Below are 144,179 nucleotides of genomic sequence, written 5' to 3'. Positions count from 1 at the left end.
ATTATGTTATTCATTGCTAAAGGGAGATCTGGGTGGCTCATCACAGCATCCACCACAAGGGGACTAGAGCAGGAGTCAGCAAACCTTTGGTGAAAGGCCACATAGTCTCTGTCACAACTACTCTTCTCTGCTGTTGTTGCATGAAAGCAGCCAGAAGCAATAGGTAAACAAATGAGTGTGACTATGTCCCAATAAAATTTTATTTACAAAAACAGGCTCACGGGACATAGATGATGGAAGTAATTAAGACCCAGCTCTATCAATGACTTAGATCGCTCCTGTCCAATTTCATTGGCCAGAGCTCAGTACCTGGCCCCAATGTAACTGCATAAAGTTAGGAGATGGAGTCTTTCTATGAGTCCCAAAAGAAAATAACTGGAATTTGTGAGCATCTAGCCAGACTCTGCCACAGTGTGACTCTTGAAAATCATTTCTTAAACATGAAACAGCCCTGAAATACAGCATACATTTCCTCATCTCTATTGCTAAATAAAGTATCTTACACTTTAAACTCAAAGGAGACTTGGGAGATTTTCAAGAGTACTTCTCACTGTGTGTGGCTGTTGCTCCTTGCACTGACTTTGGAACCTAATCCCCATGTGAACTCTGACTCCACATCGTGTGAAAGGGTGAAGAACAAGAGTGATAAATTAAGAGTTTGGGATATACACACTACTATATATAAAATAGATAAATAACAAGGACCTACTGTATAGCACAGAGAACTATACTCAATATTTTATAATAACCTATAAGGGAAAAGAATCTGAAAAAAAAAGAGAAAAAATATATGTATAACTGAGTCACTTTGCTGTACACCTGAAACTAACACAACACTGTAAATCAATGAGACTTCAATTTAAAAAAACAAAACAAAACAAGAGTGAGGAGTCAGACAGACCTGGGTCTAGAGCTCAGTTCTGCCATTTACCAGCGCTAGTAACTGGTCACATTTCCTTCCTGATCCTCAGTTTCTTCTTTTCTAAAATGAGATGCTAATAGTGCCTACTTCATGTGGGTCTCGCAAGGCTGAAAATGCTGCTATATACCTAAAGCACCTAGCAGTTGGCACATAGAAAGCACTCAATAAATGCCAAAGATTATCAATTCTTTATTAAGAGAAGGAGCCTATAATAGAGGTGATCAAAGCCTGCTGGGGTGGCCCAATGCATTCCTCCATCTCCTGGACCTTGATTACATCTTCTATGAGATGATCAGAGAGTTCCCCTCGGCCTGTGGGGTCGGGATGAGTAAGAGTTTCCGTGACGCTTGTAATTAAAAATAAATAGAAAATGATAGTAATACTTACCTGACAGCGTTGCTGGGAAGATAAAGTTTATGTCAATAAAAATGTGCTGAGAGCAGAAATATGCCAGGCAGCACAGCAGATTCCAGGGGAACAAATACGAAGAAGATATTGTATTGGTTATCGATTGCCCCAGAGCTTAATGATTTAAAACAACGATAATTTTATGGCTCCCGGTTCTGTGGGTTGGCCAGGTGGCTCTTCTGCTGGTTTCAGTGGGGCTCACTCACGCAGCTGCAGTCGCCTGGTGGCTTGGCTGTGGAGTGCTCAGCTGGGACAGCTGGGAAGGCTGTCTTCCACGAGAACAAGCACAAGAATGTACCAATCCTATGTCTGCATCGTGATTGCCAGCATCCCATTGGCCACAGCAAGTCACATGGTGAAGTCCAGCATCAGTGTGGAAGGGGACCACACAAGGGCGTGGCATGGATACCGGAAGGAGAAATTCCTTCAGGGCCATTATTATAACAACTTACCCCAAATATCTTTTATGCCCTTAAGAAAGCTGTCATCTTGCCCGCACCAGATGTATCACTTTCCACAGCCCACCTTCCCTGGTATCTCCCAAGGAAACATTGAGAAGAGAATCACCCAGTGAGCTTGCATAAAATTGCATAAGTCTGACTTTCCACCCAGACCATTAGGCATTATTATATCCATCTCACATCATTAGATCACTCCTATTCAGATCCCGCTGGTCAGAACCCAGTCACATGACCCCAATATAACTGCAAAGGAGGCTGGGAAATGTAGTCTTCCAACAAGTTCTAAAACTGAGAAATGGCTCGACCCTCACAGAGGCTCTTACACTTATGTTACTTCTGCCTCCACAGGGCCCCTCACACTCTGGGAAGCTCACAGTGAGATCCTCCTTTGCCCTTTGGCTTGACTTGGCTGACAGTGGAGCAATGGAGGGGAGATGGTATAATCTGTGGGGCTTGGACTGCTGGCCTGAAGTAGGATAGGATGGCTCAGGAACATCCAGACATTAGCCCATGGTCTCAAAGTCCTGGGCATAAGCCGCTTAAATGGACGCTGGGTGGTCCGTGCAGCCCTGTAGAGTGTGCCTCTACTTACCTTCCAGGACGACAATGTAGGTTGGGCAATGGTCTGCTTTTCTAGCAAGGCAGCATTTGGTGAGTTGTTCCTCGTCAACACCAGGAGTCAACTAGGACTCCTCCCAGCACACGAAGGACAAAGCCTCACCCCTCCCTCTCAGGCCTTGGGGTGAGCCCCAGGTCTCCAGGAAGTGTCCCACATGGGGCTTCTTCTCCCCCTGTCCCCTACTTCTCTTGTCTCTCCTTGATCCTTCAATCCTCTCTTTAAGCCCTTCCCTAGATGGTATCTCCGCTCTGATTTTTTTCTAGACACGCCAACCCTCCTTAAAGGTTGGGTGGTGGGGACATCTCAGAAAGAAGGTTGAATTGAAGGAGCTGAAGGAAAGCAGGACCATGGGGAGACCACCAGGCTAATAAGACTCAGGGGACAGATAGAAAAGATACTTAATTGGTAGAACCAGTAGAACTTGATGATGTGGGGCTAAAATGTGGGCCTCATTGGGCTTCCCTGGTGGCGCAGTGGTTGAGAGTCCGCCTGCCGATGCAGGGGACACGGGTTCGTGCCCCGGTCCGGGAAGATCCCACATGCCGCGGAGTGGCTGGGCCCGTGAGCCATGGCCGCTGAGCCTGCGCGTCCGGAGCCTGTGCTCCGCAGCGGGAGAGGCCACAGCGGTGAGAGGCCCGCGTGCCGCAAAAAAAAAAAAAAAAAAAAAAAAATGTGGGCCTCCTGTTCAAAGTGCAGAAATGCCCTTAAAGGTGTTAAAATATTAAATTTTTTCTTTCTTCCACAGTCTCTCTTGTAACTTTTCATGGTCCTTTTTCTTTGCTATTTAATGTCATTCTAAGTAAAGAAAAATTAAAATTTTACAATTATTAGCACAAATTTTTTACCATTCATCTTTATCTTGTGCAATGTCTGTTTTAAATGCAAATATAAGAGCACTTAACTCATACACAGAATCATCAAAAGTGCACAATTCTTGTTTCAGAGCCCTTGCATGCCTATGTATTTTGTTTTTGCCAGAAGAGCAGAAAATCTGCACAAAGCTAACCCAATTGTTTTCATTTCTTAGTAATACATGCACATCCAGCAAGAATGATGAGGAAGGAAGGAAGAAAGGAAAGGAAAAGGAATTACAGGTTGCCCTATGTTTCCCTTTCCTTCCCTATCTTCATTTTCAGCCTAAGCAAGGGTATGATAGGGTTCCTTGGTTGTTTGTTTCTTAGAACACCACTGTCTTCTTTCTGTGTTCCAAGAACATTCTGTCTAAAATGGAAAGCATGGCCTCTTGGAGTGGTCAGTGCCTCTATTTAGCCGTCCATAGACATAACACACTTGCCTTATACACTGGTTCCCCCTTATCCGTGGTTTCTCTTTCCACAGTTTCAGTGACCTGTGGTCAACCGAGGTCTGAAAATATTATATGGAAAATTCCAGAAATATATAACTCATAAGTTTTAAATTGCACGCCATTCTAAGCTGTGTGATGAAATCTCACACTATCCTGCTCCATCCCATCTGGGATATGAATCATCCCTCCGTCCAGCGTATCCCGCCCGTTAGTTGGTTGGTCACTCAGTAACCATCTAGGTTATCAGATCAACTGTCAAGGTAACGCAGTGCCCTTATTTTGCTTACTAATGGTCCCCAAAGGACAAGAGTTGTGATGCTGGCAGTTCAGATCTGCCAAAGAGAAGCCATAAAAGTGCTTCCTTAAAGTTCTCGACTTAATAAGGAAAGAAAAAATCATAAGCCTAGGTTGCTAAGATCTACTGTAAGAACGAATCTTCTATCTGTGAAATTGTGAAGAAGGAAAAAGACATTTATGCCAGTTTCGCTGTTGCACCTCAAACTGCCAAAGTTAGGACCACAGTGCATAAGTGCTTAGCTGAGATGGAAAAGGCGTTACATTTGTACAAGATATTTTGAGAGACCACATTCACATACCTTTTATTATGGTGTATTGTTATAATTGTTCTAATTTGTTAGTAGTTATTGTTGTTAATCTCTTCCTGTGCCTACTTATAAATTGAACTTTATCATAGGTAGGTATGTATAAGGAAAAGCAGTATTTATGGGGTTTGGTACTATCTGCGGTTTCCGGCATCCTTTGGGGGTCTTGGAACATGTCCCCCACAGATAAGGGGTACTACTCTATTTATCTGGAGTCTCACTGAACCCCTCCACGTCATGAGTCCACTGAAATTTGTGCTCAGGACATCACAAATACTACATGTGAATGGGGCAGCGAGGGCCGGCAGACACGTGTATTAGGCACGTTTCTTCGGCTCACACACACGCTCCATTGTCCAATCAAATTTCACACACAAAACTCAAGTTCAAATGTTTAAACATTTCAAGATGGCAATTAAATCAAGCCCAGGGCCCGTCCTCTGAGTGCAGGGTCCCTCACATGCCCATGCAGCTGAAATAGCTGTTTGGAATTTTCACAGTCATCTCCAGCTAAACACATCCCAAACTGATGTCTTCAACTACCCACCACCACCAACATCAAATATTCTCCGCGTCTCCTCCTCTGCCTCTTGGCAAATTGTTCTTGCTGACATCACACTCCTGTGGACACCTCTCTTCCTCACCACCAGCCCCTCACCTCCACCACCTCCAAGCCACTGCCAAACCCTGAGGATTTTCAGCTCCAAAATATCTCCCCAATCTGTCCCCTTTTACTTATCTCCACGACTTGGTGTGTAAGCCACCATCAACTCTTGTCTGCACCATTGTAATAGCCTCTTACTTGGTCTTCCGGCTTCCAGTTTCACCCCTTATGCTCCGTTCTCCACAGAGTTTTTGGATCAACCTAAAATGTAAAGACTCCGTTCAACCCCTGCTACTGAAATCCTTTCATGAACAGGGTCCTTCTGACCCTTCAGATCTGAGCTCGAATGTTACTTCCTCACAGAGGCCTTCCTGGGGCCCCCAGTACAAAGTGGGCCCACCCCATACCCAGCCCATTCTTCTCTCTCTGAGAGCCAGTTCTTTTCCTTTGCCACACGTATCACAACTTGAAACTATATATTTGGGGGTGTTTCTTGAGCTGGAGTATACATTCAAAGACAAAGACTCTGTTTCATTCACCACACTATTTACCCAGCAACTAGCACAGTGCTTGGTCCTTGGTGGGCACTTGATTTTTTTTTAAGAAATGAATAAAGGGATTTATGAGGTGAAGAAGAAGGAGGGGTCTAGGTTAACACCAGGGTCTCTGGCTGACATGACAGGGGCCAGTGGTGGCACACAGAGGGAGGGGCAGTTCTGCGGGGAAAATAATGAATTTGGAAAGAGAACGAGGTGATGCACGTGGGCTTGCTTTGTGAGCTACAGACCTTATAAACGTGCAATAGTAACAGAAGCCAAGTCGAGCTAATGTGAGCTGAGGTCACAAATCCTCAAGACCAGCACACTTGAAGAGCGAATGAAATAATTATGCTTGGATCACAGGCATAAACCAGTACTGGTCAGCCAACAGGACATTTGGTCACCCTAGGAATAGATTATATAGACATAAAGACAAATATAGACACATATAGGCTGTGTCACAAGGCCCAAGAGCAAGAGTGCAGGGGCACCTCAGATCATTCTAGAACTGATAATTAGAAAGTGCTTGGGAAAAAGGCAGTTTCCTCTCTCTCTCTCTCTCTCTCTCTCATTCTCTCTCTCTCTCCATCATTTCCAGTTCCAACTTCCCAGGGAAAACCTCTAACTGGCCCAGCTTGGGTGGTGCCAGCCCTCCAGTTCACTCTACTGGGACCAGGAAACAGGAGACTGCTTCACAGACGTGGTTTCCAGGTAGGACATGAAGCTGGGCAGACTCTCAAAAGTGATTAACCACAAAATATAAATAACATTATGGTATTCCAGCTCAGCTGGCAAGGTGTGATGTCACATCAAATAAGTGGTAGAGTCAGATATTGTGCAAAAGCTCCTAGCAGGGAAAGATAGTCAGGGAAGGCTTCCTGGAAGAGGTGATCCTTGAGAGATTGGGAGAGTTTGGATGGAGGCAGAGGAACCAGAGAAATTTCAGGAGACGGGAACGGCATGCACAAAGACCAGGAAGCAGGATAAATGATCATTCGTAAATTGGTCATTCTCATTTGTCTTTTGCTATTCCCCTATTTAGCCTCATGGTTTGTTATTGTGAAGTCATATGTTTTTTTTTTGGTAATAATTTGTTTGAGGACTTGCAACCTTGCTCCCCGTCATCCTCTTGCTCCTCGTAGGTGGGCAGCAGTGAGCAGCTGGCCATAACTGGCATCGTCTACAGGGTCCAGGCTGTAGGATTGACGAATAAGTGAAGCCATTTTATGAGAAGCCATTTTTTTACCAAAATTTCTGTAACAGAGCTTTCCTAATCATGCATTAGTGGGTCAACCAGTGTTTTTTGTTTGTTTGTTTTTTTTTGCTGTACGCGGGCCTCTCACTGTTGTGGCCTCTCCCGTTGCGGAGCACAGGCTCCGGACGCGCAGGCTCAGCGGCCATGGTTCACGGGCCCAGCCGCTCCGTGCCATGTGGGATCTTCCCGGACCAGGGCACGAACCCGTGTCCGCATTGGCAGGCGGACTCTCAACCACTGCGCCACCAGGGAAGCCCTTGTTTTTTTTTTTTTTTAGTGATTTAATACAGCAGAATAGTATATATTAGAATTTATTGCAGGAAGGAAGGGTAAATATCGCTTCACGAAACTGTTTCAGTCACATTTACATGGATGCGTGGGTCATGGTCAAAAATATTTCAGAACATTGAGTCACACTCTCCTTTTATTAACTTCTACTCCTGAGGAATGGCTTTATGGGAGAGAGTATGGAGGTCAATGATGTTTACTGGGTGCTCTCCTAAGATTTCAAATGAGATGGAAGGGAATCCTCCAGCTTTGGGGTTTTGTGCTTTAAAGAGGTGCAGACATGTATGTCATGCTCAATTATAAAGTGCTTCTCTTCCCTTCCTCTCCTTCTCCACTCCCATCCTCCTTCTATCCATGAATAGGTCCATGGACATGGAGCTGACAAAAGAGGAAGGGCACAGGCTGATACGTAACAGTGACGCGTGGCACGGACAAGAATTTGCAGCTCATCAGCCTTAGTGTGGGTCCCTCTGAAGGGCAGCTCATGGAAATGCCTTACTAGTGACTGGTCATGACCCTGGGACTGTCTCGCTAAGATACAAAACGACCAGACTTCCCTCCCATCCACGAACAGATAACCCAAGTCTTCAGACGGCCATGCCAGGCATTCAGGTTCACCAGGTTGCTCAGAGTGGACCAGCCCCTGAGGAGCATGCTAAGCAAATTCCCAGGGGTCCAGCTACAAGGTCAAGATGTTAAGAGCCCACAGATTCTGCCCTACTCTTCCCCACCCACGGAAAAGTGCAGCCTTTGGGTCACTGCACAGGCCACTGAACAAATGCCCATTTGGCCCGTGAGCCAAGACTTGCTTATTGCACTGTGGGAGGTCAGTTTCCTTTTTCCCTAAGAATCCAACATTGAGTTTCCCAGTCGCTCTTCTCGTTATACATTCCAGCTGTTTCCGGCAGCCGCCTGCTGGGTGAGAGCAGTGGGCTGGGAAACCTGCCTCCAAGACCAGCCTCCAGCACTCTCTAGCCATAGCTCGGCTACAAATCCTCTGTCCTCCTGGAGCTCTGTTTCTTCATCTGCAAAATGGGAGAAGCCTTCCTGGGCTGCCCTGCAGGGCTGTGGATGGGATCAGATGGCACGATTGCCACTTCCCCTTCTGGAAGCCTAAGGTAGTGGGCATACAATAAGCCACTGTCCCTGATTGCAGTCTGGTGGGAGTCAGAGGGGCAGGGAGAAGGGAGAGGCCGGGGTTGATGCTCAGACGAAATGCTGACCCAGGGACACCTTCATTGTACTTGGCCCTTGGACCACCCACAACTTTCCCAGCAATCTTGCCTCACCTTAAAACCACCCAGCAAGAAAAGGGGGAAACTACTTCCCTCAGTAAAGCCCTCGGGTCCTCCTTCTGAAACCAGAGCTTCGGGGAGAGCAGCGAGTGAGTGGAGACCCAGTGTTTAGTCTGTGGCAGTTCATGTGCATAGGACCCCTCAGGAGGGTCTAGCTGAGCTACCAAGGCCACTCGGAGGAGTCTGTCTGGGATGGAGGCTCATTCGAAGGGCAGCTGAGCCCAGGACAACTGAGGCTGAGGTGAGATGCTGGTCCAGAGTGAGTGAGGACGGAAAGGTTTAACAGGCTGTCCTCAGTGTGCAAGCTGGGGTCAGGATGGGATGGGCTGCGGTCAACCGGATGGGCTTCCAGGTGGAGGCTTCTGGAGTAATGTGAGGCGTTTTGGCAATCTGAGAGCTTTTTCCGCAGTAGATCCCTGAAAGGGAATGTAAACAGCATGTGGTCTCCTCGGGGGGCCCCGTGCGTGACTAAAGCTGGGAAGGGAAGAGCCCGGACCCACCTCCCACTTCCGTCAGGCTCCCCACCTTGAACCCTGGGACAAGCCAGCAACGGTACCCCCGCGTCTCAGCCCCTCCAGAGGTGGAAAGTATAACAGGAGAAACATCTGCCTCTCTTCATGGGAGTAAAATGGCCTCCGTGTGTGCGTCTCTGCTTCCCCCTCAGGCCTCCCCTCTCCCATCTCTCTTTCTTCCCGACTTTTATAAACATCATATGCGATGCCTGGGCTCACAAGCCAAATCCCTGAGATACCTGGGTGGTTCTGACATGTGTGGTTCATTTTCTCCCATGAAGGCCTGGCTGCCAGGTCAAGACATGTCCCTGAAGAGAAGCAGGGAAGGAACAGGAAGCGGGGATGAGTCGGAGGTGTGAGGAATCCAGGGAATGAAGGACAAGCTAGACTCACCCCCTGGAGGTGTCACCACCTTCTCAGCCCATGCACTTAGTGACAGCTGGGGACACTTTGATTTGTCCCTTCCTGACATTGAAACCTCCTTAGTCCCAGGCCATGCCTTCCACCTGCACCTTATCTTGTCCAAAGCTTAATGCCAGGACTCAGCAAGTCATAAATACTGATAAAATAAAGAATATCTAGTGGATGTTAAATTGTTCAATACATCAGGCTAACTGGACATCTCCCGCTCTAACTGAAGGGAACAGGGACAGCAAAAGCAGCTGTGCCCTGCTGCCTGCCAGCCACCCAAGCCTGCGTTTTGACCAATATTCAGATCAAATGTGAGTACCCGTAATATTTTTTTCCAGCATTATTGCAAAGTCCCCCCTCTCGGGTTTTCCCTTTTATCTCCCAGCCTCTCTTTTCCTAGACGCATCAGCCCATGTGCTTCGTAAGAGACCAGAGATACTCATGCTGATGAATTGCTCTGGATATGGGGAAACAAGTTCAGGAATACAATAGTCCTTGTGTCATAGAAAGAGAGAAGATGCTCCACCCCCTTTCTCCATAACACTTCATTTTATCACTGCCTGACATGATAGTGTATGTGTCATATATATCTTCTGGGTCCTCCACTCCAAGATAAGCTCCATAAGGACAGAGACCTTGACTTTTAGGGTCAACTGCTCGCTACTGTGTCCCTAGTGCCTGGGACAGTGCCTGGAACATTGTAGGCATTCCGTGAATATTTATTCAATGAACAGATGGTTGAGTGAATCTCTCTGATCAGATTGGATTATGAATGTCTAACCACACAAACACAGTGGGCACAGACATGCAAGTACAACCACACACAGGACTGGGAGGGTTTGTGCATGAATATGATAATGATAATATTAATGGCTAAAAGTCATGCCTTTCTATGCCAGGGACTGCGCTAAGCATGTACAAGCCCTGTCTCAGTGAATATTCACACTGTTTTGTCCTACTTTAAAGATGACAGACCTTTCAAAGAGATTAAGTGACTTGGCAAAATCAAGACTTAGTTAAGAGCAGAACCAAGGCTGAAGGCAGACCCATCTGCCTATAAAGTCCATGCATTTTAACCATGATGCTTCCTCAAAGTCATCATTTCATTCATGCATTCATGGTGTCCAGTGAAATATTATTATATTATTGTTTGATTTCTCACGGATGCCTAACCTCCATCACTAAGTTAGAACTTCCTAGAGTTAGGGACTATGTCTTATTTCCTTATTACATTCCAAGCAGAACCCAGTACTATGAGCTGCACAGAGCAGATACACAACACAGATCTATCCAATTAATTAATTAATATAACCATAGAGGACATCCCAAAAGAGAACTCAACTATAGATTACTTTCAAAGAAAGAAAGAAATGATAAGACAGAGGTGTCAAAATGGCCCTTCCCGGCTGGAAACCTCTCCTGGTTAGGGTCAAGTTTTATTTCTGTTTGTATTTTCAATGGTTCACAAAGTTCTTGGCATCACGCTTGTTGCCTGAATTAAGAAAAACTGGTTCATAACCTGGGGTCTCACAGAGTGGTAGAATTGAAGAGTCTTGGGGATATTTTATCTAGACTTCTGAAGGTTTTGATGGTTAAGCACCTCCTGTGATGTCTAGCATACAGAAAATACTCAAACAATTCATTGACTAAATCAGTAGTGGCCTCATAGTAACTGGCCCAGTATCTGATATAGAGTAAATATTCAACAGCTGGTTACTAAATTATATGATCAAATGATTTTTGCTGATTGAATAAAAAATAGTTTCCATTTATTGAGCCAGGCACTAACTATTTTGCATGAATCATCTCATCTAACCCTCACATTACTCTACGGAGTAGGTATTATTATAACTTGTATTTTACAGGTAAAGAAACCGAGGCTCAAAAAAGGTTAAGTAATTTGTCTAAGGTCCCACAGGTATAAGGGGTGGAAATAGGAATTGAATTGTTTGATTCCAAAGGTTTAGCCATGATGCTTGGCCCTGCCCTGTCAGCTCCTTCTGGCAGAGGCACTGTGACCTGACAACATGATGGTCCTGGAAAGACCTAAGTCCATGAGCCCGCTTCCTGGAAAGAACTTCAGGTACATGGCACAACCTTAAGGGGGCGCCATCTTCTGACTTCCCCAGTGGCCCACAGCCAGAATCCCCTCTGTTCTCCCTCCCTTGCAGTAACAACTTCAAGGCTTGGGTAGGAACATAAAAGAGTTGAGGGCTCTTGGTCCACACGGGGTGTCCAGTATCCAAGTTCTTTGCTTCCACTGTGTGATTTAGGTGTCTCAAAACCATGTGACGTAGATACTGATTTTATTCCCATTTTATGGAGGAAGAAACTGACGCTTAAGGAGGTTGAGTTTACTTATCCAAGTTCACGCAGCTGGGAAGTGGCAGAGCTGGGTTATGAACTCAGGTCGTCTGGCTTCCCAAGCTCTTAACCACCACGCCTGCTTTATTTACATTTGACAGTGTCTAGGAACTACCAGTCAAGACATTACTATTTTTTTAAATTTTACTGAAGTATAGTTGATTACAATATTGTATTAATTTCTGCTGTACAGCAAAGTGACTCAGTTATACATATATATATTCTTTTTCATGTTCTTTGCCATGATGGTTTATCACAGGATATTGACTACAGTTCCCTGTGCTATACAGTAGGACCTTGTTGTTTACCCATCCTATATATACTAGTTTGCATCTGCTAACCCCAAACTCCCAATCCTGCCCTCTCCCACACCCCCTCCTCCTTGGCAACCACAAATCTATTCTCTATGTCAAGACATTACTATTGATATAATAATTATAATCATGGCATAATTATAATCAGACAGCAAGTGCTTACTGTGGGCCAAGCATTGTTCTAAGAGTGTATTCCTTATTTGCTCCTTCTGCCAATGCTACAGAATTAGGGCTATTAGCCACATTTACTAACAAGAAAACTGAAGCTAAGGCAAAGAAGTAAGTGATAGAGCTGGGATTTGAATGAGGCCTGGCTAATTCCAACCGTTGGACACTTCCAACCCCTCCTGGTATCCATGTCCTTAACCATTGAGCTTTCTGGTCTTCCTATTTTGACTTCACTTTTGCCTTTGAGGTTGTACTACATACCTCATCAACTCTATGTCTTGTGCTGTATATTTCTTGGGAGCCTTCAGGGAGATTACAGGAAGTACAAAGACTTGTTGATGACTCTACCTTCTACTGTACCAGTCAGGGCAGCCCTGGTTTTCTGCCCTTTTCTACAAAATCATCAGGGTAACACTCTCATAGGACAGTAAAATAGATGGACATTGGAAAGATGCTCCTGATCTGCTAGAATACATTTGGTTAGAAAAAATGTGTGATGGGGGAGGGGGGACATAATCTCATTCATGAGCAGAAGGGCCTCCTCAAGGAGAATCTGTTTGAAATCGTCCCTTTAACCAACTGCTAAGCAACAGAAAGAGAAGTAAACCTATGTGCAGAGGAAGAAATGTAGATGCTAAGTGGAATGCCATTAGCAGGTAGGTTTAGACCCCTTCAAATTACATTGCAAAACCTATAAAAACCCGTTGGAAAATGAATAATTCAAAGAGATGGCTCTAGGTGTTTTCCAGAAATAAGTGTATAACATTGTTATCATTAGAATCAACATTGTCAGAGCAAGTCTTACACATTAATTAAGCTGGCAAATGCTTCTGAGTATAATTTAGGCAATCAGGGAGTGATCGGCATAACTCCTAACATCCGTATGAATTCATGGTGTTCAAAGCTTTTTCACATATGTTGTATTGCTTTGTCCTTACCATAAACCACTGAGATCTACAGGATTTCCATTTAGAATTAAGGAGACTAAGGTTCAGACTTTAGGTTTCCTGAATTCAAATCCATTGTTTTTTCCATTACTCTTAAATATAATAATAATTAATAATAATGGAAATTAAGGGAATATCCAGGCAAAGCAGATATGTTCCCCTTTCACAATTCTGCCTGGGCCTTGCGTGACATGTTGGCTTCTTGTATTTTATAAGAGATGATGAACAATGAGTTAAAAATGGATGCGATTCCTCCCTTCTGGATGATTACATTCAGGTAAGGTAATGGTGCTGCCCATCTAAAGAGTAAGCACTTGTGCATTCATCAAATGCAAGGACACAGGGCTTTGCTGGCATATGACGAGGTTTTGTGCAAATTCCAGAAAGGTGCCTCAACCTCTGAACTGACATGACCCCAGGCGAAGACACAGCTGCTGACCAGCACAGTACTGGCTGGATTTAGCTCCCATTTGTCCTCCAGGCCAGACACCTTTGTCCAGTACACATATTGCACAACCAAAGGCAAAGACTCACACTCCAGAGGAGGTGAAGACGTACATAAATGGACCATTGCAGCGATGTAATTAATATCATAAAAGATTTAAGAAAGGTACTTCAAGATGATTAACTAGGAGTTCTGCTGAAACTTTTATTTTTAATACTATAGTTGACGTTTGAGAGAGCCCAACTGTTCTTTTTCCCTGACCCTAAATCAATTGAGAGATAAAATTTAAAAATAAGCTGATATTAGAGAATGTGACTTTAAGACTATGGGCAGGTAGACTTTTTCATACTAAACCTCAGAATCAGATGAATTTACCCATCTGATCAGTTATATACCACATTGGGTTTTCACTACCTACAGCCTAACTGGACCCACCATGGGGCCTGGCCATGTCAAACTCAATTTTCGGAGAAGCCAAGCAGAATGTATGCTTCCTACAAAGTGGATTACATACGAGAAAGAAGGAAGAAAAGATTGAGATACCCATTCCCAGTTCCTTATCCCCAATTCAAAAGACCAGGAATTATAGAAGAGCTTCTCCCACATGGAGAGAAACATCAGAAATGGGGAAGGATTCCCACTCTACCCTTCTCTCCATTGAACAAATATGAAGATGTTATCCCTTTCTGTTCCCAGCAATAGACCATGCGCAGAGACCATATCTGTTCTACTCTCCTTTTTTTCTCCAGTACCCATCACAATACTTGGCATGTAGTAGGTACTCAATAAACATATTTCAAAAAAATAATGATTAAATATTGACTGAAAAGCTCAGAAAAGGGCTCCAGAAAGGAAATGACATTTGAATTAAGCCTTAAAGAATCAGTAGCAATTCACAGGCATATTCTACCAAACATTTAGAGAAGAGCTAACACTTATACTTCCCAAACTCTTCCAAAGTATAGCAGAGAGAGGAACACTCCCAAGCTCATTCTACAAGGCCACCACCACCCTGATACCAAAACCAGACAAAGATGTCACAAAAAAAGAAAACTACAGGCCAATATCACCAATGAATATAGATGCAAAAATCCTCAACAAAATACTAGCAAACAGAATCCAACAGCACATTAAAAGGATCATACATCATGATCAAGTGGGGTTTATCCCAGGGATTCAAGGATTCTTCAATATATGCAAATCAATCAATGTGATACACGATGTTAACAAATTGAAGGAGAAAAACCATATGATCATTTCAATAGATGCAGAGAAACTTTCGACAAAATTCAACACCCATTTATGATCAAAACCCTCCAGAAAGTAGGCATAGAGGGAACTTACCTCAACATAATAAAGGCCATATATGACAAACCCACAGCCAACATTGTCCTCAATGGTGAAAAACTGAAAGCATTTCCACTAAGATCAGGAACAAGACAAGGTTGCCCACTCTTACCACTATTATTCAACATAGTTTTGGAAGTTTTAGCCACAGCAATCAGAGAAGAAAAAGAAATAAAAGGAATCCAAATTGGAAAAGAAAAAGTAAAGCTATCACTGTTTGCAGATGACATGATACTATACATAGAGAATCCTAAAGATGCTACCAGAAAACTAGTCGAGCTAATCAATGAATTTGGTAAAGTAGCAGGATACAAAATTAATGCACAGAAATCTCTGGCATTCCTATACACTAATGATGAAAAATCTGAAAGTGAAATCAAGAAAACACTCCCATTTACCATTGCAACAAAAAGAATAAAATACCTAGGAATAAACCTACCTAAGGAGACAAAAGACTTGTATGCAGAAAATTATAAGACAGTGATGAAAGAAATTAAAGATGATACAAATAGATGGAGAGATATACCATGTTCTTGGATTAGAAGAATTAACATTGTGAAAATGAATATACTACCCAAAGCAATCTACAGATTCAATGCAATCCCTATCAAACTACCACTGGCATTTTTCACAGAACTAGAGCAAAAAACTTCACAATTTGTATGGAAACACAAAAGACCCCGAATAGCCAAAGCAATCTTGAGAAAGAAAAACGGAGCTGGAAGAATCAGGCTCCTGGACTTCAGACTATATTACAAAGCTACAGTAATCAAGACAGTATTGTACTGGCACAAAAACAGAAATATAGATCAATGGAACAGGATAGAAAGCCCAGAGATAAACCCATGCACATATGGTCACCTTATCTTTGATAAAGGAGGCAAGAATATACAATGGAGAAAAGACAGCCTCTTCAATAAGTGGTGCTGGGAAAACTGGACAACTACATGTAAAAGAATGAAATTAGAACACTCCCTAACACCATACACAAAAATAAACTCAAAATGGATTAAAGACCTAAATGTAAGGCCAGACACTATCAAACTGTTAGAGGAAAACATAGGCAGAACACTCTATGATATAAAGCACAGCAAGATCCTTTTTGACTCACCTCCTAGAGAAATGGAAATAAAAACAAACATAAACAAATGGGACCTAATGAAACTTAAAAGCTTTTGCACAGCAAAGGAAACCATAAACAAGACGAAAAGACAACCCTCAGAATGGGAGAAAATATTTGCAAATGAAGCAACAGACAAAGGATTAATCTCCAAAATTTACAAGTAGCTCATGCAGCTCAATATCAAAAAAACAACCCAATCCAAAAATGGGCAGAAGACCTAAACAGACATTTCTCCAAAGAAGACATACAGATGGCCAAGAAGCACATGAAAGGATGCCCAACATCACTAATCATTAGAGAAGTGCAAATCAAAACTACAATGCAGGGCTTCCCTGGTGGCTCAGTGATTGAGAGTCCGCCTGCAGATGCAGGGGACGCAGGTTCGTGCCCCGGTCTGGGAAGATCCCACATGCCGCGGAGCGGCTGGGCCCAGGAGCCATGGCCGCTGGGCCTGCGTGTCCGGAGCCTGTGCTCCGCAACAGGAGAGGCCACAACAGTGAGAGGCCCGCGTACAGCAAAAAAAACCCCAAAAAAACAAAAAACACTTACAATGCAATATCATCTCACACTAGTCAGAATGGCCATCATCAAAAAACCTACAAACAATAAATGCTGGAGAGGGTGGTAATGTTCGTGGGAATGTAAATTGATACAGGCGCTATGGAGAACAGTATGGAGGTTCCTTAAAAAACTAAAAATAGAACTGCCATACGACCCAGCAATCCCACTACTGGGCATATACCCTGAGAAAACCATAATTCAAAAAGAGTCATGTACCACAATGTTCATTGCAGCTCTATTTACAATAGCCAGGACATGGAAGCAACCTAAGTGTCCACTGACAGATGAATGGATAAAGAAGATGTGGCACATATATACAATGGAATATCACTCAGCCATAAAAAGAAATGAAATTGAGTTATTGTGGTGAGGTGGATGGACCTAGAGCCTTTCATACAGAATGAAGCAAGTCACAAAGAGAAAAACAAATACCATATGCTAACACATATATATGGAATCTAAGAAAAAAAAAAGGTCATGAAGAACCTAGGGGTAAGACGGGAATAAAGGCGCAGACCTACTAGAGAATGGACTTGAGGACATGGGGTGGGGGAAGGGTAAGCTGGGACAAAGTGAGAGAGTTGTAGTGTATATATGGACATATATACACTACCAAATGTAAAATAGATAGCTAGTGGGAAGCAGTCGCATAGCACAGGGAGATCAGCTCGGTGCTTTGTGACCAGCTAGAAGGGTGGGATAGGGAGGATGGGAGGGAGGGAGACGCAAGAGGGAAGAGATATGGGGTATATGTATATGTATAACTGATTCACTTTGTTATAAAGCAGAAACTAACACACCATTGTAAAGCAATTATACGCCAATAAAAACGTTAAAATAAATAAATAAATAAATAAGAATCAGTAGCCAAGACAAAGCAAGGTTGGAAGGGAATTGCAGGGAATTCAATAGGGGCAGCAGGATCTGTGAAAAGGGAAAGATGGGAGGTGACACAGGAGAAGCCAGATGGTAAAATGTCTCGTGTGCCAATCAAAGCAGTACTGGAATACAAAGAAAAGTAAACACGGATGAGCTGTGGATTAGTGGAGTAATGTCTGTGTTAACGTGACAGAAGCTGAGACCTTCTAGATATGCCTTCTCCAAACCTCCAATCTAAATGCCTATAGAGATGCACCAAACGACAAAATCATCCTCAAGGGAGTGAACAGAAGATAAACAAAGGTTGTCAATTATATAAGTTGTGGGAGAAGTTCCACCATCCACTTCATGGGAGGAGATGCTGCTACAAAGTACATTCTAGAGCTTTGTCTCACGTGCTCTACCTTGAACCAGAATAGCAGAACCCCCCAAAAGGCAGAAACCAACACTCTAACCCACTCACACTGCCTCTCCCTATGGGCCCAGAATCCAAAGAGAGAGGTGCCCCTGCCCCAGGTACCCAGAAACTGTCTTCGGAGCCAGCCAGATCCCTGATCCTCTTCTTGCCTACATCAGCGCCTTCATTTATAGATCCTTCTAGAAAGCACTACTCCCAGCATAGAACATGCTACCATCTCGGGATACTTGGGTGCATTGCAAATGAAAGGAAACAGAACTGAGGCAAGAGGCAAGGGCAAGGTGGTGGGGGGACTTCTCATGGCCTTCAGTCCTTGAAAGTAGCTACAAAGTGCCTATAACTCAGAGAACCCATTGGTGGGAACAGGAGATGACTGGTCTCCCTCAGGCCTACCCACACTTGAAGAAGGGCAAACCTGTATAACATGCAGTTAATAGGCCAAATAAGATAAGAACTAAGTGACCATTGGATATGGTCTCAGTTAGGCATTAGGGATCCTAACCACAGTTGTATTAGTGGAACGATGGGGCAGATTGGAGTGGACTTAAGAGAGAATGGGAGGAGGGGATGTGCAGACAGAGTACAGACAACTCTTTGAAGCAACTTGGCTACAGAGGGAAGCAAAGAATAGAAAGGCTTTGGGAAAGTACGGTCACAGAAAGCTCATTTGTTTTTAAGATGGAAGGGATAACAGCACGTGTGTATGTTTGCGGCTTTTGTACAAGAAAAGGTAAAGATTGATCATGTAGGGGAGAGAGGGGAGAATTGTTGGAGATATCCTTGAGTGGTTGGTTTTAGATTGAAATCACATTTACAGTAAGAAGAGGGTAGGCAAAGAGGGTGGGCATGGGTACTGGTACAGCATGGATGGGAGACAGAATTGTCACAAAATAAAAGATTGGGAACATGGGCACTAGCTAAATAGATTAAGGTACATAGGAATAACCATTGCACATATTTTAACTCAAAGCCCTAAACTATAATGAAAAATAAGATGTACATGGTTTAAAGTACATAATAAAATAAATATAATGAAATAAGAAAAGTAAAATAGTAATAAACTTCTTATAGTAAAATAATAAGAAGAAGCAGCAGCAGCTGGATCTATAACTCCAGTTTAAAGATTTAAAAGACTAGGAAGGGCTTCCCTGGTGGCGCAGTGGTTAAGAATCCGCCTGCCAATGAAGGGGACACAGGTTCGAGCCCTGGTCCGGGAAGATCCCACATGCCGTGGAGCAACTAAGCCCGCACACCACAACTACTGAGCCTGCACTCTAGAGCCCGCGAGTCACAACTACTGAGCCCACGTGCCACAACTACTGAAGCCCGCGTGCCTAGAGCCCGTGCTCTGCAACAAGAGAAGCCACTGCAATGAGAAGCCCGCACACCGCAATGAAGAGTAGCCCCCCCTTGCTGCAACTAGAGAAAGTGTGCGCGCAGCAACAAAGACCCAAAAGTAAATAAATAAATTTTTTTTAAATTAAAAAACAAATAAAAGACTAGGAAATGAGTGGTGCGGGAGGCAGAAAATGGAAAAGTAAATCCCTCAGGTATTCAAGGATTAAGTCATTGTTTGGCCCTCAAATCTGATAATTAGGGAAATATAGATTTCAAGACATTTCATAATCTCAAAACCCACAAAAATCAGTAATAGAATATAAAAACAGAATGCTTAGCTTCCAAATCACTACCGAAGATAAGTAGCAAACAAAACCATCTATATCACCTGGAAAAGATGAGATGAGAGGAAATAGGAGTATGTAAAAATCAGAAAGGATAAATAAAATTACACATGTAGCACCAAAGCATCGGTAAGATCAATAAACTAAATGTGTTAATTAACCCTATTAAATGGCAAAGACTTTTAAGGGGCATAAAAGAGAAAAAAGAAAAATATTGAATTATGTGCTGCTTATAAGAGTTTCACCTAGATGAAAATGGCCTAAAATGATTAAAAACAAAAAGATGGATGAATACATTGTTGACCAACTGACATGCAATGTCTGGGCTAGAGCTGGTGGGAGAATCCATTCATGAATTCTCAGTTTGACACCATGGCAACTAACTCCAGAGAAAATCATCACCAGAGCCAGTAAAGTCAAACTACCACAGTCATTACTAATCTTTTCATCTCCCTCCTGGCTCCTTTCTTTGATTTCTACTGCCTGTGTGCCTCTTACTTGCCCCCAGGATCCAGACCTACCCGGGCATGCTGTCCAGCGTTTAAGGTTACCATCGAAGCTCATTGACTTAGAACTGGGCACAAGATCTTCCTTGAACAAGGCCATCCTCCTGTTCTACCAGTGTTCTTTTGGCCACGAAAGATCAATGAAATGTGTGGAAGTTGTCCAACCTCGACTTTTTTCTACAAATCAACCTTTTAAATACATGGTCCAGTGCAGAACCCCTGTGTCCTCAGATATAGAGGCAGACATGAACAAAGAGAAAGCAGGGGTGCCAATAACCAGAGGATAAGAAAGCAAAGCAAAAGTGCACTGTATATGGGACAAAGAGGGTCATTTTTGACTGATACAAGGTAAACGCCACTGCAGTGAAATCACTAATTTTTATGGACCCGGTGACAGAGCATCAGTGTTCATAAAGTGAAAACTGCCATTGCGTTATCTCAGAGCCGCTCATTTCTATTTGTATTCTGCCAGCCTCCCAGTTGGTCTCCCTACCTTCTCTCCTGCAACTCTCTAAACTCTCTCCCTACTGAAGACAGAACGAGATTTTTATATGCAGTCTGTGAGTGTCAGGGCTGTGATAGCAGGGATTACACCTTATGCTGTTCCCTTCTGAACACTCAGCACCCAGTGCCTAAATGTTTTAGAGTAAATGAGAGAGATAGAGAGTGATGCGGGATGAGGAGGTGGAAGAGGAAGGAAGGAAGGAAGGAAGGGAGGGAAGAAGGAAGGGAGGAAGGAAGGAAGGAAGGAAGGGGGGCAGGAAGGAAGGAAGGGGGAAGGAAGGAAGGAAAGAAGGAAGGGGGAAGGAAGGAAGGAAGGAAGGGGGAAGGAAGGAAGGAAAGAAGGAAGGGGGAAGGAAGGAAGGAAGGAAGGGGGCAAGGAAGGAAGGAAGGAAGGGGAGAAGGAAGGAAGGAAGGAAGGGGGGAAGGAAGGAAGGAAGGGGGGAAGGATGGGGGAAGGAAGGAAGGAAGGGAGGGAAGAAGGAAGGGAGGAAGGAAGGAAGGAAGGAAGGGGGGCAGGAAGGAAGGAAGGGGGAAGGAAGGAAGGAAAGAAGGAAGGGGGAAGGAAGGAAGGAAGGAAGGGGGGAAGGAGGGAAGGAAGGAAGGAAGGAAGGGGGCAAGGAAGGAAGGAAGGAAGGGGAGAAGGAAGGAAGGAAGGAAGGGGGGAAGGAAGGAAGGAAGGGGGGAAGGATGGGGGAAGGAAGGAAGGAAGGAAGGAAGGGGGAAGGAAGGAAGGAAGGAAGGGGAGAAGGAAGGGGGAAGGAAGGAAGGAAGGGGGGAAGGAGGGAAGGAAGGAAGGAAGGGGGGAAGGAGGGAAGGAAGGAAGGGGGGAAGGAGGGAAGGAAGGAAGGAAGGAAGGGGGCAAGGAAGGAAGGAAGGAAGGAAGGGGGGAAGGATGGGGGAAGGAAGGAAGGGGGGAAGGAAGGAAGGAAGGGGGAAGGATGGGGGAAGGAAGGAAGGAAGGGGGAAGGAAGGAAGGAAGGGGGAAGGAAGGAAGGAAGGAGGGGGGAAGGAAGGAAGGGGGAAGGGAGGGGGGAAGGAGAAGGAGGGAGGGAGGGAGAAAGAGGGAGGGAGGGAAGGACCACTTGGAAGAGCCAAGGACAGAGAACTAGTAAATGTCTTCAACAGGAGGAAAGAAATGGAGTAAGACCTCACTGGAGAGAAGGCGAGAGTCAGTAGCTGAGTGTTTTCTGAGTCTTCTGTTGGGGGAGCAGGGAGTCTGCTCCCAGAAAGCTTCCAAGAGGAACAGGACAGACCCTCAAAGGGATGGAGCAAAGCCAGGAAGGTCTGTCAAGTGAACCAAGTATCTGAAACCAGGACATCCTAAAAATCCAGGAATTCTGGTCACTAACCAGATAACCCACATGGGACAGACTGAAACCGTACCTAGAATGAGACCCCAGAAATTCAAAGGGCTCCACTAGAGAAGCAAACTAGCTAAACAGCCTATTTTACTTTCATTTCTCCTTTCAGGGGACATGAATCATTTGTGAGATTTGCAAATTTGAAGAGAAGCATCCATTGGGTAAATAAGGACAGGTCCTGTCACCTGGTGGCCACCATCATTGCAGGCCAGGATCGTCATCTTGGGGCATCCACGGAGGGCGGGCTGCAGGGACATTTGTGCTCCTTCTTAAGGACAGGAAGAAGCTCACATTCCTCCTCTCTGCTCCAGTCACCCTCCCTTCATCCCCTTCTCCCCCATCCCTACCCCTCCCTACACACACACACACACACACACACACACACACACACACACACACACCACCCAGCCCCACTCCTTCCCTACAAACAGCTGTGTTCTCATGATTGGAATGATATGAGGTCTATTGATTTGGGGTTAAGAAGAAAATGTTTATAATTCACAAAGTCAGTGAATGGTTTCCTAGCAACTTTTTATATAACTATTATGAAATAATATTCTTTCGCTTTCTCTGTTTCTGTCTCTGTCTCTGTCTCTCTCTCTCCCTCCTTCCCTCCCTTTCTCTCTCATATCCTCTCCTTGACCACCAAGGATTCTTTTTCTGCATTAAATAACAGAACACATTGAGGGTTTTATAAAAAACTGCAAATCTCTCCCTAGAAAAACACATGTAAATAGATACATGTTCACTCACACTTCTGTACATACAGCACGAGGAGCTCATAGCACCCTTGAAACCTACCCATGGAACTCACTTAATAACCCTTTCCTACACAGGTAACATCCCATAAGTTTGATCCCTGTCTCATCCAGGCAAGAAAAAAAATGGCCATGGGGTGGTTATCCCTGCAAAAATGTGATGAACTCAGCTTACTTCAAACTATCTCCTCCACCCATCTCCAGCATTATACATTCTAATCCCAAAGCATCAGTTCTCCTGCCCGGCAGTATCTCATCTGCCTGCTTCTCCCTGCCTCCCCACAGCTAGCTAGCCAGCAGCTAGGAAATGTGAACACACTTAATGTCCGCCTGAGGAAATGCCATTAACACAAAGCACCTGCAAAGCTTTCCAAAGCCCAAGACGCGTGGCATCAGTCTCCTCTGTGGGCTTCATTCTGCACCAGCCACCACTGGGCATTGGCGAGAGCCATAGCCAGGTGCAGATGCTGGGATGCTGTCCTCTCCCTCACCTCCAAACACAGCCCAAGGTCGACTTCACTGCTTCACGAGACCCAGGAGCCTCATAAACGTCAGCTGGTCTGGGGATAGCCTGAGGTTCCCGATCAGGCTTCAGTATCATCAAGTTGGAGCATGTCCTTCATCCAGTCCTTTATAAAATGAGAAAGAAATGGAGTAAAGGAAGATATTAACAATTATCTCTTAGTATTTACTATGTGCCAGGCACTGGGTTAGATGCTTGCCCTACATACCCTTCTTTAGTTGTCATAAAAACCTTCTAAGGTGTCACTTCCAGGAGTCAATATGGTGTGGGAATTAAACAGGCAGCCTCTAGAGACAAAGTAACCTGGTTGGAAGCCCATCACTGCTACCTACAAGCTGTGACTTCGGCCAAGTTGTTCAACCTCTCTGTGCCTGAGTTTCTTCCTCTGTAAGAGGACTCTCCTTTTACGTTCTTTACATTATTATTCTAATAATGTTTTAAAACATCTCTGTTAGAGGGGTGTCATGAGGATTAAGTGAGCCATTGCATATAAGACATTTGGAACAACCTCTGGCAATAGGTAAGCACCCAATAAATGTAAGCCAGTACCAATCTACCCATTTTGCAGATTAGAACACAAAGCCTGAGAGAGGGGAAGTGACTCTCTCTAGGTCGCATTTCTAAACTGCATCTCTAGCAAGTGAGTCTAAGGCCTGGAGTCATAAACACTCTGTGATGCCTCCAATCTTTCTCAAATGCCAAACCCTTTGAAATGCTCACCTTTTCAAAGTCAATCTTTATGACATCACATCATTCCTGTGATATTCCTGTCCAAAATGCAAACCTGCATCTAACTATAAGGAAACGTCAGATAAATCCAAGTTGTGGACCATTCTAAAAAATAACTGGCTCATACTCTTGACAAATGTCAAGGTCATGAAAGACAAAGCCTGAGGACTATTCCGTGTTACAGGAAACTAAAGAGACTTAACAATTACATTCAACACATGAGCCTGGAATGGATCCAGAGCCAGAACATTTTTTTTTCTTTTGCTATAAAGGATATTAATTCATCAATTGGCAAAACTGAATAAGGTCTGTGGATTACAAATAGCATTATATCAATGTAAATTGCCTGATTTTGATCACTCTAAGAGACTGTCCTTGTTTTGGGGGGAAATACACACTGAAGGATCTAGAGGTAAAGGGACATTGTGTCTGCAACTTCCTCGCAAGAAGGTCAGAAAAAGAAATGATAATATGTATAGAGAGAGGGAATGATCAAATGAATGTGATAAAATGTAAACTTTTGGGAAATCTAAGTAAAGCGTATTGGGAGATCCTTGTACTATCCTTGCAACTTTTCTATAGATCTGGAATCACTTTGAAATAAAATGTTTCGGAAAAAGAAAGACAAAGAACCAATCTTTTCACTGTCCATGCCTGCCCTGAGCATACTAGCTGTGAAGCATATTTTCTTACGGTCTCACCTATAGACACAGCTTCATTCCAGAGAAGGCTTCCTTGTTGCTGTTAAGACAATAGATTTGCTTTTCTAAGAGGGAAAATACTCCTAAACCATCCAGTGGGCCCTTTACATTAAAAGAGAGACTTTTAAAATTAGAAGGCATTGTTCTCTCTAGTCCAGGAGGATATAGCAATTCCTCACCCCTTTCCCCACGCCTAAGAAATGTTCATGGCTACAGTCATCATCTGACACCCACTCACAAAACCCTCTTTTGTCTGCCAGATTTTCACAGGCTTCTAAAGAATGTGGTGAATTTGCTGTTGCTGAATGTGGTTCATTTGTGTAAAATTCCTCAGCCCCTTTTTTCCATCCTCACTTTCATCATCCCTGCCCTTTTCTCCAATAGGTCACTTAAAAACAGAACCAGAGAGTGAAGGGTGGAAAGGCAAAGGCGACGGGAGAGACTGCAGTTCATTCAGTCAGCAAGCATTTGTTTAGTGAGCACCTACTATGTGCTGCCAGCCGGGCCAGGGACCCAGCAGGGAAGGAAGCAAGCCTGACCTGCCCTCATGGAGCTTGCACTGGGAAAGTGAAGTGGGAGCGGCTAACCAAAGCTTGGAGAATGTTCCAGAAAGGGAGGTACAGGGTGCCGGCAGGGCATGTAGGAAGGGAGTCAACTTACTCTGCTGAGGTCCAGGGAAATCTTATGCCTGAGGGATGATCACATGTCACTTAGTTCAGAGAGAGTTGAGTGGGGAGTGGGAAGGAAAAAGAATGCCTTTCACTCATAAAAATAAACACCCATACTTTCTTAAAGCAAAACAAACAGCCCACAGTTAGTAGAAGGAAGGAAATAATACAGATCAGAGCAGAAATAAATGAAATGAAAAAAAAAAAAACAGAAAAGATCAATGAAAGTAAGAGATGGTTCTTTGAAAGACAAGATTGATAAACTTTCAGCCAGACTCGCCGAGAAAGAAAGAGAGAGGGTCCAAGTAAATAAAATCAGAAATAAAAAAGAAGTTACGAAATGACACCACAGAAATACAAAGGATAATAAGAGATTACTAGGAACAATTGTATGCCAATAAATGGACAACCTAGAAGAAAGGGATAAATTCCTAGAAACGAATATCAAAACCTCAAGTTCTAACCCAAGCTGAAGTTTCTCCCTCCACACCCTGGCCCTTCCCAACCACTCAGTTCAAGCCACATCCCAGCTAGGAAGCCTCCAGTGAGCGGTGGGGACAGAAGGGTCTTTTCTAGCCCTGCTCCAGCTCCTCTCTTACTGGCTAATGCTGTTTCTTGCCCCTCCAGGGCAGAGGGAGAGCAGGTGTGAAAGGAAAACCCGATTTGGTTGGTGCTGGAAATGTGGCCATCTGTGCAGCAGATGAGGATGCTTTGGTGGTTATTGGAGACTCTCTCCTTTGTACTTCCCGCTGTCCCCTTCTCTGGCAAAGGTGATCTACCCCAGCTAATAACCACCACCTTCTCCCATACACCCCACACAGCCCTCACCTTACCTCAAAGTTCCACGCAGAAGGGTGAATCTGCCATGACGATCTGCCATGGGTTTCCCATCCCTTCCCTGGCACTGTAGCCCTCGCCCTTTGCTGTCCTGTCAAGTGTCACTCAAGCTAGTGTCTCGCATATAAACTTCTCCAGGCCAGGGTCTGGCAACAGTCCCTGGATTTCTCCAAACATCCAGGCATCCCAAAGTTCTCCCAAGAACTCTCTGACTACACTCAACTCCATCCCATTGGAGGCCTGGAGGCCATGAGTTTGCACAGCCCAGCCAGTTGGGGGGGGGGGGGCGATGGGGACATATTTGTTTCTTCCTGGTGGCCTTCTCTGCTCTCTGTGAAGGGGAACTCCCAGTCTCTGACAACTTTCTGCACAGAAATCCTCCCTCCCCTTCATTCCGTGACCTGTCTCACCTTCTCTTAAACATTGGCTGAAGCAAGTGCTGGCTACAGATCACAGAGCTCGTTTGGGACTGCCCTGTACGTGGACGGTCTAGCACAGTGGATCTCAACTAGGGGCGATTTGGTGCCCCATCTCCTCCACTTCAGGGACATTTGACAATGTCTGGGAACACTTTAGGTTGTCACACCTGGAGGGGTGTTACTGGCCTCTAGGGGGTGAGAGGCAAGGATGCTGCTAAACATCGTATGATGAGGGGGACAGCCCTTCATAACAAAGAATTATCTGGTCCAAAACGTCAACAGTGCCAAGACGGAGAAACCTGGTCTAGTACCTCCCTTTCTATAATGTTGCGGGGGAGTGGAGAGGCGCCTCTAGTTTTCAGGTTTGGGACCTTGGTCAAGAGTAGGAAAAAGCCCCATTAGACATCTATCCCTTATTATTTGTATTAAGAGCTCCTGAGGGAGAGTAGCTCTAGACTGGATTAATCTAGCATCTCAACTGTGCTTCAAGAGCCTTTGGCGGGGTGGAGGTGGGCTGGGGGGTTCACGGTGTCATGCTCACTGTGCTGGCCCATCCGCTTAGCCTGGCTCCCCTCATGTTCCCAAGATGGCTGCTCTACCTCCAGGTATCGTCTGCTGACTCCAAGGTCTAAGGGCAGAAAAGGGAGTGATTCCTCCTTACCTATTTAATCCACAAGGATAGCCATTCCCAAAGCCCCTGCCGACACGCCCTCCTAACTCCCTGCCAGCACTGCATCATCTAGCCACACCCAAACCTGCAGTGGCAAGTCGAAGTAGGGCTCCTCGACTGGCTTTCACCAATCAGGATACGAGGATGGGTAAGGGCCAGCCTCTCCAGAACAACACAGTCACCCATTACCTAAGACTGAATTGTTGTCCTGCCAGCAAGTACAAAGGCAGAAGGAGAGCTGTTGGGTAGGAACCCAACGGTGCCTGCTACGTCCTGATCCGACGTACCTGGCCTTCCCCTCTCACAGCTTAGACAACTTGTTCACACAGCGGCTCTAGGGCAGTGCTTCTCCAACTTCAACACACATCATTGCGGCCTCGGGACAGAAGCTTCTGGACTTGGGACCCTTGCAGATTTTGCCTTATGTACCACTTCATCTGGCTGCTCATTTGTATCCTCATCCTTTAAACGGTAACCATTAAGTATAGCAATTTCCTGAGTTCCATGAGGTCATTCTAGCGAGTTATCAGACCTGGGGCGTAGGGATTGTGGGAACCCCTGAATCTGTAGCCAAGTCGGATAGGATGTGGGTAGCCTGGATTCACATTCCCACGATCACATAGGAGGAAACTGTAGAGTCCAAATTTACACTTAGATTTGTACAACGCTGGGGGTACTGCTAACATTGTGTTCATGGGGATGACCCTCCTGCCGCTGTGCATCGTTGTGCAACGAACAAGGGCACTTCCCCAGTGCTGGCCAGACTCTCCCGACCGTCAGCGTCACCTGGGGCATTTATACAATAGGCGTTCCCAGCCTCACGCCCCGAAGATGCTGATTCAGTAAGTTTGGGGTGGGGCCTGGGAACTTTTATTTTCAACAGGCTCCCCCGGTGATTCTGACAATCAGGCGGTTTGGCAAACACTGTGCTGTGCTGTGTTTACCAGCCTCCTCACTCAGATGTGTCCATCTGCCCCAGAGCCCAGCCCTTCTGTTGCCTAGTTTGGGTTGAGGACCTGACACATTCCTGGGCAGAGTCTCTAAGAGCAGGATATAGTCTTTTCCAATCTCCACACTGTTGCTCAGTCTTACGCTGGGAAGAAGTTTAATGAATCGGGCAATGTGAATCCCACTCCGCAAAGCCATCGACGGCCCCCCTCCTGCTTCCTGCTCTTCCTCCTAAATTCCCCACCTTGGCAACTGACCCACCATTCACCCAAACGGAGGAGGCGGGAATGTTAGGCACATCCTTGCCCCACTTTCTCCTTCACACCTCATTTCCTGATCACCACTTCCTAGCGATTTCTACCTCCTACGTAATACACATCAGTCTCTCCTTTTCTTCTCTTCTTTCTTACTGCCTGTATGATACCCAGCTCCTCTTTTCACCCAGACCGGCTTGCTAACAAGGCTTTCCGCTTTCATCCTTTGCCACCACCCCACAGGAGGCAGATTGTATAGTCCAAAGATGGTTACAGAATCTCCCATCTCATGTATTTTTCTAGAATCTTGCCACTATCCATCCATTAAAGGTAGGGTTTAATATCCCTTCTCTTGAATACGGGTGTGTTTTGTGACTAATTCAATCAATAGAGTAGGCAGAAGTGATGCTACATGACTTTGGCTAATTCCTAAAAGGCGATTCAGATAACACTTTGCCTACTATGACACTCACTCTCGATACCCTTGGTCTCCATTTATGCCTCCACACCAGCAGTCAACTGCCCTGAGACCACCATGCTGGGAGGAAGTCCAAATTAGCCCACGCAGAGAGGCCACATGAAATGGTCCTGAAACTACACAGAGAAAGAGAGGTGCCTGACCAGCCCCCAGCTGCTCCAGTCCTACACCATTACAACTCCAGCCACCTCTGACTGCCACTGCATGAGAGACCCCCAAACCAGAATTGACCAGCTGTGCCCCTCCCAAAATTCCTAACCCAAAGACATCATGAGAGATAATAATAAAATAATTGTTTTAAGCCAGGAAGTTTGGGGAATGACTTTTTTATGCAGCAGCAGCTAACCAGAGCCCCATTCGATGGGCACACAGTGGCCAGAACCGTATGAAACAGAGCTACTCAAAGTGTGGTCCCTGGCCCGGGGCTGGAAAGTGAACTGCATGTTACCAGTTAGTATAGAAATTGAGTAAGTGTTTAGAAGCTTTCACAGGGTGATTTTATGTTTGTTGAATCTAATAATAAAAAAAAAAAATTGGACTTACGTTTTGTCTGGATTTGGTCAGACCTGGGTTCAAACAGCAGAAGGGAAACCACTTTTGATTGGTTGATCAGACACAGCCCCTTTTGGAAACTGCAGGGCATTGAAAAGATGGAGTGAGACCTTGGGTGAGGAAGGGGAGGCGAAAGTGGACCAGGCAGAGACATGAGTATGAGGGGAGACCCTATCTAATGCAAGAAAAAGAGTGACATGTTCGGTGGACTGAAAGAAAGTGACGTGTCTTTAGACCAATGCTCACCTTGCGAATCCCTTCTGCTGCAAGTAACAGAAAACCCTACTACAGTGGCTTCAGGAAATAGTGGTTTTTCTGACTGCATCAGAATCTTGTGGAGACACCCCCATATCCTCTTGCCAGTGGACACTTCTGTGCACACTAGCCAGTCTTCCAAAGGTCAGAACGTACAACTCTTCGAGAGCTTTCTCCAAAGTCGCCGTTCACTCTGCCCTTGGGGAGGGATGAGAAGTGCTGTTCTATATGGGCTCCCACGACCCCAAGCAGGATTAAACTCCGGGCGCCCAGAGGGGTCATTCCTAATAACTCACTCTTTATTGCCTTTCTTCTCTTCGTTGTCTCCTGCCCCATCTCCCTCGTCCACATTTCCTGGGATCACTTACTAAATAAACTACTTGCATTCTGCAAAGCTACAGCAGCCTGAGCAAGACAGAGGATGGTAGGTGGCAATGCTGGAAAGTAGACAGGGACCAGAGAGGTAGAAAGGTGCGGACTTGCCTAAAGACAGACAGAAGTAGTGACACAGCCGGAATTAGAAGATGCTCCTGGGATGGCGGGTCTGTGCATTTCATGAGGCTGCGCTGTGCTCACTAAGAAGTCAGGAGCAAAATCGCCAACCTCAAGTTGCCTCCAAAATGACCCCGGTGATTCTTCCTACAAAGGACCTCACCCGAATTCTGGCTTCTCATGGTTTCCTCTAGCCAAGCAGCACCCACCTCAGAGCATGTCTGATACTGAGGCTCTGAGACCAAAAAGAAACCAAAAGAGGCTCGGAGAGACTGGGAGTGCCGCTACAAGTATATCCACATCAGTCAGCTTAAAGTGGAAGAAACGGAGCACTTGAAGTCACAGACTCTGCTGTGCGTATGCCTCCTTCATCTGCTTGCTGTGTGACTAAGGGCAATTTTCTTAACGTCTCTGTGCCTCCCCTGTAAATAGACATAAGCTCATAATGCTACCTTGCTGAATCATTTCAAAACAAAACATAAAACATGGAAAAGTGACTTTAAGTCGTGCCTGATATACAGTAGGTGCTTGGTAATGGCCAGTCTCCTCTCTTCCCACACACTCTCTTTCACAACAGAACGAAAAATCAAGCAAAGATGTACTGACCAAATAATCAACTGCATTTGTCTGGCATTTCTCAGCCCGCTTGCTTTGCACGATTGTTTCTATGAGGCTAATACCTCATTACAATAACTCTACACTCTAATACCAGTGGGCCCATACACAGAGGCCCAACTTTTAAAAAAAAACCCATTATAATCATGGCTAGTGGGCTCCCCGGTGGTTTGACCAAGAGCCAGGCCATAGTCAAATAATCAAACTGCAGATGCTGGGATAGCAAATCGGCTTAAATGTAAACAGTGGCAGAGACTCAAACTACAGAGGGGAGAAGCGAAGAGGAGGCTTGCACAATGTTGGAATTTCCCTTCCATGTCCTCCCAAGTTAATTGGCCCATAAAATAACCAGGCTTGTTAATGAATAATAAGCTCATTCCTGAGAGGCACCTGGGTCAGGCGGTCACTCGGGGCCCGCTGGCTGTTGACTCTGCTCTTTGAGCTGAAAGGAACCCCAAGGGTGACGTGAAAGCAGAGGCACTGTGATCTCCATCCTACTGACTGCTCACGGCTACTCGGCTAGTTGGAAACAGGATCACAAGTTGCAGAACCAATCAGCAGAGGGAAGAAGAGGCAGATCAGTTTGGGGAGCCTGAAGCTTATACTTCGGGGTGGGGGGACCTTTTTGAGAAAAATCACACAAAACTATGCCTATAAAATATGCCTGGCCATCCAGTACCGCCTTGAAGGAAAGAGTGGTCACCCCAATACGACCTAGCCCAAGGAGTGTGAGGGGAGAGGGAGAGAGGAGGAAAGAGACAGCAGACTGAGCCCACTGCAGCTGAAACCGCTTACAGAAACACACGGCCAGGTGAACACAAAGCCAGGGCCACCCCAGGCAAGTGAGGGACCCCAAAGCTTCAATAGCTTCATTGATGGAGATGGAGAACTACGACCTTGAACTCCCGCGTTTTCCACATTTTGCTTCCTGATGTCATTCCATCAAACCAAGAACCTGATGCTACCTACCTTCAGAGCTGGGCTGCCAATAAGGGCGTGGTTTAACTAGTCATGGTGGGCAGGGCAGAGGATACCCAAGTGTGAACGAGGGCACCTGAGATCGTTTCCAAAACCAAACCACCAAGGGTTTTTTGATTCCCCAGGCTGTAGTTCTCTCTTCTATCCATAAGAAACTATTTCAAAACTAAATACTTCAGGAAATAGGCAGACACCAAAGCCCAATTCTTCCAAGGAGCCTGGACATTCAGAGAATTGTGGTTTAGACCCTCACCGGGGTAGGCTTTCAGTGGCTGAGAGCATCATGGTTAAAGGTGTAGGCTTTTAAACTAGGCAGCTTTGGACCCGAGTTCTGGCTCTGCCGCTTGCTAGTTCTGTGACCTGAGATAACTTACGTAACTGCCTTCAACCTCGATTGCCTCTTATGTAAAACTGAGGTGAAGATAATATCTGTTTCGTAGAGGAGGAAGGGTTAATTAAGATAATTCACATAAAGCCCTTAGCTCAATTCCTGACACATAATCATAGGAGACAGATTCAGTGGGATTAAGAATAAATTTACTGCCCCTTCCTCTAGGCTGAAAGTTTGTTTCCCCCCAAAGGCGGGAAGCCCCAGCCCCCAGGGGAGATAGGGCTTTAATGGAGGTAATCAAAGTTAAATAAGGTCATAATGTGGGTATCTGATCCAATGGGATTATGTCCTTGTAAGAAAAGACATCCACCAGACAGCTCTCCACCATGTAAAGACACAGGGAGAAGGCAGTTTTGTTTAAGCCATTAAGAGGGCTCTCACTAGACACCAATCCTACTGGACTTTGATCTGGGACTTCCAGCCTCCAGAACTATGAGGAAATAAATGTCTTTTGTTTAAGTCACTCCATGCACTATCTGGGCACTGCCAATCCCCCCACCCCCTCTTCCAGTTAGAGGGGTGGTCCAGGAATCCAGGATGGCCAATCAGAACACTTTATCTCTCCAGCCACAGTGAATGGACAAGAAGTGGACACATGACCTGAGCCAAGCCAATCAGTCTTCACTGAGACTTTTCTGCTAAAGCAACCTGGGAAGATAACTTCCTGTTTATGTTGGTTCTTGGGAGGATGTGTAGTTATGGCTTCCAGCGGTCGTCTTCCTCCATCACAGGGAGTTAACCTGTCTATAGGAGGAGAAAATAAAGCCAATACAGAGAGGGAAAAAGAGCAAAGAGATGAAGAAAAAGAGGGCACTCTGAAGATGAGTGTGGCCTGGATCCAGCTACGCCTGAAACCTACATTGGACTTCCCAGTTATGTGAGCCAACAACTTTTATACCTTTTCCTGAAGCTAATTTGACTTGGGTGGTTGTGGGGTTTTTTTGGTCACTTTTGTCAAAAAGAATCCTAAGACACTTCCCATGATATGCACTCTGACTGAACATTTTTGGCCTCATTTGGTCAGATGGGTCACCACTGGGCAGCATTCTGCCACAGTACGTCATACTGAAAAGTGGCCATTCTCCCTTGCCACCAAGTGGCATGGATGGCATCACGCCTACAGACCTCTGCAAAGCACGTGGCTGGCCCACACCACAGCATTTAAAGCAGGAAAAACCAAGTCAGGCTGCTCTGCTTAAATCTATTCCAGGAAGCTTTAAACCTACAAGTGCAGTTATCTGAGAGAAAGTTAGAGGAGTCTGCCAGCCGAACAGGTTCAGCCAGAGGGAGTGGTCAGAGTTTTCCTGCCTCTCCCCAACAGGTGGCTTCCAAAGCTGGGACCGCATGTCCAGCATCTGCTCTGGAGAGAGATGCAGTTTGTCAGTCTTGGCTCCTATGTGCTGATGGGGTCGGCGTAGGAGGAGCCGGCACTTCTATCCACAGGATACAGAGAAGTGAAGCCAGCTTGATTTGAAGAGTGTCCAAGCCATCTGATGTGGGATCAGAGGGCACCGGCTCCTGGGGAAAGCACATTCCCACGTGTTTTTCGACAGCCCAGTGCAAATGGAACAGAGCCACTGCTGGGCCGCCACATCACTGCCCCAGCCTTGTGGGTGACAGCCCACCTGGGAAACAAGAAAGCAGAGCTTGAGAGCATTTCCTTCCCTCTCAACCTGTAAGAGGCTTTCACAGATGTCAGCTCATTTGAGTCTCCCTTCGAGCTTAAGGACAGGAGGAGGGGACAGGGCAGGGGTGAGCCTCTCCCATGTTTTACCTGGGGACACTGAGGTTAGAAGGGATTAAGTTGCTTCGTCAAAGCCACACTGCCAGTCCCATGCTTCAGTTTCCCTGCCTCAGCCTTTTCCAACTGTGCCTTATCCAGGCCCACTGACCCATCCTCCCACAAAACCCACGAAGGCTTAAGCGATCCCTGCATTGTCCTGCCTGACCTGCTTGGAATGAATCAGAAATTTCCTCAGTACACAGACAAGCACCCCGACACATGCACACATTCTTACGCATCTACATACACACATGGGCTTACACTCATTCACATGTTCACAGGCATGTACATATGCTCATACATTCATGCGCCCAGGCTTATCGCAAACACATACACAAATACCAAGGCAGGACACACAACAAAAAGACACACACATTCACTTATGGTGTGAATGTACCCTGGCGCCCCTTGAGGCAACTTCACAACACTGACCCCTAGAACTGATGCCTGCTTTCCTCTGTTGAGCTGAGTCTTCCAGCCTGCGACCCCCTCCGCTACACCCCCTGATTCTAGTGATTTTATCCAGGACCAAGATCTGAGTTTTCTTTACTTACAGCCTCTCACTGATGCTCCAGGGCTATAGATCCGTCACGACAGCTGGAAAAAAATGTGTCACTAACGTATGTGGAAATGCAACAGAGAGGAGGTATGATCCAGTGGCAAAACCAGTGACTGTGCACTCGTGCCGAAACTAAACAAGGAGAGAATGCAAATAAAAAACCGTACTCCATATTCACTAAAACAGATGATAACTTCCAAATAAATATTAACAGATCAGATTTAGCACTGTAATAAAAGAAATACAAGAATCGTGAAGAGAGACATGTATCATTGTAATTCATTACATTAACTCACTCAAAAATACTTATTGTATTGTTTGGACATTTAACTCTTTGCCAATGTAGTACTGGCTCAAGTACAGAGCAACAGAACAAAATAGATGGATGAATATGATTAAGCCTACAAATATAGTACTGGAACAGGAGATTCCAGAGACAGATCCATATCTAGACACTTACCATACTTTTGAGATAAAGGTGACAATTTAAGAAAGAAAAAGACCATCCAATACATGATATTGACACAATTTCTTATTTACAAGGGAAAAAATAAAATTAGATCCTACTCAATGCCATTCAAAATAATATATCCCAGATGCTTTAGACTTCAACATAAAAACCAAAACTACAGAGTATCCCCCATAACAAATGAATTCAGATATAGCACGACCAGTGATTGGCAACTAATTCTCATCTTCAGCACTGGAACACCAACCCCACCTCCTAAGTGACAACGTTTTGGGCCCCGCTTCCAGGAACATAATGGGGTTTTAGTATACCAGGAGAGAACTTGCAAGAATATTTTTACAACCTTGAGATGGTGAGAAGGCCTTTGTAAATAAGACACAAAACTCAGAAGCTGTAAAGGAAAGATTGACAGACACAACTACATCAAAATTTAAAGTCCTGTTGCATTAACACCAAGTGAAATTCAAAGGTGAAGCACTAAAAACAAACCAAACGTTCTCAATAGAGTAATCACTAGTAAATTTGATTACATAATTTACCCTACAGCCATTTGATGGAATCTTAATAGTGGTTACCAAAACTAATGCAAAGTTATATACATATATATACAGGTGTAGAAAATTTTCCAAGACATAGAGCTAAGTGTCAAAAATGAGCCACAGAACTGGATAGAGGGATAGATAACAGATGATAGATCTCACTCACATTTAAAGATCATGGTCTGGAGGGGTGGGATAGGGAGGGTTGGAGGGAGGGAGATGCAAGAGGGAAGAGATATGGGAACATACGTATACGTATAACTGATTCACTTTGTTATAAAGCAGAAACTAACACACTATTGTAAAGCAATTATACTCCAATAAAGATGTAATAAAAATAAAAATAAAGAGCATGGTGAAAATTATTAGGGAAGTTCATAGAAAATGGGCAACACTCATCCATAATGAATTATGAACAGTTGTTATCTCTGAGGAGGAGAGTAGGGTCAACAGATAAGGGACACATTTTACTTTTCACTCTTCAGCTTCTGGTTATTGAGTTTTTACAAAAAGAAAGCATTCGTGAATTTCATGTACTATGTAAGAGACAAAGAAAATCATAACATGTGGAATCAGTCAGGCTGCCATCCTGGCTCCGACGTCTATCAGCTTTGTGAGCTCTGGCAGTTGGCTCAGTCAAAATGGGGCAATAACACCTTCCTCCTAATAATGTTCTGATCACCAGATAAGTTATAACTACTGTTTATTGAGCACCTACTGCATGCCAGGCTCATTAAATGCGCTATTGCCTTTTAAATACATTATCATGCTGAACTATAGTGGCAGCCTCGTAGCTACTGTGTTTTGCATGTAAGGAAACTGAGGCCCAGAGAGGTGAAGTCATTTGCCCAAGGTCACAGAGCTGGTAAGGAGCAGGCAGAGCTGGGAGAAAACCTAGATCTTTTGGACGCTAAGATCAATGCTGATTCCTCCCATATTTGCCACTAGAGGTCCTTTCGTCTTCTCTTTCAGATGGGTGGTGCTTACACTGGGCTTAAGCAACACTCTAGAATAAATCTTAGACTAGCTCCCGGACAGCCCCCAGCCTAGACCCTGCAGAAGGGGGACCAGGAATTACTGACTCATAGCCGCAGCCGATTGCTCACAGACAGTGTCTGGAGGCGCCTATCTCCCACTTCCTCTGAAACAGATAACAATGGCTATTTTAGTCTGAATTGCCCCTGGCATAGACACACAAAGAGTAATAAATCTGGACTGAAAAAAAAATCCTTGTAAAATTGCAGTCAGGGACTTGCATTTTAAACTCCCTTACCCTGCTACAGCCAGTTGGGACACCCACTCTGGGGACCGCCTGCCAAAGAAAGGAGAGAAAGAAGACCAGGAGACAGATACCACAAACAGGGGCAGGCTAATTAGAACCTTTAGTGGCAGAAGCTGAACAGATGTAATTAGCCAGGAATGGCTAGTTGGCTATTTGAATTGTTTACAGCAAGGTACAGATTTCCCTCTGTGAACCCGAAATTTTCAACATACCTACAAATATTAACCTACCCCTTTTAAGGACGTATTACATGCCAGGAACTGTCCTAGGAGTTTTCACAAATTAACTCATTTAATCCCCACAACAAGTTAATTATTATCTCAAATTTCCAGGTGAGGAAACTGAGGCACAGAGGAATTAGGTAAGTTGTCCAAGGTCCCAAAGCTTGTAAGTGACAGGCCCGGGCAGTCAGCCTTCAGGATCCATGCCCTTCACTGCCACGCCACACTGTCTCTCAAACACTTGGTGGGCGGCAGGGTTGGGTGGAGTAGGGAGCGTTGCTTTGCATTGAAATCAAAGTAGGAGCTGGAAGTCAGGTCGGGGTTAATGTAGTTCAGAGAGGTTAGTCTCAAGGCAAAAATGGCTTGGAGGATGTCAAGAATATCCAGAAATCTGGAGGAGAGTGCTGGACTGCCCGGGGAATGGAACGAGTTTTCAAACCAATCTTATCTGGATCTCAAGGGTTCCAGAAACCCAGCTGTTGTCTGAGTTGTGTTTCTGAAGGACTTGACCATTTTCTCTCCCCCAGATCTCTTTGGGGGTCAAGGATTCCTATCGTGTGCTGGGCCTGGCGTCCTCGGGTCCTTGGCAGCTGGGCCCCTCCCTTCTAGTTCCCCTTTCGGTCCCCAGTTCTAGTACACCCTTGTCCTCGCTTGATTGTGTTGGGATTTGAAGGGATCCATCTCCCCTCTGCCCCATTGCCCCCAGGGCAAAATACCTCAAGAACTATAAACACAGAAGTCAAATGGAGGATAAACTGCCAACTTGGTGTTGTCTGGCTGGAGAACACGGCTGATACCCCCTGGCTGATGCGGTTCCTATGACTTCCCCCAGTGTCCAGCCCAGTGCCATCCAATCAAACTTTCTATGATGATGAATATGTCCTGTACCTGCGCTGTCCAATAGGTAGCCACAAGCCACCTGTGGCTCTTGAGCAGTTGAAGTGTGGCTAGTACAATGGAGCAAGTGAATTTTAAATTTGTGTTTAATTTTCATTTTAATAGCTACATAGGGCTAGTGGCTACTGCTGTGAACAACACAGCTCTAGACCTTGGAGCGCAACTCATGAAGAAGAGCCAGACACCACGGCAGCAAGAAGGGGAGCTGCTGTTTAATACCAATTGAGTCTGTATTAGTATCTACTGCTGCTGTAACAAATTACCAAAACCTAGTGGCTTAAAGCAACACACATTTTTTATCTTATAGTCCTGAATGTCAGAAACCCAACATGTATTAATTTCACTGGGTTAAAACGCTGTGGTCACAGGGCTGTGCTCCTTTCTGGAGGCTCTAGGGGAGAATCTTTCCTGCATTCCTTGACTCACGGCCCCTTCTTCCATCTTCAAAGCCCCCAGTATAGCATCTTCAAGTCTCTCTCTTTCCTTATCACATCACCTTCTGTCTTATAAGGATGCTGTGATTATATTGGACCCACCCAGGTAATCCAGGATAAGCTTCTCATCTCAGGATCCCCAACTTAATCACATCTGCAAAGCTCCTTTCACCATGTAAGGTAACGTATTCAAAGGTTCTGGGGATTAGAATGTGGACATCTTTGGGAGTAGGAAGCCATTATTCTGGCCACTAACACAGCCCTATCCTGGGACAGCAAGAGATGCGCTTCCAGAACTGCCTCTAAAAACTGTCTGGAGCCCTGACCCAGAGGTGTTTACTCCACTGGGGGCTGGAGCTGGAGGCGAATGCAGGGCTAGCAGCTTGCCCAACTCTAGGGAGTGCCATTTGCCCTCATTATGCAAAGGACCACGTGGAGTTTTGCAATGCACAGCATGAGCAGCTGCATGTGGGGACCCTGGGAGAAAACTTGCTCTATAGACAGACCATCATGAAGGAAGAAAAAGGGGAAGAGGTAAGCATGCATATTCACTTCCTTCTCCTGGTTTGGCCAGTCAGATTAGATCCTCTTCATCCCTTGGGGGAAGATTCAGTGAGCAAAGGTAGGAAATGCATTACTTCCAAATACTTTCACCTCCTGGAAAGTGGGGCAAAAGTTCCTCGTGGAAATGTGAGAGCAGAGGAAAATGTTTCTCCTAAAGGGCTTCCTGGCTCAAAGCGTCCAGACTCTACTTAGCCAAAGATTCCTCTCCACGTCACAACACACGCCCGCCACCTTCCCACCCCAAACGCTCCTCGGACTGATGCAGCCAGAAGACGGATAAACCCAAAAGTCCCTCATGACCAAAATCACCCTTTACAGCCGGCCCACAAAAATGTCCTGTGGGGTTGGCCTTTCCCCACTGCGGAGGACCGAGTGGAATCAGCATTCCTTAACACTCTCTCGGCCTCAGTCCAGTTAACCATACCCCACCTCACTTAAAGAAGAGGATTTGTCATTTTAGCCACAGTTTTCCCCTCTACCCAGTACCGGTAACAAACAGAATTTCTCTGGCTCCAGACCCACACAGTCAGGGGAGATCCAACCACCACCAGATTCCCCCCAGCGACTTGTGGGAGCCCTCGGCAGGGCTCAGATGTGCTCACCAATGTCGCCTCCCAGCCACCAGGTAGCAACGGCCACTCTCTTTCTCCTACTCCCACGATGGCATCTCCTGGCCCTCCTGGTGTCTGGGGGATCACGTCCTCTCTCTCCTCTGACTGCATTATAGGCTGGGGCAGCTCACAGCTCAAGTCACTCTTTGTTCCAGCCCCTCTCTCAAAGGCTACAGTGCTGAGTTGCCTTGAGTCACTGGGGTCTGACAAGAGCTACCGACATGGTCCTCTTAACATCTCCCCCTACTTTGTTACCATGGCCTCTTTCTGGGGCTCTGCCTTAGACAGTGATGAGTGTTAGGAAGATGATGAAACAGGGAGATAATATACCTGTGACTTGAGGGCAAGGGAAGGGCAGGTTGAGGGGTGTGGGCATGATGTCTTCTCTGAGGAACAAGATTTGAGCTAAGACCTGAGGATGGGAAGAACAGCCATGCAAAGGACTTGGAGAAAGAGTGCTCCAGGCAGAAGGAAAAGGTTGTGCAAAGACCCTGAGGCCGGGACAGGCTGGCTTTTGTCTGAGAAACAGAAAGAAGACCAGTATGTCTGGAGCTGAGTGAGAACAAGACAGCCAGAGACAAGGTTGGAAAACAGAAGAGTAGAAAGTGGTCAGACCATGTAGGGCTTTGTCAACCATGGCGAGACATTCGAATGATTCCTAGGTTTGGGGACCTTAGAAACTGAAGAGATGGGGTGCCACTTACTGAGGTGGAGAAGTGGAGGGGAAAGGAGTAGGCTTGGAAGGATTGTGAGATGGAGTCAAATGTTCTGTCCAGGGCTTCCCTGGTGGCGCAGTGGTTGAGAGTCCGCCTGCTGATGCAGGGGACACGGGTTCGTGCCCCGGTCCGGGAAGATCCCACATGCTGCGGAGCAGCTGGGCCCGTGAGCCATGGCTGCTGAGCCTGCGCGTCCGGAGCCTGTGCTCCGCAATGGGAGAGGCCACAACAGTGAGAGGCCCACGTACCGCAAAACAAACAAACAAAAAAAGTTCTGTCCAATGGAGACAGCAGGGACTGACCGTCAGAACACTGGACACTTGGGATCATTTGCCCAGCAAGAAAGGTGGTTTGAGCAAGGTCGCGCACTCTCTGCCGTGATGTCCGTCTAGAAGTGGTCAGATAGCATTCTGGCTGCAAAAATAGAATGAAACCCACAGATGCACGGATAACTGAAAGGTTCACTCACTTCACTAGCACTAGCCCCTCACTCAGTCAGCTAACTACATCCAAAATCTTAAAGCAGCCACAACTTAAGTTGTATGGTCTTGTGCTTCCGCTAAAAATCTTCTAATGGTCTCCCATGCACTTAAGAAAAAAAATTCATGCTACTTATCCAGATGTTAAGGCAGCTCTAGCAGCTGTATCAAGCACCTCAGTGACAAAACCCAACAGAAGTTTAATTCTTACACTTGTGCTATGGACTGAATGCTTGTGTCCCACCTCCCCCAGACCCACCCAAATTCATACGTTGAAGCCCTAATCATCAGTGTGATGGTATTTGGAGCTGGGGCCTTTGGGGAGTAATTAGTTTTAGGTGAGATAATGAGGGTACAGCCCCCATGATGGAATTAGTGTCCTGCTAAGAAGAGGAAGAGACTAGAGCTTTCTTTCTCTCTCTCTCTTTCTCAGCCATCAGAGGATACAGCAAGAAGGCAGCCATCTGCAAGAGAGCTGGCACCCGATCTTGGACTCCTCAGCCTGCAGAACTGTGAGACATAAATGCCTGTTGTTAAAGCCACCCAGTGTGTGCCAATCTGTTATGGCAGCCCAGGCTAAGACAGTGTCTAAAGTCCAAACAGGTGTTCCTGGTCAATGGGCAGCTGACATCCAAGTAATGATTCAGGATTCGGGCTCCTTCCATCTTATGATTCCACCATCTTAAACATGTGGTTAGTAAACCACATTGTGGTTGAAGAAAGAGCATCAAGCACTGGGGAAATGGAGGTGCCATTGGCTAGAACTCAGTCACGTGACCACACCTAACTGCAAGGAAAGCTGGGAAATGTAGTCTAGCTGTGTGTCCAGGAGGGTGAGGAGGACATCTAATGGACCTGCCCTCCATGCTTACAATGTCCCTCACAATCTGGCCCTTCTCTACATCTCCAACCTTATCTGCCAAGATTATCCCCTCACCCAATATGCCTCAGCCTCCTTTCTGTTTCTTGAATACCAACACCCAAATCTCCCAAGTTTTTCTTGCTATGGAACCTTTGTACAAGTTGTTCATCTGCCTAGAAGCTGTTCATCTTCTCCTGATCTCTCATTGGCTGAATTCTTCTCGTCAGTTTCATCTTTATTTAAAGGACACTTTTGCCCTAGAAATTCCATGGCATACGACTTTCTGATATATTAGCCAATTTCCTAAGTCCTTAACATATTTCATAACTTTTTTGCACAGCAGGCTACAATTGCAAAACATCAGTACTTCCAACCAGACAAATAAAAAGAAATTATATGGACAAATGTCCTTATGGTGGTGATTGGGAAATGGTATGGATTGAATTGTGTCTTCCCCAAAAACTTATGTCAAAGGCCTAACTCCCAGGACCTCAGAAGGTGATGTTATTTGGAGACAGAGTCTTTACAGAGGTAAGCAAGTTAAAAGGAGGCCATTAGGGTGAGCCCTAATCCAATATGACTGGTATTCTTAAAGAAGGGGGAAATTTGGACACAAAGACAGATCCGTAAGAGGGAAGATGACGTGAAGAGACACAGGGAAATGTTGGCCATCTACAAGCCAAGGAGAGAGGCCTGGGACAGAGCCTTCCCCAACAGCCGTCAGAAGGAAACAACCCTACTGACACCTTGATTTTGAAATTATGGCCTCCATAGTATCTTGTTATGGCAGCCCTAGCAAGCTATTATGGGAATATCTTAGTTAATTTTCAAATTTTGGACTGAAACTAATCATGAGTTTTTCTTTATTTTTTTAAATTTGGCACATGATTTGAAATCTGTCTACCATCTTGGGTAGTACAATAAAAACTTCACAGCCATAGCTATAGAAAAATGATTAATAAAGCAAGATATTCCCATCTATTGCCAAATGAAGTTTGGAGTCAAATTGCCAAGGTTTAAATACTGGCTCCATCACTTGCTGCTGTGCCACCTTATTTAACCTCTCTATGACTCAGTTTCCTCATCTCTAAGTCGAGGATGATCATATTAATACCTACCTCATGGTGTTATTATGAGGATTAAGTAAGCTAGAACATACGAAGACATTAAAATAAAACCTGCCCATAGGAGGTCCTCTATAAATATTAGCTATTACAATTAGTAGTGCAATTTGATTTCATGTTTGTAAAAATCACTTACATATATATATGTAATATGTATAGGTAAAACTTACAGGTGTATATATATGTATAGGTATTTATTTATTCATTTATCTATAAATATTTTTAAATCTTTGATAAATAGCAGTGATTAGGTCTGGATGATAGGATTACAGGTGATTTCTGTTTTCTTCTTTTTCTTTGTATTTATTAACTGTTCTACACGAGGCATGTGTTACTTACATAACATATTTTTAGGGATTTTTTTATTATTTTAGAAATGTCTTTTGAGACTCCAAAAATTATATTGCAACACGGTGATATATACAAGTTGATCACCAGCCAATGAACAAAAGAACATTTTCATCTCTGCCACCTGGGCTTGGATTGTTGGTTTCAGGGAGAGAGAGACCTGCAAGTTTGCTGTTGGCAGGGTTGAACACTTCTTCCTGTTCTTGGACTGGTTAGCATGGGGAGGAGAGGTGTAAGGAAAAAAGAAGGGTCCCTAGACCACAGCCCAGGAACAGAGGGGAAAGCTAACCCTTGCAGATGGTGATCTGACTTTTGATGATTGCTCCCTCCATATATGATGTGTGTCTACACTAGGGATGTCTCAATGACTTACTAACTTATGTTCATTATATTTATGAATTCAAGAAACATTTACTAAGTACCTACTACACACCAGGTCTTGTGTTGACGATAAAACGATGGTTCAGATGTAGTCCCTGCCTTCAAAGAGCTCGTGTTGCTCTTGACATTTTGTTCTTTGATAGTTACACAACCAGCTGAGGAGACGAAATCAGACATCTGAAAACAGAAAACATTCCAGTCCCACAAAATGCAAGCATTCCGTCTGACACAGGTACACCCCTGCCAGGTTAATAATAGCTAATAAAACACATGTATAAAGCTCTTTGCAAATTTGATAAAAGGCATTGTAAAAGAGCCTGGCCAATGTGGAGAGGTACATAGATGATCAATAGCAAGCGGTAATAATGGGATAGCTTTCTATAAACTCTCTCTAGACTCTCAGGCCTCAAGCCAAGAAAAACCTGCTGCTTCACGTCATTGTTTCCCAAAAGCCGAGCTGCCTCCTTCTGAAAGCTCTTCCTGTGGATTGCTTTCTTTTTGACCTGCACTGCCTGTTATCCTCAAGATGCCTGCAAGACACAGGGAGAGGCTCTGCAGCTGAGGAAGTTCAGAAAAGAAAAAAATTTCTGAAGCCTGGGAAGGAGGAGATGAACAAGTCCTCATCACCTCCAATGTCACTGCCAGCATGACCATCATCATTCTCGTCTCCAGGAGATTTTACTGAGCACCAGCTACGTGCCCAACATGAGTGAGGCTACAGCATGAGCAACACAGAGGAGGTTTCTGCCCTCATGGAGTTTCCATCCTCATGGAAGAACGACAATAAAACAATTCCAGAGAATGTCAGATAATGATAAATGTTATGAAAGAGATAAGACAGGGTCACGTGGTAGAGAGAAGCTTGGATCCTCAAGGGGGAGAGAGCTTAGATAAGAAGATGAGAGGAAGCATCCTTGGAGGTGAGAGCCTAGAGATAAGAAGGAGCCATAAGGCTGAAAATTCATGCGGACAATTCTCCATGCAGAGGGAACAGCACATGAAGAGGCTTGGAACTTGCTTGGCATGTTGGAGGAGCCAGAGAAAGACCGGTGTTTGCACACTGTGTAATAAACCACAGGGAGGGGAGAGGAGACGGGATGGGAGAGATCTGAGGGGCCAGAGCACGTGGGGCCTGCAGACCATGTCGAGGAGATTGGATTTTGTTCATAGTTTTACTGAACACCTATTATGTTCCAGGCATTTTACAGACACTCGCTCTTTAAATCTCAGGGTAACCACACAAGGTCCGTGTCATGACCGCCATGTTATAGATGAAGATGATACAATGCAGAGAGGTTACAGGATGTGTTCTATATCCCACAGTAAAGGGCAGAGCTGGGATTTAAATCCACATTTGTCGGACTGCAAAGCCCGTGCAGCTAACCACTGAACCACGCTGGGTAGAAGGATAGGATTTTAGTGGTTACAGTGCCTCTGTGTTTTCCCCTCTCCTCCCTCCTCAATCCCCCCACCAACTCTTTCCCTCAAACATCTGTGGTATGTGAACAATTTGAGGGCTAGGGCAAGGCAGCTTCCCTAGAACCTTCCATGAATCTCAGAGCCCAGGACTCTGCATCAGCAAGCAATTCTGACCCTTGAAGGGGAAACTTCCTCTCCCTCCCCTGGAGTAACACTCTCAGCTTCTCCAGCCCCTCTCCCACCTCTCCCCAGGGAAGAAGGGGGCACTTAACCTGATAGGTGAGGTTGAAAGGAAGCCCTTTCCCCTCCCCTCCCCTCCTCTCACTTCTCCTTCCTCTTCCCTTCTTCTCAGGACCATGTTGCCCACTTGGAGCATTCATTCTGCTCTCCCACCTCCCAGCAGCTCTGATCTCACTGGGTAATCTGGTGGAAATCTGTCTATTCCAGGGTTAGTATTAGGACGCCCATGAGTCTGCCATCTGATCCAGAGCTAACTCATCTCCTGCTGCTTTTTGAGGGACAAATGGGGGGAACACTTTGTAGGGGGACCATTAATGCTCAAGGTTGTGATGCCATTATTAGGCACTCACTGCACACCACCATCATCAATGGGCCTCTCTGCTCAGGTCCCCTGGGCTGTGGTTGTCACATCAGTAACAGTTGAGTTAATAATCTGAGCTCCGGGCTTCCCTGGTGGCACAGTGGTTGAGAGTCCGCCTGCTGATGCAGGGGACCCGGGTTCGTGCCCCGGTCCTGGAAGATCCCACATGCCGCGGGGCGGCTGGGCCCGTGGGCCATGGCTGCTGAGTCTGCGCGTCCGGAGCCTGTGCTCTGCAACGGGAGAGGCCACAACAGTGAGAGGCCCGCGTACCGCCAAAAACAAACAAACAAAAATAATCTGAGCTCTGCTTACCTCCCTGCATTATTGTGAGGACAAGCTGAAACAAGATAGTGAAGGCAAGGTGGTCCCTAAAACCACAAAGCCCTATTAATAAGGGTGGAGGGAGGAGAGCATGATTAATACATATGTACAGACCTCCTGAGAGTAAAAGTAGGATCTCAGAACCAGGAGTAGCCGGAGAGGGCAAGAAGCATGCGGTGCAGCATGCCTTCAGAAGTAAGTAGCAGGCAGGGCGGGGTCTTTGGAGTTAGGGGGACCTGAGTAAGAAGCTCGGTGGCTCTATTTACTGGCTGTGACTTGGGCAAGGGACTTAACCTCTTGGTCTAAGTTAGCCTCAGTTTCCTCATCTGTGAAATGGATGCATCATCTCTTCTTCTGCAGGCTCAGCATCCATGGCCCCTTCTGGATATAGGCTCCTGAGTTTCATTGCAAGACCACCCGCCTCCAGTCTCAGCCCATGTTGTGAAGCTGACCTCACCCTCAGGTCCAAGTTTGGCATCTGACAGAGACCTGAATGATTTGAGCATGAAATTCCCATAGCCACAGCGAGCTGTTCAGAAACCAACATGTGAACATGTGAACCTATTCTCATTCTGAGAACTTTATCGGGAAGAGAGAATCTCTTCAGATTGTGAAGTGGGTAGATTATAATAAAACTGGAACTTCTAGAAGACGTGTTGTCACAGTAGGCAGCCTGGTTGAGAAGCAGATCCAAGAGATGCAGAAAATAAGAGCAGGACTCGATGACATTTTCTGAATCCCTGGATCTAGCCATGCATGAAGCCAAGACTTTTCCAATGCCAATAAATAAATTATCTTTATTTTGATGAAACCAGTGTAAGATGTCACCTGTTGCCAAAAGTCCCAACTAATAGAGCATTTAATTGAATAATACATATATTCCAAGGGCTTAAAGCCATGCCTGGCACACGGTAGCTACTCAATATCTGAAGACCGTTATTCTCAAGCTTACATGACTCCACCTTGATGATGAGGTCTGAACTGAAGGTCTTAGGGAGGCCTGTGTTTTGGGAAGCAAAGGAGACACTAGCCTCCTCTGGCTCCCTGCCTCCCTCCAGGAGCCTGTGAAGTATCTCTGATAGGAGCCTCTGGCTGCCTGCCTGTCTGCCACACTAAAGTTCACATCATCCCCAGGACACTGAAGGAAAAGTCTCACCCCTTGTCCTGCCACAAAACAGATGCAGTGACTGCCTCCCCCATTATATCTAAGCCAGGGTTTCTTAACCTTGGCACAAGTGACATTTTGGACCAGATGATTCTTTTTTTGTTTGTTTTTACATCTTTATTGGAGTATAATTGCTTTACAATGGTGTGTTAGTTTCTGCTTTATTACAAAGTGAATCAGTTATACATATACATATGTTCCCATATTTCTTCCCTCTTGCGTCTCCCTCCCTCCCACCCTCCCTATCCCACCCCTCCAGGCAGTCACAAAGCACCGAGCTGATCTCCCTGTGCTACGCGGCTGCTTCCCACTAGCTATCTACCTTACGTTTGGTAGTGTATATATGTCCATGCCTCTCTCTCGCTTTGTCACAGCTCACCCTTCCCCCTCCCCATATCCTCAAGTCCATTCTCTAGTAGGTCTGTGTCTTTATTCCTGTCTTACCCTTAGGTTCTTCATGACATTTTTTTTCTTAAATTCCATATATATGTGTTAGCATACGGTATTTGTCTTTCTCTTTCTGACTTACTTCACTCTGTATGACAGACTCTAGGTCTATCCACCTCATTACAAATAGCTCAATTTCATTTCTTTTTATGGCTGAGTAATATTCCATTGTGTATATGTGCCACATCTTCTTTATCCATTCATCCAATGCAGCTCAATAACAAATAAACAAACAACCCAATCCAAAAATGGGCAGAAGACCAGATGATTCTTTATGGTAGAGGCATTTCTGTGCATTGTCGATATGCAACAACATCCCTGGCCTCCATTGTGACAACCAAAAATGTCTCCAGACATTGACAAATATCCCCTGGAGGAGAAAAACAGTCATCCCAGTTGAAAATCACTGATCTAGACCAAAGCCATGAATGTTAAATCCATCAAGTAAACTTGGTGGTGAAATGTACAGCCCAGAGACCCCAATATTTTCAAGGGCACAGCAGTGTGAGGTTTGGAGAATTTAATAGGCAGCTTGGAAATGCAACTTACATGATAGTGGTGAGGGCAGCAACATAGGTAAAAATTAAAACAAAGCTTCTAAAGGCATCATCTTCTTCTTCATCATCGCCATCATCACCATCATCTCCTTCATCACCATCATAACAAGTTGGCATGTATTATGTGCTACCAGGCACCTTTCACTTCTTATCTCTTTAAATCCACATAATAGCCCCATCATATTCATAAGAGGAATGACTATTAGAGGTGAATCACAGACGAGTAAACAGAGGTTTAGAGATACATATGACCTTGTATACTCAAGGTCATACAGCCATCAAGGAGCAAATGGCAGGTCTGGGATTCAAACACAGAGTCTGACTTCACAGAGCGAAGTTTTAACCAAGATACTATACTTGGATTTTGTCTGAGATCCTGTCAACTGAATCTGCTGAATTTATCTAATAATAACCCTAGGTGCATCAAAGGAATTCCTGAGATGTAAGCCTAGATAGATAGATAAATAGAAAGATAGATAGGTAGGTAGATAGATAGATGATAGATAGATAGATGATAGAGATAGATAGATAGATAGATAGATAGATAGATAGATAGATGATAGATGACAGAAAGATAAAAGCAGAAATATGGAACCAGAAAAGTTCTTAGATATTATTGAGGTCTGTCAGTCCCGTCCTGGAGACAAAGTATACCAGCACTACTTACTAGATACCGATTAGAAGCCCTGATTGACTATCAGGGCTATCATAAGAATTCCTAAAATGTGATTTTATTATATTATAGTTAGAAATATTTATACATCTGAATCATAAATAGCAGAAAAAGAAAATTGGTTATTATTTAACAAACAGTCTGTTCAGAAGACAATATCTTTTAAAACACAGAGAGAAAAGGAATTGGAAAAAAGTCCCCAGGCATTGACAAGTGTGAGACCCTACTCCAGCCCATCTTGTTGCTTCTAATGAAGGTGGGAAATTATGGGAGCCAAGTTGGACAAAACTGTCAAAGAAAAACTCAATTTTTCTAAATTCACAGTCCTAAGGACATTGCCAGAGGAAGATGTGCCGGTACAAATGTATTTCTTTTTTCTAACTATAAGTGGATTGAACTTTCCAAAGAGCTTCTTACTATGGCCGGTGAGTTGGCCAACATTTCTAGATATGGAAACATTCCCAGAGAACCTCATTAAATGTTCATGTGACCAGCAGAGGAATCTAGAGAAGACAAAAGAACAAAACCACCAGCCTCCTTCATCCTGCTCTGACTTGGGCAAGAGTAGGAAGAAAGGCTGGCTTGGCCAGTTCACACAGATCAGCCATGTGACACGTGCTCATTTGCAGATGGAAACAGAAATCCTGACTGTGGCCATTTGCGTATTTACTGATCTCCCCTCCCAAGACTATAACCTCCTCTTTGTATCTCTAGTGCCCATCATCTTTCTTGCATGTAGTAAGCACTCCAAAAATGCTTGTTGAATTAATTCATTTTTTTTTATAGAATAAGGCATTAGCAAACAATGATTAATATGGACTTAAAAGACCAGGTCTCAAATCCTGGCTCTTACTGGCAAAGTTTGTGACCCTCCCATCCCTGATCTAGGTCTCATTGCCTTATCTGTAAAATGAGTAAATTAAAAAAGTAAAAACTCCATGCCATGTTGGTGGAAAGGTAAACATTTCAGAAACATTTCCAAAAGCAATCTGTCAGCCCTGAGTGAAATTAAATGTGTCCAAGTCCTCCTGGGTATGTATATCCCAGAGAAATTCTGGTTCACAGTAATGCTTTATGGTAATGGTTGGCGCCAGGGGAAATTACAAGTTAAACATAATGAATGTGGTCTATGGAACACAATGCTACAAAGAGAATCGAAAAAGTATACATCCCTAGAGCAGCGTGGATAGACTTCAGAGGGGCAGTATTAACATGAAAAATAAGCAAGCAGCCAGAAACACAGAAAACACCTACACCCTCACTCATAACAAGAAAAAAAAAAAGCCAATTAAATCTATAGTAAGATACCATTTCTCACCTATTAGATTGCTACAAACATACAGGTATGATTTCACTCTATTGGCAGTACTGTGGATTAACTGGCATCCCATGCATTTCATCATGTAAAGGATGCAATCGCTATGGAGGGGATTTGAAAATATCTCATAAAGGGATAGAGCATTTGTCCTTTGACAAATAAGTCCATTGCTAAGAATCTACACTGGAAACGCACCTCCCTAAATACAATATATACCCAGGGTTATTCATTGTGGCATTGTCTGTAACAATAAAAAATGGAAGCAACCTAAATTTCCAACAATAGAAAACTGGTTGAAGAACTATTGTACATGGTCACAATGGGTTTCTATGCAACTTGAAAAAGAACAAAGAATTGAGACTTCCCTGGCTGTCCAGTGGTTAAGACTCTGTGCTTCCACTGCCAGGGGAGGTGGCGGGGCGGTGGGGGGTGGGGGGGGTGGCGGGCGGGGGGTGGGTCGTGAGATGCAGCCAAAAAAAAAGAAGAGCTCTATATACTGATTTGGAGTAACTCCAGGGTATATTATTAAGTGAAAAAAACAAGGTATAGAACACCTTGTATAGAACATGTTTATACATGTACTATATTTCACGAAATGAGAAAGAGAAATAAGAATATATATACGTGTACATGTATATGTGTTTGCTTTTGCCAAAAAAAAAAAAAAATTTGCCAGAAACATAAACCAGAAACCAGTAATAATAGTTACTCTTACGAGTATGAGGACCAGAAATAGGATGGAAGGGTACAGATGGAAAGGAGACATCTCTGAGTTCAACTTATAATTTGGTTTTATCTTTTGAACTATGTGTCTTACATATTCAAAAAATAAACTGAACCGAAAAGAGGGGGAAAAAAGACATACTCCAAAATTGAAAACAAACTTTTGAGCACAATATCCTAACTATTCCTCCTTAGTGGGATCTATTCTAAGAACCAACACAATAAAAAAATTTTGCAGAGAAATCTTAAACTTCACTCGGCAGCTTTATTATTAATAACAATATTTGTGTGTTTTTTTTTAAAAAAAAAACATGTATTGTGTGAGAAAATAAGGAAAGAATAAGATTTATAGCATAATACTATTTGTGAAAATTAAAAACACATACACCAGCAGTATCTCTCAAGGACACACCCATAGGTAAGAATATATCACATTAGAATGAGTACCTATTGAAGGGAGAGAGAATGGACATGGGTCTTAGGACAAAGGAAGGAAAAAATAAAACAAAAGAGAGGTTTTGCCGGGACTAATTATGATAATGTGCTATGAGCTGAGAGGTGTGACTTCCAAAATTCTCAGACCACGAGGGAAATGTAGTACAGATACTACCTAAATAAAGCGAATGGGTTGACTTTAGTAGTTGCTGAGGTTTCTCCTAGCTCTGATCTAAATTTCAGACAAAGAGAAATTGACAAGACCATGAGCTACATGTTGCCATCCTTTTATTTCCAGAAGCCAGAACAATGTCTAGCTTGTAATAGATGCTCATTAAATGTTTACTGAATAGATGCATATCAGTTATGAATTGCATTTGACTGTTACTAACACAGATGGAACTTCATAAGAAAGAAGTTTACTTCCCTCATACCTAAAAGTTGTCTCGAGGTAAAGAGTCGAGGGCAAATATGGTGAACCCATAGTCACTGGGTACACGGGCATCTGTCTTTCTGCTCCACTGACCTCACTCTATGGCTTAGGCCTCAAGGTCACATCATGGTCCAATATGAATGCCACAGTGCCTGTCATTTCATCTGCATGACAGGCCAAATGAAGGGGGAAATGTGAAAGATCAAAGGGAAGGGAAAACAGTTCGTCCCCTCCCTTTTAAGGAAACTTTCCAGAAGCACCAAACAACGCTTTTGATTACATTTCATTTGATATAACTTAGTCACTTGGTCACACCTAGATATAAGGGCTCAGTAAGGGAAGCCAGGAAACGTCATCTTTTATTCTAGATGGTGTGCCCAGCTGGAAATTACTGTTTGTTACTGAGGAGAGAAAGTTAACAGGAGCTTGGCTAGGCAGCTAGCAGTGTCTGCCATAGGAAAAGGAAAATAGGGTTTTTGAGCACAAACTACCTGCCAGGTATTTTAACAGACTTTGCATGTCTATTACATGGCCATAGCGCATGAGATATGCTCATATTAAACATTTATTTCTGGTGTATCTGAAATTCAAATTTAATTGTGCATGCTATATTTTTGTTAGTGAAATCTGGGAATCCTACCCCCTCAGGTGGTAAAGGCTAGCGATTAGCTGGGAGACTATATGGTTTAGCAGCAAAGCAAGCCGACTCCGGTGTCTGAGTACGAGGGTTCAATCCCCACGGGTGATGGGACCTTGAATAATAGTGTTTCTAGTCTCTTCTTATGCTTTGGTTTCTTTGATTGTAAAATGAGGATAATCATAGGCTCTCTTAGGGTATAGTTGTTAGGATTGGATGAGCTATGTGAACAAGGTACCTGGGACAGGGTGTGTCTAAATAGATATGGGAAGCGGGTTTTGGATAAAGAACCCGGTCCATTATCTTATCCCTCTTGGCTGTCACCCCAACAGGCTATGGTCCAGAGAGCCTCTGTTACCATTGACCCTCTATATTTCACAGTCATTACTATTGCGAATTATAATGATTAATCGTAACAGCAGTAATTTTAATCATGCACCCGCTGTGCTTTACAAGGTATGAAAACAATCTCCCTCATATTAGCTCGTGCGCTCAGCCTCCATTTTCTCATCTGTAAACGAGCAGCTGATGTAACTAGAAACTGAGATCACGTGTGTTGAGTGCTTGGCACATGGTAGGTATTCAACAGTCCTTGTGCTTTGTTACCGTGCCCTACTGCGTAGCCCGAGGTGTGCACCAAATATCGTGTTTATATATTGAATCTTTATTTCATATATATTTGGATATTGAATGTATATTAATATCTGCATTGAATATATAGGTTTATATTGAATATTTATCATAAATAAATGTCTAAATGAACCAATCCTTGTCAGTGCCACTAGTCATCCTCGAAGATAACTTTTACAGGGGGAATCACCCGAGGCACCTTTGAACTGGGGGTCCCTCTCTCGGGTGTCTGAGCTTAGCTGTTTCCGTTTAGCCTGGCCCTCACGCCAGTACAGTAACTCAGACCTTTTTTTAATCACTGTCCTGCACCTGGTCGTGCTCCCAAAACCCCGAGTCAGAAAATAGGCTCCAAATGAGAGGAGGTTTTTGTTGCTGTTCTTTCTGGTGTTGGCCTGGCTCAGAGCTAAGAGAACGTGGGGCAGGAGAAGAGAGGATATGGTAAGGATGCTAGGTGGTGCCTGGGGTGCTGAGCGCACCAGGTGGGGCCCGTGACCCACGGAATGCTGTGACTGCTGGCTCTTCCTGGGTGAGTGGGATTCTCAGGACTCCGTCCCATTTCCTGGCGATGCCAGGTGGAGAAAGACAACGAAGGGGACGGGAGAGCTGGTATCTGGTGTGGGTGGGCAAGACAGACAGAAGTCTGAGGCTTCCCCATGGAGTTCTCACCAGAAGGGCCTCAGACATCCCTTGTCTATATTTGAGGTTGAGAGAGGGCAGGCCGTGTCACACAATCAACAACAACCAAAGAGGACTGACTCAGAACAGATGTTAGAAGGCATATTGCACCAAATAGGGAACATAAAGTTCTGCCACACCCAGGCCTCACAAGCCAATGGGTCAGAACTGTATCTGGCCAGATACAGTTCTGCCCACATTCAATCTATCTACCCAGAGTCCTCCGGACCAAGGACCAAATGGTACGTACCTGCCTCATCTTTCCTCGGAAGGGATCAGAACCTTGACTTTCACCCAGCTGAAGTCACAACAGGGAGAACCCAAGTGATGGGCTCAAGACTTTGGTGGCCTGGCTTCAAGTTTTAGCTCTGCCCAGTGCAAGCTCAGGACTCAAGAAAGCAGGTTCACCTCCCCAGGGCCTCAGTTCCCTCACCTATTAAATAGGGATCATAGTAACCCTCTGCTGGGTTGTCATGTGGATGAAATGAGTCGATGTAGGATAATTTGTCACTAATTGTGAGTCATTTTGTGGCTTCCCAGCATCGGAAACTTCTAGGCCTATGACCCAGGCCAGAACAATCAGACACACCTGCCCAGGATCTCAAAACTCAAAATAAGGATCCTCGGAAGCAGGGAAGGGGGAGAATTCATTTTAGCAGCTCTGACCAGGGCCATTGCCTTTTCTAGGGCAGCAGTGCCCAGTGGCCGGAGGTCAGACCTGGCTGTGGTGGCAAAGCCAGTATGAGGGCAGTGTCCAGCCGTGGCCGCTACAGTCTTCTCAGCAAACAGGCTCTGTGGCCCAATTTTGGCTGAATTCTGGCCACCTTGCTTCCTTTATATCCCCAAGCTTTCCGTTTTCCAAGACTTGTTTCCCAGACTTCCTGGTGATTCTGGGAGCTGCCCCATATTCTTTCATAAATTCCTTTTCTGCTCAGATCAGCTGGAGTTTCTTTCCGTTGCTTGCAACTCAGAGCCCTGTCCCCGGCACAGCAGTGGGAAGGACTTGCCGCAGTGCCTGGTCGGCAGCAGGCGTTCAGCACATGCGCCTCTCCCTCGGGATTAGTCTTCTGGTCCTGTTAGTTTGCCAGGGTTGCCAGAACAAAGGACACCAAATTTAGGAGCTTAAAGCAACACCCAGTTGTTCCCTCAGGGGCTCAGGAGACTGCAATCAAGGTGTTGACGGAGCTGCATTCCTTTCTGGAAGCTCTGGGGAAGAACCCACTTGCAAGCTCATTGAGAGGTTGACAGTTCAATTCCTTGCTTCCGTAGGACTGAGGTACGGGTTTCCCTGACCTGTGGTCTCCTCTATCTACAAGCCAGCAACGGGTATTGAATTCTTTTCGTACTCCCGATCTCTTTGACTTTCCCTTCTGCTTTCTCCTGCTGTGAAGGGTTCGTGTGACTATTTTGGGCCCACCTGGGCCCATCTTCCTACCTTAATGTCAACCGATTCTAACCAAAATCACATCTATGAAGTCCCTCTGCCATTAGGGCTGGAATCTTACGGGGGCTGTAATTCTGCCCATCACCCCCTCGCCCCCCAACCCACTCTGCCATGCCTCAAATTTCTCCCCTTGCTAATGAAACAGCAGTAAAACATTGACCAGGTTAAACGGGGTTTGCATCCTTAAATGGGTTGATTGATTAGTCAAACCTCGAGTTATTCTACAGAGACAGCACTGCACATGTACAAGACGGGAGGCCGGGTCTCCAGGATGACCCGGGAATCTTCAGTCCACAGAGCTCAAAGAATAGAAATGCTGCCACCAGAGCCCTTCACTAAGCGAGAAGTGCTTCAATAAGGAAATTCTGGCCTCCAGCAGCCCGAATAGCTAATACGGACGGATTGGAGACTAGCCAATCAGCCTCCGAGTTTGGAGACTAGCCAATCAGCCTCCAAGTTTGAAATTCCCCTGACCGTTTAAATTTCGCCCTGGACGCTGGATCGGGGAGATAGGTTTGCGAGCTTCGCCTTCTGTCTCCTTACCAGTGGACCTTGCAATACAGCTCTTTCTTTTCTCAAAAGCCAGCGCCATGATATTGGCTTCTTTGCGCATCAGGCAGCGAGCCCCTCCTCAGTAACACTAAGACTGTTGATCTCTCCCAGAAAATGTTTTCAAGCAAGGTCTGATCTGCATTTTAGAAAGACGACTCGGTGGCAGTGTGTACGAGGGAGTGGGGAAGGAAGAAAGCAGTCGGGGAAATCAACTGGTGTGGGAGAGAATGAGGGTGAAAACCGGGGGCCTGGCAGTGGAAGCAGACGGCATGGAGAGTGATGGAGAAACCATCTGGTAAACGGAGGTCGGGAGGCGGGTGGGGAGGAGAAGCCAGGCCGAAAGAAGGCTGGTTCTTCCCAGTTTCCATCCTTCTTATCTGGTGCCATTAAGCAAAATGGGAAACCAGGGAGGAAGAAAAGCGGGTTTGATGGGTGGGAAAAAATGGTTTTAATTTGAACGCATTGCATTGGAAAGGCCTAAAGAATATCACAGTGGGGCTTCCCTGGTGGCGCAGTGGTTGAGAGTCCGCCTGCCGATGCAGGGGACGCGGGTTCGTGCCCCGGTCCGGGAAGATCCCACATGCCGCGGAGCGGCTGGGCCCGTGCGCCATGGCTGCTGAGCCTGCGCGTCCGGAGCCTGTGCTCCGCAACGGGAGAGGCCACAACAGTGAGAGGCCCGTGTACCGCAAAAAAAAAAAAAAAAAAAAGAATATCACAGTGAACATGCATCCCCAGGTCCCGGGAGGAAGCAGGGGGACCTTGAGAAAACAAAAGTTAAAGCCAAAAGCAGTGAACACAAAGACAAGGGAAGGCGGAGGAACTCAGAGGGAGTGGAAAGTGCAGTCACGGGAGGGAGGATAAGAAGAGTCTCAAACATACTGACAGCGCTGCTAAGGAGTCAGAACCTGCTGGCTGTGCCCAGTCCGACCTGTGATTTTTAAGTCTCCATCTGCTGCGGAATCATGCACGTTGTCTTCCTGCCCCATGAAACAGTGGAAAGATCATGGGCTCAGGAATCCAACAGACTTAGGTTAGTACCTTAGCCAGCTGTGTGGGCTCAAGCAAGTTACTTAACCTCTCTAGGGCTCAGATTCTTCACACATAGAATGAAATCAGTAATACCTGTCTCAATAGGCCTGTTGCAAGTAAATTGCCTATTACAGTGCAGAGTAGAAATCCAATCGATGTCAATTCCTGTCCTCCAGCCTAGCACACACGCCTGTGGATCTCTTTTCAGAGGCAGTTAAGGTACAGCCAAAGGCCCCAGCGCCAGAATGACAGCGGTGAGCACAAGCTTTACGGTGAGAGAGACTGAATTGCCACCTGTCTTTGCCACTTCTTACTAATATAACCTTAGACTCATTATCTGACCTCTCTGAGCTTTGGTTTCCTGGTCTAGGAAATAGAGGCAGTAGTAGCATGTGCCTCTGCTGAGGATCTGCCCTGAGCCCGTCCAGATGTACTCTCCACCTTTTGCCATCTGCTCTGAGCCCTTGGAAGGTGACAATTACATCAGCAGATATCCCTGCCCGCTGGCTCCGGTTGAAGCTCAGCTGAGGGGGCGAGCTGGCAGATGAGAGGAAGGGAGAAGAGTGACGTGGCCATTTCCAAGTTTCCTCCCTGCAGGATCAGTGTGGAGCAGAGTATGGTGCCGAGGTTGCCAGTCCCAGGGAAGGGTTCTAAACACTTCTGCCCACTGCATCTTGGTGCCAGAGTCACCAAGAAGAACACGACGCAGTCAAGTACTGGTTGGAGCAAAGCTTTACTGACACAGAAAAGAGGCAGGACAAGATCAGCTTCCAACAGTGGGTGTGGGTCTCTCCTGGCTGGCAGGTCTCTCCCAGTGGCTGATGCAGGGCAGTTGGCCTACATGCACTCCTCTGTGCCACCGTGGAAGGAAGGACAGCTACAATAGTGGGGCTGGCTGGGTGCCATGTGACACACATGCTGTTAGACAAAAGAACACTCATTGTGCCTGAAGCAGGGAACGCTAATCCCACCCAAAGTGGTAGGCCCAGCGCAGGTGGGGTGGGCCCTTTCTCTCTCTGTAAGGTGGGGTGGGCCCTTTCTCTCTCTGTAAGGAAGCGGTCCTTAGGCAGCTGAGCGGAGGCTGAAAGACTGCCGGCCAGAGACTAACTTTCCCAACAGTCCCCTCAGACTGCTGCTTCCCTCGATGACAGCTCCTATCCTTCCAGAGACAAGGACCTGCCCCCTTCCTCACATCATCCTCACTATCGCTCGCTACTTCGGAAACTGTCCTTTTATTAAAATCTCCAGGTGTCCTGTTTCATACCAGGACCCTGCCTAAAGCTGATGAGGAATGAATTGATAGATGCCAAGAGCTTAGAAAATTTTCTGGCATAAACACTAAATGGTAGCTCTTACGTTATTTCATAGGGTTCTCATGAAAATTGAATGAGATAATTTTTGTAAAATGCTCGGTAGCGTGTCTGACACAGAGGAAGACCCCGATTAATGGCAGTACTAGGAGAGTGTTTATTCCTTTCGTGTTGACAAAGGGAGAGGAACTCCTTTTCTACTTAACAGAGGGAATGTTAGAAAGAGGGACACATCTCATCCTTCTCTTCCCACTCTCTCCTGCGGCACAGAGTGATCGATTGTCTAGCTGGTGAGACCAGAAAAGGGGCACAGGGCAAGGTCACCCAAGGCCTTTTGGGGTCACTCTCCTGCTCAACACCCATCCACAGGAGTCCCAGCTTCTTCCCTTGGTCCCAGGTGAGGTACCCTACGTGGAGGAGGCTTCTCTGTCTCTGACAGCTAGACAAGTTCACCTGAAGGTTAGGAACAAAAAAAAGCCGCCTATGGCCGAAGGGCCAAGCTGTAGTCGCTAATTTTGCCTGATCATCAATAAAGCTAACACCTGGGTCGGTTTCTCAATGGAGTTAGAACCTGGCGCAGAAAAAGTGAAAATTGTTATCCTATCCTACACTAGAAGTTGATTTGGTATCATCATCATCATCACCATTATTATTATTATTATTCTACCAAAAGATAACTTGCAAACAAAAGAGAAGCAGCATTCATTGCTTGGCTTTTTGAGGAAATATGCCATGTGAGCCTGTTTTGCAAAGTCTGTCCGACCCGGGTCTTCCCATACAGCATACACCACAGTTCTTGTAGTTGGGGCTGAAGATGCTGTGTGTTCACACTTAACCTTCCTTAATATGGTCAACACTGTGGATATTTGTTATCCTGGCTGCCGAACATCTCTGAACGCTCATCCTTTGTCCAAAGAAGTCCCCATCTTATGAGGTTTAGTGCAAGGTAGAGGTTACTGTAGAAACCAGATAGTCACTTCCCTTGCCCCTAGGGTACAAGCATGTGACCCAATCCCCACCAATTAGACAAACCCATGCCCAGCTTTGACCCACGGGCAGGCCCCACGTGTAGTCTATTCTAGGAAGGGCAGTGGCAGGTACCTCCAATTTTCAGTGGCATCTGTGACAAATATTGTATCATTAATGGCCTGCCCCCAGCATCACCCTGTCAGACGTTGGCAGGGCAAGGGACAATGTCTGTGACCACTGGGGCTGGCGGGGTTGTCTCCCCCTAACGAAGTCTACAACAGAACCGTTTCTGCACTTGCAGTCTCAATGTCTGAGCCTCTTGAAGGTTCTGTGTTTACTAAATAGTCTTTAACAATTTCCATTTCTTCATAAAAGAACCAGAACTTGTTTCTAATGTTTGAAGCTAAGAACTCTGACTGATAGAGCCATTGAACTGACAGCCCCTTGGACTGTGAACAACATGAGGGCAGAGGCCAAGTTTGCCTTGATCACCATTGTATCACTAAGAGTTCACTTTGGCTTTATCTCCCAGGTTATGCTCAGAGACTCTATCAGTCAAGAATTCTTTGGTTGCAAGTGACAGCAATCCAAAGCAAACTAACTAAGAACCCCCTAGAAAGGGACTGACTCCCATAACTGTAGTCTTGGGTTAGTGTTTGCTCTAGGAACAGCTGAACCCAGCAGCGCAAACGATGCTACAGTGCATATTTCATGTACTTTCTTAGTTCTTTTTCTTTTTTCTCACTTGGCTTCATTCTCAGGCCATCTTTCTTATCACTTGGTTATAAAACTGCCCCCATTAGTACCTCTAGGTTTACCTCATTCTCATGATAATTCCAGAAAGAAAAGAAAAAGAACACAAACCTCTCTCTCCCAACATTCACACCTGATCACCCAAATGGCACTGATTGGCCTTGTTTGTGTTTTGGAGTAAATCCAGGACCACTCACTGGGCTCAGGAGAACAGGAATTCCAACCAGATAGAATGGGTAAGGAGCTTACCCCTGCAGTGTAGAAGGCAATGACAGCTGGGTGACGCCCCACTGGAGTCGCGTTGCTTTGGGCGGGACTGTTCCCCAGAGTGAGGCAGAAGTGACAAAAAGGGCAGATTTCCACCTCGGAACCATAAGTAGCACAGAGTTTGTAGTCAAAAAAAGCTACTAGAATGGAAAGGAAACATCTTCTCCTAAGATTAATACAGTTCGCTATCTCTCCTGCCTCACTGGCCCACATACACACACAGAAGGAAGAGGATTCAAACAGTTCTGGGGGCCCTGGAAAACGGCAGAGGAGCAATCCCAGTATTACTTAGGGGACAAAGCTAACGTCTCTTGTTACACCAGGAGGGAAAGGAAAAACCACGAACTGAAGCATAAACTTCCTAACTGTCAGGACCACGTCTGGCAGGCAGTGAATACCTCATCATTCTCAAATAGACCGTAAGCTTCAGGAAGCCTTCAGTAAATATCCTATTATATTGACAGGAATAAAGTTGAGAAGGCGTGGGCTATGTTTGAGGCAGTAGAGGCTGAAAGAGAAAAGAAAAAATCCTTGTTTCTGATGTCCCTTTGTATCTCACTCATATCCAGATACTGAAATTGAACCACCGCAATGAGCCAAGTATCATATTCCCAAAATATCTGCCAGACATTCTTGCCATTTCAGCCTCATTGAATTACTGTGTGGTGCAGCCTTAGAAATATAAATCATGGAGAAGCAGGAAATACGTTTATTTCATTAACCCATCTAGGCCTTCATTTAAGGCCTGCTTAAGCCTCTCTTAGAAACAGCTCTGCAACCTCACCCTGCAAATATTGGGTTGGCCAAAAAGTCCGTTTGGGTTTTTCTGTAAGATGTTACAGAAAAACCCAAACGGACTTTTTGGCCAACCCAATACATTGCATTTTGTTTTCCAGCAGCAGCAAACCTGGTGATAGACTATCCTTTAATTCCTGCCTTTCCTCAAAAGTCCTCTCTTTCCAATGTAGTTGCCCAAATGGAGTGCAGAGCTTTAAGATGAGAACATCTTTGTATGGTTTTGTTTGTCATTTCTTGGTCTCCCGGGCAGTCGTTGGCCAGACTTGCTTCTCACTTCCATTCCAATCAACCAGTCACAAAGGGGAAGAAATTATTCCCAAGATTGGCAACAAACATCTGGATGGCATGCAAGCGCCCAGATGACCTTCGGCACAGAACTTGGTGCTCCGTGGAGGGGTTGCACAGACAAAATGTTCAACTGATCGCACGAGTAACGAAGACAGATCATTCGGTCATAGCAAGCAACTTTGCATGCTTAGATGACAGAGCAGATTTTAGGAGCAGAGGCCCTGGAGTTAGATGGCCTGAGCTCCGATTCAGGCCATGCACTTACCAGCTGGATGACTTTTGAGCCCGTGACTGCCCTTCCCTAGCTTCCATTTCCTCAGCAGTATTAATGTTTACTTCCAGGGACTATTGAGAGGCAGCCTCAAGGAAAACCTGTGTATAGGGGGAAACTATAACCTACAAAACATTACTCACTTTGTTATTATTATGACACCCAGACCAAGGAAGGCAGGAGACACATACTTCAGTGGCTCTGCTTAAGGTAACATTTCAGAGTATATCCTTGCCACGTTTCCTGTGAGAATTCCCTTGCTTTCTCATCCTGTCCCGTTTCCCAAGAGGCCTATGTTGTTCTTCATTCTTATTCTCAGCACTTAATACGTTTCTCCTAAAACATTCATGGCTGGCTCAGGCTTAGTGGCTTGATGTGTGATTCCTCCCAGGGGAATTGACGTTTAATAGGGAAGGAGACCCTAACTTCTCTCCTAACCCCTAGAAGCTTCACCAGGGTCCTGGGAGACATCCTGAAAATGTCACCATCTGGGCCTTTCCCACATGATCATGTTAAAGGTTTGGGAGAGTGAACAAGGAGAGGAAGAAGAAAGCAAAAGAGAACCCGTTGGGAGTGACTTCTTGCTCCCCAACGTGAAGAAGAGCCTGGTGCCTGGAACGTGATAGCTGTTCCATAATCTTGACTGGATGAATAAATGATAGAATGAATGAACGAATGAACAGATAAGTGAAGAGCTGCCCCAATAGATTCTTCACTCACAAGGAAAACATCAGTGCAAGCTCACTTTGGCAGGGCACTTCTGAACAGTAGCCAACTACAATGGCAAACGCCCTGACTAATCCTTTTTAGGGGAATTACTAGTAAGCAGAATAACTGACTTGCCTTTCACTGATTGGATTTTTACCTGCCTTCTTTCTGGAATGTGTTTTTAAAAAGAGGATGGGGGTGGTGAGGAAGAACACGATTTTCATAACAGTGAATGGCACAGGCTTTGAAGTCTGTCATATCTGAGGCTAAGACCCAGTTCAGCCATGAATTATTTCTGTGATTGGGCAAATGACTAAACTTCAACTTTTGCTTCTATCCATGAAGGAGAAACTCCTGTGGGATACTCCTTTGCCCCACTGTTTTTAAAAAAAAAACCCTGCAAGACAGAACAAAAATATTAAACAGTTGTTTTCAGACATTAGACAACAAGCAACATAGGACTATGATCTCCAAAGGAAAGGAAAAAATGAGGTAACAATTTAACCTGGAGGCAGTTTCTGGTGAGAATCACAAGGAGGGGGAACCCAAACAGAGAAAGTGACAGCTATCAGGGAGACCAAGTCAGCTAGATTTGGGGCACAGAGTACTGGAGAGGAGGGCTCTATGCAAAGAAAGAGCTCCAGAAATCTGCACAGGGATACCTTGAGTTTTTAAATACTAATCTGCTAATGTGTAGGGAGAAAGTCTATGAGGCTGAGCAAAGAAAAATAACATAATAAAGAACTTGCCGAGGAGCAGCAGGCCAAAGGACTTCTGAGATCACCCAGGGCTGGAAATATTCAAACTCCCACCAGCCAGGATACAGAGATATTGCTGAATTCATATATGTACCCAAGAGAACCTTTAGAGATGAAAATTTCACTGGATGGAATTAAAAGCAGATTAAATGCTACTAAAGAAAACATCAGTGAACTTGAAGACATACCCCCTCCAAACAAATCCAAAACAAAGCAGAGAAAGAAAAAAAGACTAGAAAAAATGCCAACAGAGCCTCATTGTCAAAAAAAAGAAAATGTGAACAATATCAAGCAGTATAACCTATGTAACTAGAGTTCCAGAAAGAGAAGAATAAATACGAAGAGTATTTGAATACATAATGGCAATTTTGAAATCCAAAATTTGACAGAAACAATGAACGTATAGATGTAAGTAGGTCAATGAACCCAAAGAAGGATAAACACAAAGAAAACCGTACGAAGAGAAATCACAATCAAATCACTAAATACAAAGTGATAACTAGAAAATATGAAATGTTGCACAGAAAAAAAGACATACCATACATGGAGAACAAAGAGGAAAATTTTCACAGACTTCTCATCAGAAACTATGAAAACCAGAAGACAGTGGAATGATTAAAGAACAAAAGATAAAAACTGTCACCTAAAATGTTATAACCAGAGAATATCTTTCCAAACTGAAGTTGAAAGAAAGATTTTTTTTCAGACAAACAAAAGCTGAGAGAAGTTGTCACCAGCTAATCATCACTAGAAGAAATGTTAATGAAAGTTTTTCATAAAGAAGGAAAATGATAACAGAGAGAAACTTGGAACGCAGAGGAGTGAAAACACAGCAAACATGAAATTATGGTAAACATAAAAGATATGGCCTGATTTTTAATTTTTAAGATAATTAAAAACAAAAACAGTAATAATGTATTGTGGGGTTTAAAACATGTAAAAGTAAAACATGTGAAAACAGTAGCATAAAGAACAATGGGGGAAATGAAAGTTTTCATGTTACATATCAAGTGGCATAATATTGGAAGGTAGACTGTGATTAAAGATGGATGCAGTAAACCCTAGAGCCATCAATTTACAAAAATAAGAAGAAAATCTGTCTTCACGCAGCTATGTAGTTGCAGAAGGTCTGGGGGATTTCTAGCAGTCCTCAGACCATACCTTGCAAACTGCAAGAAAAAAAATCTCTCCATATGTTCCATAGTGGGGTTCTGTGGCTTAAGATGCCCCAGCTACCTCTTTACATCATCTCTAGCCATTCTTCCTACTGCTTCCTCTGCTCTAGACACCTGGGCCTTTGTTGTTTCTTGAGCCCCTCAAGTGTACTCCTTACCCGAGGCCTTTGCACTTGCTGCTTTCCTCTGGCTGAAGACTTTTTCAATACGGAGCTGTAGGGCTTACTGCGTAAGTGTCACCTAGTCAATAAAGTTTTCCCTGTTGACCACTCTACCAAAACTACTGCCCCTCATCCCACCCCCATTTCCTTGTCCTGCTTTATTTCTTCCATTGACTTATCATCATCTGTCATATTATTTATTTGAATGTTAATTGCCTGCCTCCTCCCACCCACCACTATTCTGGATCCCCGAAAGACCTTACCATGTGATTATGAGTTGTTTCTCTCAAAGGGGAGGCATTTTTCCATGCCTCTTAGTTCATCATCATTATGCCCAAAATGGTGTTTATGAGAAGTCAGCCTAGGCAGCACCCACTACCACGGACCATCTGTACTTCACAGGGGTTAAACCCACAACCATGTCCTCTTTGGAGCTAACCAGCAGGCCTGGTTCAGAGGTCTGTATCGGGCTTTCTGCTTTGCACACATCCTTTTGTGTAGACTCCAAAGTCTGATGGCTGAAGCTTCTGCAAGACCCTAGGCACTGCTGAATCAGATGTTTTTCAGCTTCAGTGATTCACAAGTTCCAATTTGCAGAACTTTCTCAAGATAGCTATTTTGGGGAGCTCTTTTTCTCCAGCTACTTCTGAAATGAACTGTTCCCCACACTCAGTTTCACCTAACAGCAAGGTGTTCCTCTGGAAGCCCAATCTGGGGCCATGCCTGTATAATGGCCCTGCTCTAGGCCTTGAAGACATGGCGATGCTCTGTGTTTAGTGTGATAAAAGTTGCGGTTGCAGTGCCTGACCCCAGGCAGGTCCATGCAGCCAAGCCTGACATCCTGTGTTTTCATGTAGCTCCAAGAAGTTGCTTTGTGCTCTCAGCTCTCCAGAAGCAGGGTCCCCTGAGGCACACCAGCACAGGAAAGAATTGTAGAGCTCTCTTGGGGGGTACATGTGAATACACAGTTTTGGACAGAAGGGACCCAGCCACTGAAGACCTACTGTCCCATCTACTGAGTTCTAAGACACAGCAGGTTCTCAGGATGGGGAAAGACTCACTCTTCCAACCCATTTCACTCTAGGGTAATTCAGAAATCTGAATCAACTCTGTTAACTCCATCTGCTGAGATTGGGTCTTCTAGAAGCTGATACCAATGGGGTGCGGGGGGACGGTTGCTCTCCTGTCCATGTTTGTTTGGAGAATGCACAGACTTGGGCCAGTGTCTTCATTCCTCATGCTATCTGCTTAGCTCCTGCAGGAAAATGCCACTTCCATGAACAGGGATGGTGACAGGATGGGGCATATGATCAAGGAGCCTGACTTGAAGAAGGATCATCCCGGGCGCACAACAGAGCACTTAAAATCCTGGGCTCAGAATCCGGTCAGCCCACCCTGTATTTGAATCCAGCTCCACATTTAACCGTTGGATGACCTGGGCAAGTTACTGCATGTTTCCAACACTGTTTCCCCATCTTGGAGGTAAGGGAACACGAGGAACATTAAAAGAGGCGATGTATTAAAGGGTAGGCACACCGCCTGCAGCTCAGTCAGCACTTGGTAACTATTAACAATAATGCTTTCTGTTTATGCTGGGACCACCACCCGCCAACCCACGGTAAACTGACGGAAGCTGTGACAGGCATTGTTATGTGTCCATCTGATTCCATTTTACTTTTCACTTTCTAAGTACTATAGACTTGAAGACTATGCAGGAAGTTAGGTTGGGGTCAGGTGACTGAGTTCTGGCCAGTGGGATTTGAGCATAAATGATGGATGCCACGTACAGCCCTGCTCCTTAAAAGGCCCTGACTTGTGCTTTCTCTCACCCCCATTGGCACAGCTGGAAATGAAGGACCTCAAGAAGGCAGGACCACAGGATGAAAGAACCGCAGGATGAAAGTGCCTGCATGGAGACAGCATGACAGGAAGAGCTGCCCAAGCTGTACTGCACTGGGTGAGAGTAAGAAGTAGTCGTTCACCATATTGTGCCCCTGACATTTCAGGGTTTGTTACTTTCACATAACATAGCCCATCCAGACTAATTCAGAAATGAAAACTAGCTCAGGGAGTGGATGGAGGAAACTACTGGTGAAGATGCAGTGGATATTCCCAGTCAGGTAGAGATGGGCAGTGTAAATTTTCATCAATAAGAAAATAATTGTCATAATTTTCAAACAAAATTGATTGCTAATTTTCTATACAATTCCCTACTGGAACCAGAAAGTTGTAATAGCATGGGGCAGGTTTTATGACATGAAAACCTTAGACCCCACTTTCTGGTCTTTACAGAGCATCACTGCTGCTCCATTTCCATACCCCAAACTTCACAGGATTCTGAGGATTAAAAACATCCTCTCCATAAATTTCAGTAAATTAGCAGTGAATTTCTGCAGTGAAAACATATCCTCCTTTTAAAATTGCATGTGTCTCATCTGGGGACCACCTGTCAAAGGAAGCAGCCACTTGTAATTAAGGATACACAAAATCATAAATGATCACAGCCAGTTCATGTTAGAATGTGGCCACAGATGTTTAGCAAAACACCAGACTTCCTGGACCATGATTGTCATATACAGATGGACCAGATATTAACCCTGTAAAGCTCTGTTTTGAAGACATCAAGGCCTTTGCATGTACTGTTCCCTCTGCCTGGAACGCTCACTCTTCATATAGCTAATTCTTCATCTTCAGACCTCTCCCCAAGGGTCCCTCTTCAGGTTTGCCTTCCCTGACTACCCTTTATACAAGAGGTATCCCCTCCCTTAATTCTTGACTCTGCACCCTATCCATTTCCTTTATAGCACTTACACAATCTGTAATTTTCAGGGATTTTGTTTACTTGTTTATTATCCATTTCTCCCCCTAGACCTACGTAACCATGAAATCCACCATTATCTCTGAAATTCCAAATATATGAGCTAATAAAGCCCCTGTAGTGTTTAAACCAGTTTCAGCTGAATTTGCTGTTACACCTGATTTTTACAGCTAAAAATCTTCCTAACAAATATCTCTCCTTTCTATAGTATATTTCCTGATCTTTTGTATATAAATTAAAAATCTTGTATGTGTCAAGTCCTGTATTAAGTGATTTACTTAATCTTCACAATAACTCTGAAAGTTAGGAATCATTTAATGCTACTTTATAGGTGAGGAAATTAATGTCCAAAAGTTGTAACTAACATGGGTTACTTTTTGTCAAGCTTGCATCCCTTCTTTTGGGACAGGTGCCCTCCCCAACTCTGTGATTCTGAGGGAGTTGTCATTCAAGTATACCACAAGGGTAGGCATAGGATCGAGGCTAGCCAATTGGAGCATCTCTCCACCTGGACTCTGTGACTGGGCCAGAGGGAGACAAATGACCCAAAAGAAGCCAATCACAGTCCTTTCTTGGCACATAAATGCTAGGATAGTAAGAATCTCTCTCTGACTCCAGGATCACACAGTAAGAAGACCTCATAACCCTGTTACTACCGGGAGATCTCTTGCTGCCATGCAGAGAGAGCCTGCCTAAGAATGAAGCCCACATCCAGCGACAGTGAGTGAAAAAGAGGCCAAGGGCATCACTTGAACTCCTGGATCCAGCTGTGCCTGAGACATACATCTTGGACTTCTCAGTTGCAAGAAGCAGTAAATTCGTCTTATTACTTAACATGGTCTAAGTTGGGTTTCTACCACTTGCCACTGAACAGGATGAAGTGAGCACCATGTAGAAGCTCAATAAATATAATTCTCTTGATTTTCCTCAAAGTGACCACTTCCCATTAACCTCACTGACCTATCAGTTGACAACATGTCAGCTGTGCCAATCCAGCCACCCCTATTTCCTCTCTACCCCTTACATGTCACATTTGGTCCAGCCTCTAGAACAGGCATATGCTATTCCTCCTATCTGACTGCCAAATTATGCCTTTCTAAAGGGGTTCACTTTTATTTTTTTATTTATTTACTTTTTTGTTGACGTATAGTTGATTAACAGTATTGTGTGTCAGATATACAGCAAAATGATTCAGTTTATTTTTCCAGATTCTTTTCCATTCTAGGTTATTATAAGATATTGAACATAGTTCCCTGTGCTATACAGTAAATCCTTTGTTTATGTACTTTATGTATAGTAGCTTGTATTATTAATCCCATACTCCTAATTTATCCCTCCCTCCCTCTCTTTTCCCCTCTGGGAGCCATAAGTCTGTTTTCTATGTCTGTGAGTCCGTTTCTGTTTGTATTATTTTTTTAGATTCCACATAAAGTGGTATCATGTAATATTTCTCTGAGTTACTTCACTCAATATGATCATCTCTAGGTCCATCCATGTTGCTGTAAATGGCAATATTTCATTCTTTTTATGGCTGAGTAGTATTCCATTGTGTGTGTGTATGTGTGTGTGTGTATATATATATATATATATATATATATACACACACACACACACACACACACACACACACATATGTCACATCTTCTTTATCCATTCATCTGTTGATGGACACTTAGGTTGCTTCCATGTCTTGGCTATTGTAAATAGTGTTGCTATGAACATTGGGGTGCATGTATCTTTTCAAATTAGAGTTTTCACCTTTTCCAGATATATGCCCAGAAGTGAGATTGCCAGATCATATGGTATCTCTATTTTTAATTTTTTAAGGAACCTCCATACTGTTCTCCATAGTGGCTATACCAATTTACATTCCCACCAACAGTGTACTAGGGTTCCCTTTTCTCCACACCCTCTCCAGCATTTAGCCAAAGGGGTTCACTTATAGGTGAACTTCCCCTTAGTCTCTTATCCTGCATGACTGACTGGCCCATTTGCTAACAGCAGTAGAGACCAAAGCAAGAATTAAGAGTCTCCAGACCAGGCAGATTGTCTCAAACGTCCTATTTTAAAAGTCAGTGAATACCGCCCTGTAAAGAAAGGACTACAGTTTCCCATTCATGATGAGTTTTACTCTCAGGCTAACTTCACAGAAATTCTCTCCTTCCTTCTTCAAAGCCCTGTTAGAGTTTGGCAAAGGTAGCAATTAATATACCCACGAGTCAGATGAGAAAACTGAGGCCCAAAGAGGTGAAGAAATTTGACTCAGTAGCCATCATCATGTCTAAACTGGAAAGTTGCACTTTCGTTGGAAAGTCCGACTTCTCTTGCTTGGACCCCTAACACTGATATTCAGTGCACAGCATGACTCTCTAATATTAGAGACTAGGGGTAGGATTGAATGTCATTTGATATCATGACGGGGATCCAGGAACTCCTCAATCTTACCCTGTTATTCATCCCTCTTTCCAAGAGCTTCCTGAGGGTCTGTTAGCACAAAAAACAATGGCAAATGGGACTAAGGACGGCATTTTATTATAGGCAGAGCAGTGGCCTTCCCCATTAGGAAATATGGCCCAATGATTTGGACTCAGAGCAACCATATGATCGCTTTGTCTGCCCTTGGGATAGAGGGAGGCCGAGGCAGGGGGCAGGCAGAGGAAACTGACATGTGGGGAGCAAGTGTGGCTAAGGGTTAACCTTTGATGCCACCTCTAGTCCAGACTGTGGGAAAAGGGTCAACTTTTTGGAAACCAGAACTGAGAACATGTAAATTTGGAAGCTATGGGGTAAGCCAAGGTGGGTCATAAAACCAGGGAGGAGAAAGTGAGGCTACAGAAGGAGAAGAATGAAACTGGCATGCAAGGAGGAGCAGAAAAGAGGGACTGGGTCCTACTTTTCCAGTTTCTGGTTGCAACTGCACGGCCAGCTACATTTCCTCTTCTGGGAACTTCGAAGAAATTCCCCCTTTGTGCTTAAGCTAACAGGTGGGTTTCTGTTACTTATACCCATTCTGTCATTCTCTTAACTAAGAGAAAAACAACCAAATAAAGAAGCAACGTCCCAGTTCAGTTCAGTTCATGGCAATTTATTTAATTTAAAAATAAAAACAGAAACAAAAACAAATCAGTTTCCAATGAAAATACAAACACTTTGGGTGGTTATCCAGCTTTTTTTTTTTCCCCTGTAGGCTGTCCTGGGCTCAAACCAATCAAATGAATGAAAACCAATTTTGACTGGAGACATAAAGCATGTTGCACCGTTTAAATTACACCAATATATTATTATAATACCTTTGAAATGCCTTTCAGACCAATAAATAAAAAAAGACAAATTCAAATAAAAAAGTCAACTTTTTATTACCAAAAAAAAAATAGAAATTAAATAAAAGTCACAACACGGATTAAAAAAAATGTGCAGTCAAGTTTCTCTCTTTTTTTTTTCTTCTAGGAATGATACCATGCCAGTAAATCCCTACAGAACATTTCCAGTTTGGCAATAAGCAGTCAGTCAGTCATTCACATTTGTACTCAAGACCGCAGGCGTGGCCAACACTCACCAGAGTCTCACCCTGAAAGATGCACCTTGTCATCTGCAGAAGCAGCACCTTGTAACAGGGATGGAAATTCAGAGAGTACTTGGCATTTTCATTTTGCCTGGGGTCTTGAAGCACTTCCTGAAAACTGATCATGCCTTGAAATTTACCTGTAACAAGAAGTATAAGTCTACTCCTTTGGCAGATGTGTAAACTAAGACACTGAAAGGCCCACAGAGGCAAGGAAAGGACCAGGAGAGCTGACCTTGAATCTCCTGCTTGGTCCACCAGGTCATCAAAGTGTCTCTCACTTGTAATTCCATGGAAATGAATCAAGCATAATTTCCTTGGCTGGGATTGGCTGGAAGGGATGATAGGACTTAATCAGGAAGCAAGGGAGCTGCTTTGAGGGCCTGTCCCTCTATTCCAAGTTTTTCCTTAAAAGGACAGAGTCGGCATCACGTCCAGAATCAGAGGATGTTAGCAGAATGTCAGAACTAGGCAAGGCCTGAGAGACCAGCTAATCTACCCCTCCAGCCCTCACTGAAGGGAAAACTCAGCCCCGGAGATACTGCAGGTGCCGAAGGCCACCAGCACACCAGGATTAAACTCAGGGTCTCTTCCTCTGAGTGGAGGACTGTCTTTACCACAATCCACTGTCTGGTTCTACTGACAAAAGAGAACATACATGTGTTTTGGGGGTGGGGGTAGAATGACGTTCCTTAATAGTGTCATTTTCACTTGAAGATTGTAAGGATGGAAAATACCAAACAGACACAATCACTTGGGCAAGAGGAAAATACACCAACCAGTAGGTAGGTGTTATACCTAAGTCATACTGACAGCTACCAACCAGGCTGGCTGCCACGCGTGAGGGACCAGCAGTGTGGCAGTGCAGGCTGTCCAGAAAAGGTTGCGTAAAATGAGACAAGGAGGGAGCTTTAGAGATTGCAGAATGCCCTCCGCGCACCCACACGCCCCATACACAGTTTGCTAGCTACGGAATTTTTTTCCCTTTGAACCTATCTTGGAGTTCAGGAAGGAGGTGGAATTGAATGAAGGGAAACCGGAAAGCTTCCCATATGACACTACTCAGCTCAACCCGAAGGGACGCACAAGCCAAAGCCCCAGAGCTGGTGACAAGGGGAGAAATGGAGCCACATCTCCTTAGGGAAAAGGGCAGTTTCATTCTAATCAATGTTCTTAGTACCTGAAGGTGAATGCCTTCTCTTCTCCCCATGAACTATTATCTGTTGGTTTTCCCCAAAATACCCCCAAGACTAGTTCTCCTTAAATGTCTAGCTGGCTTTCAGAAGTCAGCCATCCTGAAACAAAAGTTTCAATTAGCTGGGGCCAGTAGAACCTGAAGTTGTCCCAAACTCCCAAATAAGACCATTAATTCCAAACTCGGTATCTGAAGATGCCCCACTGTGGGCGTGACATCTGATCACCTGTAATCCGGGCGTCTAGAAGTTACACTATGTTAGCTATGTTACTTTTCAAGCTAAGAGTCCTGTCACACCTCTTTTCTGCCTCCTCCAGAACCATCTGGAGGACTTCCAGGGAAGTGTTCCCTCTCCGCTCTGCTTCCTCCCAACCCACTCTGCTCTTGAAGCACCTTATTCATCTGAGTGGCTGGAACGCTCCCCCTAAAGCCTAGGAGTTCTAGGCAGGTAGGACACAGAATACCTAGATTCGTACGGGGAAACACCTTCTGCCTGACTTACCTTTCCTCATCCAAATACCCCACCTACACACTAACTCCCTAGAAGGAAACTCGCCTACCTCTGAGGATTCTACCTTTAGTGGATGGGGAAACCGTTTGCTACGAGTAAACAAGGTTAATGGTTGAGCGAGTTACTCCTTTGGGGACTATGGACGATATCACATCCAATTCAAAACATTCACACAGGTCAGAACCCACAAGGCAGCATTCCAGTTAATATTGAGATGTTAAAGAAATTGACAAGTTGTCCCCTTGCTGGTGTGGATCAACTTCCACTCATCTGCAAAAGATCACAGAGGGTTCCAAGCTCTGTTATACACCATAGTTTTGACCTCTGACACCACCTCTTTTTCCCTGTCTACCCTTGGAGGTTGTGCTGAAGAGCCAGGAAGACACCAGGAAAGAAGAGGCAGATAACAGAAAGCCAAAAAATCACCATGGGCTGGCTCTAAGTCCTTAGCAGTGTTCAGAGCACTCTCTCTCTGACCAAGGCCCTGTCTTCCATTCGAGGCAGAGTAGCAAATTAACAAATGCCATACCAGTGGCATGAAAGAGATAACATAGATCCCATGGGATCTACACTAGCACTCCCAGGGCTTAGCCAGGTCAAGGATGGCAACTACACGGCAAGAGTGCTACTGCACCCCTTCCCATCCCCATGGCAGCCATTACTATTCAATCACAGCACTCCTTCCCACTGTCTGGGCTACTCAAACCAGCACACCCAGCAGCCCCTATCCATCGATTACCGATTCAAGCTCAGATGAAATCTACGTGCCCACCCCCTGCAGGCAGACCAAGCCTGCTAACGCAAGGAGAGAAGGAGTGAGCTCTGAGTTCACTCAGAGCAGATGGCCCCAGTCTGTCTTGCCCTCCTCCAGAAGCACGTGGACGACTTCTAGGGAAACGTTTCCTCTCCCATATGCTCCCTCCCCACCCCCTAAGTGCTGGCCAACACCACCTCCCCTGGACTCTAGGAGGTGCCGTAAAGCAAATGCCAATGAGGATCCCACTTCTGACTGGCAGTTGGCAGGACTGGCCAAGAGCCCACTTCTCCCTCATACGCACTGGCTCAAGGCTGCAAATTTGGCCAAAGCAAGACAGCACCGATCCTTTTTCAGTCTGTTGTCATGGCCAGCAAAGAGGTAACCAGCTCTGTCCATAGCCCAGTCACCACTCCCACTCCTCCCTTGTACCCACCCCGACCCACCCCTGCACCCTGGGGAGCTAGTTGAGTTTGTTACAGATCTCCAGCGCTTTCTTGTAGACCTGAGTCACATCGTCCATGTCCGTGAGGAGGGAGAAGCTGCTGTCTCCCAGCCGGTTCCGGTACCGCTTCAGGTACTGGGGCCGGGGCCGGTTCTGGAGCCCCTCAAAGTCCTGGATCTGGAGGAAGTTTTCGGCAGAGACGCAGCTGCGGATGCGCTGGCGGGCAGGGCGATTCTCCTGCAAGTCGAGCAAGTCGAAGGAGTCGCTGGACAGGACGCTGTCGTCGCTGATGACGCTGGAAGGCCGGCTGTAGCTCCGGGAGAGGCCCTCGGCAGGGATGCCGGGCTCCAGCAAGGATTCCAGTGTGGGCATTTCGGGGCTGGCCAGGGCCGGGTCCATGGTGCCCTCTGAGTACTTGCTGCTGTGTTTCAAGATGCCCTTCCTGTGGCAGGAGAGGCTGTGGGACGTCACCCTGGCCGGATCCGGGGGGCTCGGGGAGGGGATGCCGCCACCCAGCCCATCGTTACTGTCCAGCAGCTCCGAAGACTCGCTGCGCTCCGGGGACGAGTAGTAACCCGATTCTCTCTGCTGGGTCTTTTTCAAGATGCCTTTCTTGGGCATCGTGGCCGACTGTTTGGGGCTGAGTTTAGCGGGCACCTCCGCCTCGGGGGCGCTTGGCAGGGGCACGGCAGTCCGGCACAAGTCCTGCTCCAGCTTGAAAGCGGGGGGTAAGGCGGGGCTGACGACGCCTTCGATGAAGCCGGTGCTGTGAGAGCGATGCTCGCTGTTGCTCCGCTTCTTCAGGATCCCTTTGGGCCGCTTGGAGCTCACCTTGGATGGGCTCTCAGGCACCGAGTCCTGGCCGGACTGAGCAAAGTCGTTCTCCTTCTTGGACTTCTTCAGCGACCGCTGCCGCTCCAGCATGACCTCGGGGGCCCCGGGTTTGGCCAAGCCCTTAATTTTGGCTTCGGCCTCAGCCTGTAGCCCTGTGGAACGGTGGTGCCAGTCGATAATGCGGGCCAAGAGTGGGGACTCGGCGCTGTGAAGGGCATCGCAGTCGCAGACGCTGCTCTTGTAGCCCCAGTTCACCCACCAGTGGTTGGCAATGTCCTCGATGGTGGCCCGGCGGTCGGGGTTCACCATCAACATCCACCGAATGAGGCCTCGGGCATCTGTGGGACAAGAAGCAGAAGGAACGGTACATTTTACGGGAGTTTTGGGCTTTCCAAAGCTGACGCTCTGGGGGCGCAAAGGAGACACACTCATTTGAGGAAAAGGCCAAATGGAGCCCTGGTGCAGCCACGCCATGGAGCAGGAAGCCGTAGCCTTCCAGACTGTCCATCAGGAAGCGTCATCAGGACTCAGAGCCACAGGCCAGTGAGCTATCAGAGCCCGGCATGTTTCTCCACGCTACTGACGGAATGTCAGACTGCTGACTTTCCGTCAACTCAGATCTGTATAAAATGGGGAAGGCCAGGTAACCAGGAAAGAATCCAGACCTGACCCCAAGCAGGGCCCCACCATTCCTTTGGCGGATATCATTTTACTAAATGGGAAAACAGGTATAGATTACCATGGCTTTTAGTCCTCCAAAGTTAGGTTTATATAAACACACAGCACTCAGGTCACCAGGAAAATGTGTCAGCACGAAAAGGAAATTTAGGGCTGAGACGGCAAGGAAAAGGCTTCTCATCAGAGAGGGAGAGACAGAGAAGGATGGAGAGGTGTTCACACCTGGCACGCCTGGGCCTTGAGAGGGGGCCGTCCCCAAGGCTGGCCTGACTCGGGCCTTGGCCGGGCTCTGAATCCCACACCCAAGTGCTCACCTCCTGTCCCTCTCTGACATAAGCCATAGCCTACCAAGCTGTCAGATCAGGGAGCTGATCTCTATCTGCTATCCGTTTATGGCCTGTCTGAAAAACTCCATTTGTCAATTTCTGCTGCCAAAGAATTAGGGGAAAGCCCCAAAGGGATGTTGAGGAGGCCACAGGAACCAACAGACTCTCACAGCTTATAAATCGCCTTTTAAGATCAAACCGTGCTCCCCAAATGGGGGTTGAATTATATCCTGGGAAGGCGCCACCTCCCCTCAGCTACTTATGTAGCTAATGAGTAGCTGGCCGGGACCTGGTGATGGAGCCGGGGTGAGCTGCAGCCCTGAAAAGTAACAGGATGTTCATTCATTCAGTCAATAAATATTTTCTGAACCCCTGTAGTGTACCAGAAACTGTGTTGACACAAGTTAGCTGGTCAGGCAAAAAGGCTGCCATAGATTTCACCCTGAATTTTCTAAAAACAAACAAACAAACAAAAATACTCGGGTTAGCTTATTGAAAAAATGTACAGATATAGATATCTGCATATCTATACCTGTTTATACATATGAAATACTCAGTGCTCATTATTCACAGATTCTGTATTTGTAAATTCGCCTACTCATTAAAATGTATTTGGAACCCCCAAATCAATACTCAAGGTGCTTTCCACGAACTGGCAAAAAATGTGAATTACCCCCCCACACAATGCGCATGTGTGTTCCCAGCTGAAGCAGAACCAGGTGACAAGGCACTGCCTTCTTGTTTCTGCTCTCATGCCGTAAGCAAGTGTCCTTTTCACAGTCCGTTTAGTTCATGCTTTTCACATATATGCGCTTTTTATTGGTGATTTCACTGTTTAAAATGGCCCCCAAGCGTGGTGCTGAAGTGCTATCTGGGGATTCTAAGGCCAAGAAGGCAGTGATGTACCTTACGGAGAAAACATATGAGCCAGATAAGCCTCATTCAGGCACTAGTTAAAGTGCTGTTGGCCGTAAGTTCGATGTTCATAAATCAACAATATATTTTAAATGAGGCGTCTTTAAACAGAAATATACATAAAACAAGGATATGGATTGATCAGTTGACAAAAACGTTGTGACCAGAGGCTCCCAGGAGTCGAGTCCTGTATTTCCCTATGAGCAGTGCTTCAGTATTCACAAACTCAGCGTTCATAGCAATGTTATAGGACACAACTGCGGCAAATAATGAGAATCAACCGTGTGTGTGTGTGTATACACATGTGGGATGCGCGGACTGCAATATACGATGTGTCTGTTCACCACATTCCAAATATGGCCACCTGTACACACCCCTTCTGCACTCAAACAATGCTCTCCCATCAAGAGATGGAGCTTATGGCCTTGGTCGCTTTGACCAATAGAACATGGCAGAAGTGACATCATCTGGCTTCCAAGCAGACGTTCAGAAGGCCTGGCAGCTGCTTCTTCCTCCATCTTCGAGCCCTGAGCTGCTATGTAAGAAGTCCACGCTCCTTCCTAGAGAGAGAGGCCTGGGGAGGCAGCTCAGGGGGAGAGAGCCCACACAGAGGGGCCCCGAGGTGTCCCCACAATCGGCCCCAACTCCAGCTACCATCTGATTGCAACTGTAGGAGAAACCCAAGGCAGGCCAGAAAAGCTCTAACCAATCCAGGGAATCCAGAGATAACGGCTAATAGATGTTGGTTAAACTGCTGAGTTTGTTTGGGTGTGGGAGCGGGATGGGATAGACTTGCTCTGTGGTAACAGGTCATGAAACAGCACCCATGCGCCACACCCCCCGGCCAGGGCAAGGTGTGCAGAAGAGCAGCTGCCACCCTTAGAGTCTACTGAGGGGGTCTCATGTCTACGTGGACTGGAAGGGACTTCACGTAATACCTTTTCCAAAATGTGAATTTACAGTGGAGAAACAGAATCTAAACAGGGTAAGGGCCTTGCCCAAGTTCACACAGCAAGCAAACAGGACTCCTAGCCAGCAGAGTAGAACAACTGTTCTGGAAATATCACAGTGGGAAGGTTTGGGGAAAGCGGCCTAATAAGCCAGCTCTGCCGGAAGGCAAAGATCTGGGGGGAAGAAAGAGGAAAAGCAGGAGTCTTCTTACAGACATGGACACAAAAGCAGAAAGCGTGAGCTGGCCTCGCCCGGCTTAGCCGCCGACCCTCCGTGGGCACACACCTGAGGGCTGCGTGGGCTCCCGGTACTCTCCGCTGCTGATCTGCCGAATGAGGTTTTTGTAATCGAAACCATCGAAGGGCATCGTTCCATACACGAGAGTGTAAAGCAACACGCCCAGGGCCCAGCTGTCCACCTGGAGCAGAGAGACAGACATATAGGAGCTGGGAAGCAGATTCCCTTCCAAACCATTAGCATCACAGACCACGAGCAGCCACCCTCAATGACCCCAGGAATGGAATTTAGCACCTGGCAGACAGGTTCCCACCACAGCCTGACACCTGATATGCAGTGCACCTGGGGCCTGTTTCAGAGCCTGACTTTTTCGTTGCAAACTGAGACCAACGGTTCCAACCCATAGGAGAACTTTCTTGAACAGACGATATTCTTTGATCCTCTCTAATTTTGTGAAACAGGTAGGGGCCCCGGATTATTTTCAGCCCTATTTGGCAGATGAGAATACTGAGGCCCAAGGAAGTTAAATGGTTTCTCCAGAGGCCCCTCCCCATCCCAGTGATGGAGGTAAGACTGGAACATGGGGTTCTTGACTCCTAACCCAGGAATCCTGCACCTTCTTCAAAGGGATCAGGGGTTGCAAACTCAAATGCTTACAAGAGCCAGGCAGACAACAAACGTGAACAAAGAAAGAGAGACGGTGGGGTACCACGTGGAGTGTTGGTTTGAAGACAAACTGTAGAGGGCATTCACCCATCTTACATAGGCAGCCTCCTCTGGCTAGTTGCTGTCACATAGTAATATAGGCCCAGCACTGCTAGATCCTTTGTTTTTTCAAGAGAAGTCAGAAAACGGACTTTTATGTGAAATCTCCCATTTATTAAATGTTCAATTTTTTTTTAGAAAGATGGCCAAATAAAGCACTCTTGCTGGCCAGATCACAGGCTGCCAGCTTGTAACCTCAGAAACGGATCATCGAGGATCAAAGCAGCATTCATTATCTGTGATAAATTTACAGTGTCAGGTTTCTGCAATGTTGTAAATTGGACCTTAGGCTCCTCCCTTACATTCTTGTTTTGGAAAGACTTTCTCCTTACTGCAAGTGATGGAGGCTCTTGGCATCCGTCTCTTTACCCTCTAGCCCTGCCCCAAACACTCTCAAACAGATAAATACTTGGAAGGAAACATTTCAACCCACTGAATGGCTGCTACTTAAGGTATCCTGAGTGGATGAATCTCTCTATAAATAGAACTATCTCTTTAAAAATGAATAATCAGTCACAACTCACCCATTTTCAAAACGATATTTTCACATACCTGTGTCTTACAGTGGCCCTGAAAGCTTTAGGCACACAGAGAAAATGTATTTCTCATGAATCAGAAGATGCAATTAAAATGTATTTCCTTGATCAGAAATACATGCTGTCAAAGATACACGCAAAAAGGTTCGCTGCAGAGTGAGGCTGTTTGCTTTCTGTTCTGCTTGTCTTATTACAATAGGGAACAACTGAAAACAATCTGTCTAACACTAGGGAAGTGATTAAATAAATTACAGTATATTCATACAATAAAACATCATGTCATCGTTAAAAACCATGTTTTCAGTAATAACAAATTCAGAAAAGTCACAATTAAGTTAGTAATAAAAGGAGAGATGTACACCTATAATAGTGACCTCAATTGTTTGAAATACAAGATCTACACTGGAAAAAAAAGCCTAAGAAGAAGTCACATAAATATTACGTGGTTATCTCTTGTGGGGAGATCGCAGGCAACTTTATTTTCTCTTTTAGGCTGTTCTGGATTTTTCTCCCAGGTGTGTATATTATGGCTTTTATAATCATATAAGGAAACGGTTTTTTGTTTGCTTGCTTTTATGTTTGTTTGGTTTTTTTAAGTATTCTTAGGTTCAGTTCTTTTCTCCTCTCCAGCCCCCCACAGTACACACCAGGCAAGCTGCTCACCTCTGGCCCTCGGTAAGGCCTCCCGTTGACAATTTCGGGAGAGGCATAGAGTGGGCTCCCACAGAACGTTTGCAAGAACTTGTCCTTCTGGTACAGGTTGGAAAGCCCAAAGTCGGCAATCTACAAAGAGGAGCAAGACCCAGGGAGCCTGTTAGCGTTACAGTCAGCGTCTGCATCGGCTCAGCTCACACCACACGGACCAAAGCAGCTGAGGCGCCCCTGCGTGGCTCTGCCAGCTGGGTCACCCTTTTCTTTTTTCTTTTTTTTTTTACTTTATTATTTTTTATTTTTTTTAAACATCTTTATTGGGGTATAATTGCTTTACAATGGTGTGTTAGTTTCTGCTTTATAACAAAGTGAATCACATACATATGTTCCCATATCTCTTCCCTCTTGCGTCTCCCGCCCTCCCACCCTCCCTATCCCACCCCTCCAGGCGGTCACAAAGCACCAAGCTGATCTCCCCGTGCTATGTGGCTGCTTCCCACTAGCTATCTACCTTACGTTTGGTAGCGTATATATGTCCATGTCTCTCTCTCGCTTTGTCACAGCTCACCCTTCCCCCTCCCCATATCCCCAAGTCCGTTCTCTAGTAGGTCTGTGTCTTTATTCCTGTCTTACCCCTAGGTTCTTCATGACATTTTTTTTTCTTAAATTCCATATATATGTGTTAGCATACGGTATTTGTCTTTCTCTTTCTGACTTACTTCACTCCGTATGACAGACTCTAGGTCTATCCACCTCATTACAAATAGCTCAATTTAGTTTCTTTTTATGGCTGAGTAATATTCCATTGTATATATGTGCCACATCTTCTTTATCCATTCATCCGATGATGGGCACTTAGGTTGTTTCCATCTCTGGGCTATTGTAAATAGAGCTGCAATGAACATTTTGGTACATGACTCTTTTTGAATTATGGTTTTCTCTGGGTATATGCCCAGTAGTGGGATTGCTGGGTCATATGGTAGTTCTATTTGTAGTTTTTTAAGGAACCTCCATACTGTTCTCCATAGCTTTTGCACAGCAAAGGAAACCATAAACAAGACCAAAAGACAACCCTCAGAATGGGAAAAAATATTTGCAAATGAAGCAACTGACAAAGGATTAATTTCCAAAATTTACAAGCAGCTGGGTCACCCTTTTCTCTGCAGCCCTGAGCTTTCATGAAAGGATCAGTTGGCATAACTGGGCCAGTGATTCCCGACTGCAGTCCCTGGCACCCACTGCATGCTCTGTTACTTAAAATCACTCCTTGCAAGGACTCTATTTTCACGTCAGTGTAGACTTGTCCTGAGAAATACCCACAGAATCACATGCTCGATGTTTCTGATGAATACTACAGTGTGTAACTATTAATCTGAGATCCGTCCGTCTGTGGCCTACCTAAAGTCTCACTGCCTTCCTCCACAGTGGTGTACGTACCTACCTGTGCACTGGACATCACCACCTTTTATAGACCTATGCACCAATCAGAACTGTATTCTGCCCACCTTGGGACCCTAGATGAAATGGACCCACAGCACCGGGTTCTGAGTCATCACATTGCAGCCCAAACTCTGCCACTAGCCATCTGTGTGACATGGAGCAGGTCCCTTAGCTACTCTGAGCCTCTGTTTAGCACCAGAAAATGGAAACCCATGATCCCTATCCTCTTCTGGATCACAGGATTATTGTGAGAATGATTAAAAAAAAAAAAAGAATTAATCAAGGTGAACGAAAAAGTGCCTTGAAACTTTGTCTACAAGTTCCAGGCAAATGTTTTCCCTAACCTTGCTTCTCTTGTATCGCACACCCCTTGGAATCACTCTCTTCTCCTTTGGCTTCTTGAAGTGTTTTACTATCCTTTATGGCAGCGCTCTTCTGTGTGTGTGTGCACCTCTTCATATATACATATAATGTATACATGTTACATGCATATATGTATTATCATATATGTATAATGTATATATTATACATGTACACATCATCACATATATCACATACATTCATATAATATACATTACATATGTACTTACATATGTATGTACATATGTATATACAAATATATATATTATATGTATATAAATTCACCTTGCCTACTAGGCTGAGTCCCCCGAGGCAGGTGGCAGGTTCCACATCTGCCCCTCATCTCTGTAACATCCACTGCTTAGCACCTGCCCTCACCCAAGAAACACCTGTCACCAGAATAGGCATTATATTTTGAAAAGCACAAGACAATTAGTAGATAATACAAAATAATAATAGTAAACTTAGTTACCACTTACAGAACAACCTCCAATTATCAGGCATGGTTCTAAGCACCTTACACTCCCTAATCCTATCTAAAATCCCATTTACACAACCATGTGAATGTATTTCATGCCACTGACATGGTATATTTAAAAGTGGTTAAAATGGTAAATTTTATGTTATGGATATTCTATCATAATTTTTTAAAGACCCACTTAACAGATGAGAAAACTGAGGTTTAGGAAAATTAGGTTATTCGTCTCAGGAGAGCTACCTAGCAAGCAACAATGTAAATCGAGTGTCTCTAAAGGTTCAAACCACTGCCCAGCGCTGCCCCTGGGTAATCTGCAAATCTCACCCAGTCTAAGCCAGCCGTCCACGCTGAGCCTCTGCGGACTTCTGCCCTTCCCCAAACTGATTTCCACTTGAAGCTTATAAATAGGATGAGTGATTCACACACAGCCCAGCTGAGGCTCTGTTTTGAAGGCAGCGCCCAGAAGAAGGCTACTTTGTAAAAGTCACCCCTGAATGAACGGAATGGCACTGAAAGCAGCTGGCGCACAACCGCCCTCAGAAAACGCAGTCTCGGAGCTCAGCTTGCACTTAATTGCCCTGAATTCCACTTTCTTATCAAGGACACTGACTGGCTTGCAGGAAGTTGGTTGCAAGCTTTATGAAGTGTGCCCTGTCAATCAGGACAGGAAGGGACCAGCTGCAGCCCTGGAACATCCCGAGAAGTCGGCTAAGGCAGGACACAGCACTGTGAACGTCGGCGGCATCTGGGGCACTGCATGAGCTTCCAAACACAGGCGCACACACACACACACGTGAGAGGCACCCGCCACCACCACGTGCAAAACCCCACACACACACCAGGAGTGCTCGAGTCTGGGCATCCCTGCTTTCTTTGTAGCCCTTCTGAGAAGTGTGTTTATGTTACGGCCCACTCCCATCCTCACAGACTAATGTTTATCAGCCTCTCCCAGTTAAACTGTCATTGTTGCTGACATAAGATTAATAGAAATCTAGATTAGTCCCTGTTCTTGGCACTTCAGTGGAAAAGAAATATTAGTCAACACACACACACACACACACACACACACAGAGTTCTCCATCCTTGAGCCACTTAAACTTGGGCTGCAGCTCTAAGATTCCACGCCGTACGGCGCTTATATCAACTATAAGACGGGAAATGGCCACTGTATAAAACTTCTCAAAGCCTCAATTTCCCATCTGTAAAATGGAGGTAGGAATAGTATCCAGCCCCACGGTGTCACAGTGAAAATTAAATGATGTAAAGTGTGTGCCAATTACTATTTTAAGCATTTTACAAAGTTGGAGCTCAAATGCATGTCCCACCTTTAAATCCACCTGGGTAGCTTTATTAGCTTCATGATACTCAAAACAATACTGGTTTTCCATTGGAGGTAATTATGTAAGGTTTCTTTTTCAAATACACATGATTTCTTAAGTGAATTGCACTAAATAAAAGTATTAAAGTGAAATAGCACAGAAGATACTAGGAAAAGGCAAAATCCATGAAGAGAACAAAAGAAAAGACATTTGGGAAATTTGGGAAATAATGATTTTAAACATAATAAAACAAAAAGGAATCCCAGAAATGGTTCCAACCTGGAAGAGTCGTAAGCGGTGAACTAATCCTGCCCCTCGCTCTGTAAGTGAAGCAACTGAAGGTTACAGGACTTAAGAAGCTCCGCTGAAGGTCACAGACAGAACAGCTACGTGAACATTGGGTTCTGTACGATTCTCTGTAACAGAACATCAGTTGTGTATCGAGGGTGACTCCACCAACGAGGCATCCAGCTTTGCTTTCAAAGTTGTATTTTGCCGACACACTGGTAACCTTTGGAGAAAGGTAACCACTTTGCTGGTGATGGGCTGTTGCCCTGCCCCGTTCAGAACCACCCTCTGTCCTCACACTGGGCTATTCAGTTCAGCCTGGACTCTGAAAAGGATATCAACACTCATGTCCTTAATTTCTAGAGTTTTTGTTGTTTTCAAACCTTTCTACAGGTGTGCCCTGCTGGATGAAAATCAGAGTTATACAAAGTGGCAAGTGATTATTCACGTTTCAGAAGAATTAACCTCACTACAACATGGATGAACTTTGAAGACATTATGCTAAGTGAAACAAACCAGACACAAACCGATAAATATTATAGAATTCCATTTATGTGAGGTACTTAGCGGAGTCAAGTTCATCAAGACAGAAGGTAGAAGGGCAGTTGCCAGGGGCTGGGGGAGGGGGGAACGGGGAGTTAGTGGTGAATGGGCACAGAGTGTCTGGTTGGGAAGATGCAAAAGTTCTGCAGATTCGTGGCGGTGATGGTTGCACAACAATGTGAATGTACTTAATGCCACTGGACCGAAAACCTAAAAATGGTTAAGCTTTACGTTACATAGATTTTACCACCATTTTTTTAAAAGGGGGTTAACCTCGGATCACTGTGAATAATCCCTGCGAGCTCAGCCAGCTTGCTGATGACTAACCACTGGGAAAGGATGCTGATGTGGATGATAATAAAAGCAACGGTCTGACAGTCATTTGCAGTGTCTGACAGGAAGTGCACTGCACAGATCAGAGGTTGTGGAGCCAGAAGCACCTGGGGCTAACCCTGGACTTGGCACTGCTAGATCATGGGTGGGAACTGCCACCAATTTCCTCATGGGCAAAATGGGAATAATAATAGAACCCACCTCTAAAGCTGTTCTGAGGATTGAAGACATGCACGTAAAGCCCCTGGAAGAGTCCTGGTACTGGCTGACTCTATAAACTACAGCCGGTAGGATAACGATGGTGGTTGGTCTACTTAACAATTGTTTGCGCAGAGCCAATGCCCACCGAAGACCCAAGAGAAATGACTACCATTCATTTCCGAAATAAGCACGTCCAGCATGAGAGGCTGCACCATACGACAGGAGAAGTAAGGGATGCTGGGTTTGCGTTCAGATCCTGGCCTCGCCTTCTACCAGCTGGACCAGCAACATCAGCACCAGCTGGGAGCCCCACCCCAGACCTACTGAGTCAGCATCTGCGTTGCCACACGGTCCCCAGGGGATTCGCTGCCCGTCCGTCACTCTGAACCTGTGTTCCTTCAACTGTAAAATGGGGGCGGGGGGTGATGATTCTAATGTAACCTACCTCACAGGGCAGATACGAAATCAAATGAATTGATAGATGGAACGTGCCTTGACCCACGCCTTACACATGGTAGGCCTTCGGTCAATGTTAAGCGATCACTACTTTCACCTGAGTCTCAGTTTCCTTTGTTGGAAAAGGGAATTGCAATAGCCTCGACCACACGGTGTTGTGAAAAGCAAACTCAGATTAAATGAGATAATAATAATAACAGCAGCATTGCTACATGCCAGTCATTGTTCTGTGAGCACTACGTATATTAAAACCTAACAACCCAATGAGCAGGGTTCCGCTGTTATCTCCATTTTGCAGATGAGGAAGCTGAGGCCCAGGGCAGGAAAGCGGCTGGCCTGAGGTGTGGGTGAAGAGCTGCACTGGCTGTAAAGCTCCACATTAAGGGGATTTAGTGTTCTCGGGTGGCTGAGGAGGAGACGGGGCTTTCTGTGTCACTCTCCAGAAAGACACACTCCATAGCTCTGTCAGGCCCTGGAGTTCATTGCTGTGGCTTTCCCGTGACAGCCTCGCTCAGGTTGTCAGGAAGTGAAGGTACGGAGTGAAATGGTGAGCAAAAGTGAGTGGGGTCAGCTTGTATCGTCAGATCTAAGGTTACACCTCCTCTCGAGAGAGATGGGAAATAACGGATCCCAAGCCATCTGGGGAAGCTCTTCACTGAGGTACCTCCAAGAAGCAGCCTCTCAGGGGACGCGAACACACAACCACCCAGCTCATTCGACCCTGGCAGCCCCGCATGGCTACTCTGGCCACGGTGACTCAGGCAACCTGGCCATGGCCACCATCAGCACTTGGAGAGTCTCCCCCAGGGACAGCTGTCTGCAGGCTGCCTATATACAAGGTAAGGCCAGCTGAAGCAAGGATGAAAAAAGTGGCCTCCCCTTGTGAGTGTGAGGATGCTCTGTTGGATTTAGGGCAAATCTGGGTGGGTGTAGTAGAGAATTTATCAGGTGCCCGGTCTTTGGAGTCAAATAACCTTAGGTTTGTAAGGCAACCCCATTGCTTATTAGCTGCAGGAGCTTCCTCATCTGTAAAATGGGGGTAATCAGACCCACCCCAGTGGAGACATTCTGAGAACCAAATGAAATAAGGCGTGTGGAAGGTCTGCCACAGGGTTCTGGCTTCTAGCAGGGGCTCCAAAAAGGTTACTTTCCTTGTCTAGCCTCCATGCCCTGCCCTGCTCCTGTGCTTGCTGCTCCTTCCCCTTGGAAGCCCATCATCACATCCCTTTCTATCAAACTCCTAGCCATCCTTCAAAACCCAGTTCAATCGCCACTGCCTCGGCAAAAGCTTTCTGATCTGCCCATAGTTCAGACCCACCACTTCCTCCTCAGCACTTCCACGACAGATTACAAAGGGACTATGAGGCACACAGCAGAGTCACCTGGGCCTAAGAGATGAGGATCAGGGAAGGCTTCCTGGAAGAAGAGGCCTTCAAGCTGAAACTCTAAGGAGGGGTAGGAAAAGAGCAGTAGGAAGAGCATTTCAGGCAGAGGCAACTGTGTGTGCAAAGGCCAAAAAGTCTAGTGGATTTGAGGAGTTGTGTCCTAGGCAAGGGAGCTTCTCTGACTGCCCCCCACCCCCCACCCCCTATAGCTCAAATAACACCTGTCATTCCCCATACTCATCCCGCATGGATTTTCATCACCTCCAGAGAATTACACTACGTATTTGTTTATTGCTTGTGTCCCCAACTGGAATTCTAAGTCCATTAGGACAGGTACCTTACCCTCCTCATTCACCTCTGTATCCTTCCCACGGCTCATTATTACTGCTGGTTTAACAACAGCTAGATTCTGAGCTCCAAGAAGACAAGGACCTGGCCATCTGGTTCACTATTAAATTCCCAGCATCCAGCACCATGCCAGGTACACCGTAGGAACTCAGTAAATATTTGTGGTCAAATAAATAGTGCTCACGGGAGGTATTCAATTTGCTGAATGGATAAGTGCAGGAATGGAAGAGTGAATGCAGGCATTCATGGATAGGTATGTATACACGCACATACACGTAAGTGGACAAATGAACAAACAGATGAATGGATTCATTAATGCATGACTGCAGCATCCTCACATTCATATAGTCAAAGCCCAGAGGCCTGTACCCTGAGCTGCCCTTCTTGGCCTTGTTAAGCCTCGGGGTTTCCATCTTGACTTAGCCCTGGCCATTCAAAGCTGCTCTTCTTATCCACAGCAGCAGGCATTTCCATTGTCATCAGGGGCAACGGGCCATTTCCCCTATGTCCCTCTACTCTGAGCCCCGGGAGCTCACCAAATTCCCAGCCCTCTTTGTGGAGGTCTGCTGACCCTGGTGCCTGGCCCTCTTCTCATTGTCAGGCACTTTTACAGGAGCTGTCTATGGGAATTGTCAGCATTCCATTCTCCCAGAGAGTGGGATGTGAATCTGGCCCATTTTTATTAATTGCAAATTAATGCTGTGCTGGGTGTCTATTTTAGTAGACATGCTTCTCCGCAAAGTACGGAATGCAACCCAAAGAAGCACATTGCTCTCATTCTTTCTGCCGACCGACTGTGTGAATATTTTTAGAAGCCACACCCTCGCACAGTGGCCAGAAAAATAATTCCCAGTGCCAGATGCGCTCTTTGCAAATCAACATCAGGCAGGGAAGGGGAGAGGAACAAGAGCCATGGCTCACACCAAAACTGCAGCGACAAGTTTCGACCAGTAGCATTTTTATAGGTCTTCTGGGCAAAAGCCCTCCACCCTCGAGATACGCAACATGGACCCACATTTTGAGAAGCACCTCACTGCTCATACTCTGCTGGTTGGTAACAGGCCTTCAGGGTCAGTGGTCCCCCGGTGCAGACACTGATGACATGGACTCTCTTGAGCATGGAGGCCAGCTTGTGGCCATGTGTCTGCCTGCCTTTGCTACGAGTGCCCTTTCTAAATATGTTTCCAGCAAAATGCTGAGTCAGGAAGAGTTGAGCATATGCAGCCGGAAGACAGATCAACAGCAGCTGAAACACATTTTCAAAAACCTTGGAAGTGGGTGTAAGACGATATAAAGAGAATCTGCCTGGAAGTCAAACATGTGAGTTCTAATCCTGGCTGTCACCCCTTCACTCCAGAATCGAATAGCTTAGAGTACCGACTTACGGCGGCGTGTGACAAGCATTGTGCCGCATTCCAAGGAAACAAAGACACAATGACATACTGATTCATTGTGTACGACCTTGCGCAGGCACATCACTTAGACTTTCTGGGCCATAATCATGAAAACAAGGGGTTGGAAAATGACCCTCAAGGTTCTTTCAAGCTCTAGGATTCTCAGATCCTCGTAGGATTCCTTGAACAAGCAGAAGGAAGGAACAGCGTCAGAGAAAGGGGAGGTTTGCGCGCGCGCAGCGCAGCGCGCGCGCGCGCGCGTGTTACCTTGGTAAACGCCAGGAGTAGACATTCTTAAGGATTCAGAATCCTAAGGAAAAAGGACCCAACCTTACTTTTTATAATGTTCTATGTATCTGTTATTTCCCTACCTAATGGTTAGGGACCCTGGGATGAAGGACTTGGTCCTGGGAGCTGGGAGGCCCCCATCATTGCCCTTGTGCTTTATGCAAATGAGCCGTTCTCCCAGGCTCCTGCCCATTGTTCCCCGCACAATTGCTTTCAGAATGGTGACCATTCTTCTCTTCCATCGGGGAATTCTATGACTCCGTAGGAAGCTATGTGCCTTATCACTTCTGGGACTACATCATGGGACCATGAGGTCAAGCTGTACCACAGAACCCGATCCCCAAGTGACAGGCTCACATTCCAGGCCTTGTAAAGACCACATTTCGTCTTGAGAGCTCAGGGGCAGGTGGTAGGAAGACTCTGCAGAGAAAGTTACCAGGGTGGATGACACAAACCCTTAGAATGTGCCCCTCAGACCAGAACCCAATTCTCTAGCCGTGGCCTGACCACCGCACCCCAGCCCCTTCAGAGAGCTCACTTCCTGTTCAGTGCCCTCTGCAATGGCCAGCCTTGTCAGCTGGGGCCTTGGATATTAATAGGTGAGTGCTAAGTGCTTTGACCACATATTGTCTAAAATCCTCACATTTGTCACTGACTGTCCAGGGCTGGCATCCTTACTAGACAGATGTGGAAACTGAGGCTTAGATATGTGAATAATTAATCTAAAACACTGCCGTTAGTAAGGGGCAGGGTTGCACTGCAAACCCAGGCCACGCAACTCCAAAGCCACCGCTCTTAACCTTGACTCACTGCACTGTGCTTAGACAAAGCCAGAGGCAGAGCATCTTGTTCAGTCCTCAAAACAAGCCCGTGGGCATTACCCTCTCCCCATTTTATGGCTGAGGAAACAGGGTTTTAAGTGGCTCTCGCGATGTCAAACAGCTAGTAAACCACACAGGACGGAATTTTCTAACTCTGCAGCCACTGCTCCTTCTGGAATAATCCAACCACTTTGCCAGAAACGGAGAGACCCTGAGATTTCACTTCCTGTTCCTAGAAAGACTAATTTGACCGACTGTTTCCTCCTTATTCTGTGGGCTACGGAGAAATATGTGATCACGGTCAACCTCTCACAAAAAAACAAGAGGTCACCCGGATGTGGCTTCCAGGGGCCTCTCAAAGGACGATGGTGACTAATGGTTGCCACCGTGATCTGCAACCAGAATGCAAACACCAAAGCAACTCCAACCGTCCCAGCAAGGAAACACCTCCCTGTGATGCACTCCCTCAACGGAAAGCAACAACAACAAAAAAAGGGGATGATGCAAGGTCACTCCCATGCTTGGTCCAGGGACCAGGGATGAGGCACTAACGTCACCGGCGGCCAATGAGAGGGACCCCTGGTGCTGGGAGTACTAAGGCCATTTCATAATGAAACCCATGTGGCAAGCTCCAGTTTATTTTGAAACCGTATTTGCTTACTTTGCAGCCATGATCAAAAGGCCATTCGGAGTGCTCTGCAGGGGGCACTTGAACCCTGTCGGCCAGGAGAGCTTTCTCTAGCTCCGTCAGCAGCCCGCGTTAATACTCCCCGTGAGAGTCAACCCCATCACTTGCTGGCATGTTCTTTCCCAAAAGCCACCACCGCCACCATTTCAGTCGGCTTCCCAGTTCCACAGCTGGCGGGGGGCGGGTGAGGAGACAGGGGGTGGAAGTGACAGAGAAGTGGCAGGGACAGATAATAAATTGCGGGCCTGCAGGCAAATTCCAGCAGGATGGTTCAAACTTGGGCTCAGTGGGTCAGAGAGACAGGGGCTCAAACCCCAACTCCACTACCTACCACTGTGTTATCTCAGGAAAGTTACTTAACGGCTCTGTGCCTCAGTTTCCCTATCTGTGAAATGATGTAAATAACAGTATCTATCTCGTGATTGCTGTGAAGATTGAATTTAAGTGATATCGGGCAAAGATGCTATGAAACACAAACGCACTAGGTTATTGTTGTTAAGTATTTTGATGGTGCTAATTACAGACTATGAGCTTCCCGAGGACAGGGACTGTATTCTAGTCAACTTTTAGGACAATGTCTGGCATGTAGCTGGAGATCGATAAATGCTTGTTGAGTGAATTCAACCACTGGAACTGAACTGAGGGCTCAAACACAGTGATTCTCCCCACCCGCCTGCCGGGAAGGAAGTGGCCGCCTTATTCGTAGGCTGCAGCTTGGAGCAGAGTGTAAGCCTTCAACCAGCTGTAATCCCCAGGTCTGGCATATCAATCAATGAGGCAAGAGCTTTACCTTAATATTACAGTTGTCATCGAGCAGTATATTTTCCAGCTTCAAGTCCCGGTGGACCACACCATTCTGAAATGAGAAGACAGGCAGGGAATTGAATGGGAGCAGTTGGGATGAGAGAGAAAGTGGGAGAGGGGGAGGAAGGAGGAGAGTGAGCAAAGGGAAATCTTTGACAGATTAAAGAAATGCGTCAGCGCCGGTGGTCTTCACCCCCATCCTTCAGGGCCTCTCTCACTGTCATGAAGCTCCCTGCCAGCGACCAGCACAGCACCAGCGACAGGAGAGCATTAGTCACTTGCTGTGTGGTTAAGGGAAAAATGACAGGAATCCATTCTCCCCCAGAGCCTGTAAAACAGCGGGGGGGATTCTTTGTCGGAATGTAATTCCACTGTGTGAAAGCCGTATAGTCCCAGGCAGTGGCAAACATTGTCTGTCTGTGATGCGATTCCCAGGGAAGCAGCAGATTTCTCTGCTGGGGACTCAGAATGTGGGGCTCACAGACCTTGCTTGTCTTGTCTGTCTACCTGTCTCCCCAGTGCCTGGCTCAATCTGTTCTGACCCAGGAAACCATGCAGATCTGTCCTGAGGAAAACAGAAGCATTCCCAAGGGTTATTTCCTAAGCAGCTGGAGGCAAGGTTCCTCTCTGCTGGGCAAGACTCAGTGTGGAGTGAACGGTGAAGGTGGGAGAGGCCACTGAGACCAAAGCAAGCTGCCGCCATACGGTGGGACCTTTCCATGCAAGCAAATGCTGGCAAAGCTGGCAGAGGAGCCCAGTGACAAGCAGGCAGACAGCCAGCTGAATGGTGAAAAGAAGTCCTTAACCACCAGGCTGTTGGTCTATACAGCAGTAACAACTGTCCTGCTCAATGCTTTTCAAAACCCCGTGATCTTTTAAGGGGATGGGTGAGCAGGGGAAGAGGAACTGAAAGAACCAGCTATTGGGGCTGGGAGGACGTTTTTAACATCATTCAGCATAAAGGACCTTGGCAAGTGAAGCTGCCCTTTCAAGAAAACCAACTGGCTAGGAATTCTTTGTCTTTCATTCAGGATTTCTTTAGTTCAGAATCTGCATGTTCACAGCTAGTACTTTATTGCTTATTTTCCTTTCTATTTGACAGTTCCTAGTATCTCTAAAGACACTGAGACTGGAGAGGTGAAAACATGTATTTCTACCACTCTTTCTAACCCAAACCTTCAGGGATTCAGAAATGCACAAACCAGGGCTCCTGGAGGAAAGATAACGGAATGCAAGGTAGCTGATTTTGTTTAATTTTAAATATTGGGAGTAGTTTGGTTTACACTGTTGCATTCCCAGTTTTCATAAGACGGAATGAGCACACTAAAGCCCCATTCATACAAAAGCCAAGCTTCACACACTTCAAATAATGAAGACAGGATCTGTGGTGCTTTATGATGACGCCTGATGATAAAATACAAAACACTGTGCGATCTGAATCATCAGTGCCTTTTGAGTCAGCAGAGAGAAGTTAAGTAATGTCCACACGGGTGAAGGGTTTTAGATTGTAAGTAATTAGAAGATGATCATTCCAGAGTCGTTCTCAGTTAAGCAGCGTATTTGACAAACCAGAAGGCCCCGTGCTGCAAGCATTCAAATGAAGAAGCTGACTCTATTTTGGATGGCATGTTGGGTTCAAGTCACTACTGTCCTCAAAGTGGAGGACTGTTCCAGGTGTGCAAAGTATGAATGGGATGGAAATCAGGACTAAAATGATAAATAATAATTTGTCGAAGTATGGCTTGGAACTATCTGTGTACTTCATTCCCTTCTCCAGAGACCAAGGGTAGCTAAACTGGCTGGATTAAGAGCACATCCCATTAGTTGTGTTGCAATAAAATTGTACATGTGTGTATGTAACCTCTGTGGATATAACCTACGCAAGGAAAAGAAACCAGGGCATAGAAAAGTTCGGAACCTATGGCCTGCTAATTGCACTTCTGGAATTTCTCTTAAGTAAATTATTCAAATGAGAGAAAAAAGGTTAATGTACAAAGACGTCAATCGCTATTTCTAATAACCAGAAATTAGAACCAGCCTAAGTGTCCAACAATCACAATCATTCCAGAGACTTTTCAGTAACATAGGAAAATGTTTAGATTAAAATCCTAAGTGAAAAAGCAAGACAGAAATGTAAAAATACATGCAATGTGTACCACATTGATTGCATATGGATTGCATCCTGGAAGGGAGAAAGGTCACTGGTGTAAAACTCACGAAATCCGAGTAAAATCTGGAGTTTTGTTAATAGCAATAAATGAATGTGGGTGTCTCCATTTTAGCAAGTGTCCTACAGTCCTGTAAGATGTTAGCATTAGGGTAAACTGAGTGAGAGGTGCATGGGAACTCTCTGTGCTATCTCGGAAACTCTGCTGTAAATCTAAAATGATTCAAAATTAAAAATTTGAATGAAAAATAGATGTGAGGAGCAGGGGGAATAAGATTGGAAAACAACAAACAAAAATGTCAATAGTGGGTTATCCCTGGATTCTGGGTGACGGTGATTTTCTTCTTTCTGGTTTATGAATTCTCCATACATACTACTATGAACAGATGTCCCCTTCATAATATGAACAGAATCACGTGATGCCATGAAAGCTGTCTGTGAGCAAAGCTGTGGTAGGGCCGGCCGTACCTTGTGACAATGGTGCACGGCGGAGACGATCTGCCGGAAGAAGTGTCTGGTCTCCCTCTCACTAAGGCGCCGCCGCTCGCTGATGTAGTCATACAGCTCCCCTTTGCTGGCGTACTCCATGATGATCACAATCTTATCTTTGTTCTCGAACACTGCGGGAGGAACGGCGATACACAAACACCCTGTTTAACTGACAAGCTCGCTAATAACTACAGACCGTGCGAGAGGGGACAACAGAGATGTCGCTGGACAAACAAATCAGTCCACAGCGTCACGAGGAGATGGGCAAGTTTCCCAGCCAGGTGGGCAATGACACCATCGCTGCTGTTACTGGACTTGCGTCTGTAATATCACGGGGAATGTGCCTCTCTCTTCTGAGGACCCCACTACTCCCTTTACCAGGTTCATTTCCCACAAGAGCCTCCCACCAGAACTGCCTCCCTGTAGATGGGGAACAACAAACACGACTACCATTTATTAACCATTTGATATGGACCAGCTACCCAGACCCCAAAACGGGTGGCGAAACTTGTCGTCTCTTTGCTCAAAACCTTCCAGACTTTCCATTTCACTCAAAATAAAATCCCAAGTTCCAAATGTGGCCACCAGGTCCTACACGCCCTATGGACCCCTTTTAGCCCTGTTACATATCTAGTCTGTGCACTTATTCTGTCTACCTCACTAGCATCTAAATGAGGGTTGGTTTATTTCATTCACTGACGTATCCCCAGCACTCAATGCCTTTTGGCAAAGGGGCTCAATTCATATTTATTCAATGAGGGAATTCAAAACTTCACAAATGCATTCTGGACCATTCTACTAAATAACTACATGGCACTCAATGCTTCTCTCTCCCCCAACCTGATATTCTCTAGCAGTAATGCTCAAACTCTGCTTGACTGAGTCCTAGGAGTTCCAGGCAGATGCCCCTGGGGGTAGGTCAGGGGAGATCATGAAGGACAGGCTCTAGGTCCTCAGCTCCACCCCAGCCAAAGCCACTCCACTGCTATCTGCTTTATAGTTGGGGCTTTACCAAAAGACATCCTTTGAGCAAAGACAAAATAATAATTGTGTTGAAATCCATCCTTCCAAGGGATGTGGTATAAAAACGTTGGTAGGGTACCCAAGACCCTCCTTCCCTGAAGGACCCCTGCCTACCTCCCTCCATCTCGTCGGCTTCTTCCACTGCCTGTCAGGCCCCCTGTGCCCACTGATGCCAGACTGTTCACTGTTTCTCCCAATCACACACAAACACACTGCTGTTTCCCACCTCCATGCTCTGCCCTCTGCCTTTACTCCCACCTGTCTTACCCGCCAGGGACACTCCAACTCATCAGTCAAGGATGAACTCAAATCTGATGCCCATGTTGCCTCCCTTCTACTTCTCATAACGGATACTTGCAACACAGCACTTTCGAACTGTGTGGATATATTTGCTGATTTACATATTTATTTCCTCTGCCGAGACTGTGAGTCTGGACTTGGAGAGGTAAAAACTGTAGTTTTGGAATCAGACACTCCTAAGTAGATTCCTAGACCTCCCTCTTACTTGCTGTGTGACTCTGGGGGAATCGCGTACCCTCTCTGTGCCTCACACTTTAGTCAATGGTAAAATGTGAATAATATCAGTAAGTACTCCCTAGAATTGTTGGGAGGGTTTATTGATATCAGGTACGTGAAATGCTTACAACGGGGCTTGTACTTATGGCATACACTCAATAATGTTAGTTATTATTGTTGGTATCACTACTATGGGACCCCAGGGCCTAGCACTGAGCCAGACACACTCGATGAACTGGAACGTGCCCTCAGCCTGGGTCCCCTGTCCTCCCATACCTTGTCACTGGCTGCTAGAAGCTCAGGCTCCTCCAGTTCCTTTCTGGCTCCTTCAAGTCAAGCCAAACCTCTCTGATAAAACGAAGGGAGGGGCTTCCCTGGTGGCGCAGTGGTTGAGAGTCCGCCTGCCGATGCAGGGGACACGGGTTCGTGCCCCGGTCCGGGAAGATCCCACGTGCCGCAGAGCGGCTGGGCCCGTGAGCCATGGCCGCTAAGCCTGCGCGTCCGGAGCCTGTGCTCCGCAACGGGAGAGGCCACGACAGTGAGAGGCCCACGTACCGCAAAGAAAACAAAAACAAAATTGGCTGCTCCCGCATCTGCTGGCCTCGGTGTGCCCTGCAGCTTTGGCTCTTGCCAGGAATTTCAGCCTGTTGTGCGCTTTTCATTAACAATAAACTTTGGAAACTGGAAAAGCTGCCTCAAGATGCATGGCTCAGCCTCTAAAAATGATAAGAGTGACAGGTCCTGGAGAGGGCAGTGGGTTTTCTAATTTTAAAAACCAGTGGGGTCAGGGCAGAGGAGGAAGAGGGAAAGTACTTCGACAGGGAAATAAACACGGAGCCTCACGCCCCCAAAGAGTCTGATGCATCCTTGAAGGAGGTCAAAGCCACTGGCCCCTTCAGTGACCCTCAGAAGGTGTGGGTCACCGGCTGCACGCAGACCAAAGGACTGTTTCAGTGACCAGATGTATCCCTTTCCAACCGGCTAGCTTGGTATCAAGGAGATATAAACACAATTCAGTTTGACACAGTTCAATATGTCCAATGTTTTACTAAACAGCCTCCATCAGTAACTCCTTCTGGTCCTACCTCTAAAATAGAGCCTGATCCTGTCCACCTGTCTCACGTCCCCGGCCACCCCCTTCTGAATGATCTCCCCTCTGTTCACTCTTGCCTCTTTGCTGACTGCATTTGGAGGGGGTGCTGGGGAACAGTTCCCAATGCATGTTTCATGGAACACTAGTCCCACAAGACATTCTGGAGGAAAAGAAGGGTTCCATGGTAAAACATAGGTAAAATATTTGGAAAATGCTAATACTTGATCACCCCTTGGAGAACCTAGTTTCTTTAACTCTGAGTTTTGCAGGGCGATTTGGCCACTGCAGTACTCCTACTGAACTAACTGGGAGCCAGTTTGGGAAACAATGGATGAACAAGGCGATAGCCTCACTGTTGCTGGTAGGGCTGGTGGGCAGCCGGGCGAGAGAACTGTCCACGGGGCCAGGCCTGGCTCTGAGATCCCATCCCCCAGTCCTCCAGCAGGAAGCAGCTGGAGTCAGGGTCAAGGCCCTGGTTGCAGCCCTACATTTCTAGACTTGGGGCATCAGTGATTCATCCAGGAGGCTATGTGGTATTATACATGAAGCTTCCTGAGCCCTTCCTAATAACAGCAGCATTTACTGAAGGCCTACTATGTGCAGGCACTGTACCCATGGCATTTTGCATGCATTATTTCTTATGGCTTTGGTCCTATGAGTATCTCTGTTCTACAGATGAGAAAGCCTGGGTACAGCAAGGTTAATAACTGCCACGGCCACAAAGCAAGCTCGAGGCCTGGGCCCACGGTCTGATGGCACACTCCACCCTCTTAGCCCCTATACTGCTATCCATATACATCAACCACTCTGAACCTCAGTCTCTTCATCAGTCAAATGAGGCTAACAACTTCCTCACACGGTAATGGGGGATTCAGTGAGCTCATGGGCCTAGCACCCTGAGCACGGTGCCCTGGCCACTGCTCAGTCAATGGGAGCTATTCTCATAATTACTTCATCTGCCTCTTAGGCAGCTCTGGCAAACAAAACCCCATGACTTTCCTCTCCCGGCCGGCATCACTCTTTAAAACATGCTGTGGCTCCGCAGAATCACAGGATTTTCGAGCAGGAAGAACCTTAGAGATCAGCTATTATTTTTCCAGAATAGCCCAGGATTTATAATGTATAACAGTAAGGCCTTGGGAATTCGTCCTGAAGAATGACCGGCTTCCGCACCCCTGGCCCACGACTCCTTGCCCGCGGTGAGGTCCCTATCCGCCAGGTGACAGGAACACTCACAGCCATTCTTCTGGCAAAAAGGGCTGCTTCCCTTGGGTACTTTTACAACTGGTTATTTATAAGCCCAGAAATCTTGTCTGTGTTTTTGTTATTAGTCACTAAGCAAAAGCTTATTTTCCACCAGTTGGGAAGGGTTTCCTTTCTGAAAAATGAAAGCCTGTGTCTCTTGGCCAGACAGTTCTACCCAGAAGCCCGCTGGCTCCAGAATGGTAGGGAAAACTATGGCCCATGACATGCCAAGCCTACCAGGAAAATTAAACCCCTGAATAGAAACTGAGCTCAACTTGAGTCAGCCCGCAGCGCAGGGGCCAGGTCCATGTGGTGCAGACCCAGGTTTCTAGAAGAGCCACAAAAACTTTACAAAGCACCCATGACGTGCATGGCGCTGGGGATACTGGAAGAAATCTTTACCAGGGTGAGAAGGGGAGGAAAGGTCAGCCCGGCAGAAGGAGCAACATGAGTGAAGGGGGGAACAGGAGCGCCGTAAGCGGGACCCCCAGAGGGGACAGGTGCCAGGGACTAAGACAAGAGAAAGAAGCAACAGACTATGAATGAAACACAGAGGCCTTGAAGGCCCCCAAGGGGCTTGACAGACACGCAACCAAACATCACCAAGAACAATAAACATATGGAACAAGGGACAGGGTGGCAGCCAGGATCCTGGACCCATGAAAGAGTGCAGGGCTCACATCACCCCAAGAGCCTCCCCAGTCAGTGATCTCTCCTCTCCTGGAAGGCTGATTCATAATCACCGTAGTTAACACTTACTGAGCAACTACTGCATGCCATGGATTGTCACATCCAATACTAACGATCCTATGAGACATTAATATCACCCCTACTTCCTAAATAGAGGACCAGCGCTCAGATCTAGAAACAATGTGGCCAGCGCCCCCCCCGCCCCGCACGTCCTCTTCGGTCACTAACCATCTCCCCAAGGATATGTATATAAGCCAATATCATAGATTCGTTTTGGACTTTGAGTTTTCTAAAAATGGAATCATGCAGCATACAGTATATGCTTTCGCGTCTGGCTTCATTCGTTCAATATTATATTTGTAAGAATAATCCATGCCATTCCACGTAGTCAAAGATCGTCCACCCTCGTTGCTGTAGAGTACTCCAATTTGTGTGTCATGCTAACTTATCCATTCTACTGGTGAGAGACATTTGGGTTGTTTCCAGGTGAGGGTCATTACGAATCATGCTGCTATGAACATTCTTGTGTGTGTCTTTTGATGCTCCTCTGTATGCATGTCTGTTGGGCAGATAACCAGTAAGGATCTGATCCCAAATGTGGCTGACTTGAAAGCTTATATTCTCGCCATGACTCCCCACCACTTTCCTCCATCATAGGTTTACTCTCCTTGCCTAATACTCAGTAAAGATTCTCCTTCATTAAGGAGAACCAACATCACTCCCTTTTCTGACAATGCTTGTTTATCAGCCTATCTGAAGCATTTACCTGAACATTTTGCTATGTGTTAAAGGAGATACAAATGTAGCACAAGACGGTCTTTGTTCTCAAGGAGTTGCTATCTAGTTGTATAAAACTAGTACTTATAAAATAAATCAAATGCTAACCTGTGGGATACAGACTTTAAGTCCCCAGATGAGCAGCGAGAACGATGGGTGAGGCAGCCTGAGTGGGCCTGAGGAGATTCCTAGAGAAAACAGGCGTGGAACTCTCCTTTTGCTTCTACTGTTCCGCAGAAGGGCCTTCTTCCCGGATACCCACTTGAATTATTCTTCTTGTTTTCTGTTTATTTTCCATTTCAAGGGAGAGTGGGAATTGGCTGCTATATAGTAACAGCTACTTCTCCCAATTAATTCTGAATTTCGTCAGATGTTCAGTTTGACGGTCCAGTTCTGCCTTCTGATTGTCTGGCTTCCACAACCACGCTAATTACCCAACTCCTAACCATTCCCTCCCTTGGGGTTCATAACACAACTTGTATAACTTGAGAAAATGCATACGATAAAAACAGTGGCCTGGCCTGGGAGAGACGCCGATGAGTGAGGAGATCTTGAGATCTCAACCATCCACTGGTCATTTAGAGCCAAATACGAGGCCATGTAGGAAGAAAATGGGCTTGGGGAGGGAGAGGGTGAGAATCAATTAACAGGACGTTCCATGAGAAGCAGGTTATAAAAAATGGAGGCTCTCTTTCTGCTTAACATGGGACCTCAAGAGAGGAAGACTCGTCCGTTGGTTTTAAGTGAAAGGCCAAGAGCCTAGGATGGACCAGTCTGAATTCTCTTCATGCCTTTGCCTTCCATCGACTCCATCTCCTAAATCACTTCCAGGGTGCTGCCACTCGCTCCACGGCAGGGCCTCCTCACATTAGCAGCATTTTTATTCCTTTCCTAAGCCCTCAGATAGAAGCACCGTTCCACTCCTCAGGGTGCTCTCTTATTAAAGTTCAGGAGGATCCTCCCAGAAAGTCATTTTCTCTTTCATTTCAGAAATGGAGTGATCTTTCCTTGGCAAGAACTGTCTGCAGCCTAATTGGGTCATTTAGTCAATACAAGATTCATACTTTAAGAGTTCCCTCCCCAGAACTAAACTTCAGACACCTCATGGGCTTAGACCTTCATAAAATGGTCCTCTAATCCCTTAAGTCTGAAAGCCCAGGGCAGTGAGAGTGAGAAAATTAACCTAGACTGGCAGCTCTCCCATCATCAGTGAGTTGGTCAGAGTTGACCCAATGTGCTTCCTGGTTTGGACACTGAAAGGCTCTTTAGTTCACTCATTGTCTTTTCTTAAACCAAAACTCTTTCTGGATGTCGGCTGGCATGCCCCGGGAGAACCAGAGTCAAGAAGGCCACTCATTGCCAGCAGTGGACTCCACAGAAGGCAGACGAAATGAAAGAAAGTGTATAAGCTGCCCGAGGAAGAGCAGATGAAAAAGGCTGGCCAAGTACCATTTATTAGTGCCATCTGGGGAGACCAATAGCAAACCCTAGGAGGGCAGGGGACGTGACCAGGATAGAGGGGCTGTGTGGGAGAAGGAATCAGGGCGCCATGTAGGACCAACCATTGGACTCCACCCTCCTCCACAGTGAACTTCTGGAAAAAAGCATGCTCCCCCAATTTGCACAGTGAAGGGACAGAAACCCCACCCTCTGTGAAAACAGCCTTAGTCTCCCTCTCCTGAGAATCCCCACAGGTGGCTTTGTGACATGGTTTCACCCCACCCTTATCACTTAGGGTGGAAAAGACAAACTTGTGGGCATCACACCTCTGGCTCTAGCCACTGCCTGACCCTGAGGTATGGCTCAGGACCATCTTGTCAACCCTAAATTCTAGTCTGCTTCATCGGGCAACAGAGTGCAGAGCTTAAGAGCTTGACTCCCGAAGCCAGGCTACCTGGGTGCAAATCCGGGTCCTGCCATTTACCCATGTGAGTGACCCTGGCAAGTTACTTAACCTTTCTGTTGCCTCAGTTTCTTCATCTGTTAAAATGAAGCTTCTATCCTCCTTGTGAGGATTACCCCAGCGTGCAGCAGTCAGCAGACATGTAAGTGTCAGCTGTTATTATCAGGCAGCAAATCTTAGTTTAAGAAAGAAGAACAAACAAAGACATGCCTGGCTCAAATCCAGGATTATTATGGATCTGCATTGGCAGAATCCACACTTGCGATTGCATTTGTGCCCTTGAGGGATGGGGGTAGGAGAACAGAGGAAAGAGTGAACTAACACAAAGACATCAAAGGACTCCGCAAGCCTGGTTCTCTTAACTGCGGTCCATTCTTCAGTCCCCAGTGGTGTTCCAAAGCACAGATGTCAATCTTGGAGCCGTACCTACCAGATGAACCCACTGTCAGAAGTCACTGGAGGGGGCGGAGCACAAATTCCCAAATCAAAAAACCCTCAAACTCTGCAAGTTAGAAGTTATAGTTCATCTAGTCCAATCCCCCTTCAATATCCAAATCTCCTCTGTAGGGTATGGTCACTGTAGAGACCCCCCCTTCTACACTCCATGGGCCTTCCTAATTTGCATCCTCGGCAAATTAACAGAGCCATCCCAGTTCATTTCAAAAGACCCTAAGTTACATGGCAATACAGTTCCTTTTTTTTTTTTTTTTTCTTTAAAAATCAGCTTCAAGTACTAGTGGTGTTATTTGAGGCACTAGAAAATATTGAATTCCAGGAAACCCAAGAGGGCGAGGCAGGACAGCCAGGGAGTAGCATTCGTGTTGGGTTGTTTTATTTCTAATCTCCAGCCTCTAGAAAAATGACTTGGGTGTAATCAAATGAAAACAATGAAAATAATACACTTGAAGGTCAAATAGCTAACTTCATAGGAAACTCATTAGAAACGTGACTGGACAGATTCACAGCCCAAGAGCTTGTTTGTCTGATTATAAGTGAAGAAAACTCTCTGGAGCTGTGTGATTAACGGGTGGGTCCTTCATTTGGATGCAGTCTGAAGAGACTTCATGTGGAACTTGTGAATCTGACAGCAGAGGGAGTGTGTTAAAATGCTCAGCAATTCGCCATGGGTTCAGAAGAGTAAACACAAGCATAATACACCACTTTGCCAAGTTCAACAAACTGTTTCATGGGGCTCTGAGTCCCTGATGAGGGCAGCAACCAAATGGCTGAGGAAGGAAACCCAAGCCCAAAGGTATCGCCCACGGCTCACTGGTGACAGCTGCCAGACACATGTTCTGCTCTGGAATCCACTGATGACAAATGATCGGACCAAGACAAGTTTCTAGAGCAGGGCTCACTTCCTCCTGGTTGGAGGATCAAGCCCATCTTTCTCAGACTGGCCAAATAAATTGAAGTCCCTAGGGGTGAGGCCCAGGCATCAGCATTTCTTCTTGCAGATGCCCCATGAGGTTCTAATGTGCATCCAGAGTTCAGAATCACTGAAATGGACAATCTGGCCTCAACCTTCTCTGCTACCACCTCCCAACAGAGGTTTCTATTCCAGCCAGAAAGGACCTCTCAGATCTCTAACTCACATCACATCAAGAATGATCAGTATGGTTTATTGAGTGTGTATCTGGGACCAAGCTTAGCCATTTTATTCATTATCTTAATCCTCACAATCTTATCTATAAAGTAGCTAGCTATTGACCCCATTTTATAGCTAAGGGAACCAAGCCTCAGAGGGGGTAAGTCACTACCCCAAGGTCACACAGTAGCAATTGGCAAAGCAATTGATTAATTCAAATCTAAGCCCATTTGGACAATGCCTACATATTCACCCTGCTAGACCAGTACCTGGCATATAGGTGCTCAATACATCTTCGTAAAATGAATGAATGAATGAATGAATGATTAAGTAAGCAAATGAATAAGAACACGGGGTAGTATCAGTGACCCACAGACCTTGTTAGATCAAATCAGCTGTCCCTTGGCTTCGAAAGAGCCTAAATCAGGATTTGCCTGCTGCCTGAAAACTCTGGATTGAGCCAGAGAAGAAAAATGTTAACCGCTTCCATTGTAGGTATTTCCAAATCACTGACGCTCGCAATGAAGCCCTGCTTTAGTTTCTAACCTACTAAGCAGGGGTTTTTCTAATATGGTGCTTCTCAAACTTGAGTGCATCAGAGTCACCTGGAGGGCTGGTTATCACACAGAACGTCAGGTCCACTTGCAGGGTTTCTGATTCAGTGGGTCTGGGATGGGGGCCCAGGAGATGCTGATGCTTCTGGTCCTGGGTCACCCTCTGAGAATCGTGCTCAAGTGTATTATTCGGCAGTTTATCAGGATCCTGCCATCCTCAAGGGGTTCTCTTCCAGGGGCAGCAAAAGTTTCTCACTCCAGGACCTCTGCTGAGTTCTGTGGAAACAACTTGCACTGGTCTCATTGCCTCTGGCCACAAGTTGCAAGGGAGGAGAAGGCAGGAATACCTGTCATCAGAGCCTGGATTTTTAAAGCAGTGATTTTCACCAAGAGACAAGAACTAGATCCCCTTCCAGAAAGATCTATCGGAATCTCATAAGGCACAGGTAGCTTAAAAAAGCATATTGTAATGTGTGCTTCTAAGAAGCTGGGAGGAGCTTTTAACTGATAGTAAATTCATCCAAAACGTCTCCACAGTAGGAGTTCGGAGAATTTAGTAGAATATGGACTCTTTTACATCTTCTCATGGACAGCAGGTTTAAGGCTCATGGAGCCAGGGCATGAAACTCACATGATTATTAAAAGAAACACATTTGCTTGCTACTGTGTTTCTGAAGTTTGAGAGACTCTCCCAAAGGCAAGAGATCACAGCTGACAAATGCCAAATAGCCATCCTACTTTGTCCCAGAAAGCCAGGCTCACCCTTACCTAAGACAGGGGATGTGATGAAAAGGCTGGCCAGTCTGGCATATCACAATGTAAAAAAGGGCCGAGAGAGAAGATGTAATCTTGCAGGACCAAGAAAAGAGATTTCCAGGAACAAAAAAAAACAAGAGCATAAAAGTGAAGGCACGGTCCAATCTCCCCACTCCCCACCTTTTTGCTTTTACATGCTGGACTGCGCTGTTTCCCTGAAGTGTTTTGCAGCAAGATGCTGGGTCGTGGTTTTGCAGACTGAGTCTCCTGGGCTTCCAAAGGGGAAATGGGGGTGAGACAATGTGTCTTTGATGTTTGAACTTGGGTCCTGAAATCAGACCCCCAGGCAAAAACCGTTTTTATCTCTTCCATCCTAGGCAAACCAAGTTGAAAGCTCCGGGGCACTTCCTTTTCAGCTGTTCTTTCCTTATTGTCAATTACCTCCCTGCTGAGAGAATGGAATTCCTTTGACTGAAAACAGGGGTCCATCCCAAGATGGTGCCAGAGATTTCTTTCTTCCTTTTCTCTCTCGATTAGGTTACCCTTATAGCATCACAGGCTAGAAGGTGTATGTCTATCCTCTTTTATTTACTTAGCATTAGAAGCCAGTTATGGTTGGTGTGTTTACACAGAGTTGACAAATTTGAGGGTCAATCACCTTCACCTACTGTGTCAATAGGAGAGTAACCCCAGGATCTGGTTTGGGAAAGAAACATTTAAGAGGAATTATTTTTGAGATCTGGTGAACAGCAGCACTGATTCAGTGAAGCTGCAGGTTTTATGAGCCTGCAGGTACTGTGAATAATATACAAATAACTTACATTTCCATGAACTGCAGCTTAGGAAACACCTGACCTATGAATTTACTGGACTGGGGACCCAAGCTTCTTCCTAACATGTATGCAGAAATATTCTCTAAAATACCCACCAAGCTGGGATTTAATACTCTCACATATTTAAGACAGTAACCTCTATGAAGGCCAGGAATTATCTGTATCACAGGGTTTAGGACAAGGCTTGCCCCCAATTAGGGGTCGCTGCAGACCACCAAATACCTGGTTAGTATCAGCAGCACAAGCTTCAGAGTGTCGCTAAGTTCAACTCTCAGATCCACCAGTTACTACTAGTTGGTATAACCTTGGAAAATGCACTTAGCCAACAAGCTGAATTTTCCTTACCATAAAATAGGGATCTTAACAATTCATCTTTCATGGATATAAGGGTTAAATGAGATCATACATACACATATCCTAGCACAGGGTAAACACTCAATAACTCCAAGCTATTATTAGTATTACTTTCAAGTGTTAATTTTAAAATGTTACTTCCTTCCTCAAAACCAGTGGCATCCCCCTACTCCTGGTGTAAAAAATCCATACTCTTTCCTTTAGCCAATGTGGTCAAAATATGGCCCTCTCCAATTTCCTCTCTCCTGCCACCCTATTCAGTCCCTCAGTCTCAGAGGCCCTCTGTCACTTCTCACAATACAAGCTGCTTCCTTTCTCTGAGCATCTGCACATACTGTTCCCTCTGCCTGGAATGCCCAGGTCTTCAAAGGGCTCACTTCTCATTCCATTCAGGTCTCAGCTCAAAAGTCACTTATCTGTCCGCCTGTCTATTCACTAAATTTCAGCTCCATAGCCCAGAGCCTGCCTTGTTCACCTTTGCATTCCTAGTACCTAGAACAGGGCCTGGCACGTAGTGGGCACTTAGTTTTTTTAATGAATGAATTATTCCTCTGGAACTAGTTATTACAATATCACCTGATTGTACAGTCCAAAATGGTGCATTCCCCACATGAAACCCCAGAGGTCCTAAACGTACAGGGTTAGGCGCATCATTGCTTTGTCATGTTGCTGCTATTATTGTTATTGCTACTGCTGCTTTTGCTAGGATGTATGTGTGTGTGTGTGTGTGTGTGTGTGTGTGTGTGTGTCTGTTTTAAATCACAAAGGTCCTTGTTGAAGAAGAAATTGTAAAGTTCACTTAGCTAATGTCCAAACAGCCAATTAGATGCCGGGGCACTGATTTTTCACTCAGAAAATTAACACATGTCTGAACTCAGCTAAGGCTCCTGATTGGCCCATCAAACGACCAATCAGCTTCCAGGGAGAAGGTTTCACTTTGTGAGCTACAGAGGGACCAGGGTATTAACTCACAGACTCAGTTCCCACCAGCATTGCTACCTCTGCACTGCCCCTGCCACACCCCAGGGTTGAAAAGGAGGGAAAAGGCCAGGCTGAGGGGGATGCCTGGGGCACAGTGGTGGGCTGCAGAGCCAGCAAAACAAGACACAAGGTCAGAAATACAGGGCTGAGGCCTGGCAGAGGGAAAAAAACAAGTGGGGTAAGAAGACCTGTGTGCCAGGGCCACCAACTAGCCAGCGTACCCAGTATTATAAGCTGAATATTCCCAGCCCCACTGCAAAACAACAAACAAACAAAAAACCCTATGTTGAAGTCCTAACACCTAGTTCCTCAGAACGCAATCCTATTTGGAGATAGTCTTTAAAGAAGTAATCAAGTTAAAATGAGGTCATTAGGGTGGGCCCTAAGCCAAAATGATTAGTGTCCTTCTAAGAAGGAAAAATTTAGACACAGACACATACAGATGTGAAGACGCAGGGAGAAAATGGCAGTCTACAAGCCAAGGAGAGAGGCCTTAGAAGAAACCAACTCTACTGACACCTTAGTCTTGGACTTTCAAGCCTCCAAATCCAAGAAAAAATAAATTTCTATTGTTTAAGCCACCCAGTCTGTGGTAGCAGCCCTAGCAAACAAACACACCCAGGGAGTCATGAACCTTCCAGAGCCTCAGTTTCCACAACTACGATGCTGTCCAATATGGCAGCCACTAGCCAAATGTGGCCGTTGAGCTACTTGAAATGTGGCTAAAGTGTCTGAGGAGCTGAATTTTTATTTCAATTAATTTTAATATCCATCTGTAGCCAGTGGCTTAGACAACATAGTCACATACTTAATTTCAGAGGATTTACAGACCCCCTGTAGCTCACTCATGAAATATCCTGTCAATGGACCCCAGATTAAGAACTACTTAGGATGATTATGGGGTCTTCATAACAATGACCTTTTTGAGCTTACCAGTATATGTATCATCTCATTTAATCCTACTGACAAACCCTAGGAGGGGGTAGAATTGTTATCCCAATATAGGTGCAGTCATTGAGGCACTGAAAGGCCCACCATCCTGCTCAAAGTCTCAAGTCTGGTGTGAGAACTCAAGCTCTTCCCTGACTCCCTAAAGCCAGTTCTAAGGGTTTTATGAATTGAAGCCCAAGCTCTCACCTGAGGCCTTGGTGAAAGTTATTTCTAGTCACCCAAAGAACTTTAATTCATGCTGATACCCATCTTTAAAGTTACGAGCAAGGGCTTCTCTTCTTGAAGCCTCCAGCAGGGGCTGGACGAAGGCCTTGACCTTGATAATAGGATGTTCTTCCATTGAGGTTCATCTCTGGCCTTCCCTTGGAAGGCGGACAGACTCCTGTTCCCCATTCAGCCTGAAGGATTCCCAAGGTCAAGGAGGGCATGATGCTAGTAAAGAAGTAGGCTTCTTGATGCCAGACTTCTGTGACCACAGACCCGTCTCCCAAATAAAGAACTGGAAACTTCATGCTGGATTAAAACTCTGCTTCCTGGTAAAGAAGCCTCCAGCTCTAGGCTAAGAAATCTCACAGAACTGCACACAGAGCACGTGACCCACACTGGTCCACACTATGCATGATGGCCTTCAGGTTTCCATGGCAACACAAAGAGCAAAAACACTCCACATTTAATAAAATTCACTCTCATCCTGCATTTTGTATCTCAACTCACTTCTCACTTCTGGAAATTCCCCCCAATTACCAGGCATATTCAGATTTGTTTTAGCAGACTGGAATTCTACTTTTGTCAATTCTTCCTCCAAAAACCTCCTTCAAGGCCCAGCTTGGATGCCATATATTTCCATGAAAACTTCTAAGCTTGGGCCTCCTTGGTCCCAGAATATATTGTTTACATATCTACGGCAGGTCCTGGGCAGTGCCTGGGACTCTGCATTTCTAACAATCCCAATTTATGCTGATGCTTCTGGTCCAGGGACTGCAGTTTGAGACTCACTGCAAGAGATGTTTGTGGAATGAATAAGTGACTGAATAAATGCAGATTTCCCCCTTAAAAATCCTATCTCTAAGGGTCCCAAAAATGAGCTTTAGAAAAATCAAGATAAAAGATATTACCAGCATTTACTTCTACATGAGGAGCAAAAACAGAAATAGCAGGGGGAAAAAAGCATAGCAAAACCCAGCAGGGAACCAGAAGAAGGAAAACTGAAATATCAGAAAAACTTTAGGGTCACCGTCTGGTTTCCTCTTAGCCCTTACTGTACAAGTTATGATGAACAGACCAGAAATTAAAAATAGGTTTATTTTTCTGACTCAACCATATATTAAAAAATATTCTACAGAAATGTTTAGACTTAGTAAATCCAAGACTAGGGATTTTTCATAAGAAAATAATCAGAAATGAATGTAAACATGATGTACAAGGAGAGTCTTTAAAGCCCTGTTTATAATAACCAGAAATTTAAAACAACTTATATATTTGACAAAAGAAAATAGATCCAATAAATTATGGTATGTCCATAAATGGAACACTATAAAGCCTTTTAAAATGTCCTTATAGTGGAATATTTATTGATATAGGAAGAGATGCACGATATAAAAAATGAAAAAAAAATCAAGCTAAAACCCAGTATAAACAGTATGATCTAACTCTGGATAAAAACCACATTACAGATATAGAAAAGTAGACTAAAAATATAAATATGTATAAAGAGCCATTCATCAAAATGAGAGAGCAGAAATTATTTTTAAAATTTTAACAGTTGTATTTCAATCATTTCTGCCATAAACACATGTTGCTTGTGTAATTTTTTAAAGGATTTTTTTTTAAATGACAGACTGGGAAGTTTATACTCTCCATTTCTTCCCATGAGGAACTAAAGAGTTGAAGCATGAGCACCTTTATAAGCTCTTCCCCTCCCTGTCCTTCTATAAACACCAACAACTCGAACTGCATCTGCAAAGTATCTGTCACACCAACAGATCCCTCTTCTTCCTTGGCATTTCTTGGACCTGCTGGAAGTTAATTCCTAACTCAGAAAGGCTAACTTTGAATAACTCATGACACCACCCCTGAAGCATCAGCTCTGGGGAATGACATTTACAATAGATCCACCGTTACTTGGCCACCCAGAAAACTGCCATTTTCCAGAAACCACGGCTGTCTCACATAGTGGTTTTCAATAAGGTGGGTTGCTTAGCAACCACCAAGAAACGGGGAAGACAGAAGGAGTCACCAGCCACAGCTACTTTATCACCAAAGTGCGCTGTGCTACATGTGTCTGGTTGCACTCAAGGTAACCAAATAAGAGATAACACCCAGCTATTTTTGCATCATGAGGAAAAAATACTTGGCTCCTGCCCAGAAGGGCAATTACCTAAAAATCTTGGCAGGCCCCATGGTATGAGAAATGGTAACTGATACGGGGGTGAAAAAAAAATCACTGACCTTCATAAATACTGATGATATGAGGATGGTTGAGGGATGACATGATCTCAATCTCTCGTCTGATGTGAACCATGTCTTGTTCATCCTTAATTTTGTCCTTACGAATGGATTTTATAGCAACCTATAAAGTCAGGAAATGAAATGTTACTCAGAGAACTAAACAGATGCAAATCAGCCATTGGGAGAGTTTGGAAAATAAATACAGATGTTACTTGTTGGCAGAACTGACAATAACCAAAACACAGCTTCGAAATACCCCCGTCACATCTTTCATTTATAGCAAAAACACCCTTCTCCAGACAACAGAAAACATCAGGTTTTAACAGCCTGGGTTTGGGATGGTGGCTTTTTTTTTTTTTTTTCCCCACAAAGCAGAGGGCTGCTTCACGTGGCCAGATTCATTTACTCTAGGAATCCTGATCCTTTGAAAAAAGAAAAAAGGAGAGCTTGGTTTACAGGGTGTCGATGACTAAACATGGAGAGGTGAAATTAGCATCACTCAGCCCCACCATACAGCTGCCGCAGTGATGGATAGAAAAGGCTTTCCTGCGTGGCCTGTCTCAAGGCCAGTTCTGCTCAAACCTTGGGTTTTAAGACTCCGGCTTATGCTATGCTGATGCAATTGCTCAGAAGCCAAATCCTTCCTACATCCTTCCTCTCACTAAGGCACCTTTGACAGCAAGTGATACGACCAAAAGGCCCTGCTTGAGAAAAGTCAGAGTAAAACCAAGGAAGCTAAGCTAGACTCCCTGCCCAGCCCCAGTTGATTCCAAAAGCTCCGTGCCAATGTTGTCTGCAAATCCAAACTGCAGAGAGTTGCCAGGGCCAAGGCGCAGAGCAATTACTCAAAAGAAACACATAAATAAAAAGACATTAAAGGACAATGGGAATCTAATAAGGAAGAAATATGTTTGCCAATGAATTCATCTCTGCTCATAAACAAGTTGGTTGGTAATTTAATCCGCCTTGGCTCTAAGGGGGGCAAAAACTACTTTGGCAGAGGGGGTTAGCCATGGGTAACAAGGAAACCTGCCAATCGATTTGCTGCCAGCTCTGAAAGCCTGCTTAGTTCCCTCCAAACTGGTCCTCTTGTGACCTCGACCCTCACCTTAGCAACCTTTCCTGGATGAAAGGAAGTAAAACCACCCCTCGGATTGCAAAGGCTCTGGAGGAAAAAGTCCTTGTTAGCAGCAGCCCAGGGCCACACCTCGCCTATCACAGGGTCAAGCACGGGCGGCTGCAGCAGGAATGCACTCACACCTGTGATCATCTGCAGTTTCCGACTGGGCACCAGATCCCCGTGCAGCGCTATACACGGAAATGTCTCTAAAATACAACCGGTCCATCTGTGACGCCACAAGACTTAGGAAGCTCTTATTATTCTTGATTTTGCTCTTTGCTGGTTAAATCAACTAGCAGGTCCCCGGATTTCTCCTTTGCAGACCTTTCCCCAGCTGTCATTAAATCAGTATTGGTGTCATTCATTACCTGGCCCTACACTAGTGGGGATCTTGTTCACTGCTTTCTCTCCAGCGCTTAAAACCATGCCTGGCGCGTGGCAGGCCTGAGAAAACACTGAGTGTGGGCAGGGAGGCAGGTACATAGAGAGGGAAGGGGGAAGGAGGGAAGAAGGGCAGGGGGGCAGGGGTTGATGTTATTAGGTGGATGAGAGGCCAGACCAGGGAAGTGATAGTAGAATTGGAGCAAAAACAGAGGGACCACTCCAGTCAAACAGCACCACCAAGACAGGCACGTCAAGAAGGTGACTTAGGATTTCTTTGGCATCCTACTTAACGTGGGCAATTGAGGAATGGGGAAAGCAAACAGGAAACACAGGACGCCCTGCTGTAAACCCAGGGGCAGGTAGCACCCTCCCTAGAGTGTGGATGGACCACGCATCTGGGGAGACAAGGAGGCTGCACAGAGATGAATGAGCTTCCAGCTTCAAGGCCCCCTTTCACCAGGGTGCCAGGCCCCCCAGCTCCCCCAGGCCCTCACGACAGCCCCATTCAGGATGCAGCAAGAAATGCCTGCCTTTGCTTACGTCAAATGTAAAGACACGACTTGAAGGCTTTAATTTATCTGAGCAGGGCCTGCGATCCTGGGAGCTTGCTCTGGAGGAAGCCGACAGTGAACGCACTCAGGCCATGGAGGATGTGGGTGGCTCTTGGACCAACTCCTACATTCCTCCAGGAACTAAAGATGGGCCGAGTGGTGAAACTACCCCTTTGATTATACAGCAGGCTGAACTTGGCCTTGGGGAGGCCCTATTGTCAAATGACAATAGAAGTAAATTCTTTCACCATCCAAGGTCAGGGGAGGGTAGTGACATTCCGGGGGTTGAGAAAATAAGTGGACTTGTCAATCCCCCCAACCATGCAGCGAGAGGCCAACGGTCCCACGGTGTCTTTGCCAGAGGGATGTTTCCAGCCCAGTGTGAAGAGGAAAGTGCCCACATTCTAATCACACCCCGCTCGGCACTGAGGAGACTAAAAGGGCTCCATAAATGTTAATAGCCATGGTGGTTGTCCCTCCACAAAAGCTTCCCTCTTCCGACAATGAATCTTCTATTGCAAGTGTAAAAGAGGGCTCATTCTGCCCCCTATTTCAAAGGCGTGGTGGGAGACAAATGCTAGAAATCACTGAGAACTGTCAAGGCCAGAGGGGAGACATTCAGTTCAACTCCCAAGAGCGGGAGATGACTCACCCAAGGTCATAGATCCAATGAATGGCCAACCACGAAAGCAATAAGGATAGAAATAATAGCGGCATTCACGACGCACTTAATATATGGTACAGACACTGTGATAAGTGCTTTACACACCACGGATCTTTACATCCTTATCATTCAAGCTTCAGCTCCGTGGTCCCTTAGGGAGGCCTGCCCTGACCCCTCTACCTGATAAGGACACTCCTGGCCTTATACTCTCCCTACACCTTTCCCACACCGTCTGAAATTATCCTGCTTCTTTGATGCACATTCAGCCTGAGGCCAAATCCAGCTCCCAGGATGTTTCCATAGGAGCCAGATAGCTAAAAATGGTTGTCACATTTTTGAAGAGTTGTTTAAAAAGGAGAATGAGATCTAAAAATGCAGCTTCTGTAACGTAATGCAGTGCCTCCTTTGTGAAGTTGAAGGATAAACTGAGCCAGCACACGGTGAGGCAGCATGATGGTTAAGGACATGGCCTTGAATCCTGGCTAAAACCACTCACCAGCTGTGTGACCTTGAGCAGGTTGCAAAACCTCTCTGTGCTCCAGTTTCCTCATCTGTCAAGCAGGAAAATACAGGACCTGCCTCACAGGGCCCTATGAGGATTAAATGGCTTAGAACATGCCTGGCCCAGGATAAGGGCTTAATAAATGTCAGCCACATTTAACCCGGAGGCAATACCCCATAAATTCCTCCTGCTTCCTCGTGGGGCAGCAAGTGAAGGTCTAGGGAATGGAGACCACATTTGTTCCCAAAGTGCAAAACGGGCAGGAGAATCTCTCTCCTGGGTCTTTAAATTGTACCCTCATCAGAAATGTCTGGAAGCTCAGAACAGCTGAGCCCACATGAGCATCCGTGGCTCCTGAGTCTGAGACCAGACAGGAGGACGAACAACTGGAACCCGAAAAGCAACCTCAGGACCATTTCCCCTTTCTCCTTCCAATAGTGGCCAAAGGCTACCAAAGAGATACACAGAGATGCCCGATATTATGGAGCAAACCTCCTCCCCAGTTTTCCTCAATCCTCACCCACATCTACAAAGAAAGACAGAGGTAAGGAAAGGGCCCAGCAGGAAGCGGTTACCAAATGTCTGAAATCATACACCCTCCAAAAAAAAGTCCAGTTGGTTCCTGCAGGCGCTGGGGAGATTTCACTCTGCCTTCAAAATGATTGAAGCTGGGAACTCAGGTGTTTAAGCCCAATGCACAGCCCAGCCCCTTTGCTAAGTGTTCCCAAGTCTAGACATCACCGTGTGCCTTATAAATGAGGCCACCCTATCGTTCAATGATTAAACCTTATGGCTGTGGACCTGCAAATTCTGCCCTGCGGTGCCTGACTGTTTAAGAGGCAAAAAGCCCGGCCAATGCTGATCCCTTGCTAAATATAACAGCCTTCTCTTCTGCAGTGGTTGTTTTTCCTTTTTTGAATAATCACCCAAAACTACCTGCTCTGCAGCCTGCTGGGCTTCCTTTTCCACCGTGGCCGTTGTGAATGTTAAGAGCTCGGGGATCTAGGCAGGGCTACGGGGAGCAGAACAGTATGATGAAAGCTCAGGCTTTTGCTGGCTGGATGACCTCAGGCAAACCTGAACCTCACAGGTCTCAGTTTCCTCATCTGTAAAATGGGGTCAGCAAGTCCTAACTCTTGGGGCTGTTGTAAGGAGGAGAAGTAAGTACAGTGCCTGGCCCTCAGGTGTTCACTGAATGGCAGTGACTATAACGAGGCCTGTCAGAACGACACGGTGATACAGGGTCTTGGGCCACGTTTAAAGGGGTGACAAGCCCACAGCACATCATCACATGGGCCTCTCCCCTCCCCATTCCTCCCACACACATCCTCCCCTTCCCCACATTTGTACTGAGGCAAGAACAGGTTAAATTTAATATCCAGCCTGCATGCCTACACAGAGCAGGGAAGCCAGCCATCTTCCCGGGCTGCTTTGGGGAGTGGAGAAAATTCCGGGCAGACTGTGTGTATTTGAGGCTCCAACCAAAAGAATCACTACCCTCTTCCCTCCACAGCCACCTCCCACGGTGCTCATGGATTGACATCTGTCAGCCTAAAGAGAGGCTGTTCCAGAACAGTGCCTCTCAAAGGGGTCCTGGACATCTGGTCAAAATGAAGATTCTGAATCCACAGGTCTAAGGTGGGGCCTGGGATTCTGGGGTTCCAGCAAACTCCCAGGTGATGCACCAGTGCTGTCAGCCCAGGGACCACACTTTGAGTAGCAAGATCTTAGTGCTTTGTCTTTGGCCTAACAGATCAACATTTTTAAAGCAACGGCGATATTCTTAATAATAACAGTAACTAATATCTAGTATGTGTTAACCATGTGCCAGTGGACTTTATCTCATTTAGTCCTAACTACAACCCCATCGTACAGGGGCACCTAGGCACCGAGGAGATAAACATTGCCCAAAGTCACACTGCCTGGAAGAGATGGAGCGAGGACTTGAACCCAGGCAGGCTGAGCCCAGAGGCTGCTGATTCTCGAGGCTGTGGAAAAAGCTGGGATGGACAGCAAACATGGCAGGTGACAGAATCTCTCAAAGGATCCCAAACAGTCCCCAAAGCCCAGTGTGATGGGCCCCCTCCAAGCAGATGAAGTTTTTTACAGGGTCCCATGTGAGGTCCTGGGAGGTCAGGAGTCGGGGACTGAGCAGCAGGGAAGAAACAGGGCCATAAAACACGGCGTTAGCATCACTTAGTGAGAACAAGTTTGAGTTCTAATCCCAGCAACGGGAGCTGGCAGCTTCCCTGCCATTCACAGGTGTGATCTAACACCCGGCCACGTTCCACGGCTCCATGGGAGCTGCAAGGCACTGAGTCAGAGGCAGCTCAGGGGACCTTTTCTTACCAAGAGGCCCAGAGGCCATCTGCAGTGGGAATGAATGGTTAGCCAAGTCAAGTTGGAGGCCAGCGTAGGGCGTTCCTGCTCTGGCCTGGTTGATGGTCCGAGTTCAAGGCAAAGGCACAGCTCCGCATGGGCCCCACGGGTCCAAAGCTCCCCAGGATCACCAAACGGCTTTCACTTAGAAAGGCTGTGCCCGGCCATCACCACGGTGACACCAGCCAGGAGGCCACCTTGCAGCCAAGGCCCGTGATTAATTAAATGCCCCCCAGCTCTTTGTGAGGAGTCTGGCCAACTCAGGACAACACTCTAGCAAGTTGCCGTGATGCAACGTTCAGCCCCATGGAAACCCAAGGCAGCTCCACCGTGGGCCTCTTCCTCTCTGGCCTGTTGATTCATGTCAATGTGTGGATGTTTCTTCAGACAGAAGCAGGTTGGAAGCCAAGAGTTGTATCAGCAGGCTCTGAGGAGAGGCGTCCTGACGCCAGGGAGCACAGCATATAGAAGAAAGACCTTTTTCTTCAAAGAACATTATCCTACCATTCGCCACCACCAGCCTTTTAACCTTCTAAGAGGTTCTGAACATATAATCCTGTGTAAATCAGCTCTCAATCCTCGATTTCCCAAAACTCCCCATAAGAGATGGTGTTTCCTCAGATGACCCTGATTTTTTTTTTTCTCCTGCCATGAAAAATGTGTTCTATCTCCAGAATTGAAACAGCAAAGCAGATTTTTATTTGACCGGGCCAGGGCCCACTTCGGAGGTCCTCAGAAGGGCCTGGGATGTTTCTATCTACAGATACAGTCATCCCTTGTTCTGGACCTGCCCCCTTCAAGGGCTGAGCGAAGAATGTCATTATTGCATGTGTCGATGCCACAAGGGAAGTGGAATTAATGACTAAGAAACTGCAGGCAGATTTACATTCCCTGTATGGCGCTGAGGTTTGTAAACAGGAGACAGTGGCCAGGGCTGACCGGGCAGGCACCGATGGAAAGTTAGCGCCAGCAGCAATGATAGAGCAAGCGACAAGCCCACCCCGAGCACGCAGTTAGATTCCAGGAGACAGCACTTGGCCAAAGGCTGGCTGGTGTACCACCTGCATCAGATCCTCCGTCTGTGGAGGAAAGGGGGATGCTGACTGCCATAATGCAGATTCCAGGGTCCAGCCCAGACCTATTGAATTCGAGGATGAGGACAAGCTGGGATGGGCACTTTTTACAAGCTTCCCCGGTGATTCTGCGGCACTCTTTAGTTTGACCTTAAACCACAGTCAATGTGGCCGGGATGGCACTCCTTCTGTAACTTAAATACTATGCAGTCATATTAAATGCTCGATGATTAAGGAAAATTCATGAACTGCCCATCTAGAAAGAGGGGAATTTAAAACAAGCTACTTCCTTGAAGGGACTCAGTGACCTGTATTAATTTGCCCCTGAGAAAGGGAAGGTTTGTTCCCAGAGGACATCTGGCTCATCCTAGCCCGAGGCAGGCCTGTGGATGCCCGGAGGCCACGGAAGCTGGCTGCTCATGGGTTACTTCATGCTCTGCAGGCCACCTGGAGCTCCCACGCCTGGTCAAAGTGAATGTGTCCAGAGGAGGAGAGAGGAGGTGAGCTCTGGAGCCCCCCATCCTGCCTGCTCTGTGAGAGAGGGTCTAGCCGGGGCTGTGAGAAGCCCCCTCTTACGGGGATCCGCTGGAAATCTCTTAAGAAACCATCCCAAGGCCCCCTGCAGGAAATGGTCTCCAGTAGCACAAGAGATGCTACACAGGCAACACCAGCATCACAAAAATACTGAAAACGCGAGGCTTGTTCAGCTGGGACTCGAGTGGCCAAGCAGGGGGTTATTTTTGGACTCTCGCATTCCTGAAAGCCAAACGCAACACCAACTCAGAAATCTAAAGCTCAATGACTCTTCTTCCAGGTTTCAATAGCTCTGGGGGGAGGACAGACCAGATCAGAGGGCTGAGGTTACTTCTAAGTTGGACAGCCTCAAGTAGTAGCATCTGATCACTCTGACACTGTTTATACCACAGCTTGAATAAGCTTAGGATTGTGCAACTTCGATTTATCAAGCTCCAAGCCCAGCAGAGCCCCAGCCAGAACTGCTAAGAAAGCCAGCCTCAGCCCCTTGGCCCTGTCATCAGTCACAGGAACTTGGCCCAGGTGCCCCCTGCACAGGGAGGTACTCAGACAAACATGTCACAGCCTCAGTTTCCTCATCTGCAAATAAGGTGACAAGAGCACGGACCCCACGAGGTTGCTGTGGGGATCGTATCAGATTGTGTATATGATGAAGGGCGAGAAGGCATAACCAGCAACATCATCACTGGCAGATGTTAGAGCTACAAGGGCCCCAGAATGTTCTATGCCAGCCCCCTCGTTTTACAGATGAGGAAACCGAGTCCCAGGGAGATTAAAGTACAGGCCCAAGTTCACGAAGCTAACAGCAGTACTGGAACGGCAACAAGCGTCCTGATTCCCACTCCACTCCTGGATACATCATACCCTGGGTGGGGATTCCTAACCAAATTCCAAACCACAGCTAGCAGCAGGACTGAAACTGCCACCCCAAAAAAGAGGGTTTAAATTCACATTTACATGTGAGGCAGGCCCCAGCACAGTGAAGTCCCCAGAACTGCTGCATTATTAATAAACTGAGGTGGGGGCGTGGGGCGGAGGTGACAGCCACTCCTAAGCGTGTTGGCAATTTAGGACCCGTTTCACAGCACGATGCGTGATTTCATTTCCATCTGACGCCAGGGGGCTGTCCTCACACAGACCTGCTGGGGACACTTTTCAGTCCAATTCAGTCCGATCCTTGTTCCAATATCTGAAGCTTGATTTGATATCACACGTGAGTAGGCATACCTGGGCGGTTCTTCTCCCGTTATTTCTTAATTCACTGAAAACATTGCTTTTAAATATTAACTTCAGGCGGCCACTGAATCACTGACCTTGGGAACCAATGAAAAAGGGACACAAAAGACCAAAGAAACATTAGTTTTCCAAAGGGAAAGGAAATTAGCCAACTGAGTTTAGCTGATCCAGGTAAGCAGAACAAAGAAAAAAAGAAAGTTTTTTAATTTCTTAAGATGGTAGGATACATGTAACACACACACACACAAATTAAAGGGCATGGCTTTAAATTTTATATTTTAACCATGGGTGATTTTAAAGATAAGTGAAAGAGAAGAGTCCTCAGAGGTTATTTTTATACTGACAGAATCCCTCTTAGGCGAAAAACGGGCATATAGCAATTAGAGCGCAAAGACGGATCAGAGAGGGAAGAGATATGGGGACATATGTATATGTATAACTGATTCACTTTGTTATAAAGCAGAAACTAACACACCATTGTAAAGCAATTATACTCTAATAAAGATGTTAAAAAAAAAAAAAAAGACGGATCAGACAGGGAAGGAATAAGAGCCCGGGCTGCAGTCTGTCCCCGCCCCCACCCCCAGAGGCCTCATTCATCATCTCCTCACAAGCAGCAGCTTCTTTTCCTTCAAGGAGAAGCTCTCAGCTCTCAGTGTCCATTATCCCTGCTCCACAGCCGCTTCCTCCCCCGCTGGACCCCCCCATCGCCCTCCACTCCCCCCCAACATCCTCTCCCCACCCCCCCACCCCCCCTCCCGGCACAATCCATTTGGATGCTTGTCAGCCCGCTAATTACCGCCCGGCCAACCTGCTACCAGGGATGTTGTCACAGAAGCACCTCCAGCTACAAAGGCACAGCCCCCACCCAGCTCTGCCAGCCCAACCCCCAAGGCGCATGCTCAGTCCCAGGTGGAAATTTCCTGCCACCCCATCAGGCCGGTTGCCTCCATGGGCCTCACCCACACCCATCACTCAGTGCCTACCCTCAGGGCGGTTGGGGCAGGGGTCTGTGGTCATTACAGGGACTTAAGGAGCAGCCTGGGTGTGTCCATGCCCCTGGACATTTATGCTTGTCATTTCCTCTGCCCGGATCCCCCCACACCCTACTGTCTGCAACTAACTTCTCCAGCTGACCCCCTCCTCCGCACCCACCCCCTGCAATAAGCCCCCGAAACGCACATATAGGTCCCCTTTCCTAACCTTGCTCACCATTACTTACAGGCTTCATTCACACAGAGACCGTTTCTGTTTTATTCATTGCAACATCTCCACTGCCTGGCAGGTAACTGGTGTTCTGTATACGCCAAAGATCTGTGGCTGACATGGTCCCCAAGTATGAAGAAGGACCTTTATGAAACCATACAACAGTAATAGGGCATCTGATTCCACCCAACCCAGCCCCCAGCCCCCTGCCACTGAGTCTTCTTTGACCTGGCTAAACTCTCAAGTGCTGAATCCCTGCTTGTCCCAAAATCATTGAGCCTCAACTTGCTCATCTTTAAAATGGAGCAATAATAGTGCCCACTCCAGAAAGGCTGGGAGAGAATTCACAACAATAGCTAGTGGTAATCATGCTAATTCCCAGTTATCAAGCCCTTACTGTGTGCCAGGCAACATCCTCTCAACAGCTCATTCATGAAATTCTTACTAAAAGAGTATTTCTGCTTTCTCAGTGAATTTAAACTGAGTTTGAGGAAGGTGAAGTAACTTGCCCTAGGGCACACAACTAATGAACAGGAGAGCTGGGTCTCGGGAAACCCAAAGACCACACTCTGAAGCTCGGTAGCAACACTGACAAAGCACTTAGCACAGCGCCTGGCGTTTAGCGGGTGTCTGTAAAGAAGGCTGAATCGGAGTCTCCGGAGATGCAGGCGCCACCCAAGCCACACGGCACCGCCTTGTCCCCACCCCAAGTCTTTTCTTATTCAAATCAGTCCCATCTTCAAAAGCACATCCACTGGTGTTTCTTGCTGCTCTCTGCAGGGCCAGGCAACACAGCTGAACAAAAGGCAGAATCAGACCAGAGGGTCCGGGAAGCACATCCCTAAAATGCAACAGTGAGTCAATTCTCCAGCAAGCAATCCTGGGAAATCTGCTCTAGATAAGGTACCGATCAAGGTCCTGCAGATCATGGACCGACCCCTCAAGTTGCTTACAATCCCATGGAGAGGGCAATGGACAGGCTCTCCCTGCCCTGCACCCATTCATCCTTCTACTAGTCGGAGCACCCTGACATTGCACTGGGGCCCACCCCTATCCCACTGCTAAAGAGACTGACAGTCAAGATACTGCACCCTCCCCATGCCAATGGGGAGACACATGACCTACAGTTTGGCCAAGGAGATGCTCTTCCTAGGACTCTGAGACCCTTCCCAGCAAAGTGTTCTTTTGTGAGATCACAGGCAGAAACTGATGTAGAAGTCCTTCCAGGCCTCATTCTCCCATTTCCACCCCCAAGTCTCCCTCATGCTCCTAAGAGGAGAATTGAGTCTCACTTTGCCCAGAGTATGAATTTTCCCATCCCTGACAAGAGCCAGGAGAGAATCTCCCCTGTCCTCTTTGCTCACTCGTGTCATGTGCCTTACACTCCATCATCCCCTCCATAAGATGGGCCTCTGACTACTTCACTTGACTGGTACTAGTTGAAATACCGTCTTCAGGACCCATCCAGATTAATTCTTACAATAATTTCCTCTCTCACCCCAATAAAGACATAGTAAATTACTGTGGAATTTGGCCTTTTTTTCTGGCCGACTGGGGGTTCAGTCAGGTTGTTTTGACCAATCTTGCAAGAAAGGTGCAGAAAGTCCAACGATATTCCCTGCCAGATAATATTCTACCCTATAAAATATTACCAGTTGTTATAAACTGAATTGTCTTCCCCTCCCCCCAGCAAATTCAAATGTTGAAGCCCTAACCCCCAATGTGACGATTTGGAGGCAGGGCCTTTAAGGAGGTGACTAAGGTTGAATGAGGTCATAAGGGTGGGGTCCTGATCTAACAAGACTGAAGTCCTTGGAGGGAGAAGAAGAGACCCCAGGAGCACGTGCTCACTGAGGAAAAGCCATGTGAGGCCACAGGGAGAAGGCAGCCATTTGCAAGCCAGGAAGAGAGGTCTCACCAGAAACCAACCCTGCCGGCACCTTGATCTTTGACTTCCAGCCTCCAGAACTGTAAGAAAATTAATTTCTGTCATTTAAGCCACGTAGGCCATGGTATTGTTACAGCAGCCCAACCAGACTAATACGCCAGTCGTTGTCTGTACTACCTAAATCACAGTCAACACATAATATAACAAGAGGGAGAGTCATTCACGGTCAATACCAGGAATAAGAAGCAGAGACGGCAGGATAGGAACCCTCATTCACCCCTGCGTCCCCAGCAACTAGGGAAGAGTCCGGTCCCATAACAGACATTCAATAAACACGTGTTGAGTTGAACTGAATTAAACATGCTGAATCCCATCAGTCATAATTTTTATAAGAATGTTCACCCAGGGCTTCCCTGGTGGTGCAGTGGTTGAGAGTCCGCCTGCCGATGCAGGGGACGCGGGTTCGTGCCCCTGTCCGGGAAGATCCCACATGCCGCAGAGCGGCTGGGCCCGTGAGCCATGGCCGCTGAGCCTGCGCGTCCGGAGCCTGTGCTCCGCAGCGGGAGAGGCCACAACAGTGAGAGGCCCACGTACCGCAAAAAAAAAAAAACAAAAACAAAAGAATGTTCACTCATCCACCCACTACCACCAACCTGGGCCAAAATCTACAAGTTGCTGATGTCAGATTCCCAATTCCACTCTGGTCCACGTTGATTCTATACTTGCGGGTGAGACCGCAAACCCGTGTATGCAATACCAAGGTGTGTAAATGGCCCCCCCACAATGTACACAGTGCCATCTCGCTTTATTTTACTCTCCCTACCACCCATGAGACAAATTACTTATTTTGCAGGAGAAAGAAACTGATCCTGCAGAAAGGAACTCTCTGAGTCCCCACAGGTCATAAAGGCAACACCTCAAGTTCCAACCCAGGTACTTGGATTCTGTGGCCAATACTACCTCCACTGGGCCACACCTGTTTCCAAGTGTCGTGAAATCCATGCAACCACGGGGTGAAGGAGAAACACCCCAAGTCCTGGCACTGTGATGCTTCTTTTCTCCATTGTTTAAACCCTGGGGAGAACGAGCTCAGATATCAGACTGTTCAAATGTCGTGGGCGATCTGGCTGGGGAGCTAATCAGAGCAATTTGAGTGCACGGCTAAACGAGGACACCCCTTCCTGGACCAAGCCCTGCCTTTATGGCAACACTTCATAAGAACCATTCCCTTACAATACAACTGTCAAATCCAGCAACCGCAGGCCAGAAACATCCCAGCTGAACCCCGCCAAGCTGCTTTCTGATGTACTGTACACACAAATACCAATATTCCCCAGATGTTCTCCATGTAAAACATTTGGTTTGAGACACAGCCCTCCTTTCCCAAAAACTCTTACATTTGTTTAATGGACTCATACAGTTCAGCTAAAATATCCTGGAGCAGACATCTGAAGCCAGCCAGGCTCTGATGCAAGCATCCCATCTGCAGAAAAGAAGAACAAGTAAATAAGACGGTCCTCCCCAAGATTTATGCTCCCTGCATCTTTAAGCAGGTCATAAAATGTAAGCTATGTACGGATAATAATGCAAGTTGCTTTCAAGTGTGTTTCTGAGTCCATCTCGGTACTAATCTAAGACTGATGTTCAAAAGGGCAGTGGGTCTGGCTGGCATGCTAAGGAGGAGGCCACATTCTGTTTCTTACTCCCTCAGAAAAGAAGTTAAAAAAATCTGTCACTTGAGCAACCTAGATGATTGAGGTGAAGGTAGGTTTTCTCTTGGTTTTCGTTTTCCAAATATAGCAATAGCTCCTTTATTCCAAAGTCACTTGTCCCTCCGGAACACAGGTAAGATGTGGCGAAATGAGAAATGTACTGGACCTTGAATCAAGAGACTCATCTCAGCCACATACTAACTGAGTGAGCCTGGCCGGGTCAACTCTCCCCAGAATGGCTCATTCTTTTACAAGAGAAAACAGAATCTCATCAGGTTCATTGTCAGGGCCCATTCAGCTCTGAAGACTGTATGAGAAAGGAAACGAACTCTTAGAAAAGCCACCCCAAGAAATGGCATAGACTCCATCCACTGAGCCCCTGAAGATGGTCACCCCATGTTTTCCTGCTGACACAATTCTAACAAGCTTGTCATGGCAAAGCTGCAGAGAAGTGGCATATGGAACTAGAAAGCCACTAGAGACAGCCTCCCTGGTGGAATCAAGACAGGACGACTGGCTTTTACCTTTCGTCTTTAACTTTTCTGTGTCTTGTGAGTTTTCAGTATTGAGCATGCATTATTTTTGCTAGAGGGAAAAGAAAAATGTTATCATTTAAAAAAGGGTCACAAAAAGGCATGGAAGCTGATGAAGGAGCAGATAGACAAACTATAAATAGCAGACATGAGAACTCCAAAATACAGTCCTGAGAACCATTTAGAAGTTCCCCAAAAGACTTCGAGAAAAGGTTTAACTACCTTCAAGGTACTTCGTTTTAAGAAAGCAAGAAAGTGTGCATCCAACTGAGAAAGATTTCCATAAGAAATGGCTACAATTTTCTAAAAGATTGGCTTGTATATAAGCGAGCTTCAATTACCTGGAAAACTATATTTAGAGCTCTCTATTATAACCTTTCAGTATTTCCACTTAACCAATGCATCAGATTAACAAGAATTCTCCACTTTCTTGACTGGGCTCATGTCACGTTGAACCCTAGGGGCCGCTGGGCTGCTCTCTGCTTCTTCCACCCTCTTCTGTTTTACTAGCCAACTCCCCACCACCATCCCAGCCAAGCCAACTGCCCCAATATGGCAGCTTCTATAGTCCATGGAGCACCTCATCCTCCCAAAACGCCAGCAAATCATGGTGTAATTGTAACTTCCTCCATTTGAGGATAAAGATCCCCAGATTCATCACTGCCAAGAAAAGGCAAAATGCAATGAGACAACAGACAAAAAATGCCCAATACTGTCCAACATACAGTACGTACTGCAAAGCCCCTTTTAAGATTATTATTATTAACAAATAGGCCACACGCAGAAATGTGTGTAAGAACCCTGCAGTGAGACCTTCAAAATACGAGGTTGAGAGGATGGTGTCAGAGGGCAAAGTGAGACAGGGCTTGGGAGAAGAGGAACAGCTGTAGCCTCTTTTGAAAGAGGACATTTCGGGTCACCCCAGTAAAAGAAGTCCTTCCAAATGTACTTCTGTAACCCCCAGGGAATCGATTTTGCAGGACGGAATTATTTCCCTGAAATAAATAGACACACAAAAGTCGCCACAACTGGAGCCTAACAAGAAAACAAGCCAGCTGCTGATTTACAAGCAGCGTCTGATGCAACAGAGCAAAAGGTCCGCGGCTCAGGTCCAGCGGGAAGGCTCTGGACACACCAGCCCTCCGTGGCGGAAGCACACTGGGAGCCACATAGGGGAGGGGCCTCACCTTGCTGTGGGCAAGGTCCCAGGTGGACCAGGCATGGATGGGACACCTTCAGGAGCGCAGACCCTTGGGCCTCCGTCATCACCATGCTCCACCATGGTCTCAGCTCCAGCCGTGCACCTAGGCGTCTGTTTAAAGATGGTGATGCCCGGGCCCCACCCACAGAGAGCGGCTAAAAGGTCCCTATAGGTGATTCTAATGCTCCGCCGGGACTGAGAACAAGCGGTGTAGCTGGAAGAGCCCACAGAGGGGTCAGACAGACCTGAGTTTTTAACTCTGGCGCTACCTTGCTTACTTGAGCAAATCAGTTACCCTTCCTGAGCATCAACTTTTTTAACTGCAAAGTGGGAATAACGGTCCCTTCATGACAGAGCTGCTGTGAAATAAGATGCTGCACGTCAACGGCCTCATGGAGGGTGATTATTCTACAAATGTTCTCTCCTCTCCCTTCGCTCCCCTTCTTTCAAGGTTCTCCCAAGTGGGTCAGGAGTTCTGGGCATCTCCCAACTCTAAGGGGCTTCCTGCCTTGCTAGGTGGGAAAAAAAAGGACGGGAGCGAGGCACATCTTTCCTTATGTTGGCTGTCCCCCATCACACATACAAAATACACGCACTCAGAACCCCTACTGGTGAAGTAGCCATATTATTCTACAGCAAAACTATGCAAAGAATGGAGAGTCACAAGAAGCAAAATGAGGGAACACCTAGCTTGTAAGATTTGCTTTGCTTTTCCTGGCGAGAGGAAGACCTAATCTGGGTGTGACACTTCCTCGGGAAGTCCCTGCCTCTGCCTCTGTCTCTCCTGTTAGCTGCGAGCCTCTTACACCTGGCAGCACAGGGGTGAGGTATAGTAGGCCCAAGGGAATGTCTGAATTAATTATGCTCTTTGAGGCCAGGGATGGGCATTTGTAGATCAACAGAGCTCCTAAGGCCCACACGTGTTAATCTCCTAAAAAGGCATTTCCTAAATATACCTGACTCTGATTCTGAGCAACTGGCAGAAAAGGATATAAAGGCACATTCGGCATTTGGGGGGCAGCAGCTCAAGGTCTAGTGACAGAGCAGCAGCCCCGCAGCACTTCCACGCTGGCATTCCCCTTCAAGTAGTGCAGACGTGGGCCAGTGACTTAATTTTCTGTGCCTCAGTTTATCCGCTGTAAAACGGGGATGATAATGCTGTGCATCTCTCAGGGTTACCATGAGGATGAATTAGGTCAGTGATCCAACGTGCTCAGACTACCGCCTGGCACAATTCCTGCTATGTAATTGTTTGCTATTATTATTACTCCATGGGAAAATAACAGGCAAAGAGACCTCAAACTACGGTTCCAATATAAAGGCATGGGGTCTTAGGGCCCTCCAGTTATCACAAAAGGAGGTGAGGACTGAAGAAAGTGGGGGGGTATATCCTCAGACGAATACAACGAGCTTTCCATTACTGTGTTTCCCAAGGACAGACCGTGGACCGACCCCATCACCTTCCCTTGTGTTATCTGGTTAAAATGCTGAAGATTCCCAGGTGTCCCTAAGTCGCACCCCAGCCCTGCCGGACCAGGCTCTCCGGGGTGGGTGCCAAAGATGGTGCATTTTAACTGGCACACCCAGGAGATTCCCATGTCCCCACAAATCTAAGAGCCCTTAGGCTGGCTAAGCTCATCAACTAGAGGGTCATGTCCGTTTGCCCACCATCATAGCCTGAGACGCTTGCACATAGTACGTGCTCAACAAATACCAGATGAATCCATTCAAGAGTTACAGCTCAATAAGTAGTCAGTCAGTTGTTTTGAAGGTGGCAGGCACATGCAAAGCCATGCTAAACCAAGACAGACAACTTCATTCATTTATTCTAAAAATCCTCACCGTGCTTACTATATACCTGGCACTGTTCTAGACACTGGAGATGCAGAGAAGATGATGAAGGAGGTTGTTTTAGAGATAATTCAAATGGTGACAAGTGCTGCGAATGGAGCTAATAAAGCAAGGAAACGGGTGGAGCATGTCTCTCTGTCATTAAACTCGGCCTCTAGAACAGCGCCACCCTTTAGAACTTTCTATGATAATGGAAATGGTCTTTCCTGCATTGTCGGATGGTCGCCACCAGCCCCATAGGGTTATCCAGCACTTAACATGTGGCTAGTATGCCCAAGGAGCTTAAGTTTTTAATTTTATTTCACTGTAATTAATGTTAACTTTAATAGGCACGTGTGTCCACATGAGACAGCACAGGTCTAGGGGCGGAAAGAGATTAGTAGACTGGAAATTATAACACAAAGCACTCAGTGCTATGAGGGTGAGGGAGGCGGGCAGAAGCACCATGTGTTATCAAATGCCTCTCACCCAATTACCAGATGACCTAACGTTCTCTGGCTCTCAGGATTGAAAGAACAAGGTGAGGTACAAGGCATTGTACTTGGGCTGGAATTTTTATAGGCCATGATCAGTTGGAAGTGGTATGCAGCCCGGCCAAGCCCCAGAGACTGTGGTTCAAGAACACACCACCATCCACAAAGCCTGCCCACAGCTGCCAGAGAGATCTCTCTCTTCCCCATCATTCCGCTGATGGTCATTTTGTCCTTGGCTACAACGTCCCACTGGGCCCTGCATGGATTTTACGAGATTTATTCGCTTCAAGCATAAGTACGGATACAAGCCTCCTAAATTCCACCGGAAAATTGGTGGCTAATCCAAACATTTCATAAAATTAGAACTCATTGTGGGGCTGAAAGGAATTCAGACTGTGCCGCCACCAGAGAAATGCAAAATATTTGTTATAATTTTTTCCTTTGTGAGCTGTTTCAAGCAGCAAGTGCTTTTTCAGCTTGAAGTTAAAGGAGGCACTGGGGCGGTGGGGGGAAGGAATGGGAGAGTTTTTGTTTTTGTTTTGTTTTCTCTGTGGTTTGCAAAAAGTATCACCAGATGATGAAAAATCGAGGAATCCTGCTGACTCCCTAATCCCTCGGCCAGCAGAGATAATAAACTTTCCCCATCTCGGCTGCACCTTGCCTTTATAAAGATGGTGTTTTTCTTGGAAAATGGTACATCTGCTCCTTAATTTTCTTCTTAGGCTTTAGCCCCAGAATCTTTCCTATGCTGAGATTTCATCAGCAAGAGAGAGACGGCCATCATTCATTCAGGCATGCGTGCAGGCCCGTCACCAATACTGATTTGCCAGGCACCATGCTAGGCACTTGAGATAACACCAGTAAACAAAACTGGTGAAAATCCCTGCCCTGGAAGAGCCTGCCTTCCAGGGAAGGAGGACAAACAAGGGAGGAGTTGGTGACTGCCACTTGCAATTTGGAGACAAGACCTGAAGACTCACCAAATGCAGAAATTGGATGGGGCTGGAAAGTAAGCTCCAAATCAGTCCCAGAACTCTCATCTCACAGAGAAATTAGCTGAAGCCGTAGAAGAGGCGTAATTCGCCCCAGGTCACACAGCTCAAGTTGTGGCAATGGTGGGACTGGCCCCCAAGCCTCCTGACAACATCCCCAGACTCCTAACACTCCACAGCCATTCCACAAACATGAGGTGCCTTCTTCCTGTGCACCAGGCACAGAACCAGGCACAGGGAGGACATAACTGAGTAAGACACAGAATAACTGGCTTCATGGAACCAAGTTCCTCCAGCTGCTATTTTCACAAGCCTGGACACAACTTCTCGGAGCAGTAAGTCTGGGTTCAGTGGGAGTCCACCCCACAGCGTGTGGGTGAAGGACCAAAGCAGGAAGCTGCACAAGCCTCCAAGGATCCGCGCCCATGAGAGGCCATGGAGCCCAACGATTACAACCTTGACCCTGAAGTCAGACAGCCCAGCCCTAGGTCCCAGCTCTGTGACTTTGGGCAAGGCTTGTGGCCTCTCTAAGCCTCTCCTTCCTGGTCTGCAAAATGAATGTACTAATAATACAGGCTCAAAGGAGAGGTAGCATGTAAAGTAGTTAGAACGGTGCCTGGCTCACACGCGCCACTCAATAAATGTTTCCTGCTATTACAACCGTTAGGGAAAGGATCCTCCTTCCGCTCTGGACCTTCCTACACATTCAAGAAGGTGGATACGACTCAGTGGAGATTTCCACTTCATTCCTCCCCTCTCCAGGACTTCTGCCACGAGCTGCCTGCACACCCACTCACACACTGGTTCCTTCCCCGAGCATTCCATTTGATTCTGCCTGGGAAACAGATATCAATTAACCACAAGGAAGATGCAAAGCGGGGTTCTCCCTGGAGCAGGTGCATCACTGCCCTGCCTTTCCACCCAAATACATTCACGTGCTGGGCCCTGAGCTCACCAGACCAACCCGAGTATCAGCCTCTTCCCTCCCACCGCTTCTGCTAGTTGGAGAAATAATTCACTTTCTAATCTACCAAGAGCTAGACAAGGTAGTAGCGTTACATCAAGGACCACTGAGAGCTTCTCAAAGTTTGCTGTCTTCTCTTCTGATACTGAGAAAATCATGGTTGCATAATGAATGTACTTGATGTAAAGGGATGAAATTCTAAGAGACCAAAGCACACACAAAAGAAATACAATAGGGAATCAGTGTCCTTAAATGGACCAGCAAGGAGGGGTAAGCGTTGACCACAAAGGCTGGGGATCTAGAAATGACAAGGGGCAGCTGCACGTTCTAGAACCAAGAGGTGGTTGAGCTCCTTTGGGGCAGAGGCTGTTCCCTGTTGCCATTGCCCAGCCCCACCCCACCACCTCCCTGGTGCCCACACAGGGCCTGGCACAGCGGGGGAGCTCAGCAAATATGTGAATAAATGTGCTTAAACGTGCAACCTGGGAGAGGCAGAAGGAAAAATGACAGCTATTTCTACTCCTCCTTGGAAGCCGCCTAGGGTCGTCGCCGAGAGCTCAGACAGATGTGAATTTCATTCCTGCCATCATCCCCCGGTCACAAATAGTGTGTCCCTGGGCCTCAGTTCCCTCTGCAGTAAAATGGGGGTTGTGAGAGCATCTCTCTCACTGGGACGGGGGGTGTCTAAGAACGACCGGGAATTCAGTGAGATGGTGCAGGCAACACACTCACCCCAAGGCCTGGTGAATATAAAGCGCTCCACAGAGGTGAGCTTGATGGACTGATTTCATCTTTAAGGATGAAAGACTAGTAAACATACCGGTCAATTCTTCCTTTTAAGTGAGGATGCTAAAAACATGCCTTCCACTGGGGAGAGGGCCCCTCCTTAGTCTTCTCCTCCTGCCTGGAGTCTTGCCTCCACCCGCCTGTCCCCAGGTAGAAGGAGCTCCCTGGATGCTGAACGCCCCCCCCCACACACCCCGTCGATGCTAAAAGCACTGGGAGACCCAAATGCACAATGGAGAGCAGAGGCAGCCACAGGCCTCCAGCCTCACTGGGACCAAAAGCAAAGTCCCCTAAACGCGAAGTCGCTAAGGAATGAGTGAAGATGCCTCCGAGCAGCCCAGCAGGATATGAGTTTGCCTTCCTCTGCATCCCAAATGATAACGGCTAATTTTTATCGAGAACTGGCTACATGTCAGGCACAGTTCTCGGCACTGTCCCTGACAACCCAGGAGGCAGGTTCTATTATCATCCCACTTCATAGATGAGAAAACTGATGAGGTTCTTTGAAAATGAGAACCGTCTAACTCACATAGAGCCTAGGCCAGAACTCACTTCACAGACATGCTTAAAAAGCAATGTCTGCCTTGAGCTGAATGGGAAGGCAGACTCTCCTTACACTTGACAAAGCCTGCACCTAACAATCTGAAAAAGGTTTTGGGAGCTGAAGATACTTCCCCTTCCCGCAGCAAGACCTCCTGCCAAAAACCAGGCAGTAGAAGTCTACGTTTCACCAGTTGCATTCAGCGAATCCCAGGATTCTCTTCCTATGCGCTGGCAGGGACCTTGGAGAGCATTTTGTCTTGGCCCCTAGATTTACAGGTGAAGAAAGGGGCTTCAACACCTGGGCACCTACTCTGTGATGCCCTGTGTCCAGGCTGCCCAAGGTACAAAGACAGCTGAGACCCCATCCTGCCTTTCCCAAGAGGGCTCCTTCCAAGGATAACATTCTCTGTGGGCCACACACTTTTCTAAGAACTTGACGTACAACTCATTTATCCTCACAACCACTCCCATGTCACAGATGAAGAAACCGAGTCAAGCTGACCATCTCAAATTTACACAGGAGGTTGGAGCAGGGTCTCAAACCCAGGCGCTCAGAACCAGCCCACACTCCCTTTGGATTCCTGGATTGGATCGTCCACTTCCCTTCCACCTTCCTGTGAGTGTCATTGGCAGCTGGGGTGAATCATACATGAGCTGAGCCCAACTCACAATGAAATGACAACAGCCAGCAAGGATTCCTTCCAACCTGCACCCATCAGCCGCTTGTGTGGCTTTCGAGCCACGTGAGCTACAAGGAGCATGACACCAGCGAGAGGGAATTGGGGACTTAAGGAAACACTGACAACGCAGCAGCTCCCTTTTTTTAAACTCCCTTTGGCCACAGAGTTGCAAGTTGCGCCCTGAGCCATCTGGACACCGCCCTTCCCCTCCCCTTCCAGGGAAGGAGGGAACCTACCACAGCAGCCTCTTAGCACCCTCCCACTGGAAATATCCAGCTGCCTCTCAATACCTCTAATGAAAGTAAGCGAAGTGGCATTCTTTTCTCGAGTTTAAAAGGCGAATCACGATGGTGTTTTTTCCAGACATACATTAAACTCCGCACTCCAGCCGGTTTACAATTCCTTAAGTACTTGATTTACAGCCCAGGGAGAAAATGTTTTGAAAATCTTGCAAATGCATTTCGTGTCTCCAGCTTGCCTGCTCTGCAGAGCTGATCACCGGGGATTCTCAGATGGGGGGCGGGCGACTCCCGGAAGTGTGGAAGTGACCCAAGGAGGCCACAGAGCTCCAAAGAACCACGGGGAGCAGCCGCCAGGGGTGGGAACCGGCTTCCCTCCTCCTCCCTCCAGCCGTTCAGAGCCGCAATGGAGACGCACCTGGCCGCGTGGGCCCTCCACCGCGGTCCACCTGGTGGTAAGGAGAGGGGTGACCCAGAGCAGGGTCACCCAAGGGCCCTTCCCCACCTTCTCAGGACTGCTGGTGCACTCTCGATGCAGCTATTCATTCGTGCATTCATTCATCCATTCATTCATTCTTACTGAACACCTACTGTATGCCTGGCACCCGGCTACAGGCCAGGATGCCGTGGTCAGACAGTGACCCTGCTTCCCTTCTAATGGGGGAGGAAGGGGAAGCTGTATACAGACAAAGCATCAAACCCACAAGCTCTGAAGGAAACCGACACAGGGCCAAGACAGGAGGACAGGGGAGTGAGAGTTTGGACAGCCAGTCAGGACCTGAAGGGTGTGGCAGATTCAGAGTTTAAGTCCTCAGCAACCCATGGGAGGGTTTAAAGCAGGGACAGCCACGACCTGGTATAAGAAGGCCACCAGGTGCTCGACGCTAGTACTTCTCAACACAGTAGTAATACCAGCTCTGGTTTTCAAGATACTATGCACAGGATCTGCGTTGCAAGCTTCCAAATCCTACTTCTCACGGCAATCGCACTTGGTCAGATATTGGTCGCCGCATTTTCAAGACGAGAAAACAAAAGCTCAGAGGAAACGTGCGGCTTGCCCAGGATCCTCCAGCCGCCGAGCCGCAGGGAGGCAAAGGAACCCAAGTCTGCCTGATTGTACAGCCATGACTTCTTTCTCCTCATTTATATACTCCCCTGCATCATTCTCAGACTCTTCCAGATGCGCTCATGACACGCCCCAACTAAGTCCTCGGGACCTCGATGGCAGGTCATATGCTGCTCTGAAACTTCCCACTGTCCTGGGCACTTTAGGAAGCCCTCATGAAATACACCCGGTTTCCTGCCAGATTGAAAGGAAAAGGGGTACCACCCCCAGCGGAGGATGTGTGTTCATCACGGGGAATCTTCAGCCCAGCCCCGGGTTAACATGCAGTTAACAGCTTACCGGAGAGCCTCGCCGTGAAGTCAACATCTGGCTGCTTCTGGACCATTTCCAGAGAATTTTATCAATACAGCCAGACTCCACTCACGGTGGGTCATCTGGCCCAGCCCCTCCTGTGCCGGGGCCTGGGATCTTCTCATTCCTGCGCTGTACAGTGGCGTCTGGGCCAGCGGAATGATAAATGCATTCTGCTTTAAAGCAGATACTTCACAAATCATAACTTACAGATGCTCCAGGACTTTCATGTGGGAAAGACAAATGAGACTTAGGCTGTCTGACTCCAGAGCCACTGAGGACAGGAAGCCACAGCCAGGAAGGCTCTCTCCCCCCTAACAAGCTCATGAGCAAATGTAACAGAAAGAGAATTCGTGCAGGGAAGGGTCTGCCTGGCTTTGCAGACTATGCTACGTAACCCGCCATTCATTTCCAGCCATTGTCTTTCCTTGCCCACAAATCGGAAAGCTCCTTGAGGTCGGGGGTGGTGACCTCCAGCCTCCACACCTCCTAAAACAGTCCCTCGCTCACTGTACTCACTGTATTCCCTTCTGTGCCATCCTACAAGCCTTTGCGCGGGACCTACTATGTGCCTGGCACACTGCTAGGCACAGACAGTAGGTCCAAGACGGTTAGAAGGGGCTTCCCAGCAGCCAAGACACCTCAACTCAATCCTTATCTCCTGCGGCTTCCCAGGAGGAAGTGAGATCAGACGTCCTGGAGTGGGGTGGGTGCATTTCTGTCTGCAGGCCGGGAAGTGAACCAGCTGACCGCCCGAGGCCCCCTAGGGATTCCAGAACCTGAGGATGCTGAAGGCGCAAAGAACAAAGTGTGTGCCCAGGAGGAGAGCTCTCTGACCTGCTTCATTAAAACAGACCCGTGGCCCAACAAGCAGAGGCCTCTCTCCCCCAGCACCGTGCTGAGCCTTATCTTCTCACAGCTCAACTCCTGCGAAAACCTCCAGGCTGGCTCCCTACTCCAAGCCGGCACACCAGACCCATGGGCTCGGAGCCCCCGCTGCGATCAGCGCCCAGCTCAGCCCACCTAGAGGAAGGGAGCTGGCCAAGGTCTCTGCATTCACGCTGCCTGGGTCCAGACCCTGGCTCTGCTGCTGCGTGTGACCCTGGCAATTAGCGAACCCCTCCGTCTCTTCATCTGGGAAATGAAACGATTGCAGGATTGTCACGAGAATTAAATTAGTTAAATGGACCTGGCACATTAGAAGCACTCAAGAAGAATTAGCCGCTATTATTATCATTATTATTATTAAACGGTATTATTATTCCCCCCATCCCATATCACCAACCTTGCCTCCCACTATGTCCCAGCATACACCCTGCATTCCAAGACATCTGGCCTGCTCACCCTGGAATCTGCCCTCTGCCCGAAAGCTTCCATATTTCAGTCTTCGGAAACCCAAATCAAGGGTCATCTTCAACAGCCCCTGCCCTCCTTAATCCTACAGTACGCCCTCTCTCTATACCCTTCCTGAACAACAAGAAACCCCCCCCAGGAGAAAAACCTCCCCATGGCTAATCTTCCGGCACATGAGTGAAACACTGCACCCAAATCCAGAGGTCACCTGCTGTGCATCAAAAAGAAGGTTTTCCACTTCAACAGCAGCAATGGGTCTCAACATAGATAAACCTGTCTGACACTGCCTAGCTATTTGATCCTGGGCAAGTTACTTAACCTCCCCAAGCACTGTTTTCCCCACTGGTTAAATGGGTCTAACAAGAGTGCGCACCTCTTAGGATCGTGGTGACGATCAGAAAATGTCCGTAAAGCACTTAGCACAGCGTGACACACCACAAACTCTCAAAAGTATCCGCTGGTTGTAATAACAGCGGCAGCAGCAGCAATACAGGAGGGGGTGTTCCTGTCTAGCACGGAACTCAATTTAATGAACTGATCTTCGATGAGCTACATTCCCACTTGAACATCTCCAGAAGTAATCAATTCCTGTATAGAAGAGGTACCCATGGCCTAGCAACTGCTCACTCTGTCTCTTCCACCAGACTGTAAGTTCCTCGGGACTTATCCATGCGTATGTCCCAGAATTTAACATGGTGAGAAGCATATGGCAGATGGTAATAAATCTTTGTTGAACTGAGCAGAATTAGCTCAATAGTTGTAAGTACATTTCATCTTTGCTACTAGATTATAAGCTCTTTAAGAGTGAGGCTCGTGTCTTGCTCCAGTAAAGATTTATTAAATGAGTGATGGAAAAATACCAAACTAAGAATCAGGTTTCTTAGACCCAGCCCAGTCACTCACCAGCTGTGCAACCTCAGAAAAGTCACTTAACAATTCTGTACCTTATTTTTCCCGCCTCAAGGATGAGAAGTTTGGACCACGTGTCTGCCGAAGTCCCTTCCCCCCTGAAACTGGGTTTGGGCCTTAGCTGCGACAGGGCACCTCAGCCACCATGCGTATGACAGCCACGCACAGGCCAGCTTACTAATTTGCAACCCCGATCTGCAATTTTCCAGCACCAGGCTATCAATAACTTTGGGCCAGTGCTTAAAACACCCGTTTTTAGTCAAATCATCCCTTTGCTGGGCAAGGATGCCCCATCACCCACGCACCATGGCAAACTGGGGGCACGATTTGCCCGCCAGCCCTGCCACTCCCATGCCAGACCCCTCCCGGAGACCTGCTTCCTGCTCACACCACGTCACGTACTGCTCACAGGAGCTAACCTGGTGCAGAGGGAGAGTTGAACTTAGCCCTTGACGGTGAGGTGATCGCATAACACCTCTCCCCAAAACGTTGTTTGTTTTTGCCCTTGAATTTTTTGGCAATGCTCTGTGCAGCCTGAGGGTCCAGGGAGTTTGGCTCAAAGAAAATGCCATGTTATAACATTGGGGCTCGCTACACAGCCCTGCCTGAAACTGTATCAAAACAAAAGTTGTGCAATAAACAAAGCCCAAATTCAAGGCCTTAGAAATGTGTTCAGATCCTACCAGAATCTGGCTGACTGTCGTGGCTTCCTACGGGTGCACTTCCCTAATTAACCTGAAAAGTTGATGATTTCTCCTTCCTCTCTCTGAGTGAGTTAACTGTCCAATGCATCATGCCTCTCTGATGGTCTTAAAATCTAAATGAAAGTCCAAGCGATATGAGAAAAAACATCTTTTAAAAGAGGAAAGTAAATTTGCTAATTTCCCTTTTTGAGGTTTTCTATAGGTTATTTTATTCAATTCTCACAACTAGTCCATGAAGTTGGTACTATATTAGCCCATTTCACAGATGAGGAAGTGGAGGTTTCTGAAAGTTACATAGCTTGCCCAAAGTCACAAGGCTAGTCAGGGATCAGTCAGGACTTGAACGTAAGCCAGGACTCTTAGCCCTTCTGCAAGAGTGCCTCCTTTGTGGGGCTTGTTAATCTCTGGAAGAAGCCACTTTGAGTCCTTTCTCGTGGACATGCTCAGGCAGCAGCAGCAAGACTACATTTGGGATGAAGAGGGGAAGATGCCTGGACCACGCAGAGGGCTGGACTAGCCAACTCCAAGTTCCAGACTCTGCAACTCTCTACGGAACTGCCTTTCACGGAGCGCTGATGCTGCATGGTATTTTGCTTGATTCAGAAGGCCCTTGCAGACGTGCAATTCTTATTCTTAAACACTTCTCTGTCTCGGGGGGCTGATTTCACAGCATCTCATGGAGCCTGACACCCAGCACCCGATTTCCGCCACTCGCATTGGCAAAGGAGCTGACAGTCACAGCTCCTCTCGGGAAGTGCTCTGAAGGGCGTGGGGACAAACGAAAATAAAACATCACTTCACAATTCTACCCAAAGACCTAAAAGGTAGAATTGAGACAGCGTGCTCTGAATTCTCCTAAACTGCACCCCAAAAGCGAATTGCGGATGTTTAGTGCATCCTCAGAACCAGAAGAAAACTCCAAGTTCACACTTCAGATGAAAATTCCTTGCTGCTCTTGACAGCTTCTGAGTCACCAAGCACTGTACAGGCAAGAACAACTTGCTGACCAATTTTTTGATGTTTGTTTTATTTTCTGTCCAGTCAGGCACAGGGAATTTTCCACCTGACAATTCTTGTTTCTCACTTAAGTTCTGACACCATCTGTGAGCAGTGTGCTCAGCAGGGGAAGGACTTGAGGCCAAGGAAGGCTTCCCTTCACCCAACCTCGGTTTTCCCATCTGCTTAATGCAGGGTTTTCACCAGATGATTTTGCTAACATCCTAAGTTTATCTATCAAGTAGAAAGCAGTCTGGGGATTGCCAGTTTCTGGATGTGGATATGCTACCAGATTCAAAATCTTTGCATAATTTTTGAGTAAAACATGAGATGGAGCTGAAATGAATAGCACAATGGGAAACTGAACTAGGACTGGACAATACCAGAGCAGGACTCAAATCTTGCGGCTGTGAAATGAGCCTCTTCCGTTCTCAGGGCGCCCCCTAGTGGCCACTCGGCTAAATCCCGACGGAATGCTCAGAGTTTCTTCAAATAAAGGGAAAGACACCCACCAAAAGAGAAAGGCAGGCTCCCGTCTACTGATGCAATCCCTTTCACTCTACCCTAGTCCGTGGATCAGACAGCAAGACAAATACCTGAGGCCCCAGTGAAGCTCGGAAAGATGTCTGCCATAAGACAAGCTTTCACTCTTGCAGTTAGTGGCAGCTCCCCAGGCTTCTGGTATCTGTGTCCCCTCACAAATCCCAGACACACCCTTACCACTCAACCCCTCACAAGCTCACATCCTCAACCTGCAGCTCCAACTGCGTCTGGTTTTCATTACTCCGCTTTCCAACTTCCCAGCGCGATTCTTCAACAGCTATTAAGACAACATGAGCAAGGAGCTAGGCTTAGTTTTTGCTTATTCAACATCCAGCCTGGGGAATATCACCTCAGACGAAAAGCATGAATGAAGTGCACGTTTCTCAGCCTCCTCTTCCACAGACCTGCAAGTGTGCTCCTCAAAGGTCATCTTTACAAACATCTCCTCTTGAAATTTTTCAACCTACAAAAATGGCACCTGCCCTCTCAATGACTTGCTTGCTATGGAATTTGTTGATAGGCGACAGCTTAAAAATACAAGGTACAATCTCTCAAATTTCCAATTAACCTATAACAGACTTTTTTTAGGCTATAGGATAAAGCTGTATCAACCCAAAGAGTGAAGCCTAGAATGAGGGAGTTACCCAGGTAACCAAATATTTGAGAATTGGGGGGCTGAACTTTCTGCCTGATGCCCCATTTTGTCCACAGAACTGTCCCTGCAAAGATGCAAAAGAAAAATACTGACATGAACCTACCACTTCATCCAACAGTCCATTTTGCTTTTTCCCTATGGTCATTTGTTAAGTTTATAATCAACCTGGGACGTGAAACAGCCCCCAAAAGTGTACACAAGGAGTGCCATAATTAGTTCCTGACTTTGGCCCCAAATCGATTAAAATCCATCTGATATGCTGCAAATCAAAGAACCATGTTAATTTCCTGCCACACACCACACAAAATCTTTCTGCAACAGTCAGTCACTTTGAACCCAAACCTCCAGCCACAAGCAGTGTGGATTTCAAGGGCCCGTTCTGCAGAAAGGAAAATGACAACACACCGAGGTTGGGACAATGCAGAGACCCCAAGGCACTCGAGGCGCTACTTGGGGCTGTGTAAATGGTCTTGGGACCCTGGCAGGGTTTCAGCTGTCACAAAGAGTGGGGGTGGCTGGGGCAGACCCCTTAAGCAATGTAGTAGCCCTGCAGCCAGGGCCTGAAATGCAATTGAGTCTGCAACTCAACGTCCGTGTGGCTGTCCATGCCCTAGGCATTTCAGTCCTCCCAGAAGCCAGCAACAAACTGTCACAACCCTCAGGCATGCAGCAGCCTTTACTTTTGTCCCCTAACCTTCTCTCTTAAAAACAGGCAGGAGTGCGTCCTCCCTTGCAGTGACAGCAGCATCGCGGGAACGGGGAGTGGGAGGATGCAGGGGAGGGGGGTCTCATTCATCTACAGGACATGGGGCTTGGGAGACCAGCTCCGAGCTGAGTTTGTGGTTCTGTCTGGAGTTAAAGCAATAAGGCATTCCAGGGAATGAATGCGTGCCCACGAGGGAGACCCCAACGGTCCCGACGTTGCAAAGTGTTTGCAAATCATAAACACTACTTTGCTGATGGGATCAAAACCCCCAAAATATGCGCAGACAGGATGTAACAAGTGTTTCGGGAGAAAGACACGCCTGAGCCACGGGGAGCTGGGGGGAGAGTGAGGAATCTGTCTGGGGGTTCCCGGGAAGCCCCCTCTCGGACAAGAGACCCTCCTCTGCGCCCCAGACCCCGCCGCGCGCGCTCTGGGTCCCCAGCCGCGTCTAGCCCGAGCCCCCCGGGTTTCCCCCCAACTCACCACTCGGCCCGAAAACCTCTCGGTGGCCCTCTTGACTTTGCCGTAGGTGCCTTTGCCCAGAGTCTCCTGCAGCTCGTAGCGGTGTTTCAAGTTGTGCTTGTGGTGATGCCGCTTCACCCCGTGCGGCTTCCTGGGCTCCGGGGCCGCCGCCGCGGGGGTTGCTGTCGCCCCCGCCCCCGCCTCCGGGGGAGAGCCCGGAGCCCCCGGCCCCAAGTCCGGGCAGTCCCCGGCCGCGGGCGCAGCGGCCCCCTCCATGTCCGAACGCGGGGCGAGCCGGGCCGGAGAGGGCAGGACAGGGCACGGCGCTCGCGGTGTCTGGGTCCCCGCCGAGGGAAACCTGGGCGCGCTCAAGGTCGCCCCTGCAGCATTGGGTAGGCGGCCGGCTCCCGCCCGGGCTGCGGCTGGGTCACTGGCGGCGGCGGGGACCGCACATCTGGCGCCCCCGGCGCGCACGATCCGCGCACCGCCCACCAGCCGCGGCGAGCTGCGGCGCGTCGGGCGAGGTGGCGGCGGTGGCGGGGGAGGCGGTGGTGTTCGCAGGAGGGAGGGGAGAGGGGTGGCTCCGAGCGCAGGAGGGGGAGTGTTATGTGGGGCGCCGCGCCCCCGGACCCCTCCCCGGGAGGACGCGCAGACGGGGCGGGGGCGGAGGCGGCGAGCGCGGGCCGGCCCCGGGGGAGGGGGCGAGGGGCGAGGGGCGAGGGGCGGGGCGGCCGGGGCTTCCCCCACCTCCCGGGACCCGGGGCCACCCCGAGCTGGGAGGGGGACGGGTGCGTGTCGCGACTCGCCCTTTGTGCTGCGCCGCCTAGGCCGCGGCGGCGGCGGCCGGCGGGCTTTGTCCTCGCTCGGCCGGGACGGAGACGGGGGATTCCCAGCCCGGGCGACCCCTCCCCGGGCGCGCCCGCCGCAACTACCGCGGGCCCTCCGCCGCCGCCGCCGCCACCGCCACAGCCTCCTCCGACTCCTGCTCCGGCCGCTCGGCCTCCCTTCCTGCCCGCGCCCTGGCGGCGGCGGCGGCGGCGGCTCGCCGAGCCCCGGGGCCGGGCAGGCGAGAGCGCTCGGAGCCGAGGGCCGCCGGGACCCTCTCGCGATCCGGCCGGGGGCGCCGCGGGCTCGGGCGCCCCTTCATTTTCTTTTGGGTGTCGCCGCGGCCGCCAGGCCGGAGACTGGGGAGAGGCTGGGGGAGGGGAGCAGCGCGGGTGTTGGGTTACAGGCGGTGAGTCACGGCCACCCCGGCCCAGCCGCGGTGCGCACCCCCTCCGCCCCACCGGGGCTGGCACCCCCGCCTCGCAGACCCCCGCCGCGGCAGCGGAAGGGCTGCTCGCCCCGGGCAGCTGCGCGACCCCGAAAACCCCAAGAGGGGCGCGCTGAGCCCGGCGCCGCGCCCTCCCCGAAGCAAGGCGGAGTCGGGGAGGGAGGGAGGCTAGGAGGCTGAATCTGGGGCCCGCCGCCGCACTGCCGACCTCCGGCAGGGCGACGGCTGACAGAGGAGGAGAGCTGGGTGCCCACCCTGCCCGCCAAGGCTGCCTTTGGAGGTGGGCAAACCAGGGGCCTCGAATGGAGCACGGTTGGGGCCTGCTGAAGCCAGAGGTGACTTGCAGGCCTCTCGGCCCCTTGGGCCGTTAGAGTTTTCCTTTAACTGAAATGGCCAGATCCTGGACATGGTACCAGGCACTCTACCCGCCCCCCCAAGCGAGGGTCAGGCAGGAAGGACCTACGTCTGCAGCCAGGCTGCCCCGTTCTTCTAAGAAGGAGCGAGGAAAAATAAAGAAGGCAAAGGGAAAAGAAGCCTTAGGAATTTTTTTTATAAATGGTTCAGTATACCAGACTAGGATGGGAAGAGTGAGGTATGAAGGATGTCTGGTGCGTTCTGCAGATGGCTTGGTGGTTCTTACTTTTTCACCAGTGAGCTGGGCTCGCCCTTCCTCTGCAGCTCTCAGGTTCATCCCTTCTGCATTCCTGCTGTCTTCACTCCTCTCTGTCCCTTATCACCTTACCGAGGACTCCAGCAACAGCATGTCCTCCCCGCAAACCCCCTCCCTGCTGCCAGAGTCATGGCCTATAACACTGCAGTCATCATATCCTCTCTGTGCCACACTCCTGTGCTTGGTATTCTTCTCTGTCCAAACTTCTCTTCTACTGATGCTTGACATAAACCCCGCTGTCCCTTCTTGCCTTCCCCAGGAGCACACTGGTTATCGCTTAATACAAACACAAAGGTCATGTTTATTCAATTCCTATTCTGTCCTCCACGCTTGCAGGGCCTCTCTGCCCCCATCCTGCAACTATTCTGCTTTTATACAAAGTCTGTAGATTAAAAAGTCAGAGTGAGTAACATGCAGGTTGAGCCTGGCTTCCCAGTGGGTAGGCTGTGTGACCTTGGTCAAATGACTCAACCTCTCAGAGCTTCAGTTTCTTCTTCTTAAAGTATAGATTAGTGGGTCTGTTTTACAGATAAACAGATCGTGTCTGTAGCGGTAATTAAAACGGTTAACCAAATATTTTCTGGGTCTTTCCCTTCCCAGGGACATGGTAAGAATCTACTACCCCATCCTCTTGAAATTAGATTTGGCCGTATGACTTGCATGGGCCAATGGAATGAGAGCAGTGATGTGCGAAGCTTTTAAGGATCAATGGGCAAATGCCCATGTCTGGACAATCCTGCAAGTTCAGTCTTGGCAATCTTATCGTGACAACCATGAAGTACAGAGAGCCTCCGTCATCCAGCCTGGGCCTCTGTAAAGATGGCAGAGCTGTCCCAGTTAACCTGCGTTGGAAAAGTAGTGTGAGCAAATATTAAACACATGTTAAACCAGGGAGATACAGGGGTTCTTTATTATAGCAGCGTAACGTTGCTTATTCTGGCTGATAGAGATGCTCCCAAGTGCCTGGGACTTAATCAGTATTTGTTGCATGAATAACACCTACCATGTACGGAACCTGTTTTATGACAGGAAACCCTGTTTTTGGTTGAGGAAACCATATCAGAAAGGTTAAGTAATTTGCCTGGGATTACACAGGCTGTAAATAGCAGTGCCAGGATTTAAACACTACCTGTCCAGTTCCAAAGTGTATGTTGTTCTTCCACATATGCTGTGCTACCTCTCCTTAAATGGGAAGGATGGAAACAGTACAATGCCTGGCACACAGTCATGCCCAAGCACAGAGAGTTCCTCTCCAGACTGAATTCCTATAGCATTTATAATTTGAACCACACTTCAGCACAATGTTCTCATGCATTGTGCTCAAGTGTTTTCACATAGATAAAGCATTTCCTCCAACAAGATCCCAGGCTCCTTGGTTAAGAACTTGAGTTCTGGAGTCAGACTGCCTGGGTTCAAATCCCTGTTCCACCACGCATAACTGAGCATCTTGGACAATTCTTTTCCTCCTCTGCCCCTCGGTTCTCTCATCTGCAAAATGTCAATGGTAATAACATAGGAGGTATTGGCAGGGGTAACAGTATGTCCCAGGGGGTTGGTGTGAGGATTAAGAGACATAATGTATACACTCAATAAGTCATGGCTATTAATATTATACTTATTTTTCGTCTTCTTAGGGCTCCTACTAGAATTCATGCAGTTACAAGCAGGTTGATCATACTGCCTGATTAGCCTCTGATTTCTGGCTTCATTCTGGATATGGGACAAATGTTGTCACATCAGCAGTTGGAAGCATGACATCCACACTGTCCTACAACGTATATTTACATAAGGCTCCCTACTTGATTCTTTACTACACTTTCTATTTTCAAAGCAATTTAAAAGAAAGAGTGTTTGCTCTCTTGAGAAATCTTTGTTCAGAAAACATAGTAATACCAGTTACGGTTTATCTACTGTCTGCCACGACCTTTATATGTATTACCTCTAATCATCATAAAACCGCAAGATGGGTATTATGATCCCCACCTGGCTGTTATGATCCCCCACTTGGCTGTTAACACTGAGTCTCAAAGAGGTTAAGTTACCTGTGATCGGGCTTTGCTCTGACCCCTGTTCCAAGCTGCCTGACATCCCAGCTCATATCAATGAATGCATATGCTTTGGTTGACATGAGTCTTCCATTTTTCTAGATGAGGTTTTGGAACGTTACCTAAGGTTGTGACATTTCTAACTTGTGTTGTCTGGTAGACGACCTACAATAAAAAGCAACCCAGGCAGACGCTTATTCTTCACAGTGGCGGATTTCTAGATGCCTGCCAAATATTCATGCTTCTTCCACAGCTGCTCCACTGGGGATATATTTCCCAGCCTCCTTTGCATCCCACTGTGGCCATATGACTGGTTATCTCTAGTGAGATGTAAGCAAAAGTGATATGCATTACTTCTAGACCAGGGTGTTGAAAAATGGGTATACCTTCCCCACTTTGCCTAGCTGGAAGCAGAGGACTCCAAGGCCCCAGAAGATGATGGAGTCAGCAAATAAAAGAAGCCTGTGTCCCTGCATCACCTTGAAAAATAAAGTCACTCTCTGACCAGGATATTAGACTGGTGCATGAGTGAGAAGTAAACTTCTATTGTGTTAAGCCCCTGAAATTAGAGGGTTTCTTTGTTACAGCAGCTAGTACTACCCTAACTAATACATAGAGCTTATACTGTCTGTATTTACATATAAAAAGCAAAATGGGAGATTATAACAACCCTCTGAATAGCTGGAACCCAAAATGCCACTTTTATGTTCTCTGTCCACTTGCTTATTTAAGAAGAAAGCATATTATTTGGAGCAGGAGTTTTTCCTTTCATTTTTCCCAGGTTACAAGTATCTGTGATCAAACAAGAGTAGTATTCACTAGTCATAAAACTAGTAAGAAACAAATTTAGTCATTCAACAATATTTCTTTTTTTCTCACTACATACCAGGCATCTGGGGCTGAGAATGCACTGTAACAAGACAGGCCTAGTCTCATCTTCCTGAAGTTTCTAGTCTGTGGGTAATAAACACAATTTACAACATTCAACTGACCTCCAGCCACCAAACTTCTTGGGAGAGCCCAGGCTATTTGAATGTGGAATATATACTTAAAATAAAAACTAAAATTTCCTCAAAAATCGAAACAGAAGCTGTGTTTCTCTCTAAGCTAAGTGGCTAGAGAAACAGTAAAAACGGTGGTTAAGAGCGTAGGCTCCAGAATCAGAACCAGCTGAGTTCAAATCCTGGCTCTACCACTTTCAAACTGTGTGATCTTGGGCAACTTCTTTGTTTCTCAGTTTCCCCATCTTTAAAATGGGACACTAATAATACCTAGCTCAAAGGGTTTCTGTTGAGGATTGATTGAGTTAATGCAAAAAAAAAAAAAAAAGGCACTAAGAACAACACAAGATGACACGAGATAGCGTCCAATAAATGTTGGCTGTTATTATTTTTTGCCATTTTCCCACTGGTATTACATTATGTGTATGAAAGGATACAAGGGAAGACCTTTTCAGGGGGGCTGACAGATGACACCAGGAAACAGAATTTTCAATATAATCCATTGATATTACAAGGATTCAACTGAAATAACCCAGACTGAGATCCTACTTTCCATTCTCCTCATCTCTTTGGTGACTGAGGGGACAAAAGGGTCCTGTTGGGAAAAGCATCACTTTGGGTATCCACCGGAGTATGGGGACAACCAACGGGACAAGTGACAGGGCTCCTGGCCCCTACCGTACCCAGAGGTGGTACTCTGGGCAGGTACCTTCGCCTGTCTGTGGAATCCTGTCATCAGGCGAGATGCCCCTCGGGGCTGACAATTTGCGATCCCTTTTGGAGATTTCAGTTTTACATTCCCGGCACATTCCTTCTTTTCCTCCCTTCTTCATGCACGTGTGAAGAGAATGGGGCAAGTGGACGATTGGCAGCAGCTCCATTTGCTTTGTTTTCTCTGTCCTAAACTTTATACTGAAAAATAAGATACCGGCTTCCTGTGGGAATACAACAGCGGGGATTCGTTGGAAGGTTCTGTTATCGAGAAAAGAAACTGAAATGTGATAAATTCCCCATCAACAGGGAAAACGCTGGCAGGACTCCAGCAGGAGCAAACAATACCATACCACCCTGGAAAGAGTGGCTGCCAGAAAGTCAAGAGAGTACACGTGTCACATGCAGGGATGCACTGGGGTCATGTGGGAAGAACTCTAACTGGCTGCAGTGGAAGAGCCTTTGGGTTTCCTTGAGGTTACATGGGGCGTTCGGGGCAGGTTGGGGAGATACAAAGAATTCTCTATGTTTCGCTCCCTGCATGGGCCAGTGCACTCAGTCACGTGAGCTAAGTGCTTACCATGGGCTCACCGTGATTCTAGGTACTCGGGATACAGAAGTGAACAAAAACGAAGC

The 144,179-nt window shown here is 46.6% G+C and overlaps 1 protein-coding gene and 1 long non-coding RNA gene across 2 annotated transcripts in view; both read right to left on the bottom strand.

Annotated features, from left to right (window-relative positions):
* LOC307194355 overlaps positions 1 to 1,571 on the bottom strand; it is a 2,412-nt gene extending 841 nt beyond the window's left edge. Inside the window, exon 1 of the long non-coding RNA XR_013830554.1 lies at positions 1,310 to 1,571. This is a non-coding gene — a long non-coding RNA (uncharacterized lncRNA). The remainder of the gene's footprint in view (positions 1 to 1,309) is intronic.
* Positions 1,572 to 73,198: 71,627 nt separating this feature from the next.
* Positions 73,199 to 138,978, bottom strand: NUAK1 (NUAK family kinase 1; the record flags this gene model as incomplete). The annotated part of the gene is made up of 7 exons (XM_079937060.1): positions 137,865 to 138,978; positions 108,588 to 108,708; positions 92,855 to 93,006; positions 90,206 to 90,271; positions 79,086 to 79,205; positions 77,170 to 77,302; positions 73,199 to 74,352 (listed from the first exon to the last, which is right to left on the bottom strand). Exons 1-7 carry the CDS (start codon positions 138,117 to 138,119, stop codon positions 73,199 to 73,201), a joined length of 2,001 nt encoding a protein of 666 aa, XP_079793186.1. The 5' UTR covers positions 138,120 to 138,978.
* Positions 138,979 to 144,179: the final 5,201 nt, after the last annotated feature.

Source organism: Stenella coeruleoalba, assembly GCF_951394435.1.
Source record: "Stenella coeruleoalba genome assembly, chromosome: 11".
Taxonomy (NCBI): Eukaryota; Metazoa; Chordata; class Mammalia; order Artiodactyla; family Delphinidae; genus Stenella; species Stenella coeruleoalba.
The sequence above is the reverse complement of the archived record's forward strand: the minus strand, read 5'-3'. Positions and strand labels throughout refer to the sequence as shown.